The 144,179-nt window shown below is 43.0% G+C and overlaps 4 protein-coding genes and 2 long non-coding RNA genes across 13 annotated transcripts; 2 read left to right on the top strand and 4 right to left on the bottom strand.

Annotated features, from left to right (window-relative positions):
* Nucleotides 1-34,436: 34,436 nt before the first annotated feature.
* Nucleotides 34,437-36,909, bottom strand: LOC112194680. Its single transcript, XM_024334898.1, has 2 exons — nt 35,678-36,909; nt 34,437-35,475 (listed from the first exon to the last, which is right to left on the bottom strand). Exons 1-2 carry the CDS (start codon nt 36,907-36,909, stop codon nt 34,437-34,439), a joined length of 2,271 nt encoding a protein of 756 aa, XP_024190666.1.
* Nucleotides 36,910-52,969: 16,060 nt separating this feature from the next.
* LOC112193044 (5'-adenylylsulfate reductase-like 5) lies at nt 52,970-58,709 on the bottom strand. Its single transcript, XM_024333057.2, has 4 exons — nt 58,322-58,709; nt 54,977-55,158; nt 54,392-54,516; nt 52,970-53,693 (listed from the first exon to the last, which is right to left on the bottom strand). The coding sequence occupies exons 1-4, from the start codon at nt 58,484-58,486 to the stop codon at nt 53,263-53,265; spliced, it is 903 nt and encodes a 300-aa protein (XP_024188825.1). The 5' UTR covers nt 58,487-58,709; the 3' UTR covers nt 52,970-53,262.
* A 10,607-nt stretch (nt 58,710-69,316) lies between these two features.
* On the bottom strand, nt 69,317-74,956 carry LOC112194679. The gene is made up of 4 exons (XM_040517072.1): nt 74,147-74,956; nt 71,651-73,930; nt 69,859-71,554; nt 69,317-69,693 (listed from the first exon to the last, which is right to left on the bottom strand). The coding sequence occupies exons 1-4, from the start codon at nt 74,954-74,956 to the stop codon at nt 69,317-69,319; spliced, it is 5,163 nt and encodes a 1,720-aa protein (XP_040373006.1).
* Nucleotides 74,957-85,599: 10,643 nt separating this feature from the next.
* LOC112191420 lies at nt 85,600-89,282 on the top strand. Of its 8 annotated transcripts, none has more exons than XR_005808328.1 (3): nt 85,600-86,757; nt 88,240-88,547; nt 88,725-89,282. It is a non-coding gene; the product is annotated as an uncharacterized LOC112191420 (long non-coding RNA). The 8 variants fall into 8 exon arrangements; XR_005808327.1 differs by having other exon boundaries at nt 85,601-85,901; nt 86,205-88,547; XR_005808329.1 differs by having other exon boundaries at nt 85,601-88,337; nt 88,481-88,547; nt 88,934-89,282.
* A 2,335-nt stretch (nt 89,283-91,617) lies between these two features.
* Nucleotides 91,618-92,773, top strand: LOC121052135. Its single transcript, XR_005808161.1, has 3 exons — nt 91,618-91,722; nt 92,202-92,264; nt 92,643-92,773. It is a non-coding gene; the product is annotated as an uncharacterized LOC121052135 (long non-coding RNA).
* Nucleotides 92,774-110,141: 17,368 nt separating this feature from the next.
* Nucleotides 110,142-111,329, bottom strand: LOC112194678. Its single transcript, XM_024334895.1, has 4 exons — nt 111,169-111,329; nt 111,024-111,081; nt 110,798-110,935; nt 110,142-110,540 (listed from the first exon to the last, which is right to left on the bottom strand). Exons 1-4 carry the CDS (start codon nt 111,327-111,329, stop codon nt 110,142-110,144), a joined length of 756 nt encoding a protein of 251 aa, XP_024190663.1.
* Nucleotides 111,330-144,179: the final 32,850 nt, after the last annotated feature.

The following is a 144,179-nucleotide window of genomic DNA, read 5'->3' as shown; positions in this document are numbered from 1 at the left end:
TCAAAATCTGACTCGAATAAAATCAATAATGTTGAGACAGCCAAACTTACCGTAGTTATGAGAGGCTGGGCACAAGAATCATGCACTACAACTGCTTGTGAAATGATTGTTGTGGAACGACCACTATCTAGTCAATAGAAAAAGAAGAACCTAAAAGGATTCGTTTAGTATCCATCGCACGTTTAAAAATCTCATCTAGATGAATAATTGTTAGGAAGTTTTTGGAGATGTATGATGCAAAGAAGGATGATCTCTTAAATAATCATAGAGTCTGATAAAAACCGCCTCAAATTTCACTCTAAACCCTGAAATAACCATACAGGGTCCACTTTAGGAGAAACTTTACCAAAAATTTGATATAATCATTCCTAGTAATGGACTACCCAAATAGGTAGATGGGCTAAACAATATACTCCCATAATAAATCCAAAAAGTAAAAAGTAGGAGTAAAAGTGTAAAATCCATCTGCTACCTAGGCGATAGTTAGGACAAAAGTCAAAATTTAATAATTAGTCGGCTGCATGAAACTAACTTGAGCGGAGGATTGGTTTCACAAAACACCAATAAATAGATGTGAAACCTCGTCCAAACGGTCGATCCTACAAAGCAATAGATGGCAATACACTATGCCAAAAAAGCTATCAAACGACAGAGGAGGTTTGTCGTCTGATCAAAAAAAATTCTGTTGTTTTGTACGGTGCAGTCTCTTGCCAATATCAAAAGACAGATCTCCTCCATCATCTGATTTTTCAGACGACAGAAGGTTTTCAGGTTGTCTGTTATTTGATAAAACTCAGACATCTGTTAGATGAATTCAGACGACAGTTATCTGTTGTTTGTAATGACTTACAATAACAGTTTTCTGTTGTTTGTTTTGTATTCTAATAACAGTTCACTGTTAGTTAAAGTACCATCACAAGACAATTATTTGTTATTGTACATTCATTTAAGATACAATTATATGTCATTGTTTTTGTTTGGAGTCAACGAAAGTTTATATATTTTTGTCTTTGTTTTTATTGTAAGGCCGCAATTTTCTGTTGTTTGAGTGGGAAAATAACTAACAGTTAACTGTTAGTTAAACTACCAACACTAGGCAATTATTTGCTGTTGTACGTTCATTTAAGATACAATTATATGTCGTCGTTTTTGTTTTGAGTCGATGAAATTTTATATATTTTTTTCTCTGTTTTTATTGTAATGCCACAATTTTCTGTTGTTTGAGTGAGAAAATAACAATAGATTTTTCTTGAATTCTGTTATTCTTAAGGAGCTCCAACGACATATATTTTTGGCTTTGATTTAGTGGTTGCATAGTATTTCAGATGTCACATTTGTATTTCTATTAGGATGTAATCTAGAAACTGCACAAATGACAATATTATTGAATCTGTCATTACAGTCAACGAATACATCCATAATTGTTTCATACATAAACCTAATGAGCATCATCTCAATAAACTCATAAAGCAAAAAACTACTATCTAGAGCAACTAAGTTAGCCAATTATGTAACAATTCTGATTCTTCAAGCGGACAATCTTCCAGAGATATCAGCTAACTAAGGCATTAAAGTTTTAAAGAGATGACAGCCATTGTTCCATATAATTCTTGCAATCTGCAGACAACAGAAACACATAAATTTAGCAAAGATGACATATTTCAAGAGTGAAACTTAGTACAAAACCATAGATCACATTGCAGCTACCTCATGCTCAGAACATGGATTGATACTTGTTCATATTATAGCCATAGACATTCAATTTACAAAGCTAACTGTGTGCACAAAAAGTAAAGCTAGAAAATATAATTTGCTAAGGATATCATACTCAAGCAAATAAACAAAAAAATACCACAAAGTGCAAAACCACAACCCAGCTACCAAAAGCAATTCAACAAGCTTGCAAGCTGGAAATAATTTCTAATAGTTGTCTATACAAAAATATTTCACAGCAATTCTCAATTAGACCACTTCTCTACTGGAAATAATATACAATCCTCTCAATAAAAGTGCAAGTGTACTTGAGCAAATTAAAAGATGGAATTGCTATGAACTCCTTAATCTGATACTACATCCCATTTGGAGAAAACTATGCTTTGTAAATCATAGACAGATATAGGAGGTGCCAAATGCAGGTCTAGAGATTAACACAGTACCTTTTCAATTTCTTCAAGGTGACTTCTTTTAATTTCTTCAACACTCCTAGACATCATAAAAAGAATTACAGAAGGATTGTATATACATGTCAAATTGTTACACTTCATCAAAATAAGTCTAACAGGGCACCATTACCTTCTGCGTCATAGAAGCACACATGCTTCACACCAATAGCTTCTACCCATAGAAGAAGCACCATAACTTTAGAGATTTCCTATGCGTCTTCACTTTCTACGACAATTGCCAAAGTAGATATTACAAAAAGATGCAGAATATGCCAGAGTAGCAGAAGCCTAGGATTGCCAGTCTGAATCAACACTAAATTTAGATTTAAGGTAAATAGCATATGAAATGAATGAATATATGTAACGCCCCAAGCTGCACCTCGCCAGCTTAAGCACGTCACAGTGCCGCGAGCCTCTAAAACATAAACCGAATGCTCGATTTACATTCTAGAGAACCGCTAGGCATTTTGTTTGAAAACTTTTTGTAAAAACACTGCGGAAGCTACAAATACTTTTGAGGTGAAAATTCGTTTCATTCGTCTAAAGTTTGGAACTAACACTCACAAGGATGGTATAAACTTCAAGGAACAGAAGTGTACTAGATTTGACACACAGCTGACTAATCACAAGACACAGAATACGAAGTTCGAGGAATAGAATGTAGAACAAAGTCCAAACAATGGTTTACCGGACTTATTCCGCACACCCAGCTCCATCCGCTTTTGTCCCGTCACCAGTGCACAGTACCTGCATCCAAACTGTTGTAGGGGTGAGCTTTCGTCCTCGCTGCTCTGCATGAAACTCTACCACGACTAGGTTTGAAAACCAACTCAACTTTGTAATCATCTGGATTTGGGCCCAGTGTGAAAACAAAGCGAATATATATATAAGAACGACAAACTTAAAAACTCGATGCATGATTAGAAAACTACGTGCGCTTTACCTGATGGCCTGGTTCCATAGAACCAATATCTGACCTTACCAGTCACAGAGCGCCAACTTATCACACTAGCTACACACACGGAACCGAGTCGTCATTGCGACTGCACATCATCCGACCGGTGTAGCTAACCCTCCGGAGGTTTAGGGGTGGCTAATCCCCAAGGAAGTCATCGACCACCTTTCCGCTCTCACCCACCGCCATCAACAATCTTATACGCACGTTAACTTAAAAACATATTAAATTTGAACTAACATCATACTTTCATCATGCATCACGTATATAAACAAATATGGAAAACCACTAGCCAATAGAGAGTCCCGAGTCCCCTACCTGGATTTCGAAGCTTTACCATTTCACGGTGTTCGGAAATCACGAACCTTCCGTTCCTCGGGTAGCTGGAGTCCTAAGTTCCGACATTTCGATAGTTAATAACTTTTGAACAGTTAAACGAAATCTCAACGATTAATATATCGTCCAACCCCAACTTTTCCTGGTTTGACCAGGAGTTGACCAAGGGTTGACCACATTTGACCATTTGACCATGTTTGACCAATCGAGGTAGATTCGATAATTACCTAAATTATCGAACATTCACTTGAAGTTACGTTATCGACCAAACGTATATTGAGTGCACCCGATTTACTAAGGCCACCCAATACATGTATACACATTAATTTCTTTTCTTTACTTGTTATTACTTCAACACTCCACTTTAATTCTATCTCAAATTTGGTTGGATAGCTTCTGATATAATTACTGTGCACACCCAAGCTTCACAACTTGACCACTTTTCGATTATTCCACAACCAATACACAATTTCTTTACAACAGCCACAATTTCAAACATGCAACACAATACCCATTCAACCAAGCAACCACTAATAAGTAAAAATGTATTCCATCTTGCTAACTACAACAACTTAACAAGCTAAACACACAAACCAGACAAACCCGAGCTCCACCACAACTCCACAGTTCCTTTCACACACAAACAATCGATTCCAAAGTTTCAATACCAGCAATAGATTCTGATTTACACAACAAGAACCAAACTTCCACTCAAGAAGTCGAATTATACCTTCAAAAATTGATTGATACTGAGCTCAACACACTGCCGAGAATGGAAAGGGGATGAACCGAGGATTCCTCGTGCTACAGCCTAGATGGCTTCACAATACGTCGTCTAGACTTGCAATCGAACAAGAAACGAAGCCCAGAAGGCCGGAGAAGTCGCCGGCAGCGAGGAACCGCGACGGAGGCAGAAACAACCCAGAAACCAAAATGTCAAAACTCGATCTAATTGGAAAACTAATCATACTGGGGTGTAGAGCATGACGGGGAGGTGAGGTTTCATACCACAGGTGGCCCAACCGGTGGCCGGAATCGCCGAAAATTACAGAACTCGCCGGAGGAAGCTCGGACCTTCTCACCGTCGATTCTTCTACCTCGTCAAGTGCATGGACGATCCAAGGCTACAGGGTTGTAGGCGATGGAGAGACGAAACTATTTCCCATGGTCCGCCGCGGAGAGGCGGCCGGAGGAGCGTTTTCCGTCAGACCCAGTCACGGGTCGCATTCCGGGTCGGAGAACTCTGGTTCTCTCTCTCTCTCTCGATCATTTTGGGTCTTCCAACTGATCAAAGGCCTATATAGATTTCACCATTAATCAATGGATGGCCATGATCAAGCGGTGGTGAAATGGGATGGCTAAGATTGCTCCACTTGTTTCCTATTTCTCTAATTTATTTTCTAAAATCCCATGACTTCGGAAAATCGCTATAAATAGCTCGAGTATCCGAAAAATTCCCCGAAAATCTCTACGAACTCGTCGTGTTGTGTACTTTATCATCCAACTCTTAAATCGAGTATTTCACTTTATGAATATTTCTGAAAATATTCTCGAGCACTCTGACGTTTATCGAGATCGCTAAATAATTTCTCATACGAACTCCACTAAGCTCGATACACTCTTCCGGGGCTCACAATATAAGAGGGTTGTTTAAGAGACTTAAGTACTTACTTGAGCAACAAAAGAGGTTGCCCTATGCATTTCATACCTCAAATCCATCAGCTGAAAGATATTAAGACAAAAGGAAACAATCAATATAAACCCAACAAATTCAACAACCCAAGTTGGTTGAAAAACACTAAACCCAATCAGCAACTAAGAAACAACCTCAAATGGATAGAGAGAATACCAGAAATAAAATTCAGTGAATCAGTGAGGCAAGAGCAGCAAAGCCATTATATAAAAGGCTCAAGTGAAACAGTTTAAGCATGTACGAGAAATAGGCACCAATTTATGGTGGGTGGGCTTGTGATGTAGTTGTGAACTTCTCCTATTAAAATTTTGGCTAACATCTATCTAACTACAAAGTTCATTGGGAACTACTTAATTATATATGTATTTGATAATTGATATGTACACAAACTAGAGAAAGATTTACTTAATTTTATATATATATATATATATGTATTTGATAATTGATATATACACAAACTGGAGAAAGTTGTAAAGTCAAGAAAAATGCATGCATTCTGTTATGTCTGGGGAAGAAGTCAGCCTAAGTTATACTTGAGAAGTGAATGGAGTGGTACACATTTTTTTTTCTGAAACAAGTTAAGGAAAGTTAATATCTAACTCTAAACCTATGCTCACTAGTCCGAGAGAAAAGCTTACACACAAACCTTGTTCTTCTCCCAGCCACAATCAAGAAGCAAGATACCTCCCATTAATTGACTATATCAGCTAGCACCTTTGAATACATAAGAATCATGAGCTTCTGAATTGACAACTTAGATAATACCTCTCTTTAATTAAAGTTCCATATATATCAAACAAGAAAAAACACAACTTTTATTTGATCACAATGAAAATAAGCATACAGATTAATCAAAGATCAGAACTTCCAACTAAGTAGAAAAACAAAAGGCAGTAAAGTAAGTACCAAAGCAAAAATCATCAAAGAAGTCTTATCTTTCTCCAATCTATTAAAACATAATCATAGAAGGTAGAGTACAGAGGAAAAATACACTTCCCAGGTAAGCCACAAAATATGTAAGAACAATATCTATAGCAAAGAAAGCCATTGTCAATATTGTCAACAATTGAAATGCAATTATTATTGTACTCATTATTATCAGAATCATACAAAGTCATGTGCAGGCAAAAATATGAAGAAAAATGATAACTAGCTAGTTGTTAACTAATATGTATGAACAACAAACATTATCAAGCTATTTCACCACAGATTATGATAGTCACGTCAATCTAATCGGTTATATATGATAGTGACCCGCTGAAGCCTTTCCTAGCACCAAGCTTCCATATCAAGGCAAGCAAAACAGAAGTAACATGTTATAAAACAAGTGAGATTTTAGGGAGCACATTAATTAATATATAATCACTGTACCTAAACAAACACCTTGAAAGTGGTGATTTGTTTGTAATTTAAAAATCAATTTAGGTTCAATTCTAGGCCCACATATGTATTGGTATGTAAAATTCAGCATATTAGGTGAATTTAGGTGAAAGCATTCCATAGGTTTTATCTACCTTATAGGCAATTGGTCAACTCAATAATCACTTTAAGAGCTTTCGTTAATTAAATTGTTCATTCTAGTTTCCTAATCTACCAATTCCATGAGTCACAATTACACCAGCTCACTGTTACTATAAAATAAAATTGATGATAGTACAAACCTCATTCAAGGATTCATGCCTATATTACATCTGATGTCATTTGTATTAAATTAATGTAGACGGGTTCCTTCAAACCCCTACCCAAAATGCCCTATCTCCCTCTCACTCTCTTGCACCATATATTTCAGATATGTCGGAATGCAAAACAACTAACACATTAACAGGTGTTGGCATTCTGATAGATATAAGATTTAAAGAAGCAAAAGAAATAAGTCAGTAAACAGGCAAGTTCTCCAAATTGAATGATAATAACAAAGTGACTTGAAGAATATGACAGAATACCAATTCAGTTATTCGAAATAATATTACAAATGAAATCTCCCACATCTTTCACATTGAAATTCCAAATGAGAAAACATAAACCAGTCAAAGATAATACCAGAATGCAAATTTCATTAGTAAATGATGCCTTTTTCCTTTTGCGGTAATATAGGATATAAAAATATATAAAGCCCTACTAACCTTCTCAGAAACCCGGTTACTGCTCCCGTTCAACAATTCTGGTGTTATCCATGGAAGCTTTCCACACACACCACCAGATACAAAACGATTATGTTTGATTTTGATAATCCAAAATCTCCAACCTAAACAATAAATAACCAATTACCAGTATTAAAGAAAACCCTCGCAACAATATTACCAAATCAGATTGAAACTAGATAACTTTTTTTATCAGATTGAAACCAAATCAAACATGACTAGTTGTTTATAACTTCAAAATTTATACATACATATATACATATATCCTCCAAACCCAAATCGAAGAAAGACCTAACAACTAAATCGAATTTACAATGAAAATTTTAGGAAAACCCAAATAAATTTTCAAAAAAACCCTAAAATGGAAGATTGAACCCAATCGAAACCGTAAACTAAATGAAGCAAAATCGAAACCCAATCAAAGAAAGACCTAACAACTAAATCAAATGTACAATGAAAAACCCCAAACCAATTTCTAGAAAAAACGCTAAAATGGAAGATTGAACCCAATCGAAACCCTTCAACTAAATGAAGCAAAATGCTTACCAATAACCCAATCAAAAATAGAATAGTCAAGCTTCCTCTAATCTCTTGAGTCGCTGGTGGAAAACTTCATTAAGCCGGACGCGAATGTAAACAGCAAGGATGTCGGTTGAAGGAGAGATTAGTTTTGGGTAAGGATTCTCATATTTGAGAGATGGTAGAGTTTTGAGAGATAATGATGGCTGAGTTTTCTTTGAGACACTATAAGGTTTCAATTTTTGGTCACTGAGAGAGTTTTAGACAGAGTTAATGTTTGTGGGAATGAAAACACGAAGGTTTTGTGTTATGCCAAAAGAGACTTAAAATAAAAAAAATAAGGTGAGTTTGAATTCAGACAACAGAATTTCTTAGCTTTGTTGTCTGAATATTACCCCCTTGACTAGTCAGCTATAAGGTTTGGACAATTGAGAGGGAAAAGACTTAAACTTGTTGGAGGGAAATCTAAAATTTCTACTAGGGTTCAGTACAGAAAACTTCCATCTTTTCAGACAACATTTGAGTGTTGTCTGAATCTGACCATATCTTCAAAATGAAACAAGTATAGTTTCTTATTGTATTCAGACAACACATTTTAATTTATGTGTCGTATGAAAAACTCAGACGACAGAAAATGACCATTTTGTCGTCTGATAGCTTTTATGGCATAGTGATAATAATAATCATAGGTGACCTCGTTACAACATTTCTTGGATAAAAGCACCAATGTTGGGGCAATCAAACCTACCGTAGTTATGAGAGGATGGACACAAGAAGCATGCACTACGACTGCTTGTGAAATGCACTACTACAAGTCAAAAGGATTTGTTGGTATCTATCGCACGTTATCTCATCTAGACGAGTAATTGTTAGGAAGTTTATGGAGATGTATGATACAAAGAAGAAGGAACCAATGTTATTTTTGAGCAAGCATAGAGTATGTCTTACTACTAATACTTAGACATCGGTATAAAATGTGAATGATATGGTGTTGACAGCCCTTTTCATCAATGGTGGGTAAAATCTGCACAAAAGAATATTGAACTTTTGTGTGATTCCTAATCATCATTGGGAAATTTCTGAAAATTTGTTTGCTTCAGTGGAAGATAGATACGGGTTTAAGATTCTCTGTAGAAAATGCTGTAGCAAGTAAGGGTGCAGTGGATTATCGGAGGACGAAAATGATTAGTTGGAGAATCCCCCTATTTTGAAGGAAGGTATTTGCATGTTCGATGGTTAGCAAACAGTATATACTTTATTGTGAAATGAGGTTTTAATATTTTGGCCGAATCAGTTGCAAGCATTAGAAATGCAACTAAATATGTTAGGTGTCTCCATCAAAATTAGATGAATTCAAGCTATATATGTGTTGAAAAAGAGATGTTGGACTGCAAGAAGTTTTGTGTGATTGATGTTCTTACAAGGTGGAACTCTACTTTTCTAATGTTAGAGACTACTATTGAGTTTAGGAAAGATTTTGAAGGAATGGCAGAAGAGGTAGAGAAAAACTACGTACTATAGCTACTTCAATGAGAATGAGGAAACAAAGTCTACACAACTCTAAGGAAGATGATAGGATCACCCAATGAAACTGACTGAAAAAGAGTACGAGCTTTTGGCGGGAAACTTTTGGGGGTATTCTACAACGTGGCATTAGGGTTCAGTGCATCAATAAAGCTTACTAGACAAACTTTTATGACATTGTAGAAATAGTGCAGAGATCAATGCCCTATTTATAAGGCTAGAGATGGTTGACGGAAGTGAAATAAAGAAGATCATGGTGCAGATGATAGTGAAAATGAAACACCACTATATGCATCATTAGAAGGTGCTTCAACCACTAAAAAAAAATGAAAATAGTATAAGTAGTAACATCACTACTTCTGCTTCTAAAATTGTAAGTGGAAATGATTGAGATTGAGATGCTTAATGATTAGGAAAGAGAGCTTGAAAACTCCTGTGAAATAGTGGTGGAGAGTGAAGTTAACAAATATTTGGTAGATCCCATATTGAAGCCTCCAAGAGGAACTACAGTCGACATTCTAATATGGTGGAAGTTTAATGGAGTGAAGTGCCCTAACTTAGCAGTTGTTGCAAAAGATGTTCTTGCAATACAAGTGTCAACGGTTGCCTATGAGTCATGTTTAGCACTAGGAAGTGTGTAATTGATCCACACAAGAGTTCCTTGACTCCTAAATCTGTTGAAGCAGTTATTTGCTTACAAAACTTGACTAGATTGTTAAGATTTTGCTATGATGTAGAAAGATTTAGATGTAAATGCTAATTTTTTTTATCAAATAAATAGCAACTAGTCTATTGTGAGTTGAACTCACGACCTCCCACTTATAAAGGGGAGACCTATGCCACTATATCAAATGGTACTGGGCTATATTTTTCTTTTTCTAGATTGTCAACTGCTGCAATTTAATAATTAATATTATACTGCTTAGGATCTATATTATTCGAATTCCATACCATAGAGGATAGACTAAATTTCTATATATTTTTGTAACATTCTCAGTTGTAATAATCAATCGATATAACAATTGTCATTTGAGATGGTATCCGAGCAAAATGCTATTGGACTTAAGTTATCAAAATATTTGGAAGTACTATTGGTATTTCGTTGAGAAGCTTCTAACTTCTACTTTTACTTTTCATGGTTGCCGCTCATGCCTCCATCCATAAACCTCAAGCAATTGTTCTCAATCATATCGTTGAACAATGTATAAAAATTATGGCTGGTAAAGAGTAAGAGTGCTTTTTCATCTCAAGAAAATGGTACCAATTTACCACATTTCTTAATTGTCGGATCATAAACAGCAAGGCAACGAGCCATATTACATCCATTCCTTATTCTTTTTCAAATTTTATTAATACCTTTGTTTTCCTTTGTGAAATTACCTTACAGTGAATATGCTCTCAATCATTCAGTTGGGAATTTTTCTTTCACTTCTAATATCCTAAATGATGTGCTTTGTGCTCCAAGTTTTTATGTTAATCTTATTTCAGTAAGCAAGCTTACTAATATCTCATATATATGTTTCATCACTTTTTTTCCTAACATGTGTCTTTCACAAGATTTGGTTAAGAAGAAGATAATTGGCTTGGGTAGGGAGCATAATAGTTTCTATTACCTCACTTCAAATTTAGCCACTAAACCTTCACATATTCATTATGTCATTTCTTCTACTTTGTGGCATCGATTTCCTAACAATCTTGCTCCAAGCCGTCTGCAATTGTTAGCCAAAACAATGCTTGTACTTTTTTAGCCTAGATAAAATGTTATGTCTCGTACACAAGTTTATCAGTTTACTAGTCATCTGGACAGTAAATGACAACGGTCTTAACTTTTTACCTTTGTATCGAACATTTAGTAAACCCAAAAGTTGATTTTTTTATTCTGTATAATTCTTTAGAAAACTTCAGTCACCAAAGTTGTAGAGCACGTTAAACCGAGTTCGTAGACACATGGCACGCTCAAGTTGGAGCTGGTACAAAGAAGTTATGGTCTAAAAACCGAACTTACTATTTTTGAGCCTTAGTATAAATATGAAGACTTTCTATTTAGGGTAAGTTCAAATTCATATTTCACCAAAACCCTAATTTCACTATTTCTCAAGTTTGACCTGCAGCACAACCTGACCAGAAAGCTCGACCCGGCAATTACTCTGCTGTCTGGCCACCAATAGGCATGCAACCGGTCTCGTTAGAACCGCGCCATCTTCCCTTCGAGGTATGTGGTGTTGGTTCGAGACGATTCACCTAAAGGAAAGAGAAACAAAGTGCAACCGCTCTCGGTCAGCCGTGCCACACGTTTCCTGTAACGTCCCGTACCTCAATTTACTAGTTCACTAGTCATTTGGACGGTAAACGACAACTATTTTCACTTGTTAGTATGTTTCGATACTTTTAGTGGCCCTAAATTGTTGACTTTTTGTTCGGTTCAAAATTTGAGAAAATTTCCTTCATGAAAGTTGTAGGAGACGTTAAACCGAGTGTGTGCATATGTGGTACGTAAAAATCGGAGTTCGTATGCCAAAGTTACGAGTATTTTGTGTGAGGGGTATTTTTGGTCATTTCATCACACCTTAATTATAAGGGGCTGATCAGCCCCATTTCCAGCCATCCCCATCCTTTACGACAGAAACCAGAAAGAAAGAGAGAGAGAGAGAGAGAGAGAGAGAGAGAGAGAGAGAGAGAGAGAGAGAGATCTTCCGGCGCCGATTATGGCAATTTCCAGCAGCAAAAATGGTATCAATCTCTTCCTTACCTCATGGGTTTTCTTTTAAGTATAATATTGCATAGATTTATTGGAGGATTTTTGAGATTGAAATCGGGCACTATTCGTAAATTGGGGTTTACTGTTTTCTTAATTGTTGAGGTAGTTCTAGTTGTTTTCTGAACTTGGTGTAGTTGAGAAAAATGCTAGGGGGGTTGAGATGAAGCTGCTGTCAAAATTTGGTGACCATCGGAGAAGTTGACCGCTGAGTGAACAGTGCCGCGCATTTACTAAAACCGTGATCTCATTATTGCCTATTCTAGCAAAACCACCCATCAGAGCCATCGTTAACCATTGGTCGTTAAGGCGTATTCTCAAAATATCGATATCTACAGCTGTGGCAATAGGCGCATGATTTGGTAATACGCCAATTTGTCCACTATTAGTAGATAAAATAATTTCTTTCACTTCTGAATCCCAAACAATGCGATTCGGGGTCAGTACACAAAGATTTAAGGTCATTTCTTCAATTTGCTCTCCATTTCTAAGTTCCTAAGGTCGTAGCTTTCGCAGTAGCTTCATCGATGTTACTGGAAGCTGTTCTAACAAATGGAGTTGGCTGCATTGTGTTCGTAAAGGAATCCTTCCATCGAAACTTCCGAAAGGATGAAAGATAAACCTATATACATATGTATACTTACTGAAATACACCGGATAACGCTTGCATCCTCTGTATTACCGCGGCTGCTGGTACAGAGTTAGCCGATGCTTATTCCCCAGATACCGTCATTGCTTCTTCTGCTTATGCAGCTTTCTTGATTGCCTCTACATCGGGCAAGTTTGGTTAATTCTTTATTTTAGGTAACAAGAACACAGAATCACGCTCTGTAGATTTGAACCTACGACATCGGGTTTTGGAGACCCACGATCTACTGACCTGAACTAAGAGCGCTTTATTATCACAATGAATAGTTTGTGACCCCAATACGTCTTGCATATATACTATCATAAAATTAAAGATTTTTTATGTATATCCAATTTTCTTTTAATCGATCTCAATTGATCCCCCGTTACTGTTCAGAAGATAAGTAATAGGTAGGCATGACAGGATTCGAACCCTTGACATTGAAATAATACCAGGAGCAGGAGACTCAATTAACCAAGATTCAGAGGCTGAAATTTCACCCCGGCCATCAATAGGTTTAGCCAGTGCATTTACAACACGACCTAAAAACGCCTCACTTACTGGCTGATCATCCTCTCGGACCAGCTACTGATCATCGCCTTGGTAAGCTATTGCCTCACCAACTAGCTAATCAGACGCGAGCCCCTCCTCGGGCGGATTCCTCCTTTTGCTCCTCAGCCTACGGATCAAACTGACTGCAATCTTTTTCTGTCCGTGAGGATCCCACCGGAGCGCCTTCTACTTCTACTTCTCATTCAATCCTCAAAAAAGAGGATTTAATTGAGTACCGAGGAGTCAAAGAATTTAAGCCAAAATACCAAACGAAAGTAGATCGATTTTTTTTCATTCCTGTGTATTTGGAAGCCCTCGTCCAAACGAGTATTTTACAGAAAGCCGACAGGGAATTCCCTTAATAATTGGCCGTTTTGATTCTTTGGAACAACTCGATGAATTTAGTAGATCTTTTTAGGAGGCGTGAACAGTGGTGACGTTTAAACAGAATTTAAATTCTATTTTTAGCTAGTTAAATCATATAATTTTGTAGAGGTTGAATATGTGAATTTGGTTGGAATTGGAGAAGTTTTTAATCGATTATGAATTTCTGGAATTTAGAATTCCATTATCGATTTACGAGAATCCGACTGTCGGATATCTCTTGGTTCTGCCTTGGAACCTTTAAAATAACAAATTGGTATTAGAGGTAAAAGTTGGGATGAATCCGAGAAGAAGTGGAGAGAGGATTTATGAGGATTTAATTTTGGGAATCGTATTTAATTGTTGAATAGTTATTCACGAAAAATAATTGTGTACAGGGCGACATACCGAACTCTTGCTCGATGAAGGAACTCGTATGCGTGATCACCTGAATAGTACTGTGAGTGGACCTTTGCTTTTAAATAAGGATGCATGCAATTGTTTTTCCCGTATTAATTATTTAGTTATTTAATTCCATGTGATTATATTTTTTTTGTTTTCAAAAAATTATTATTAATTTGCCTTGTTTTGATTTGGGAACTGAAGTAGTGACTTAAATTATTGTTTTAATTTATCGAGCATATTAAACGGATTTAAATATTTTATTACTATGTCAATGGGATTTTTGAATCAAAGTTTATTATGCTCGATTTGGAGAATATGATTATTATATGGTTTCCAGCGATTCGTTTTCCGAGGAATTTTCAGGATTAAATATATCTTTTTATCGCCGACTTTGGATTTCTGGAAGATTTTCGAGATGAGTTTTCGATGGAGTTGGATTTCTCATTTATTTATTGACTTTCGGTTTTGGCATTGGGAATGCCTAATTAATGATTTTTGGATTTGGTTTGTTTCTTGGAGTTTTTGAGAGATTTTTTGGAATTGGGATTTGCTTATACTAATTTCCAGTTTTGGTTACGGATTTGAGAATATTTTGGCGTGCGGGGTCACGTCATTGGAATATATATATATATATATTTTCTCATGAGAGATTGGGGAAGCCTTTCAGATTTTATGGATTTTGAATGTTTTCCTTCACCATACCGGGGTCCAATTACTAGGTCTCCTCCTCACTTACTTGTGTTTGTGAGTGGCAGTTGAGGTAGCTTATTCTCCTCCTCACTTACTTTGTGTTTGTGAGTGCCAGTCAAGGTTTCTCCTCCTCACGTGAGTGGTAGTCGAGGTTATTAGTCTCCTCCTCACACAAACTATGTGTGGGTGGCAGTCGAGGTTAGGGGTTCCTTTACCCGTATGGTGACATCCCTTCCCCATATCCTTTTATTTGTTACTTGACTAGCGGGGCTAGTACGATTCTTTTAGCCAGCGGGGACTGGTATGTTTTCACGAGACTCCGAGTTTTAAAGACATACGTTTTATAAATGTTGCATGCATCGAAGTTTTACGAATTTAAATTCGTGGGGAAGTAGTACAATTCCTTTTCTTTTAATTTTTTTTTATTTAGTCGTTTATTTTGTCCACTCACTCTAACATGTTTTTCAATTACTTTCCCCTGGGCCCTTCGGTTTCAAATACCCAGTTTGCAGGCGAAATTAGTTGAGGTCGGGCGTACATTGGAGTTGAGGCATAGTCAACAACATGGCTTCCGCATTTTTATTTGATTTAGGTTTTCCTTGATTACCCTTGCTGTTAGAATTGCTCTGATTACCTGAGGAAATTAATGTTATTTAAGTTGTGATTTGTGTTATGTGATTTTTGGTTGATGTTGTAATTTGGGGAGCAGGGTGGCTCCAGGAGAATAAGGATGGATGATTTAGAAGTGTAAATGTTTTCCTACAGGTTTTGGGTAGCCTACTTTTAGGGGAAGTTCCGCCAAATTTTTGGTAGAATTTCTTCTAAGGTGGGCCCCACAGGGCCACTTCAGATTTCGAGGTGAAATCCGGGGCGGGTCCTGTCATTTCCAGTCGAAATTCTATTTTCTAACCATCATTTGCATTGATACAAGTTGGGTTTTGGAGCTCTCCCAACGTACTTTATACCCTCCAAATGACATAGCTCGAATCGATCAGAGGTAGACGAATCAAGTATTTAAAGTTTTCGGAACTTGAAGCTTTGAGGTAAAATTCTGACTTATCCACTTGTTTTCGATTGATTTTGTAGTTAGGAAAATGGAATGGGGATGTTGAGAAGAAGAGATTGGCATAGACCTTGCGACCCAAATGGGTGGTCAGAGTGGGCGTCACATAGGGCCCATGCCCAGCCACTTGTGGAGGCACGTGGGGAGCGTGTGTAGCCACTTCCGACCTTCTGCTTTGGCTTGTTAGCTAGGGCTTCATGTCTTGAAGGTGTTGGTGAAATTTGATAAATTGTAGTGAACATTTGATATTGATCGGAGATTTCTGGAGTTTAAAGTTTTGGGTACTGATTTATGGAAATACGACCATTGGATTTCCTTCATTTCCATTCTATAATGCTAGAATCAATGAAACGATGATGTAAGTGAAGCTTGAGTTGATTCCAAAAAGAATTATAACATTCAAGTTTCAAGGGTTCAAGATTTTGAGTTTTTTGTTTATTCAACGTAAAGTTAATTTGGATCTTCCATTTGGTTATTTACGATGTACTACTAGATTCAGGATGACATACTGAGCCACTGCTAGATGGGGAAATCTTTATGCATGACCGCCTAAGTTGTACTGTGAGGGGACTATTGCTTTAAATATTATGCATAGAATTAATTTTCTAAATGAATGATTTTATTTATCATTTGAGCATTTTAGTTATGATTTTCAGAAAAAGAAATTACCTTGGTGTATTACTCATGCTCGGGTTTGTTATTGTGATTTTGGTCATGACTTATAGTTTTACACTTATACTTGGGATTTGTTGTCAGCCATGATTTGCATTTTTTTATTAATCATTTTTCCAAGGAGCTAGCATTCTGAAATAAAGTACAATTTACGATTTATGGTGACGACTCGGAGACTGGACCACCACAGCGCCGCCTCCCCAAGGAACCCTACACCCGTGACACTTAGGGGGTTAAGTGCTTTGGGCCTAGAATTCCTCAAAAAGACAAGGCCTTTAGATTGAAAAACAAGAAATCTATAAGCCCACAATTCTTAGGCTTGCATAGTGGGCATGGCTCATAACCACAAGGTTACGAACTAGGCAAGGAAGAGAAAAAGAAGGTGGTGCTGTGTTGAATTAAGAACCTACGTCATTTTTAGTTCTTAGCCCAAGTTTACATTAGGTTCATTGAATAGAATTTAATGTGAGTCTTCTAAGTCTAGCCCACTATGACCTAAATTCAAGTGGAGGTTCTAACCCTAAGGTTCCACTTTGGTGGTAAGCAATCACACGCATCATCAACCATACATATCTTTACAAAAATTTGATGGGATCAAACATGTCAAATAAAGAGAAAAATGTACTTTAGATAAAACAATTCATGGCCTCCAAGGATAATCCTCCATACTCAAGCTTCGATAGCAGCAGCCTGCAAAACAAATTAAAGTAAGGGTTAGGCTCCTACATCCAGTCATTGCCCATGCCTGCCCCCATATCTAAGTTTGAAAACATAAGTTATATTTTTGATAAAAAGGTAGTAGATAGTACCAGTTTGCATTCCCACGCGATCGTCACCACGTAAATATAAATCCACGACAATTGATCTCCTTCCACAACTTCCATCATAACTGTCAATCTAGCCAATCACTTTCCGGAATTCAATCATTATCACAAGGCTAGAGACAAAGAGGAAAATCAATAACAAGGGGTGTGCACATTGCCCACCACCGGTGGTTCGGGATTCTCAATCCACAAGGAGGGTCAAAACCATCTCCTTACATCCCCATTAATTACCAACACATCATTTCAACCACGCAAACCATTTCAAGTGTAAAAACAGATAATTTCCAAAACATGCAAGAGGCCTCATATAAAACGTAGTATATGCAAGAAAATCATAGATAGAGTTAAAGGCATCCCCTACCTGGATTCCGAGCTTTCTCTTGAAGTACTTGGCCTCAATGCAACCTTGTAGCAACCACCAACTTCACAAGACCCTACCAAGATGCTGAGCCTAGATAAAATAAGCGACATAAACAACGATAAACAAGGCTAGCAATTCATTCTCAATGCTCTCCGAAGAAATCCCCTCATCTAATCTAATTTACTAGCTAATAACTAGACCATTTGTGTTCCAAGCAAGAGCTTGTTGTTGGGAAAAAGTGGTAAGAATACTTTTAAAAGACAAGTTGTTAACAGCTGGAAACAGAACTTAAAAGGAGTTGTCAAAAGTCAAGGAAAATTGTCCAAAATACTAAGAGTAAATTTTAAAAGAAGGATAGTTTAACAACCAACTCAGTAAGATTGAAATGGTCATTGAATTTCAAGTTAAGTCATTCAAAGAGTAAAGGAAAACAATGTGCAAATCTTTTCCAGAAATATAAGTTTCTGTACACATATTTCAAAATTCCATAACTTATTCTAGAAAAATGCTTTTGGAGTGATTCAAATTCTGAAACGTTCATTTTTGTGTCTACTATCTTCCCCTAGAAGAAAATGATCCCAAATTCCCAGTGGTTGAGCACCAATTTTGAAATAAATACAGCTGGGTCAGAATGTACTGAAACTGAAAAACTGCATTAAGTTGTTCTTTTGTTCAAAGTTCTTTTGGTACCCAATATGGCCAGTCAAAGAGAACCCAACACACTTAAGGGACATGTCTAATGCTTCTAAAGACATAAACCTCGAGTTACTTTCTGATACTATATGGGTAGTGGTTGTAGCTCAATGATATGATGTATTATAACATGATATTTGGACAGCTATAAATAACAAATAAACCTTTGAACCATATACGATTTTAAAACTCATGGTATAGCTATGACCTAGCAGAATTTCCTAGACATTAGAATGAATGAGAAATCAAGGTTAAAGTAGCAAGATACCAACAACAGTAGTGATAAGTTCCTAATCTTCAAGAATTCGTAACAACAACCAAATTAAACACAGTGTTAAGGAAAGCATGGTACTCACCAAAGACCAACCAAAAAGATGAGTTTTCTTGAGGGCTTCAATTGAAAGAGAGCTGAGGGAGTTTGATTAATCAAGCCTAGTTGCATGCCAAGAAGTTTACTTGATTTCGGACATGCAGTGTGAAACAAAAATTTCTCAATATGTAGGAAAGTTGTTTAATTATATTGAGTCTAAAAATTGAGGAAAGAGATAGGAACTTGATGGTACACTGATCTTACCAATTATTAGGATCAATCTCAAACAAGATTTGGGGAATTCGGGTAGAGCAAGAGGAGAAATTCAAGCAGAAATTCGGAGCAGATTCGCTTCCGAATAGCTCCCACTTTGATTGGTGTACAGGTCTCAAAACAACTCCAATAGGGCTGAAATTTGGAGGTCAAATAAAAGAGATAGAGGCGAACAACTTTGATGAAGAAGGCATTTTGATCAAAGGCCTCAAACTGCATTCTGGGACATGTAAGAAGACTGATACACACAGGAACGAGAGGAAAGGTAGATGGAGAAGGATGAATGACAACCTCTGGCTTGAATACTTCCTTTTGAAGGCCTGGGATGATTTTCTAGGAGAGGTTGCCCTATGCATGGTGGCAACGTGGGATGGAGGAGCTGAACGAGGTTCTCCTTGCTCTTTGCCCAATTTTGAAAAGAACAAGAAAAGAAGAAGACTTGGGCTTTGCATGTGGAGTAGAAGGCTCAACTTGTGGGCAGAAAAAGGGTTTGAATCAGCTAAGTCATGTGATAGAAAAAATAGATTTTAAACTTAAAATATAGGGAGATAAAAGAAGAATTTATAAATACAAGAAAAACTCAAAATTAAAATGTAGACTAAATAAGAATTTGGCGTTACCAAACTTATATTTAAACAGAGAAATGGTGAATTAAGTTTCATTGAAAATTTGCTACAGTTAGAAAATTATATTGAGTAAATAAATAGTATTTTTGAAAGACGGAGGGATGGTTGATGAGTAAGCGTCGGGTAACGAATAGAAATTCCACCAATTGTTAAGAAATAAAATAAAATAAGAAGATCATAAATGCACGCACAAGTAGATTTCAAAATTATGCCAGGATGCTATCATGAATTTCAAGAACCTTATTGGGTCAAGAGAGATGTTCGGGTCAAATGTCAACTAATTTACTGGGCTAGGTTCACTAACATACTCGTTTGTTAGGTGTCCAAAGTAGATTGTGGACTCTAACCTTAAGCTATTGTTGGGCCTAAGGCCCAAGCCCAAACAACTTTCCAAAGTTTTTAGCCAATCAGAGGTCGCGAAAAATTGTCCAGTCCAAAAGTGACGTTCGGAATTTCACGGGGCGTATTTATACTGGTTTTCGACAAATTATTTTCCAAGGTGATTTCTGGAATTGAATATATTTTTGTTCGTCAATTTTGAACTTTCCGAAAAAATTTTGAAAATGTGATTTTCGATGGAATTTATAATTTTCTTTTATAGCTCGCAAGTTGAATATGATTCTCTTTATGAATTATTAAATCACATTGGTTGATTGTGAATATTAATTATGACATCTTTCGGCAATTTTCCGAGTACAGTTGGGAATCATACTCGTGCTCATCCTTCATTTATGATTTTGTATTCATTTGAGATTTCCGGGGACAGTTTATTACTGTTTTCAAATTGTTTTTCTTCACAATACTTGGGTTGTATTTTTACTTCTAGCTAACTCATTGCTCATTCTCACAATACCTTGTGGGTAGTAGTTAAGCCTATAGCCTGGGAGGCTCCGACCTGAGCTTGGGAGGCTCTCTTTATTGTACGGTGACCTCTCCTTCCCCATGTTTTATCTTCCTACTTAACTAGCGGGGCTAGACTGATTTTTACGAGATTTTGAGTTTAAAAAAAAAACTGTTTTATAAATTGTTACATGATTTGGTTTTGAAGAAAGATCTAAATGGGAAAGTACTAAGTTCTTATTAGTTTCAATTAATGCGAATATTTATTGTTGTCCATTTACGCTAACGTGTTTTTGGAATACTTTTTCCTGAGCCTTTCGGTTTCAAATGCCCAATTTGCATACTATATTAGTTGAGGTCGGGCGTAATTAGAGTCGAGGCATAGTCATCATCACAACTTTCTCGTACTGGCTCTACTTTTATATTTTTGTGTACCTTACGAATTAGATTCCTCTGATAGCCAATCTCTTGTGTAAATTGTGTGTTTGAGATGATTCATATTTTTATTGTTTTATATCTGGATATGGAGTTGGTTGTAAACTGTGGGGAGCATGTAGGCTCCAGGCGTTGAGGTTGTATTGTGTATAGAAGTCACTAGGCCAAAAAAGCTAACAGACAACAGACCAAATTGGTTGTGTGATTTGAACGATCTCCGTTGTGTATCGGAGCGTTGTGTGATGAAAAATGGCACAACGGTGGAAACCCGTTGTGTGAAACACAAACAATCAACACTTATTTGGTTAAAACTGTTGTGCCTTCTCTAGGCAGATGGCAGCCACAGTTGCTGCACATGTCATTGGCATCATTCACACAACGAAAGTTGTTTCCGAGGAGTTCTATGAAAGGCGAATCAGACAACAGCATTTTATTTTGTCTGTTGTATGAGTTATCCTCACACTTCACTTTTGGAAATTTTATTGTTGTGTGTTAGTTTTAGATAACGTATTCTAGTTATTACAGTTGTGTGATTGTAAATAAGACAACGTATGTTTGTTAGAACCGTTGCATGGTTATATAAAGATTCATTGTGTGAACATCCAAATTGTTACTTCAGACAACATTATTAACATTAGAAATTCTTTTGTGTGATAATCGTCTTTTCTGGATTTTGAGCATTGATAATAATGCTCCATTTTACCTAATGAACACTAATTGTAAAGAAAAGACACTGGAATGAGTGGAATCTATGAAATGAGTAATCCAACTCATACTATTTGAAGAAAAGCATTCAAACTTTAAAAGGGAGGATTTCCCAATCATCCAAGCCAACATTGAAAAAAGAAAAGCATTCAAATCGATGGCCATCTACTTGGGACAATAAAAGCTGATACAAATACATACTGTTCTAAAACAGGCCTCTTATAAAATCTACATTGATGGTTGGACAATTTCTTGAACAAATTCTTTAGCATCTTAGCTTTCTTGCATTTTTGACTACCAAAAGTGACAACCTTTAACTCATTGCAACTTGAAGTTCTGCCCTCCAATGCTATCTGCAAAATATATAAGAAGAGTACTCTTAGTGAGCTAACTCAAACATTAGCATCTGAGCTTCATCTAATATTACTAAATCAGAAAGACATGTCATCTAATATTACCAAATCTGAAAGCACATGTTCTAATACAGAGCATAATGATCAAGCCTATAGCAGCAATACTCAAAAAGAGAAGCAGAGCTATAACAAAGACAAACTTATATTGGGGCACATGGGGCTCTCCTCCTATATAATCCAAGTCATGTCCAGTCCATTGACAAGGATTGCTCATCATCTCTGCTTTGAAAAATAGTTGAGAATTAAGAAACAAATTCATTTGGGAAAATCTTTAAGGAATTCTGCACAAAGCTTTAAGGATTGCCGCAAAGACAAGTTCTCTTTGAATTTCAAGCTATAGTTGCTGAGCATTTGTATGGCACCTCAAAACGGTTTGAGAGTCCATATAGCAGTATTTATCATTATAACTTCGACTTACTTGATTAGTAGGAACTAATACATCATCAAAATTTTGAAAGAAATGGCTTATTGTCAAGGATTAAGTCACAATGACTTACAATAACAAACAGCACCGCAACAAACATACATTTTCTTATAATATCAATGTAATGGGTCATGTTACATAGGTAACCAAAATAGAAGACACTGATGTTGTACCTCTTTAACAAGTGCAAGCAGGCAAAGATCATCGAACTTGTCAAACTTCAAGTAGTTGGAGCCAAAGTATACGTAGCTAGCATTCTTTAAGTAACTGCAGGAGCTGCTTGCTCATGAAGCATCAAGACTGCAAATTAGGGTACCAAAAATGGAGAAAATGGGAGTAAACTATCCCTTATTCATATATTTTTGTACACAATTAATATCTTTTGGGGGATGGTGTAAATCAGTCACTGACTATTTCTACATTTTACATCTCTTTCATTATGTCCTGTAGCATCAGACTATCTAAAACCTTGTTACTTACATTCTCAAGACATTCTCATCTCATCTCATTCTAGACTTTATTACTCAAACACAAGACACAAGAAAACACAATTCTACTACTACCAAAAGTGCTCAAAATATTATGCTTACTTGTAAGTGAACACATGATACCAATTTCAAGGTGTGGCATTCAAACACAAACAATCAAAAACTTTGAAACCCATATCAAAACCACACTCTCAACGCATCCACTTATGGGCTATATATGTTTAGCCACCTGTTGCTAAATTCCAATGTCAAAAAAATTTCTAGCAAATTCCCAGAAATAAAAACAAAGAACCTAGCAAAGCAAACATGAAAAATGACCTTTACCTAATGTAGAAGGAGAAGGAGGAAGAGGATGCCTAAGTTGGGTTGTTGATGGAAATGCTGAAGATGGAGAAAGAAAATGTCTTACCAAGAAATTTCTCCTTACCAAGATCTGCTGAAGATGGAGAAACAAAGTGCATGCCTTACCAAGAAATTTCTCCTTACCAAGATCTGCTGAAGATGGAGAAAGAAAATGCCTTACCAAGATCTACTGAAGATGGACAAAGAAAATGCCTTACCAAGAAAATGCCTGAGTTGAGTTGGGTTGAAGATGGCAGATTATTAAAGACATTTCTCCTTACCAAGATCTACTTCCAGTGGTTTTGAATTTGGCTATTAGGCTAACAGCAACCTCCCAATTTCAGTAAAACAAAAACCAAAAACAAAATCATTTTGATGCCACCACCAATAGGAAATCCCATTGAAAACAAAAGCATCCATCTTTGACAAAAGCACACGCAAAAATCAAAGCCCAACACAATTATGAATACTCTACTTCATATCATATGAATAATCCTAGAAAATTAAAGAACATATTAAGAGGGTTAAAGGCTTTATCTTTATTAAGAAATTTAATGAAAATAAAGACATTCCATTAATTGCTGCGCTATGACAGTTGCAAGATACATTGGATAAAACAACAAAATGGAGCTTAGATGGTGAGGTTTGCATTGCCATAGGGTTCAGCGATAACGGGGTGACACGCATGGGGCCTGGGTGCCTTTGCCCTTACTTGGGGTAGTATCGGAGCTGTTGGGTGTTCCACAGGTGTGGGAGGATTATACCATCTGTTCCTCTCAGGTAGAAGGTAGCGGGTCCAACGGCCTCAATGATCTCGTATGGCCCTTCCCACGTGGCCTTTAGCCCAGTTGGAGTTGGCATCTTCTCCTTCATTACCAGTCTCCGACAGAAAGTAGGTGAGGCATTACCCTTGCGTTGTAGTATCGGGAGATACGTTGTTTGTTGTTGATGTTGCGAAGGTGTGCTCACTCTGGGCGCTCTTCCAAGAGGTCAGAGTTGAGGCTCAGTCCTTCCGAGTTGGTGAGTGCATCAAAACATGCCAGCCTATCGCTTTGGACTTTCTGTTCAACAGGGATCACTGCCTCAGTGCCGAACGACATGCAGAAGGGGGACTCACCATTGGCCTCCATTGGAGTTGTTCTGATCGTCTAGAGGACCTCGGGTAGTTTTTCTGCCCACAGGCCCTTGGCGTCCTCCAGCCCCTTCTTCAAGTTTTGCTTGATGATCTTGTTCACTACCTCTACCTTGCTATTTGTATGTGGGTGGGCAGGTGAAGCGTGTTCGATCTTTGTTTTGTACCGGCCCACAAATTCCCTCAGCGTATTGTTATCGAACTATGCTCCATTATCGGTGATGATCGTTTTAGGGATTCCAAAATGATAGTAGATGTTTTTCCATAGAAAGTTGATGACCTTGGCGACAGTGATGGTGGCCAGAGCCTCGGCTTCTACCCATTTTGTGTTGTAATCTACAGCAACGATAGCGAACTTTAGCTATCCTGGCGCTGTGGGAAATTTACTGATGAAATCGAGTCCCCACTAACAGTACGCCCAAGGAGCGATGATGATGGAGAGTGGCACCGATGGTGCGAGAGGGGAGTTGGCGAATTGGTGGCACTTGAGGCAAGCGTCGGCGATACGTTTTGCATCTTCTTCAATAGTGAGCTAGTAATACCTTGTACAGAGTGCCTTGAATGCTAAGTTTCTGGTCCCTGCATGGTTGCCACAGACTCCACTATGTAATGACAGTAGAACTCACTGTCCTTCCTCGAGGGAGATGCATTTCAATAGGAGGAATGACCTTCCTTTTCTGTATAACTTTCCCTCTCGGACTATGTACAGTGTCGCCCTTCTACGGTGTCTAGTGGCGATAGCCTTGTCTATTGGCTCGATACCCTTTGAGAGGTAATCAATGAATGGATCCATCCATAAGGGTAGCCGTTGGCTCTCTGTGGCGAATATCTCTGATAATGGTCTATCGATACTTGGCTTTTCCAGGACTTCCATTTTGAGGTTTCCGATATTGGTGTCAGGTGGCGATGTTGCTAGCCTGGCGATAGCGTCTACTTTAGTGTTCTGTGCCCGTGGGATCAGGGCAATGGTATGGCAGGGAAGGCATTGCTGGAGTAGAGCTTCTATGAGGGACTGATAGTGGGATAAGTGTGGTTCTTTGGCTTGGAATTCACCATCGACCTGGTTTACGACAAGTTGTGAGTCGCTGAAGATGTTCATGCTTTTCACTCCCAGCTCCTTTGCCAATTAGACGCCGGCTATCAGTGCTTCGTACTCGGCTATGTTGTTCGAGGCTTTGAACTTGAACTGTAGTGCATACTCTTATGTGTGCCCCTCTGGATCAGTCAAAACCATTCCAGCCCCACTGAGTTTGCTATTGGAGGACCCGTCGACGTGAAATGTCCATGCTGGGGTGGTTCTAGGTTCCGATGCTGTCTCGTTTGGGGGCTCGCTGTTCTCCAAAGGTATGAATTCTGCAATGAAGTCAGCGGCAACCTATCCTTTGATAGTTGTGTGTGGCATGTAGTGGATGTCAAACTCGCCTAGCTCAATGAACCATTTTACTAACCGTCCCGAGGATTCTGGTTTCTAGAGGACCTGCTTCAAAGGTTGGTTGGTCAGGACATGAATGGTGTGTACCTGGAAGTATTGTCGTAGCCGTCGAGCAAGGGTGAGGAGTGCGAGGGCAAACTTTTCGTTATCGGAGTATCTAGACTCGGCATCTTTGAACCCTTTATCAGTATAATATACTGGCAACTCGTCACTGTTCTCGCGTTTGACAAGGGCAGCGCTAACCGCTGTGAATGAGACTACGAGGTAGATGTATAGGGTTTCCTCGAGGATGGGTTTGGAATGAGTAAGTACCAACGCCAGGCAGTCTAGGGTTCCCTTAAAAGCCTTGTCGTGCTCGGGTCCCCAGTTGATTTTCTCGGTGTGGTGAGTTTTAAGCAGCTTGAAAAAGGGAGCGCATTTATCGGTTAAGGAGGATATGAACCGGGCAAGAGCTACGACCTTACCCGTGAGGGACTCATTTCTCGTCTTTGGCGGTGCCATATCAAGGATGGCTTGAACCGTCTCCAGATTTACCTCAATGCCTCTCTCTCTAACCATAAAGCCCAGGAATTTTCTTCCAAGGACGCTGAACACGCATTTGTCTAGGTTGAGTCACATACTGTATTAGAGTAAGATGTCAAAGATGATGCCAATGTTTTTGATGTGATCTTTGATGGTGATGCTCTTGACGAGCATATCGTCGACATATACTTCCATTATCTTCCCGATGTGATCTGCAAATATGGCGTTGACTAGTCTCTGGTATGTTGCCCCTGCGTTTTTAAGACCAAATGGCATTACCTTGTAGCAATATAGGCCTTTTTCAGTGATGAAGGATGTGTGTTCTTGATCGGAAGGTTCCATGGCGATCTGGTTGTACCCTGAGAAGGCGTCCATGAAACTGAGGAGCTTATGGCCTGAGGTGGAATCGACAAGTTGGTCAATCCTTGGCAGGGGAAAACTGTCCTTTGGGCAGGCCTTGTCTAGGTTGGTGTAATCGACACACATACACCAACACACATTCTCCACTTGCCATTGGGCTCCTTTACCATAACGACATTTGATAGCCATGTCGGGTAGGATACTTCTTTGACGAACCCGATATCTTGGAGCTTCTTGACTTCTGCCTGGATGGCCTTGTATTTCTCTTCTGTGAAGGCCCTTCTTTTTTGTCTGATAGGGGGGACGTCTGGTGAGATGGTGAGTTTGTGGGTCAACAATTCTGGTGAGATCCCTGGCATGTCAGCGTATGACCATGCAAACACCTCTTGTCTGGACTTCAAGAAAGCGATAAATTCTGTTTGAAAATGTGGGTCTGTCTTGGAGCCAATCTTGACCTTTCTTTCCAGTTTCGTATCGGATATGGAGACCAATATCAAGTCTTCCAAGGCATCTGGCCTCAGATGTTTGAGCTTTCGTTTATCCTCCTTCTTTTTACTGCGTGTATTGCAATCGTCCTGGGTCTCAGGGTCTTCTCTTAAGTCGTCATGCTTGTCGGGTGGGGAGGGCAGGTCCGTGGTGAGGAGTACTTCTCATCTGCCATGCCCTCTTACGACAGTCAGGGAATTACACTGTCTCGCTAACTCTTGATAGCCTCTAATGGTGAGGGTGCCCCCCGGGGTGGGTATCTTCATCATTAACATGTGTCCTGCAACGAAACACTGAAGTCCCCAGATGGCGTCTTGCCCTAGGATGATGTTGTAGGATGAGGGGCAGTCGATGACGATAAAGTGCGTTGTCATTGTGTCATTGTGTGATTTCTCCTGCAAAACTGATCAGAGGCTCGTGACCCTGGGTGAGTTTCTTCTTGTCTCTGTTCAAACCTGCTTATACCACATACCGCCAAGCATAAGCAATAACCTCGTAGGTGATCCCGGTGACATGGCTAGCCCCACCTATAGCATGTATTTGGAAGAGCAACACCTGAGCTACCTCGCCATAGTGGAGGTCGGACTATATCCTGCCTGGAGGCCACCCTCCCATGCTCTCCAGAGGGCTTCAAGAGAAGCAATATGTGCATTGTGTCCTACATCGGAAATATAGAATGGAGTGGGACTTCCTTTAGCTATAAAAGGGAGTCCACTCCTTCTTAGAATAGCATGGGATCCATGATCCCCACACTTGTATACTACAAAGGCTACTTGGCCTCACTCATAGTGAAACTCCTAAGTGGATGTAGCCTTGCCTCAAGAGCAAGGTGAACCACTATACATGTAGACATGCTTGTGTCATTTCTCTCTCCCTCTCTACCTTGCCGCATACTTAGTTCCCGTACCGTATTCATAGCAACTGCCGAACATAATGCTAACCGCCGCGCCACTAACGACCAGGACCCTATGGCATCGATAATGGTCGATGACCATAGTGATCAAGAAAGGGTCGTTATGGTGTTTCCTTATCGTGTTCTCCTGGCGGTTAAAAGCAATCAAGTCCCACTCCACCTGTGGGGTGTGGCATCCATGATTGAGTCCCAATATTTCTTGTCCCTGAGGGCATTGCCGTTTTGGCAGGTGAAGGGTCTCATATCCTCTTGGGACTCATCCTTGTATGGTTAGTATCTACCCGTAGACCTCGATGGCATTGGCTCCAGTTACAGGAGTACGATACTGAGAGAGCTTGCCGTTTTGGATGAGATGTTCGATGGCATTTTTCAGTGCCCAACATATGTTGGTGGGGTGGGTGGCTTCTTCATGGTATGTGCAGTATTTGCCATTGTCTCGTGGCTTTTCCTGACCAGGTTGACGCTTCGGCTGGCGTGTGATGATGTCTTTGTGGTTGTTCCAAATGTCCTCATATGAGGCGGTGAGTGTGGTGTAGATCTTGTACCTGGGTGCATCGTATTTTGGGGTTTCCCTGTATCGGCACCACCATATGATGCATCGCGATACTGGCTGCTCGATGAGTTGTACTTTGGCTTTTCGGGGCTTTTACTGTACTGCTTGTCCCGTTTATCGTTGTAACCAAGCCACTCCCTTGGAGTTCTGTCATTGTGTTAGGGAGGCTTGTCTCTATTGCTATCTAGGTTCCTTGTCGGTGGTCCCGATGGGGTTGTTGAGCTGGGGTACGTTGACTGGGTTGGCATTAGTACTAGTATCGCAACCAAAGGTGTCATACTCGGCTTGAGCAAAAGCCGTGGCGACGTCAAGTATGTCATCATATGTCGCGGGGGGTTGGTGTTGATTTGTAGCAAGAAGTATCTTGGCTGGAGGACTTGCTTGAATGCTAATGCCCTAAGGCTGGGTCGAGAGAGCGGCACTATGTAGCTTGCTTTTGCCATCTTCGGACGAAGTCCCTCAGGCGCTCATTTGGCCTATGCTTGAGCCTAAATAGGTCAGGCGTTGTGCGATAACCTCTGCCGCACAGGATGAACAGTATGAGGAATTTGTCTCCGAGTTCCTGGAAGCTGTCAATGGAATTGACGGGGAGGTTAAGGAACCAACGTAAGGCCTCTTCTGTCAGGGTTTCTTCAAATGCATGGCAGGCCATTGCGTTAGTGTACATTGTCTCGTGCAAGAGGAACTGGAAGACCTCTAGGTGGTGGTATGGGTTTTGGGTGCCATTATATTTTTTGATCTTGAAAGACTTTGCTTCCTGTGGACTCTTCTCGGCTTGTATCCGGGGTGTGAATGGTCCCATCTACCCTTGAAATCCCGCTGTTATCGGTTGCCAACTAGATCTGCTCTCTACATTCTCGATTCGTGCTTATAGGGCGGCGATAGTCTTGCTCATTTGGATTAGCAGGCACGTGTTGGGATTGGGTGAGGGTACGGTTGCGTTGGTGGTCGCAGCTGCATTGGTGCCTAACGTTCCCGCCATGTCGAGTACAGGTTGGGGTGGTGGCGATGTACCGAGTTGGTTCGAGAAGAGGGGTGAGTTCAAGTAAATCACTTGTGGTCCTGTGCTTATGTTTCTTGGTGTATGGCTGGCGAGATTTCCAGAAGTTTCTGCTGTGGGCGGGACGAATGTGCCAGCTAGGCCGGTACCCGGGTCTGTGGTTAGGACGGCCCCAGGTGTCGGGACACCACCGATGGTTGGTAACAGGGTCTCTTGCTGGCGGTCTTTGCCTAGTGCTTCGTTATTCGCTACTCTCTGCTGGAGTGCCTCGCGGAGAATGTGGTTCTGGTTTGCCATATTTTCAACCTCTCGACGGGCTGCTGTGGCCTCCTTACGCTCGGCCTCGGCTTGTGCACACGTCTCCATGAGGTCGTCCATCGTGATCTCGAGTGCGGTGGTGGCATAGGTCGTCATGACCGAGGGCTCTTCAGTATCTAGGTTGAGAAACTCGAGCGGGCGTCTGACCTCGCTGGTTGTCCCTTCGTGGGGCTGATCGTCGTCGTGTGTATCGGGGGTGCTGGTAGCCATTGGTAGAGTGTGTCGTTCTTCCATCAAGGAGCGAGGGGACACCTTCTAGCGCCAAATGTTTTAGCTGTCTCGAAGGGGTTCGGTCCAGCTAAATCACGGGGTGTCTTGATCTTCCACTATCGATATCAGTCTCGCTTATCTGTAAAACAAACAAAGGTCAGAGGGAAGACTGGGTGTGCCGGCCTTCAACGCTCTGATGCCTAAGTCAGTATCGTTACAAGATAATGATAATGGAAAACAATAGTAAACAGTTACCTCTTTTGGTCGTTGGAGATGACCTTCATGTAGTGGGTTCGTAGGAGCTTGGTTTCATTTCCTTCGGTGTGGGACATTTGGGTTCCCGATACCAGCCCAAGGGGTATCGGGATCCCTGGCTGGGAGCTCTTTCCTTACTTTGTGATGGCTAGACGAGCCTTGTGCTTCCGGTACTTGTGCCTGGGAGGTATATGTATACTAACATTATCAACCATCTACCTACCACTTTTGTCGGGTAAATCTTCATTTGAAAAAATATATCAATGTGTTTCCCAATATTATCATATTCGTGAATTTGGTTATCTTGTGATGACGTGCAATCTTATGCACGTTATTGCTGCTTAAACAAAGTTTGATGCACGTAATTGCTACTTAAACAATGAAATTAAGTTAATTTCTAAGATAATTATTATGTATTTAATCCATATATTTTTACTTAAATTGTAGAAAATAATTGAATTGATGGAAATCAAAAGAAAACATGCGAAAAAGATCCAAATTGGAACTTCCGGTAAATAGACGGGGTCATTATATTGGAGTCCAAAACTGTATTTTCAATTATTTTAGACATGTCATTATTTTTCAAAATTGTGGAGGAGCGAAAACTCGAAAAACTGATCCAGATAATCTCGATTATGGTACAATCTGGTCCCAACAACCTGATAAACACTATTTGGGTCCAAACCTGAAATATTCGCACTCAATCCGGTTTTTCAAAATGACAATCGGGCCTTTACCTACGCCCAGCCCCTAGTTTGAGTAATGCTAGGCTTCGTTGGTACTCTTAGGTGGCAGATCATGTAGCAGCATAGCTACATCATTTAATGAAATTTTCTAATTAGTTCGGTTTTTTACTATGAGTTTTTCTATTGGCACATCCAGATTTTCTCCTTGACCTCACTTCTTTTGAATTATCAGATTACATATTTATCATAATATAAATTTACTCTTATGGACAGGAAATCATTAGAATTTTTTTTTTCTCTGCACCTTCTAATTTATAAATGGTATAAACCCTATTTTCATATCTTCATCTAACTAATGCGACGACAGTTTTCGAATTCAAGATGTTATATGATGGACATATGTACTTGAAAGTTTATTAAAAATATAATAAAACTAATAAATGGAGTTGCGATGCGTAAATTCACCTCAAGTTTCTATATATTACAAATATACAAAATATATGAATAAGGTTATGTTAGTTATTTAAGGGAGGTCTCATGAGCAAACTTGTTTAAAAAAAAAAATTTAAAAAAAGAGGTCTAAAGAGCATGGGAGGTCTTGAGAGAAGATTTAGAGGTCCAACTAGAAACTCTCTTGTACTATATCAGCTACAACATAAAAAACGATTCATCTTGCATTATTCAAAATGTTTTGTGCAAAATATTAAATCGATGAACTCGTTCAAGCTAAAGCCATGAGGCTTGTTCATTGGTGTAAAGCTTGCTGATGAACGCCACATTAGAAAACTTGAAATAGAAAATGAATGCTATCATGTAGGGCTGGGCATGGACCAGGCCCGTATGTCGATTTGCTGAGCCCGGGACCAAACATGAACTTTTCGGGCTGGGCCCAAAATGTGATATCCATAAGTTGGGACGAAGTAAACCCGGATTGAAACTTTTCAGGTCGGGTTTCCAGACTTTCGGGACAAAACACGCCTTGGAATAAAAAAAAATAAAAATAAAAAAACTGCGCATTACTCTCACTTGCAAGGAGAAGGTCCTGTTGCAAATCCTAAATCAGAGCCAGCAACACAGTCCACCACCGTCGAAACTCCAAACCCCGATTGACATCAACACTCCTCCATCGCTACTCTCGTCGTGCTCCGCCGACTCGTTAGCCACCAAACCCTTCTTGAACAGAGGGTCTCCTTCTTCCTCACTCACTATAGTCACTTTTGTCACTACTGCCGGAGTGACAAGTGGCTCATCTCACTCTTCTCAACCCATCGTTGACCTCTCTTTTCTTGTATTAAGTTTTAATTCTTGATCTAGGTTTGAAGAAAGATGCTTTGATTTTGATGTGGCTGATTGGAAATTGATGGGAACCTAGCTAACGATGGGTTCATTGGGAAGTTGGGTTCCACTTAACAGAGACCCTCTTCTTCGTTCTTCTTCTAATGGTGGTAGAAAATGTAATAGTGAATCAAGTACATGCACTCATGTTTACAATGAACTAGAAAGCTCCTGAAGACACCTAATAAAAAGAAGAAGCCCTTAATATATATATATATATAGAGGCCCGATTAGGAGCGGACGTCTGTACTTTCGCTAAAGTGTGGACGTCGATGAAGCAGGTGGCTTCCAGGCTGCGGCGGCGGTGCGGGGCTAGCCTGAGGAAGGCCGGAGGCGTCCCAGACCTCTTCTGGGCGGCGTTCGAGGTCGGATGAGGTCGGGCTTGCCGGTTTCTGGGCAGCCACCTCACCTGCAGTTACAGGTTCTGTGCATCACCTCAGAACCGTCGCCGGAGAATCCACCGGACCACAGACCCCTCCGCACGACCCCTAGCGTCCCTCCCGCAAGTCTCGCCACGCCGTCGCCACTAAATCGAGGCCAGAGGAGCGACGTCTGCATTTTTTCTGGGTTGCGGACGTCTGCTCTCGAACGGCTCCATATATATATATATATATATATCACTTCCACAAAGAGATTATTTTTTTGTCATTTTAAAAGATTTATTGTGGGACCCACTTTTAAATCACATTTTGGCATTTCGACTGTTTAGTTTTTAGGTCCTAATATATAGATTAGTTTTGTAAATTTTCAGCCAAATTGATGACCGTTAAGGCATCCAAAAGTGTGATTTACAATTATATACATGAACAGTTCAAGTTAGACAGATTTGGTTCGTCCATTGATTTAGTCTAATTTGATACCTTAACGGTCATCAATTTGGCTGAAAATATACATAAGTGCAATATTATGGAGTTTTAAGAATTGAACGGTTGAGATGCTGATATTTGATTAAAAAATGAGTTCCACAAAGGATCCCTTAGTGGAAGGGCCCTCTATATATACAGGGCTCTTCTAGTGAGGGATCCATTTTTTGATCTTTTCTAGGAATAGGGAATTTGACCAACTTTTCAATCATATTTTCGCATCTCAACCGTTAATTTTTTAGGTCCTAATGTGTAGATCATTTTTACAAATTTTCAGCCAAATTGATTATAAGTATGAAATGTTCAAGTTTGACAGATTTGGTTCAAGTTTGAAAGGCATTCAAAATGGCGATTTAAGATTATAAGTATGAAAAGTTCAAGTTTGACAGATTTGGTTCTTCCATTGATTTAATTTAGTTTGATACTTTAACGATCACCGACTTGGCTGAAAATTTGCAGAAATTATCTACACATTATGACCTAAAAACTGAACGGTTAAGATGACGAAATGTGATCGAAGAGTTGGTCTAATGTCCTATCCCTAGAGAAGACAAAAAAAAGGGATCCTTTAGTGGAAGGATCCTATATAAATATATATATATATATATATATAAAAGGGGCCCATCGATTTTTTTTTTTAAATTCAAAACTGGTACCGAACCTAGTCTGACTCGGTTCGAACCTAACTTGGACCAATTTCTCATTTTTCAAGAAAATCCAAACCAAACCGACCAATCCAGTTCAGTTTTTCAAGTTTACAGGCTTTTACCCACCCTTTTTTTTTTCAATAGTTCATTCATTAACAAAACAGAGTTTCTATTGGGACCTCCAAATCTGCTCACTTGACCCTCACTCTATTATGAATTATTAAATAACATATATAACCTACTATAAAATGACTATTAGGGACAATAATTATACCAAAAAAAAGGTTATATTTATTTTCTCTAGACTTTCCAATTCAATAATATTAGATTACATTCTTTATTATTTTCCCTATCTATTTTCATTTTCCAATTTCACTACATACTCATTAAAGCATATATATGGCGTAGCCAGAAATCTTAGTTAGGAGGGTCAGAATTTACATAATAATATTAAACAAACATAAACTTCATCAAATAATATAAAATTATAAATCATTATAATACTTAAAATTATTAAGTCTCTCTAAAACAATTACAATTGTCCACGACGATTGCTCATAATTTGAAATCTTTTCATGATGGTTTCATTATCAATATCATCAAATATTTCTTTCTCGATATATGTAATCATGCTGCTATTCATCCACATGTCTCCCATTCGGTTTCGCAAATCACTTTTTATGATCTTCATGGCAGAAAATGCTCTTTCTACAGTGGCAGTTGCAACTGGAAGAATTAGCGTCAATGTTATGAGCAAGTAAACTAATGGATAAACCTTGTCCTTCTGTGTCTCAACCATTTTTTCTCCAAGGTCACTAATTCCTTTCAATTGTGTAAACACACTACTGCTTCGCATATCAGATATATAAGTGTCCAATTCATCTTCAAGAGCCAAGAGAGATACTGCAGAAAAATCTTTAGGATAAAACTGAGCAAGCCGAATCAATTTTTCTTTGCTAAAAGCTGAGAATGAATTAGATGGATTAAGACATGCCATATAGAGAAGTAGCTCGGTAGTAGTCTCTGTAAAATGATCATTTAGCTCTTGAAGTTGCATATCTATGACTGCACAAAATAATTCAACTCGATACCTATGCAGATTAGTGACCTTTGGAGCTCTACGCCGTGATTTTCCTGGAATAAAAGGAACATCATCCATGTTAGGAACATCAATCTCCTGTTTTTCACAAAATGAAACAACTTGACTAAGAAGAGAACCCCATCCATTGTCTCTCATATTTTGCAATTGCTCCTTACACACTTTAACTAAGTTCATTGCATTCACAATATCTTGGTCTCTTCTTTGCAATGCTTGTGATAATTGATTTGTAGTCCCCAACAAAACCTTCATCAAATGCAGACTAAATACAAAGTCGAATGATTCCAATGAGTCTAATAATCTGCTTGCATCTTGTTTCTGATCTGTAGATGATCCATCCTCTTTTATTTCTTCAAGCAATTCAACTAAAGATGGAAATAAGTTGATGATACTAATCAAAGTACCATAATGTGAGCTCCATCTTGTATCACCAGCTCGCTTTAGGGTGGTTTCCTGATTCAAGCCCCTCCCACTTAAAATATATAGAACCAATATTAAGTTCTTCAATAATCTTGGCGACTTGTTTCTCTCGAAGAGAATCACGACGTTTACATGAGCTTCCAGCAACATTCACCAGATTACCAACAAACATGAAGAGATTAGAGATTAAGATATGATTTTTTGCTACAGCCAGCTGAAGCTAGTGAGCAAAGCAATGAACATAAAAAGCTGACCCATTCTCCTTTAAAATAAGTGCTTTTAGACCATTGAATTCTCCTCTCATATTACTAGCTCCATCATAACCTTGACCACGGAGGCTAGATATGCTTAATCCATTCTCTGAAAAGAATTGATCAATGGCTGCCTTCAGTGATGCAGAAGTAGTATCAGTGACATGCTTAACACCGACAAAACGCTCAATTACTTGTCCTTTGCTCACATATCGCAATACAATTGCCATTTGCTCTTTTCCTGATACATCACGAGACTCGTCAACAAGAATAGAGAATAATGCATCACCAATGTCACTAATGATGACATTGAGAGTTTCAGTTGCAGCAGCCTTGACAATATCATGTTGAATATCAGGTGATGTTAATTGATGATTTCTTGGAGCATTTTTCAAGACAACCTTTTTTATATCATCAACTTTATCAGAATGCCACTTCAAAAGCTCTCTAAAATTTCCTTGGTTATTTGAATAATCAGATTCATCATGACCACGAAATGGCAATCCTTGTCGTAGTAGAAAACGAGCACAATCAACTGATGCATTCAAACGAGTGTGATAGTTAATCCGATCTTGTTGTGTTTGGTTCACCAAAACTGTATCAACATGCTGCCTTTGATTTAATAAAACTTCACACATTCTTCTAGCATTGTTGTGAGCGCTATTGATCCCTCCAACATGATCTTTAAGCTTGTCTTTTTTCTTCCAATTATTAAACCCCGTACCAACAAATACATCACCACCTGCTTGGTCTCCAATATTTGGTTTAAAAAGATAACAATGCAAACAATATGCAGCATCCTTTTCTATACTATACTCCAACCAACTAGGATGATCCTTAAACCAATTGACGTTAAACCTTCGCTTAACACCACTAAATTCTGTTTGAGGAAAATTATAGTTTTTTGGTTGACAAGGACCTTGCAGTAAATAATGTCTTCGCACTCGATCTCGAACATTAGGATGGTACTCTAAAATCGGAGTTCGAAGTCCAGGATCTCCAGGAAGATCTTCTACATTAATTTCATTGACAGAATATTTTGACGTACCAATATCTTCAGATGCATTATTTGTCCGATGGGATTGAGGGGGTGCCAACTGATTTGTCAAGTTCAATTCTTCGGAATGATGTTCTGAAGTACCATCATTGGATGTATTTCTTATTTGAGGAGCTTCAGGTGGTGTCAACTGTTCTGTTGCTTTTCTCTTATGATACCTCTCTAAAAAGGCTTTCATATTCCAAATTTTCAATTATGGAGACTTCGCTTGCCGTTCGTAGGGAGAAAATTGAGAGAGACAAAAGACGAGATTATGAGAGGAAACAACTTGAGAGGATGACCACGAGACAAAAAAGAAACTATACAAGGCCAAATATATATAGACATACGTTGGAGAAAACAATAATTGAATAGGAAAATATATTAAAATATATGTAGAACGTGGGAGATAGAACTCTGTCCAAATTGGGACAGTAATGGGAGAAACCAATCAAGAAGGGATTAGGAAGATGTATTAAAAAATAGGAGAACGTGGGTGAGTGGGTGACTAGGAGTAGGAGAACTGTGTCCAAGTTTATTTCGGTAAGGAAACTATGTCCAAGTTGATCATGGACAATAATTATCAGAAGGGTGATAATTAAGGAAACTGGGTCCAAGTTTTTTTCCTTGTCAGAAGGGTCAATCATCAGAAGGGTCAATAATTATATGATATATATATATATATATGTATGTATAGGTGATAATGACTGACCAATCATGTCTTAGTTTGGAAAATTGAGAAGGGTCAATTGACCCTTCTCGCCCTACTGTAGCTACGCCCCTGTATATATGTATATATATACAGTCCGCCTACGGTGCGGACGGATTTCTGGTTTTCCCCCACTTTTAGATAACATTTTCACATCTCAACTGTTCAGTTTTTAGGTCCTAATGTATAAATCACCTCTGCAAAATTTCAGCCAATTTGGTGATCGTTAAGGCATCCAAAACTGCAAATTACAACAATGTACACGAACGGCTCCGGTTCGACAGATTCGGTTCACTCGTGTAAATTGCATTTTTGATGCCTTAACGATCACCAAATTGGCTGAAATTTTTTAGAGATGATCTATATATTAGGACCTAAAAACTGAACGGTGAAGATCAAAATATATGATCGAAAAGTGGGTGAAAACAGGAAATACGTACCGAAATTTCTGTACGGACGTCCGCACCTGAGAAAAATCTTATATATATATATATATATATATATTAAGAAATAAAACTATGATTAAGATAAAAATGTATGATATGCATATTGAACGCATATTGGGCAGGGAGAACAAAATAAATTGTATTATGGCCTAAACCTAAATCTATCCGTTATATCTATTTTTTTTGAAAGGATCTATCCATTATATTTGTAAAAAGAAGAAAAAAAAAATAGAGCTAGCAAATAAAAATAAATAAATAAATATTTAAATAATTAATCATGAGGTACAGAAAATAGAGAAACATTAAGAAAAAATTATTAATATTTTTTTTTTTTGAACAGCTAAAAAAGAAAAAGTAAATAAATAAAAAATCACATAATAGTTCATATTATTTTATTTTTATTAATTTTTAAAACTCAATACCTTGTGTTTGATATTTTTTTATTGGATAAGAGATTTGTGTTGTCTGATTAAGGAATGGAGATGTAATTAAGATTTATAGAGTAATTAAATCATTGAAATGACTAAGTTTTTTATTATAAAGATCTTAGTTTGTTTCTAAATTAATTATATGAGTGAGGTTATTTGAGGAACTTTAGTGAGGTTTAATGAGTAAATTTAGTATTTGAAAATTTGATAGGAGGTGTAAAAAGCATAGAGGTCAAGTGAATAAATTTGGAGGTTCTAATAGAAAAACTCTTAACAAAAACATACAGTACTACAAATATAGATGTGCATAAGAAAGCTAGTGTCCTAGGCCCAAAAGCCCAATAGACAAAAGCTTAATTAATCTACATTTGACACAAAATAAAAAACCGAGACCCAAAAGCCCAACTACAACCAAAACAACCCTAGATCTAGAACCACGTAGAGCTACAGAGAGACTAGCCACCATGGCTGCTGTGAAGACCCGAAATTCTCAGTTAAATATTTCATAATTCGATATTTGTTCAATTATATGATATATGAATTGTGGGCATGATTCGTATGTTGTTGTATGAGAAATTTGGTTTCGAATGAGTTTATTTTCGAAACAAATGTTATTTAAGGGGGGTCACTAAAATCGACTTTTTATACGTACTGAATTTGGGAAAACTTCCTTCATGAAAGTTGTAGAGCTCGTCGATACAAGTTCGTGCATATGCGGAACACAAGAATCGGAGTTCGTACGAAGAAGTTATCGCGTTTGGAAAAGTTTCTATTTTGGGTATAAAAGTATAAAACCCTAGCTATTTTTAGAAAGTTGCCAAAAATAGTCAGTTCTCCATTTCTGGAAACCGACCTATTCTCTCTCTCTCCCGAGCCGAAAACAGAGCAAGTTTTCGCCGGCTCCGTTCTCACAACTCCGGCCACCAATCCTTACCAAACTTCTTCCCTTAGCTTCACTTTGACCTTTCCCAGCTGCCAGTGGTAGCCTTGTGCCGCCTCGTGGCCTGTAGCGGCGGAGGGAAGCCAAACCCGATTTGGGTTCATTTTTTAGCCAACGTCGATATCTCGAGTTACCAGCCACCACAACCCGATTTCTTTTACTTCCTGAACTCGACTTAACATCCTGATCGTGCTCCAAGAAGGACCGCCCCTGGAGTGATCGATTTTGCGCTGATCGGAGCTTCGCCGTTTTCTGCAAATTTTCCTGCCAAACCGGACTTTTTGAGGTATTTTCAATCACTTGCGTTCATTTTCTGACTTCGAGCTAGTTATGAAAGTTGCTCAAAATGATTAAACGAAGAGGAAAAGCCCAGCTCCGACACCTTTGGCGGTGGTCGGCGGCGGATCTGTCCCTAACTCCGGCGGCCTTTTCCGGCCACCTCAGGGGATCCCAAGGGCAGTTTCTGCCCATTTTTATGTTCTACGTGTTCATACAATCATTTCGATATATAGCATGTGAATTTTGGATATCGTATGATTTAGTTATGAATTTTACGATTTCGTTCGATTTCTATCGTTCGATTTGTGATCTGTGAAGATTTAGACCGTCCGATAGACTTATAGTTCTGATATAATGATCGTAGGACTGTCCCAAAGACTTTGTGTGGTCACAGGTGAAGATCCGACCGTTGGATCTTCATATAAGTACGTTTTTGAATTGTACGTGAAGTTAATTATCGTATTTGGTTAGGTGATTGACGGTTTGAGTTGGCGGACGATTGTGAACCGTATTTTAAGCTGTTGAGAAGACGCAGCGGGATTGGAGGTGAGTAAATCTCACATGGTTCATTGACGAACCGAATTTCCTTATTGCACAATTAATTGCTATGCATGAAAAATGGTTTTAAGGAATGAGTTTTTAAGTATATAAAAAATGAATTTTTGGTTTTTACTCCGTATGAACTATAGTTGGTATTAGTGGTCATTCCTGAGTGGATGATTACGTATATATATATATATATATATTTACGTGATTATATATGGAATGGTGTGACATTGAGGTGTGTGTGGAATTGTGATAGCTTGTTATGATATGATATTGTTTGTGCAATTGCCATGATTAATTGTGATAATGATGATTGATGAATGTTTGTGATAAGTATGTTGACCTTGTGAGTTGAATAGAAAGTAGAGAATATAGGGTTCCGAGGACCAAATGGTCTAAGGTTCTTCGGTTTAATGATAACCGGAGTGTATGTGTTCTGAGGACAGGGGAAAGGTCCAAAGTTCGACGGTTATTAAGTTAACTTGGGAATATGTTGTTACTTGAACCTAGGCCAAGGTGACAGGTATGACGTAGTTAGAGCTCTAACGTGTTATGGGATGGGACCAAAGTGGTGATATTTGTGGTTAGGAGATTGAGGGAATGTATTCCTTGTTGTTTTCCCGTGAGTTGGCTTGACGTTTTCTTTGTGGATGTTGAGATTGTTGGTTGTTTACTTGAGTTAAAAGAATTGTGATTTATTAAATCAATCGTTCATTTCTTATTTACTCACGAGCTTTGCAAAAAGCTTACCCGGTTTTGTGTTGTTGCAATCCCGGTACACTATTCAAACGGTGTAGCGGATAATCCTGCAGGTCAGGATAATCAGGGTGGAGAACGAGCTGAGTAGGGCAGCGGGGTTGACGTCAGCACTTGGTCTATTTTGGTGTGTTTTATAGACTCTTTTGAGTGTAACTTTTATTTATGGTGGTATTGTAATATTTGACTCGAGAGATAATTTGCTACGAGGTTTGTTTTATGTTTTGTGAGACGTTGGTTAAGAAAAAAATTCAAGATGTTATTTGCATTGGTTATTATTCATGTGTCGGATTTGAATTTGTTATTCAAAATTCGGGGCGTGACAGCTGCTAACCACCAAATTGCATGGAGAATAACAACGACCAAGACTTCACTTTCAGATGCCAGAGGTTTATCCACCATCTTTCTCCATACCCGAACAGCCTGCACAAGAAGGACAAGTGTAACAAAAGACATAAAAAAGGCATTTGTGGTGGTGGAGACCACCGAGCAACACAACGCCACTGGTCCAGCGACATCCACAAACAATGGTGAAGTACCAGTTCGGCAACTATTTCTAGGTGTAGAGTTAGGTGTATAGACCCAGGTAGAGAACGGCTGTGATGGTAGGATTGTGAAAAAAAAAAGAAAAACATGGGATAGAAGATGAAAGGTGAAGTTGTATGAGGATGAGAGAAAAGATAGTAAATCTGGGCATTTGGATAGAAATTGGACTGGAGAAAATAGAACGATAATGAAAGTGAGACATAAAGCCTCATATATGAGACAAAGCTCAGGAAAAACTCCCCACAAAGGACGGAGACTCACCACAGAGGGTGGAGGAGACGCTGTCAACTCTTAAAACTGCATAGAGAGTTTTTTTTTTTTTTTTTTGGATAAAGCGAAGCTTTCATTAAGAAAAGGCAAAAGCCCAAACAAGAGCCAGACAAAAGCCTACAGCCCAACAACATGAAGAAACAGAAAGTCAAATTCTCCTACTCACACCAGACTGATACAACAAAGGAGGGAAATACAAAGCAGCTAGCTAGCAGAAGTTCGTGGATAGGGTAGTCCATCGTTTCGGAGCACAAGAGTCATAGACAGTGGTGGCCTATTAGCCCATCTGATTAGACTCACCACCCAATTTCCAATTGAGGTTGCCGTATGGGCTGCCATGTTCGCTTCACTGGGAACCCATTCCCACGAGATTCGATTGAAGAAGTGCCTCCTCCATGTAATCTCATCAATGATAAAGGTAATTTTCCAGTTTTCATTTGTGGCATTAGATTTCAGGGCTGTTATTACCTCTAACAAGTCAGATTCAACTCGAACCATTCTCAAGTTTTGATCGATAGTCGCTTCAATCCCCAAAAGGATTGCCTTAGCTTCTGCTGCCTCAATCAATCCTTCATAGAAGCGTTGTGCTCCACTCGCTACCTGTGAGCCCCGGAAAAGTTTATCGAGCTTAAATGAAATAGTTCGCTAATTGACTTATCGATTTCGATAAAAGTTAAAGTACTCGAGAATATTTTCAGAAAATTTCGTGAAGTGAAATCTTCAATTTAGAAGTTGGATAATGAAGTACTCGTCACGACGAGTTCGTGGAAATTTTCGGAGAATTCTTCGGTGACCCGAACTTTTTTTTTTTACTATTTTCCGAAGTTGAGGAATTTTAGAAATTAAATTAAGAAATTAGGAAACAGATGGCGCGATCCTAGCCATCCACCGACTCCACCTCTTGATCCTACCCGTCCATCCTTAATAGGGTCAGTCTATTTATCTATGTGTGCTCTGTTGGGAGATCCAAAAGGATCGAGAGAGAGAGGAGAGAATCAAAGTTCTCTCTCTGACCTGAAACGAAACCCAGAAACAGGCAACAGGGTCCGACCGGCGCTACTTCGTTCGGCCACCGATCGACGACGGACGACCACCATCTTCTTCGCCTCTTCGTCGCCTATAGCCTGATGCTCTTGGATCGTCCATGCACCTGACAAGAACGAAGAGCAGACGGTGAAGGTCCAAGCTTTCGCCGGCGATTTCTGCAAGTTTCCGGCCACCATTCAAGGTGCATTCGGTATGGAAATTCATCCCTTCGTCATAATATACACGATTTGATACTTAGTTTTCGGATTGGAGTAAGTTCTGATGAATTGGGTTTCTGGATTCCTCTCGGTTCCGGCTCTGCTCTTCGACGCAGACGACTTCTCTGGCCTCTCTTGGTTCGCTCTTCATTTCATCTCCACCTGTTGATGCTTGTCATTCTAAACTGAAGCTAAATTCCAAGGAACTGCTAGCTGGTGTTGGATTCCCAGTTCGTCATCATCCCTGTTCAATCGAGCTTGCTCGAAGTAGCTTTTGAAGGTATATTTCAACTCTCGAACCAAGTTTTGATCTTGGTATGATACTTGGAGGTTAGATGAACTGAATGGGTCGTTTGGCTGAGATTGTATTACGCTTGTTCTAAGTTTGGTTGCTCAAGGTTGGGTTTGAAAATGAGTGGATAACCTGTTGTTGTGGCCTTGAAATGAATAGTTGGTTGTTTGAATGTGTATAAGCTCGATTGCATGTGCAAAATGGGTTGTGTGTCGATGTGAATGGATTATGACTATCATGTTTGATTGTGGTTGTTGTTATTTAGGTGATAAAAGTTTAGAATTTATGAATTGGTTGTGGAAAAATCAAAAATATGGTGAAGCTATAAAGCTTGGGTGTCCATAGTAAATTCCGTGGAATTACTATGCGGGAAAACGGTTAAGTAAATTCGAGATCTTTGGTTTGCTTCTGTATTTCGTGGTTTGATAATAAGTAAGGAAAGAAATTAATGTTTATACATGTATTGGGTGGCCTTAGTAATCGGGTGCACTCAATATATGTTTGGTCGATAACGTAACTTCAAGTCAATGTTCGATAATTTAGGTAATTATCGAGTCTACCTCGATTGGTCAAACATGGTCAAAGTGGTCAACCCTTGGTCAACTCCTGATCACACCAGGAAAAGTTGGTTTGGACGATATATTAATCGTTGAGATTTCGTTTAACTGTCCAAAAGTTATTAACTATCGAAATGTCGGAATCTAGGACTCCAGTTACCCGAGGAACAGAAGGTTCGCAACTCTCGGAGTACGTGAGAGAAAGCATCGGAATCCAGGTAGGGATTCAGGACTCTCCTCGGTTAGTTGTTTTCTTATATCTTGTGTTAAAATGATGCATGATGGGTGGTACGGTTTGGTTATGTTAAAATGCAATGCATACTAACCAAATTGTGAGAGATGTGATGGCTTGAGAGCGAAAGGGGCACTGACTTCCTTGGGTTCGATCCCCTAAACCTCCGGAGGGTTAGCTATACCGGTCGTCCGAGTATCTGCAATCACGGACTCGGTACGTGTGTGTAGCTAGGTAGTGGACGTTCTCGCTACGCTTACCTGGTGATAAATTAAATTGAGGTAAGGTCGTGTAGTGGGTCTATGGGACCGGCCATCAGGTAACACTTGGATTTGGCGCCGTGTTTATTCAAGCATCATGCATCGGTTTTCACGTTGAAAAACATTAAAGTTTGTCATTCATTTTAAATACTTGGTTTAAGCCTATTTTCATACTGGAGCTCCAAAATTTATTTATTGGTTTCAAGCCTAGTCGAGTTAGAGTTCCTGTTGAGCAGCGAGGACGAAAGCTCACCCCTACAACAGTATGAATGCAGGTACTGTGCACTGGTGACGGGACATTAGCGGACGGAGCTGGGTGTGCATAACAAGTTCAGTAAACCCTTGTCTGGAGTTGTGCTAAATCTTATTTCTCAAACTTCGTGCTTCGGAGCTTGTTGTTATCAAGCCTCGGGTTAAACTCAGTTGGATTCTCTTTCATTGAAATCCGTACCCCGTGTGCGTCTTTATCCAAGTTCTGAACAAACAAAATAGTTGCTAGCAATTCAAGTTTTCACCTCAAAAATAATTGTAGCTTCCGCTGTGTTTTACAAAAAGTTTTTCAAACAAAATGCCTAGCGGTTCTCTAGGACATAAATCGAGCGTTCGGTTTATGTTTTAGAGACTCGCGGCACTGTGACGTGCTTAAGCTGGTGAGGTGCAGCTTGGGGCGTTACACTACCACCGAACCACTATGGTCGCGAATTACGAAGCCTAGACCCTCATTTGAAGAATTGATCCATGATGCATCACAATTGATTATCATTGAATCTAGAGGAGGAGGTTTCCATCTTGTATTGCATTCGTGAATTCAACAACAAGGTTCATTAACCCAACGTCAAGAACTATGGCAGGAGAGGGATACCGATGCTGGTAAACAAACTGACACCTTGCATTCCAGATCACCCAGCACCAGAAGCAGATTAAGGTAAGCACCCATTTTTTCTCATTGGCCTTTGAAAATACCCCAGCAATTCATAATAACCATGTGTCTATATAAGTAATCTTCTGTTTATCAATTTTTAGTCCTAATGGGGATCCAAACCAGATGGAATCTACCCAAGGACATAGTAGAAGGATATGCTCCACAGATTCTTCAAACTCTCCACATATAGAGTAGACATGATTAGTTGTTAGCCTTCTATGAAAAAGATTATGGAAGGTAGGGATAGCATCATTCAAAACCCTCTAAAAGAAAAACTTAACCTTCGGAAGAGTTGGGTGTTTCCAGATTAGATTCCAACATTTTGGGTCCACAACATGGGAAGATCCAATGATAGGACCAGAAGAGCTTAACTCATGTGAATGAATCCAGTGATATCTTGATTTCACAGTATAGCTACCCGATTTATTCCATGGCCAGATAAGACTATTAGGTCCATCCCTTCTGCCAATAGGTATAGCCAATATGTGATTGATAACTCCAGGTTGGAGTAAATGAAGAATCTAATCCAAATCCTAGTTTCTAGTATCCCAATCAATAATTTCACTGACCATACTAGGAGCATTTCTTGGGACTGACCCAATAGTTTGTATCAGCCTATCATTTGGAGAGCGGATCCAGCGATACGACCAAATATTGATAGAAGAGCCATTGATGACTTGCCAGCAAGAACCTTTTAGAAAAGCATCTCTAGCATCGATTAAACTTAACCAACCGCATGATGCCCTGTACCCTTTCTCCGCCTTAGTAAAATCACGATCATGGAAGTACCTTGCCTTCATCACTTTAGCCCATAATGAGTCTGGGCTCTGCATTAGACGCCAACACTGAATAGAAAGTAATGCCAGATTAAAGTGGTGTAGGTCCCTGAACCCGAGACCACCCTCAATCTTAGGCATGCCTAGGTAGTTCTAGTTCTTCCAATGAATCTTGGAACCTGTCCCCGAAGAACCCCACCAAAAATTGCTCAAGGCTAAGTTTATGTCATCGCAAACTCCATTTGGGAATTTAAAACAGGTCATGGGGTACGAACGGACAACCAAAGCCACTGACTTAAGTAGAATTTCTTTTCCAGTGAGAGAAAGGGAGTTATGCTTCCATCCCTCCAATTTCCTAGAAATCCTCTCCTTGATTAAAATAAGGGCTTCTTTTTTAGATCTTCCCCATATAGGTGCCTAGGTTCTCGACAACATCAATCTTTAACAAAGTGCACATTAACCTCTTCATCTGATCCGGAGTGTTCGGAGAGAAAAATATGCTAGATTTCTCATGATTAATTTGCTGCCCTGAAGCTGAGCAATACTCAGCAAATAATAGAGAGAGTTGACTGCAATTCATAAGGGTTGCTTTCAAGAAAAAGAGTGCATCATCGGCAAAGAAAGGTGAGAGAGGGTAGGACAAGACCTGGAAGTTTAATGCCAATAAGACTGCCCTCACTCACTTCTTTAGTCAGCCTAAGTGAGAGTACTTCACTAACAATGAGAAAAAGATAGGGGGATAGAGGGTCCCCTTGCCGCAATCCCCTGCTAAGTAGGAAGACCTTTTCTGGATTCGCATTCAAAACAATAGAGAAGGATACCATTGTTACACATGCCATGATTAGATTGATCCAACTTCGAGAGAAGCCAAACTGGATTAAAGCAGCTTCTGGGGAATCCTATTCGACTCTATATAGGCTTTATTCATATCTAGCTCAAGCCCCAATTCATGATTGCCACCCTCTCTTTTCAACCGCAAATAGTGGTAAGATTCATGAGCCAACATAAGGTTGTCTTGAATAAGTCTCTCCGGAACAAAGGCTTTTTGGTTTGGGGAGATCAGTTGGGTGAGCAGGGGCTTCAAACGATTAGCTAGCAGCTTTGATAAGATTTTGTAGGAATTGTTACACAAGCTAATTGGCCGAAAATGGGTAGTTCTTTCCGGGGTAGGGATCTTTGGGATTAGAACAATATGAGTTTGGTTAGTGCTCTTGAGATTTAGCTGGCCTGCCAAAAAGTCACTAGAGGTACCTGACACCACCTCATTCACGAGTTTCTAATACTTGTGATAAAACAAACCCGAAAATCCATAGGGATCAGGGGACTTCAAAGCTCCCAGTTGAAAAGCTGCTTCTTTCACTTCATCTAGAGAGAAAGGAGTTACAAGACTATTGTTCATGTCACTGGTCACAATGGGGTTAACCCTCGATACACATCCCCCCATTGTCTAGGCCCAGCACTCTTGAAAATCTGCTAAAATTGAGTTTCAAACTCCCTTCAAATATAGGCTTCCCCTACAACCCAAAGACCGGATTCATTCTGGATTTTTAAGATACGATTCCTTTGCATGCAGTGGTGGGTAGAACGATGGAAGAATCTAGAGTTTGAACCACCCGTTTTCAGCCAGTTCACTCAAGAGCGTTGGTGCCAATACTTCTCATCTTTAACCCAAAGAGACCCCAATTTATTTGTTAGGGCCTTTTGCTGTTCTATGCTTGTGAAGGATGATAGATTTTGAAGCTCCTCCAAACAAGCCTTGATTTCATCTTTGTTGCATCTAAGAAACCTGTTCTTACTCCAAACCTTGAGCTTTGACCGGCAGCGGTCAAGATTTGAAGTCCACTGAGGGATATTGGATAAAGATGGAGTCTTGTGCCTGCACTCTTTAATGATTGGATAGGATTCAGCCTCATCAGCCAATGTTGCTTCCAATTTGAAGGAGGATTTAGGTTTTGTTAGAGTAGGGCTGGTGTCTAGATAAATTAGATTGTGATCTGACCCAATCCTAGCAAGGTGGGTTAAAGTAGTATTGGGCTAGCTTAGTAGCCAATTCTCCGAGACCAAACACCTATCAAGCCTTTCTTGTAACACCACTACCTCGTTTTCTTTTCTAGCCCAAGTAAAAGACTGACCTTTAAGACCAATATCTAGTAGCAGATAGGCTGATATGAAATTATTAAGATACTGTCTGCGGTTGGTATTCCATGGACCACCACCTTCCCTCTCAAAATGAAAGGCAACCGTACCTCATTCAAGTCTCTAATCACCAACCAAGGTTTCCCATCAGTCCGACCCTTTCAACACCATGATTCCTAAAACTGAGCCTTATCCACTCCATATGGGGGACCGTACATCCAAGTCACCCTGATAGGGTCATTAGAACCCGGGATAGTAATATTAGTATCAACAAAAAACTTATAAAAGTCTGTAACGTCCACTCTGAAGTTCGACTTCCACCATAAACTTAAGCCACTTGCACTGTATAACCCATACTATAGCCCATCTGTCTTCTTATTTTGTCATCATAGGAACTGCTCTGATGCGTTTCAGAGAGAAACAAAACCAGTAGTGTGGGAGTGGGTGATCTCCCTTAGTATCTGCACTGTCAAGGGCCTCCCCAAGCCTTGATAGTTCCATGCAATGCAATTCATTGAATTCTTGTAGCTGATTTCGGCTAGCCGCCACAGCCTTGGAGGTGGGTTAAATCCTCCATACCATTCGATTCAATAGTAGAGACAGTAGGATCCTCTACACTGCTGCTAGTCAATAAGCTAGCGCTTTTACCACTAAGATCATCATTTTGGGACCCAAGACCACATTCAGAAGCATGAATGTCCCTTTTATCATCACTTCCAACTCCAAATCGACCTTTCCCCCTTCCCCGTCTTCTTCTTCCCCTTCTTCTGCCAGTTCCATTTGAAAGACGGAGCCCCAAACTGTGAGCAATCTTAGTCTTCTTCATAGCACTCTTGGGTATGGTCAGATCCTCATTCTCCTTTTTCTTACTCTTATTCGAGGATGGATCCTGGGGCAAGGCAGTGCTCTGTTTGTTTATTGTGGGCGTAACTATACCACTAGCAGGGTCGAGCTTCATAATCTTGACTGTTGATAGCTGACTCGCCGGTTTGAAAGAGTCAGTGGACAGGGGTATTGGGAAGAATGGGTTAGCATTATAGTACTCTTCTTTTTTCTTAAAGGCCCAGTGTGGAATACATTCCGGGTTAGCCCAAGACCCATGATGAAGTCTGAGCGGCTGAGCCCATCCATGGCCCGTGTAATACTCCCATTTTTGAACATTACCCCATGTATAGGTTCTGTGTGTGAATACAGGTCTTTGGGGAGGATCTGCAATTAAGGAATTATCATACTTTACCCCCAATTTGATTTAGTATCGGATTTACCTGATGCCTGCAAGCTATGATCATATGTCCTAGCCGGATTCTGGAAACAGTTGCATTGGGGTAATTGCACAAATGTAGCCAGAGGCTTCCTTGTATCAAAATCAATCCTCATCCTCAAGTACCCTCGATTTCCAACAATGAGGGGGTCTTCCGCTTCGACTACTGACCCAAGCAGACCGTCCAATTTCCTCCCATTGTTGATAGTAATCTGGTCCAAAGGAATACCATGAGCCTGGATCCAGTAAGTGGCTCAATAGGGTTCAATGTCATCAATGGACTGATATCTTAGCCAATGCCTAATAGAGAAGCAGTAACCCTTGACTATCCAGGGGCTCTCCTCCAACAACTTACTAGTAAGTTTCTCCAATCCAACGGTTAAGCAGTAGGGGTTGCTCTTAACTCGGATGATTCTAATCTGGCCAAGAGTTTTCCAAAGAGAAAAATTCAGTTACCGTCCCCAAACTATTCTGCCAAGGCCAATTTGATACCCGAACTCTCAAAAATATTAATGTGATACCTAAAGACCTAAATTGGCATTAACGTGATACTTCCGTCCAAAATTTCTGATGGCGCCGTTTGTTTGCTGAAGTGGCAAGCACGTGGGTCCCAAAAAAAGTGAAATTACCCATTTACCCTTTTTTTTTGGAGAAAAATTCAGCTACCGTCCCCAAACTATTCTGCCAAGGCCAATTTGATACCCGAACTCTCAAAAGTATCAATGTGATACCCAAAGACCTAAATTGGCATCAACGTGATACTTCCGTTCAAAATTTCTGACGGCGCCGTTTGTTTGCTGATGTGGCAAGCACGTGGGTCAAAAAAAAAGTGAAATGACCCATTTCCCCAAATCGAGCAATTGACAGTGTGTGGGAGAAGCCAAAGGTACCAAGTACCAGCTGGCAAGTCTTTTTCTTGATCTAATTGTGCTTAATTGCTATCTGGGTTGGTTTTGCTTTTTTGGTTTATGCTGGGTTTGTTTTTAGTTCTTATATACATGAATTCATGTTATATGTTGCTTTGGCCTTATGATTGTGATTTTGATCGGAGTATTTGGTATATGTTGTTACTGACATGACGACGGCAGTAGAGGAGGAGGATGCTGAGGTTGTGGCGGTGGAGGAGGGGGTTTGATGAATGGATGTTCTATTAGCGAATGGGTGATGGTCTCTGCGAAGAAAGAAGATGGTTGGTGGAGCTAAGGTTCACCAAAATTTGGTGTGCAGCGAACCAGTTTTCCAGTTGGTTGCCCCGGAAGAGGAAAGCTGCTGAGCGGAGAAGAAGGAAATCGGTTTTGGCGGAGAAGAAGACATGGGTGTCTCCGGGTGCCCAGAGCAGTTTTCTGGGTGCAGAAAGATTTGATTTTTTTTTTGTTAATCGTGTCACCTAACTTTCGTTTTGGGTCCGTCTGCTGGGAGTTGAATGCGAAGAACATGGATTTGTAGCAGGAATTGGAGAGGATGATGGCAGCGTTGGTGATGGTTTGGGCGGAGGAGAAGGAGATGAGAGAGAGGAGGAGGAGAGAGAAGAAGAAGAAGAGGACTGAGTTTGAAGAAGAAGCAGAAGCCATTTTTCTTTGATTCTTGGGTGGAGGAGAAGGAGCAGAGCTTGCGGTGGTTTGGCTAGAACAAAATCCCAGAAGAAGAAGAAGAAGAAGAAGAAGAAAAATGAAAAGAAAAAAAATCCTCCTATCATTTAATAGGATTGATCTAGGTGCTTTCACTTAAGTTAATTAGTAAAGGAAAGTAAAATATGAGAAATCATTTGCTTCAAATGTTTCACATGATCGACTTCTTTCTCATGACTTAGATGATCAATTATAGGATTTGAATTGAGTTTAATCATATGGAATTGGTTTTGATCTTTGTTTCTTACATTTCATCCTTGTATATATGTTTTTATATTTTCTTTATTTCATTTAATTTTAATTTTCAATTTTATAAATCTTAAAACCCCCTTATTGGTGTTTACTTGTATATATTTATATTCTTTATTTTATTTTTGTAAATAATACTTTTCTTTATTTGTTTACACAATTACAGGTGTACCCTCAATCCTCGGTTAGAACGATCCCTACTTATTCTATACTAACGATAACATTTTACAGGGTTAAATTACGCGCTCATTTTGTGCGTGTCAATTTTTGGCGCCATTGCCAGGGATTGACACTCATTTTGAGCGTGTCAATTTTTGGCGCCGTTGCCGGGGATTGACACTCATTTCGAGCGTGTTAATTTTTGGCGCCGTTGCCGGGGATTGACGCTCATTTTGTGCGTGTCAGCAAACAGACGACGCCGTTAGAGATTTTTGACCGAAGTATCACTTCGATGTCAAAATACGTCTTTAGGTATCACATTGATACTTTTGAGAGTTCGGGTATCAAATTGGCCTTGGCAGCATAGTTTGGGGATGGTAGCTGAAATTTTCTTTTTTAGGAATTAACAAAAAAAGGGTAAAAAGTCGATTTTGCCCTTTTTTTTGGACCCACGTGCTTGCCACGTTAGCAAACAAACGGCGCCGTCAGAAATTTTGGACGTAAGTATCACGTTGATGCCAATTTAGGTCTTTAGGTATCACATTGATACTTTTGAGAGTTCGGGTATCAAATTGGCCTTAGCAGAATAGTTTGGAGACGGTAACTGAATTTTTCTCTTTTCCAAATTCCCATGAGATTAGCCTCAACACCCCCCAAGCCTGGCTCCTCATCAGCTACTAAGATACCCAGTAGATTGATTCCTTCCTCAATATCTAGGAAATCAACACTGGTCTCAAAGGTAATGGACATAGCCTCAATGATACCCTCATCCTCAAAGGGGGTTTCGTCCTGAGGGTGAGAAGAAATGCCATCTGGTTTGTAGTGAGCATAGAAAATAAACTGTAGAGACAGAGCTATTAAAGCCACATAAAGTGGACAGTTCTCAACTCAGATTGAGTAGGTGAGCAATAAATTATAGTAGGATAAAAGAAAACACCTTTCCACACAGTGAAAGCAATCAGTACAGGTAATGGTTATAGTTTTCAGTTGATAGAAGTATCATAACCCAAGGTCAAGAATCATTCTCTTTTGTAGGCTCTTAACTCCGTGTGGAGAAAAGCCAAAGCGCAGAGTTGATAGCTTCCCTTCTTGATGAACAAGAAGGGCTTTGAATCAACCGTTAGCTGCTGAAAACCAGAATGATACTTACCCGTGAGAGGTCTGATTTAATACAGAGCATTAGCTAGTCACCGGAAAACTGGCAGGGAAGGAGAGGTGTTTTTAGAGAGAAGGGAGACACTCTCTCTCTAATGAAGTATAGTTTCTTTGTATCTTCGTTTTTCACTTGGATGTGTTGCATAGTGAGTTTAGGATGAGAGAGGTGTGAGGTTCTGTAATTACTTTTTTTTCCACCCGAGTCGTGGTGAAGCTTGTTATATACTTAAATAGGAGGATAATATTCAGGATTCATGAATATTTTCTTTTGGCAAGTCGTTAGGATTTAAGGATTTTTTCCTTGCTGGTGGATTTAAGGTTAATATTCAGGATTCATGAATATACTTTACGCATGATCATCTCATAGTATAGGTGGTAAAGGCAAAAACTCATGGAAACCTTGCTGGTGGATTTCACATTTCCTTGAGCTAGGATGCCTCACTTCAAGGTTCGAACTAACCCCTTATCTGAGCAACAACAACAACAACAAAAACTCTCCATGTAAACTCGTATGGGAGGGAAGTTGATATTACATTCCGATGGTCACTCATTACAAGTAATTTACAAAAACCATGCTATTCTCAAATTTACATTACTTTGTTTGCTTTCCCAAAAGCCCAACTCAAACAAGGGCAACAGCTTCAACTATCATTACTAGTAAATATGGTGGGCAAGGGAGAGAACTACCTGCCCCAACAGCCTCACATAGAGAAGCTTTTTTCTACCCCTGGATGTCTTGTACAAGATTGTAAGTTCTGCAGTTAAGATGACGATGATCTAGCCGATGAAGATTCACCCAAAGAGACTGAAGTCAGGGAAGAAGCCCAAACCCTGGCATTCTTTGCACCTTCGTGGAAATTCCTGGTCTTGCATAATCTCAGCTTGTTCCAAATCCTCCTAACATCGACCATGTGAAGGATACGCCCCATAATTTGACTCGTCTCCCCAAATATTCCCACGTTGAAATGGGGAACGTATAGAACCCAGAAAGCTTTCAGGTGAGTCAATACCTTGGGCAATATATGTATAAGTGCCCTAAGACAGACAAACAATGTAGCGAAAACTAAATAGGGTTCCCTCCTTGATATCTCTCTTAGTGACAGCAGGTTACTCATTGATTTGATTATGGATTTTTCACCAGATTCACAACCGACGGATTGATCATGATTGTAATACTGAACCGGCTCAAGTCCTGATAGACACAATCAGACAGCAAACAGCATAGATGGTCAAGCCACTAGACCACTGTTCCAATTAGTGCAGAAACAGACGAACAAAAGAACAAAACAAGAGGAACCAATATAGTGCCGGTGACAATTAGTGTCAAGGGGCAGTGACAATTCCACTAGTTAATCCTAACCTGACCATTAAGTTAATCGTGTATCAAATGACTAAATATAATCCGCAGTCAGGTTGTATGTTTGACTCGAGTACAATGTGAACAAAAAGCCTATATGAATTTATTCACAGATTACTCATAAAATAAAAATATACTTGATCCTTATGCTAACCACTCAAATGCTTCGGTTCGGTTGACCCAAGTACATTGTGAGCTAAATGCCTAAATAGTTTTCATTCAAAAATTACTCAAAATAATAAAATTTGACTTGATCCTGATGTGAACAAATCTATGCAATTGACAAAGTTGGCATTTCCTTCATGTACTATTTATTACTGGGATAATCATGTCATACTAGGTGACTCGTGTTTGACATTACCTGATATGTTTATTATGTGTTAGCAGGTCATAGCATATACATTACAATCACATAATTCGACCCAAAACCAGCTAACTGCATACTTGAGACATGTTATCAGTCATGTTAAAGATTGACATCCCCGCAACTGGGAATCACACATCCTTAGTAGTTAAATTTGAAAAAATCTTACCTGTGGTTTTCTGGTAAAATTGGACAAGGGACAGGAGATCTTTTGGACCAAAATATCGGACCCTTGACGTCTGATTGACTATTAAAATAGAAGGGAAGCTAGGGATTCCATATCTTGAGAATACACTGCAATAAAACAAATCAAAGGTAGGTGAGTTCAGGCCAAAGACATGCTGATATTTCTACAACTTCAAAGACGGCAAAATTACAAAATTACAGATATTTCACAACATTCCAATAAATGTGACCCTGGTTCTGTTGGTTGTTCGAGGAAGTGATGCAATAAAATATAGTAATTGTACAAAAAATTGTTTTCCAGGAAATTATTTATCATCAAACACAAAGGCAACAATATTATGCAACATTAACGGTAAAAGATGCAACATTAACGGTAAAAGACCGGCAAAAATCTTTTCCATCCTTTGCTAATCAAACTATGCTATAGTAACATACAAACAGAACAACAATCAAACTCAGCATTTCTTTCACCTACAAAATCTAGCTATACAGGCTTCAGAATCCAAGGCAAAAGAAGGAATTTTACGCAAAGTTAAAAGACAAAGCAGATCAGAAAAAAAGCTCGCACCTTGGGAAGGCTGAAGATTGCTCAACTGCTAAATGCTCCACTTGAGGGAACATGAAGCTAAGCATTTCAAAAATAGGATACAATTTGCGTGAAAATGGGCACCAGGAAGCGTAAAAGAGCACAGAAGTATAACCAGTCTTCCGTGTTGATGCTAACGCTCTGTCAATGAAGTTCCCATCCACCTGAAGATAACAACATTATGTAATGTCATGTTTACAACTTCCACTGGAAAATAAATAAATAAATAAATAAAAAGAGAGAGAGAGAGAGAGAGAGAGAGAGAGAGTAGGTTTTGCAAGTGTTAAATCCTTCAGTTATAACATTAAATTTTTATTTTGAAGCTTATTAAGAAAAAAGGAAAGAAAGAAAAATATATATTGACGATAAAATCATCCAAGTGGTAACTACTTATGGAACAGATAGATTTTAACCATAGACTTAATCACTGTTTTCAAGGACTATGTGAGACTATAACAGCAGGAAATCAACCAGCCATTCAGATTGAAGTTGAAATAGAAATCACTGGGGAAAAGGTTTGCTTCCTCAACTACATTAGATAAAATAATAGAACCAGGGCATCCCAAGGAGCCTTTGTTTCACACAAAATCCTAGAGAGATTGAGATATACAAACCGTGTCATCCAACACTGTCTGTAACGAAATACCTTGAACAGAATTATGCTTAAACTAATCATTTTAATTTATTACATGGATTCCAAAGCTATAACAGAAAAATGGTGAAACATTAATTTAAAAGGCAGTCTAAAGAGAACCTTTTCTCTTGAATAAAAAAAAAAAACGAGCTTATAAATGGGAGCATCCATGGTAGACTCACATGCACAGAGCTGACATCAAACTTCAAACATTCAGCTCAGAAACACAGAATCTGGAGCAGAATGGAAGCTATGGCAAATACACTTAAATTCAGCCACACAAAAATAAATAAATAAAATAAAATAAAATAAAATAAAAGCCATGATATTCAAAGGATCAAACTCCATATGAACACCAGGTCAACAACCACTGATCTGATTCCAACATGATCAGAAAGTTAACATTATTTGTCACAGGCATGTCTTGTGTTTATGACCTAAAAAAAAAGCTAATAATTAATATCTCAAACGACCAAGAGTTGAATTCAAAAACAGTTTAGGTTTAGGTAATGCAGAGAAAGGTGGCAGAATTTTTATGTGCGTGTGTATGTAATTAAGGGTAAAGAAAACTCAAGAGTAATGTTTTCAAAACTGGATTATTATCCTTTTGTATACTTTCTGGAATAAAAACAATTATCAAAGACAAACAATATCCGTGCAACCTACAGTTTCCATTTACCGCCAGAGGGATAGTAGACTTTATACGAGGGTTACACATGGCCACTCCTCAAGAGGGGATAACTTTTGGCATAACCATTTGCTAAATAGCCCTACTCAACAAATCTCACCAGTACAATTAAGAAGGTTATTTTCAGGAAAATAACAGAAGTTTGCAAACAACAAACAAACTTTAAGCTTCAAAATTACTATAAAGAATATGCCACATCAATATCCAATGTCACTATTTTGAAGCTATTTATAATCACAACATATAGCTTCACCAGAAGTTACTGGCCCTAATTCTCTCTCCAATAATCCTAACCTTTTCAGGAATATAAAAAATTGAGTCTCAAGTATATAGACTACAATACTTAACAGACTCATCAAATGGGGGTAAAGACTAAAAGCTGGTTTTACAAATAATAACCCAAAAATCCCCCAAATGCACTCTGTGCCACCAAGCTAATCCCAGGCCAGGGATGGATGTAGATCATGGGTCTGGCCCTTCCTACCAATCCCTCGTTGGTAAAGCTAGTTTTATTTCATGTTGTCTAACCGTAATCGGTGACTTCAGAGAAGAAATACTTTCTAACTGCAGCATAAACTCACTAACATAGAACAGCAAAAGGACAGGGATGATAGAACTACGAAGACAATCCCAAAAATACAAGCATAGTTTGCATTCCATAACAAGTTCAATCACTGAAAAGTCTTCCATCATTTAAGATGATGCTACTCGGTATACTGCATATACGGCTACATATAAACATACAAAATCTTCATCTCACATCTCAATCAAGCTTTGTTCTCCAGTCGGACTCAACAGAGCTTTAAGAGAATAGAAACATCATAGCTATATTATAAAAGGTTGACTACTTAATGAAATCAAGTTTCCCAGTCACAGAAAGATAAAAAATAAAAAATAGATTAATTATAAAGACCATACAAGATCACAGTTACAAAGACCCAAGACAGAAATGGCCACCTGTGACGGGTTCCTTTTTTTTTTTTTTCTTTTTTTTTTTGGGAAATAAATTGCATAGGATTTACAATATATATTACAAAACTGAACTCAAATCCCTAAAGGCCGCCCTGTCATCTTTCTTTGTTCTTACATTTCCTTCTGTCACTCACATGGCTAACCTTGCACATCTCTCGCTCTTTCAAGTCATTCTCAGTTTCTCACTCAAATTCTTATCTCTTGCCTTTACCATTCTCAGTTTGATCAAACCCTCTTCATCTCTTCAGTCTGAAATTTGCTCAACACTTTCAGTTCAATTTCCAGTAGTTCTTCATGAATTTTAGAAGTGTATACTAATCTTCACAAAATTGAATGAATTTTGTACTGTAAACTTGAGAACTTTTTATTTAATTTGAGTTCATAAATTTTGTATGAATAAGATTAAATGAAAACGCTGATAAGATATTTCTTAACGAGAGAGAGAGAGAAAGCATTAGGTATTTCCTAACAAAAGATTTATGAATTTAACCTGAGAGATTCATAAGCCTAGCTCAAACAAAAGCCATTCTTAACATTTGTATTTTCGGTTGTCAGATTTAAATGAAAAAATGTTTTCCACTCCAAGCCGAAGCAGTGTCATATGGCTTGCTCCTAACTCGTTCAACCATCAAACTTGATGGCATCACAGCAAAACTGGGTAAAATTGGGGGTATGGCATAATAAATGCATGTGAACAGTAGGTACATATCATATATTTGTAGGACTACTAACTAATCATTCAAGGAAGCTAAAACCCAGTGTCAACAATGGAAAAAAAAAATAAAAAAATCATTCAAACTCTCCAACCAAATGTTGGCAGAGGGGTTGAGTACCATTGAGATCCAAAAACAGAATAACAATATCTACTGATTACTGAAAGAGAGTCTGTGGCTTAAAGCGAGCATGGAAAGGTAAGATGTGATTGTGATTGACGGCAAATACAGAAACCAGAAATCCCAATTTCCAGAGCAGAGCAAAAGAAAATCCCAAATTGGATTAAGAAATAAAAAAGACATCAAAGAGAGGACCATACCTGGAGGGGTGGGTAGGGGGAGGTTGCGACGGGGCATTGAGATTGAAGAGTGATACGGAACAAATCGGACTGGGGAGGGCAGACAGGCGAAGACGACGATACCAATTGTAGCGTTGTGATTGTGATATATAACAACAACAACAAGGTTGCAGATTTAAAACCCATATATGAAATATCAACAACAACAAAGACAAGAACAAGACCAAGAACAAGAATGAATATACAGCAACAACAAAATGCTATGCTGATTGCTCTGATTGCTGATAGGGTGAGTCCTTGCTTTTGCTTGGGGGCCAAAACACAATTGACTCTTCTCTTCTCCCTCTCTATTTTTTTTATTTTATTTTCTCAATCCCCTCTGCGACCTGCCTCGTGTGCCAATAATTAAATATCGAGAATCTGCACCAATATATATATATATAATATATATATCTCATTACCGCACCCCAGTAATATACATTTTCAACTCTTTTTGTTTTTATTTAGATAAAAGAGATAATATCAACCATTGAGGGCCATAAACGATTCACACCATGTCTCTAGTCCAAGTAAACAAAGACTTGTTATACACCAATCAATAATTCTACTTGGCTTTTTTATTTCAAGACGAGCCTACAAGAAACAGAACAAAACCTAATAAATCCAGACTCCAAAAGAATAGTCACCAAATTAACTAGAGAGAAGAGTTGGAAGCTGCAAAGAAAAATAAAAAATAAACTAAAAATAGAAAATAGATAGACTGAGCCTAACCTTATTTCAGGCCCAACTACTAGAACACCCAAAAGATGGAAAGCCCATTTGAGGACCAGCACCCCACCTTTTGACCACAACCATTATAAAGTCTATGTTTGGTATGGCTGGGATTTTCACAAAAACTAGCTTCTGCTTGTTTATGAGAATAAGTGACTAAAAAGCAAAACAGCTGAGTGTTTGGTAAATTGGCTTTTTATAAGAGCTGTCAGTGGCAAAAGCAATGGCAAAGTGTTTGGTAAACTCAAACTGGCTTGTGTTTTTTGTTTGTGGAATGACCAAATTGGACATGAGAGATTATTTTGCCATGATTATTTGGTAATACAATGTTGTTCAAATGCTCTTGTTATTATTTTTAATCTTTATTATTATGTCCTTATTGTTTAAGGAAAACCAAAATTAGGAGAGAATTGAGTTAGTCTTTCATTGATAATATGGGCCTCTTTAATCGAATCAGAGTTGTACAAGGAAAGATAATCATACAATTAATCGGATATCTATGAATATTTCTGAGAATATCTCTAATTCTAAACTCTATTACAACTATGTCAAGTAACCTAGAGTTTGGGCCAGACACATATTTTGGATTTACTTGAACAATCCCCTTTGTGTTGCCCAAACGTGGTGCTCCTCTCGTTGCCTCATTAAAAACCTTGCCGAGTAATAAAAACCTGGTGGGACAAAACTAACCTCGGCCAAAGGGGAAAACGAGCACAAGACACCCTTCACGTTTCGAGACCATACATGTAGACATCTCCCCCTAATGTCTGCATCTCCCCGTGATGACTACAGTCATGGGAGTTCGGATAACTTCTGCAAATGATGCTACCAACATGTTTCCCGAAAGTGGAATTTAGGCAATGACTTAGTGAGCAAGTCTGTCGCACTGTCCTCAAATTGAACCTAGTTCACTTTAATCTTGAGGAGAGTCTGTTGTTGCTGATTATCCTTGGTGTTGTCGCTTTTGATGTACCCTTGCTTCACTTATTCAAAGCAAACAACATTATCCTAAATGCTCGTAGGCTCATCTGTGGTAGACTTCAAACCACAATTGTTCGAACATGTGTAATTATGGATCCAATCTATAAACATTCACGAACTACTTCGTGAAGAGCAATAATGTTTGCATGGTTTTAAAATATAGTGACTAGGGTTTATTCTATAGACCTCCAAGGTATCACGGTCTTTATCCATGGTAAACACTTAACCAGTTTGGGAATGACCTTTGTGTGGGTTAGACCTGGGCTCGGGTCGGGCCGAGCCCGAAATTTGGTAAAACCGAGACCGAGACCGAGCCCGAAACAATCGGTCCGAGCCGGTTCGGGCTTTTTCTAAAATGGAAACCAACAGAAACCGATCCCAAAAGGCCGGTTCGGGCTTCGGGCTTTTCGGGCCCAATATGCAAAATACACAAAATTTGGTAAGAGGCGAGGTTTGAACCCCCAACCTCTCACACGAAATCCTTGCTCCCAACCACTAGACCACGAGACGCTCTCAATATATTATGTGCAAAACTTATATTTATTTCGTCCTAGGCGGTAGAAGTAAAACAAAATAGAACCTAGAACCCTCTTTTACTTTCTATACTCTCTTTCTTTTCTAGTCGTTTTCTACTTTTCTTCGACACTTCTTCAGTTCTTCTTCTTCTGCAATTCTACTTCATATCTTCTTCTTCTTCTTCTTCTTCTTCTTCTTCTTTTTTCTTCTTTTTTTCCTTCTTTCTTCCTTCCCAATCCCCATTATGCAGTTCTCTATTACCAATTAGTAGGCAATTACCATATATTCATCAAATCAACATCTTGCGTCTGGGGAGCATGAGGTCTATGTTGGATCTGGAATTCCTTCTGCCCAAAAAAATTCTTTCAATTCCCAACTATTGCTTTCTCAGCTTCACTGGTTCCTAAGATAAGAGACTCAAAGCAACTCCTTTCTCTGTGTTCCCATGTCCTATGCTTAAATTTTAATACTTTGTTTCATATAGGTTATGGGTTTCTTCTGAAATTCTGCTTTCCAACAAAAGCCCAAATTTGATTTCTTTGTTTTACATGGTTTATGGGTGTTTAGTTGTTTACTGAAATTCTGCTTTTTCATATGTGGAGACTGGGGACTCCGGTATTGCTTTGGTTGCTTCAGGAGCCACTGGAAATTTGAGTATGGAGGAAGAGGAGGAGCTGGCTTTGGAGGAGCTTCATATGTGGAGACTGGGGACTCCGGTATTGCTTTGGTTGCTTCAGGAGCCACTGCAAATTTGAGTATGGAGGAGGAGGAGAGTTTCGAGAGGTTGAGATGGAGGGGAAAGGTTTAGGAGGAGGAGGAGGAGCTGGCTTGGGAGGAGATGGTTTCGCTGAGATGGAGGAGAAATCGGGTTGGGTCGGGCTTTGCACAGAACCCAGATTTTCGATACTAAAACCGAACCAAATCGGGCTTTTATGCTATGTCCGGGTCTAGTCTTCGGTCTTTCGGGTCCGGACGCCCACCCCTAGTGTGGGTCAGAGAGATACCCAACATCAGCAAAGCCTTCCAAAACGCTTATCGTTTTGGGATGGGGATAGTGGACGCAGGCCAGTGTTGGCGATGTTCCTGGTGTGTGATGGGTCTGAATCCATCATCTCTCTGTAGGGATAAAACAAGCCCATATCAATCATACATTTCAAGTACCGAAAGATATCTTTTACACCAATCTAATGGCGTCGCGTTGGCGCAAAGCTATACCTTAGCTAATAAGTTCACTACAAATGAGATGTCCGGTCTTGTGCATTGAGCTAGCTAAGTACAATAATGCGCATATTGTACTCAAGTAAGGCACTTCTGCCCCTAGCACATCTTCGTCATCATCCTTAAGACGAAGAGGATCCTTTCCAGGATCAAGACTACGGACGATCATGGGGGTGTTTGAAGGTTTGACCTTGTCAAAATGCCTAAGCATCTATCAACATGATGCTCAAGTTCCAAACCGAGACATAATCGTGTTCTCCCAAAATCCTTCATCTCAAACTCAGATTTCAAGTGTTCAGTGGTTTCCCTTAACTCTTTAAGGGCTTCTAATGAAGATCATGTCAAACATGAACTGCGATAGAATCCGAAACTTGTTATGGAAATGCACGGGCATATCTCTTCCCAATCAAGTAGTCACTTTAGTGAGCGTTTCAATCATATTGCAAATGCGCTTCGTGGTCTAGAGCCACTTGACTTGGGTAAATGAAGTTCACTATGAACCTTCATGTATATTCCGTATCAAGATCCCAATAGAGATACGTAGTGACCACATTTGTAAGCTGCATGTTCAGTTATTTGAAAACTACCAAACTGACAGGGTAGTGGAGTGCAATGACATCCATTACGAGAGAATATATCTCATCGTAGTCAATTCCATGACGTTTTGTGAGGAGCCTTGCTCCATAAGGCAAGATTGCCATCTCTTTTTCTCATCACGCTTTCTAACGAAGACCCATTAGTCAATAGGTTTTATGTTAGGAGGTGTTGGCATCACTGGCTCAAAAACCTTCCTCTTCGTTAGAGAATCCAACTTAACCTGGATCGCATTTTTCATTTAGGCCAAATTTCTCTATGTGGATATTCATTCATCAACGGAGCGTGGTCCGATATCATCGGACTCAACAAACTCATGAGCAACGAAATGCGCAACTACATCATCAATTATGATGGAGTTTCTATCTCACGTCTCATGTACACTAGTGTAATTTTCAAAGAGCTCTATGTTCTCAAGAATAGGTTCTGACGTTGAGGCGTCCCCCAACGATAACCATAACCCGGAAGATTCTCGTGAGACGGATTTTGAGTCCTGTTTTGGTACTTTTTGGGTTTTCTGGGTATGGTTGTTCTTGATTGAAAGCTGCCATGGGGTTAGCTTAGATCGTTGTTGAACTAATTGACCTGGGTTTTAGGGTTTGTGATGGCTAGCGTCGTAGAGGTCTCGAGCAGTGAGGATTGCGGGTCTGACGTGTCACTCAGCTTGACGGATAGGATATTTATTGACTCGTTGCGTCCGTCTGCCCATGCAGGAACCTCACTGTCCGATCCACTAGATATTGAGCCGCTACAAACCATACCATGGGAAGTGGCAATGGGTCGTGTTGGGCGCCCCGAGAGTTCTAGGGCAAGGGAGGAGACCGCCACCCCCCATTGTCGTGAGGAGAGGCTAGCCAGTAACAGCGCCGCTAGAGGTTCCGCTAAGGGGGGAGAGGCTGGCGGGGAAGAGATATAGTCAGCTTGGGTTCTACGTGACGGTACCGCAGTTGATGAGGTGAGAGGGCCGATGACTGGGCCGCCGTCAGCCATCTGAAGTGGGTGTTTCGCCTTCCTGGCGTGGGGAAGTTGCGCCCGCCAACTGCTGACGAGAGGGCTTCTATTCTGCCAGCGGGGTACGCTACCGTTCATGAGGCCATCTTCCGCCAAGGTGTCACCTTTCCGCTACTCCCCAACCTCCAGATCCTAGTGTGCGAGTTCGATCTTGCCTTTAGGCAAATTTGCCCTAATATGTGGTGGTTACTAAAGGCGTTGAACTAGCTCTGGCGTCTCTCTGGCTATGAAGGGACAATCGTAGAGGAGGTACTTCACTTCTATAAGCTGGTCTATATGCGGCGCCAAGGATGTAGCGGTCAGGTGAATCTCTCTCCCCGCCAGAGGGCGCCTAAGTTGATATGAAATTTGAAGGATTCCATGTCCCCCTGGTGGGCTACCTTCTGCGTTGAGACTACCGGGTGGGAGTATGACGCGGGAGTAAATGAAGGGACTCCGACGTTTAGGATTAAGTCGGAGTTCCAACCGATCCAAGTTTGTCACCAATCCCCGCTGACCAAACCTGGCGGTTTTGCCTGTGATATGCCTTTGTTGTTGTTGTTGTTGTTTTTTTTTTAATCATTGCTTGTCTGTGTGCAGCGGGCTTGCGTTTTAACTTAACACGCGAGGAACAGTGCCGTGTGGGAAGGATTAAAGGTTGTTGGCAGAACCGCAATCTTCTCGACCTCCGCTTGCTCACTGGTTGGGAGCTATTGGTAGACCTACAATTGATGTGCGCCCTTGGTAAGTAACTCCCGCTGACTTGTGCCTTTGCCCAATTTGTCCCAGGCTGACTGTCGTTGCGCTTGTTTAGATACACCGTCCGGTAACAAAGCAAGCCATGACGCGTTCGACAAGGCCATGGACCGCACAGAAATTCAGAACTTCCTAGAGGGCATGTATGCCGTTGGACTGGCAGCCCAGCAAACTGTTGTCGACCCACAAACTCTGGCGGTGAGTGAGTCAGAGACTCCGGTGGTGAAGCCAATGCCTCATCACTCACATCTCGCTCCCACTGGCCAGACCATGGCGTCGGTCGAGGGTGGCGACTAGCAAGGGGCCACTGGAAGGAGCAAGGCCTCTGCCGCTCCTGTGCAGCCAAAGGAGAGGGCGCCTACCAATCGACGTGGGCCCCAAAAGGAAAGGGTGGTGCCCACGAAAGAACCAGTTTCTATTGCGGGGTTGGAACCACATGCAAAATCGAGGCATGTTGCCGCTGGTGCTACACTGGCGGTTCTTCAAAGGAAGAGGCGGTAGAATGACGTCAATGAGGAAGAAGAGGCCGCTAATGCAGAGACTATCGGGGCCAGCCACCAGAAGAAGGCCAAGCAAGCTTCGCAGCTGGTGATTGTGGCTATGGCTGGTGTTTTTGGTGGCTTTCTCCGGGTACCTCACACAGAATGCTATACCGTCAGAGGGATAAACCGTGCCGGATGGTTTATACCTCTCCGATGTCTGAGTGAGAAACTAATAGATGTAGAGATCAAACTGTGTATATAGGAGTTATTACTCGTGAAAGGTGGTTGTGCTAATGTCTTTATACTCAAGCGTGGGAAGGGAGTCTCCCCTATCCTCGATGTGGGACACAGGTTGTTCTTCTGATGTCATATCAGCTCTCTTGTTGCGTAAATAGATGGGCTGTGCTGGCCTTGCCCCGGGCCCTGGGTGCCCAGGGTGGCATCCCATGTGAGGCCCGCCATGGTGGGTCGTGAACTCGGCCCATGGCGTAGTACCTGCGAGTACCGAGGGGGCTCAGAGGCTAGTGCCAAACCTAGTTGACTCCCCAGTATGTACAAGTCCCCCAAGTTCCCGTTCAAGATGTTTCTTGGGTGGGGACTTTATTTTAGTCTCAAGGTTTGGCACTAGTGTGCCTATAGGTAGTCCCCCAAGTTCCCTCAGAAGAGAAATCTTGAGCAGGCTACGGTGTAGGTAAGCCACCTCGGTGGGACAATGAGGTTGAGTCCCTAGTACTGGATGGGGTCAAGAATTTGAGCCTCCGATACCCAGTGGGGTATAGAGAGAGGGCTTGGTTCCGATACCCGATGGGGTAGAAAATTTTGAGCCTCCGGTACCCAGTGGGGTAGAGAGAGGGCTTGCTTCCGATACCCGATTGGGTAGAAAATTTTGAGCCTCCGGTACCCAGTGGGGTAGAGAGAGGGCTTGGTTCCGATACCCGATGGGGTAGAAAATTTTGAGCCTCCGGTACCCAGTGGGGTAGAGAGAGAGGGCTTGGTTCCGATACCCGATGGGGTAGAAAATTTTGAGCCTCCGGTACCCAGTGGGGTAGAGAGAGGGCTTGGTTCCGATACCCGATGGGGTAGAAAATTTTGAGCCTCCGGTACCCAGTGGGGTAAAGAGAGAGGGCTTGGTTCCGATACCCGATGGGGTAGAAAATTTGAGCCTCCGGTACCCAGTGGGGTAGAGAGAGGGCTTGGTTCTGATACCCGATGGGGTAGAAAATTTTGAGCCTCCGGTACCCAGTGGGGTAAAGAGAGAGGGCTTGGTTCCGATACCCGATGGGGTAGAAAATTTGAGCCTCCGGTACCCAGTGGGGTAGAGAGAGGGCTTGGTTCCGATACTCGATGGGGTAGAAAATTTTGAGCCTCCGGTACCCAGTGGGGTAAAGAGAGAGGGCTTGATTCTGATACCCGATGGGTAGGCGGTGCATGTCGGCCACGTGGGGCAAACTGGGTTGTGCAATAAATGCCCGTCCCTTCGCCTGCAAAGGCCTCGAGAAATGGGGGAATGCGTGGGACACGTGTAGCGATCCTATGGTTGAGGTCTTTTCGGTTTCGACGGCCCTGATGTATTGGAGATTGAATTTAAGAGGGAAACCGACTGTTTTCCGTCACTTTCGTGAAAAAGAAGCTTAGAAGATTCAGCGAAGAGAAAGGGAGAGCCAAAGCGAAGAGAAAGGAAGAGCCAAGGGAGAAGTGTGAGTGCCTGTGGAGTGATAGATCGATCGTCTGCCGAAGAAGAGGTTAGATCTCTCGCCCTGTTTGTACGATTTAATTTATTTATTTGTCAGGTATATTGTTTCTGTTTCTGCCATGGCAGTTTCTGTTTGTGTTTTTGTTCCTCCTGTTTGCATAGACAGAAACGAACAATGCCAGTGTCGTTGTCCTTGTGTTTTAGATTTCCGGGTTTGTTTCACTTTCTGGGTTTTTCATTGAATTTCTGGGTTTTTATGGGTTTTGGCTTGAATTTCTGTGTTTTTATGGGTTTTGGCTTGAATTTCTGGGTTTTGGCTAGGCTAACCCTTGTGCTTCTGGTTCTAGATAGCGAGATTTGAGGTCCCCGGTACCGTAGTTAGGATGGTATCAGAAGCCAGGGGTGGGGATACGGGATCGTCGTACCAGTCCTCTGCCAGGCAAGCTGAAGTGGACATCGACCGGTACCTAGGCCGAGTAGATCAATTAGCAGAGAACATGGGATCCTCGACTGGGATGTTCTCGGAGAGTTGTGAGGAGTCCGACGAGGGTGAGAGCGAGGGTGGATCTGCGGAGGCCTCGGTAGTCACAGTGGCCATTCCGGAGGGCATACCGAAGCCGAGGTATACACTTGCGGATGGGACCGTATGTGACGAGCCCGGGAGAAGTATGACGATGAAGGAGATCATCGACATGCGACTGAAGTGGGGGATACCAAACGCGGTTGAGCTTAGGCCTCTCAGGGATGGAGAGATGGCCGCGAATCCTGCCCCGGGGTGGGTGGCGCTGCACGAGAATCATCTTCACCAAGGGTTATCTCTACCGCTGCCCCGGTGCCTACAGTATCTGCTGCGGATGCTGAACCTGTCACCGGGGCAGCTGACCCCGAATGCCTTTCGCCAAATATATAGTATGATGGCCATGTGGGACTTGTGCCAACAAGGGTGGCCGTCCATAAACAAGTTCCGCGCGGTACATCGGGTACTGTACTCAAGGAAGCAATCGTGTGCGGGTACGGTCACCTTTGCCGCTAGGGATTACGAGCCACTAGTTACCGACATGCCTACCTCGATGAGCAAAAGGTGGAGGAACAAAGTGTTCCTAGCTGGGGGGCGGTGGCAGATTAAAAATAAGAAGTGGCAGCTGACCGGTACCTTCCAAGCTATCGGGGACCAATCCTATACTCTATCCGAAGTAGAAAGGAAGAGGATAGCCCGGGTATATGCCGTTTGGTCAGAGAAAGAGAGGAGTTCTTATAGATTCATCCGGCACTCTATACTTTATAGGCTAGGGCTAGGGTGGCTCCCCGGTAAGGGATTTAAAACCTTACACATATGTATATTATTATTATTTTTTTTTGTGTCACTCGTCCTTTTTACTTTCGACTAACCTTTGAACTGATTGTAGTGAAAGCGCCGAAGAGGAAACCCCGGAAAGGCAAGGAGGAGGACAGAATGGACGATGCCCAATTGATGGAAATGCTGATGGGCCAGGGAGAAGACGCCCTTCACATCGACGTCGACCTAGGGTCGAAAGGTACGAGTCGGTCCATTGAAGAAACCCTGCTGGAGATCACCGATGAGGGATATGGTGAGCCTGACCCCGACGCTCCCGTGACCCACGTCGCGCAGCCCTCCATGGCCGATGTTATCACGATAGATGACACCGGGATGGGAAAAGTACCGGCCCCATTGCCGATTTCCTCTCGCTCCACTGGGAGGGATGAGGCATTACTCCCTGGTGAGAAGAAGAGATCCCACAGGCATCGGCATCGGGCTGATAAGGAGGTGACGTACACTGGCCTGGATGTCCAAGGTACTGGTGCTAAGAGGTAGAAGAAAGATCACCTGGGACCAGAGTCGTCTCTTTCTCTTGGCCTGTTATCTCCCGCCATTCCGGTAATCCCCAAGAAGCCCATCAAGTAGCTGCTGAGTGAGTACGGGGTTGTCGATGAAAAGTTCGTGCGGTCCATGCTTGGGGATCTAAAGGATATTGACCTCGACCGGGTTCAGGCCAAGGATAACACTCCCCAGGAGAATCGCCGTCTTGCCCGGGAATCAATGATGCGGGTAAGTCTTGTATTTTCCCCGGTGTTTTTTTTTGTTATACACACACTAATCGGTGTATCTGCAGGCACTCTTCAATGTGTACGCCATTGACGCCAGCGAGGAAGATACTTATCTGAAGGAGGAGGTTAGCAATCTCTCCGGGCAGGTGAAGTATCTTCATGGCGAGAAGGCCAAGCTGGAGAAGGAGCGGGACTCAATGAGGACTGAGATGGCCGCCGCTAAGCAGCGGATCGCGGAGCTTGAGGGTGAAGTCGCTGAGGCACGGGAATAGGTAAACAAACGCCCGGGACTCAGAGAAAAAGGCTGTAGAGTCTGCCGTCTCATGGAAGGAGAAGGCAGACCACCTGGAGGATCGTCTTCCCGCAGAGAGGCACGAGGCCGTGGAGGAGTACAAGTCCTCGAAAGAGCTCATCTCTATGCTAGCTGCTGCCCAAGATAAGGCTGTCATTATGAAGTTCAAGGAGTGGGTGGCGGCCGGATACTTAGATGAAGCCAAATTCAAGCAGGGTCTCCTGAAGAGGAAGAAGAAAGATCGGGAGGCGGCTGCCAAGTCTGGTGCCGGTAGGTCCCAGAGTACCGGTGGAGATCGGTTGTAAATTTTTTTTATTTTATTTCATTTTGAACAATTATCTTATTGTCTGGTAGTCCAGGCCTTTTGTGAATGGAAACATCCAGACTTTGAATGGGAATTGGAAAGGAATTAAAATTTCTGGGATTTTCGTTACCGTAAGCATTTGTTTGCATCACTTATTACCGGAATAGAGTAACTGACAATAGCTATGTCCGGGAATGTCCGGGGTAGGTAAAAAAATGCCAGAAATGGTCTGAATAATTCATTTTTCCATTCAAATACCACACGGTGGTTAAATACAGAATGAGTACCCGATGGGTAGCTTGCCATAGCTGTATGTTCAAAAAGCAAAAGCTAGGACAAGATGCTCCCGGAGCTACTTATAGTAATACCGTAGGCGCTGGGTATTCCATGGATGCCTGGAAACGACCCCGTTCATGTCCCGGATGAAAAAGGTTGCGGGACCTACCTCTTCAATGATCTCGTAAGGGCCTGTCCAGGATGGATCCAGTCCCCGGGGCTCTGGGTAGACTTGCTTCATGACCCAGTCCCCCAATTTTAATGTCCGGGACTGTACCTTAGCATCGTAGTAACGAGCTATCCTCCGCTTGTTTGCCAAGTTATGCATGTGCGCCACATCTCTTCGTTCCTCGAGTAAATCGGCATCGAGGTGTAGGCCCTGTGAGTTGGTACCCGCATCGAAGTATTCGATCCGGGGACTCTGGATTTGTGTTTCAATAGGGAGTACTGCTTCTGATCCGAAAGCCATGCAGAAAGGGGTCTCCCCGGTAGCCTCCGTTGTCGTGGTCCTGATAGCCCACAACACCTCCGGGAGTTTAGCAGCCCAAAGACCCTTTGCTTCGTCAAGCTTCTTTTTCAGTATTTTCTTGATTATCTTGTTGACAGCTTCGACCTGACCGTTGGTCTGGGGGTGAGCCGAGGAAGCATAGAGGATCCTAGTGCCTAGGTTCTGTGTGTAAGCCCTCAACTCATCATTGTCAAACTGGGTACCATTGTCTGTGACTATGGTATCCGGGACTCCAAACCTGTAGTAAATGTTCTTCCATAGGAAGCTTTTGACCTTTTCCGTGGTGATGGCGACGAGAGGTTCTGCCTCAACCCACTTTGTTTGGTAGTCCACGGCAACAATGGTGTATTTGAACTGTCCTACTGCTGTGGGAAGTTTACCAATCAGGTCCAAACCCCACTGACAGAACGGCCATGGTGCCAGGAGGATGGAAAGGGCGATGGGCGGTGCCCTTGGGATATTTGCATACATTTGGCATTTGTGGCAAGAACTGGATATTGTTTGGGCCAGAGCCGACATGGTTGGCCAGAAATATCCTGCCCTTAGGGTCTTGTGCCCAAGAGATCGGGCTCCGGCATGGTTACCACATACACCAGCGTGAATGTCCTTCATTATTTTGTGACCTTCCTCCGGCGTTACACACTTCAGGTTGGGAAAGCAATGCCCCCTTCTGTACAGTTTTCCATTCATGATCGTGTATCGAGCTGACCTTAGCTGTAGTCTTCTGGCCTCGACCTTATCATCCGGTGCTAGGCCGTCGATCATGTATCTCAAAATTGGGTCCATCCATGAAGCTGTGTGATCCACGGCAAATATTTCTGACACCGTCTTAGAAGTGCTAGGTCCTGCTAGTATTTCGACCTTGGTGGCCCCATAGGTACGGTTTGGAGAAGTTGATGCGAGCTTTGCAAGGGCGTCTGCCTTGTCGTTTTCTGCCCTCGGTATTTGGGTAAAAATGTAGGAGGTAAACCTCTGAACTAATGCCAGGGCCAAGGCCTGGTAGGAGGACATGTGGGGCTCCTTTGCCTCAAAGTTACCGCTGACTTGGTTTACGACTAACTGAGAATCACTGAAGATACTAAGGTGCTGCACCCCTAGTTCTCGGGCGATCTGCAGACCTGCTATAAGTGCCTCGTACTCGGCGGCATTGTTGGATGCTTTGAAGGCAAACTTGAGGGCGTACTCGTAGACTTGCTCGTCCGGGCTAATTAGCAGGATGCCGGCTCCGCTGGTTTTCTTGTTGGATGCTCCATCAACGTATAATCGCCAAGTGCTTGGCGGAGGTGGATCTGCAGCTAGTGGTTCCGATGATTCCCGGTTTGGGTTATGGGAGGGGATTGATTCTGAAATAAAATCTGCCGCTGCCTGGCCTTTGATGGCTGTCCAGGGCTGGTACTTGATATCGAACTCCCCCAATTCGATGGCCCATTTAATTAACCTGCCCGATACTTCTGGTTTCTGTAAAACCTGCCTCAATGGGTGATTAGTGAAAACGGTGATCGAGTGTGCCTGGAAGTAATGTCTCAGCTTTCGGGCTAATACCAGGAGAGCCAGTGCCACTCTTTCAATGTCCGGGTACCTGGATTCTGCCCCGGTGTAACCTTTTCCAGCGTAGTACACTGGGTATTCACAATCGGAGTCCTTCCTAATCAGGACTGAGCTCACAGCCGTTGACGATGCCGCCAGATATACGTAAAGCATCTCTCCGGGAACAGGTTTGTAGAGTAGAGGTACCTCTGACAAGTATGACTTCAAACCAAGGAAAGCAGCCTCGTGCTCCGCTGTCCAGGCTATCATTTCGACGTGCTGGGTTTTTAGCAATTTGAAGAAAGGAGTACACTTGTCCGTCAGCCTGGAGATGAATCTTGACAGGGCGGCCACCTTGCCTACTAGAGATTGGACCTCGTTCCTGTAGGTTGGGGACACCATGTCTAATATAGCCTGCACCTTCTCTGGATTGGCCTCAATTCCCCTGTGGCTAGTGATGTACCCGAGAAACTTTCCTACCTCGACCCCGAAGATGCACTTCTGTGGGTTAAGCCGCATCCCATTGCGCAATATGATGGTGAAGACGATTGACAAGTTGGCTACATGATCCTCTGGAGTTAGACTCTTCACCAGCATGTCGTCCACGTAGACCTCCATGATAGCACCGATAACCTCCGCAAACATGGAGTTGACAAGTCGCTGATAAGTGGCACCTGCATTCTTTAACTCGAAAGGCATGACCTGGTAGCAATAGAGACCTTTGTCTGTGGTAAAGGCAGTGTGCTCCTCGTCTGCCGGGTTCATTCGAATTTGGTTGTACCCACTGAACGCATCCATGAAACTGAGTAACCGGTACCCAGCAGTGGAGTCGATTAATTGATCAATTCGCGGGAGCTGGAAGCTATCCTTAGGGCATGCCTGATTGAGCCTTGTGTAGTCCACACACATGCGCCATGATCCCGGGGATTTCTTTGGTACCATTACCAAGTTGGCTAACCACCGGGGGTATGTTACTTCCCTGATAAAGTTGATGGCGATCAGCTTTTTTACCTCAACCTGGATAGCCTGGTATTTCTCGTGTGTGAAGGCCCTTCGTTTTTGTCTTACCGGTGTTGAGTACGGAACGATACTAAGATTGTGCGTGGCTATCTCTGGCGGTATACCGGGCATGTCCTCATAGGACCAGGCGAATGCAGATGTGTTGGATCGAAGAAACGAGATCAATCCTTCCCTGACAACTGGAGACAACCTTGTACCAATCCTAACAGTCCTGTCCGGGAACTGCTCTGATAGGACCACTTCTTCAATGTCTTCTACGGCACCGGGCCGTTCTTCTTCGGAGTCGGTATCTGCCCTGGGATCCTCGTACCTGTCCAACAGAGGGTTAGTAGCTACGTGCAACATTTCGGACTTTCCCTTACCGCGTGATACAGTTAGAGAATAGCACTTCCTCGCGGCTGCCTGATCACCCCGGATCGTAGCAGTGCCGGCCGGGGTTGGTACTTTCATCATCAACATGTGACCTGCTATAAAGGTTTTCAGACGCCAGAGTGCCGCCCGGCCCAGGATAGCATTGTAGGATGAGACGCAGTCCACGACAATGAACTCTGTTTTGATGGTTGAACAATTCGGGCTTTCGCCTATCGTGATCGATAGGTAATCTGATTCGAGTGGTTGGACGATATCTCCTGAAAAACTAATTAGGGGCTCGTTATCCTGTGACAGCTTGGACCTTCCCCTGTTCAAAGCGTTGTAAGCATCGCGAAATAATACGCTAACTGAGGCCCCGGTGTCCACGAGCACCCGGGACATTATATAATGGTCCATTTGGAGCGTGATTAGGAAGGGATCATCATGGGGCATCCTTAGGTCGGCCTCCTCCTCCTGCAGGAATGTCACCGATGTCCATCCGGTGCCACCGTCTTGCTGCGGAGCCTTGTGGAAGTTGAAAACTTCCGGACGACCGAAACTAGAATTTCGTTTCCTCCTATGGGGGGGCAACTCTTTCGGGCCCCCACCGTGGATCGTGAAGATCTGGCCGTACACGTCTACAGCTCCTATCTCCTTAGCAGGTAGGTATCGTTGAAGCTTGCCCCTTTGGATGAGGGACTCGATTGTATTTTTTAAAGCAACGCAGAGATTGGTATTATGTCCGGCATCTTCATGATAAATGCAGAACCTTCCGGTATCCTGCTGGGTAAGTTTACTCTTCGGGAATTTCCTTGGGGGTGGTCTCGGTATCTCATCCTTGTTTTCGTTCCAAATAGTCTCGTATGAAGCGTTGAGGATTGTGAACACCTTATACCGGGGTGGTGGTAGTGTCCGTGGGGCCTGTTGTGCCCTCGGCTCCCGGTGAGGGTGGGTGGTCCCATAACTGTTTGACCTGGACGAGGACTCTTTGCCTCTTTCGTTCGAGGTATGGGGTGACCTATCATGGCTATAGACCCACTCCCTCTTTCGTGTTTCATCCCTAACAGTCGAGGTCTGTGAGGAGAATCTTAGCTCCGGTCTGGGGTTGTCCCCGTAAGTCTCGAATTCGGCCTGGGCGTGTCTGATGGCAGTGGCCATCAGCTCGTCGTAGCTAGCTGGAGGATTATGGTTGATCCCGTAGAGAAATTCTCCGCGCCTTAAGCCCCTCCTGAAAGCCAGCTCAGCCAGTTCCTTATTAAGGTCCCGGCACTTAGCGGTAGCCGCCTGCCATCGATTTACAAAAGACTTCAAAGTTTCATCTTCCCCCTGCTGGACTTTTAACAGGCCCTTTGGTGTGTGTATCCCATCGGTGCGTAAGATGAATCGAGCGACAAATTTGTCAGCCAGCTCCTTAAAATTCCCTATAGAACCGACCGGCAGTTCGTAGAACCAACTCAAAGCCTCCCCTGACAAGGTCTCCTGGAACATATTACAACACACTTCATCCGTATATCCCTTGGCGCTTGTTTGTGATCGGAAAGCCTGGAGATGCTGATAGGGGTCTCCAACTCCCGTATAGTCAATCTTCAATGGTTTTGATGTATTCGCTCGAATGGCTCCTCTAACCTGTTGGGTGAAAGGCCCCGGGCGGTCCTCGTAACTGTTCATAGCTCTCCAGGTGTCTTTATTTTCTGTGGCCTGTACCCTTGCCTGCAGGGCATGTAAGGAGTTGCTCATTTGTACGAGTAAAGCCGTGTTTGCGTCGGTTACCGGTGGGATATTGTGAACTGGCTGCGGTAACGGTGGTGGTGGTAGATGCCTCAAGCTTTCCGGGAATAAGTCTACCGGTACTTGGATTATCCGATGGCCGCCCTCCGCAGAAGGTGCTGGAGCGGTGCTAGGGCCTCCTGTTGTCGGTGCAGTGTTCATACCTGTTGCTAGCGAGGATGCTCTAGCCAGGGCCTGGGTGAGTGCCTCGTTGTGCTGGTGCCTCCTGTCCAGTGCTCGGGCCAGCGCTGTGTTTTCATCTTCCAAATCCTGCATTCTCTGTTGTGCAAGGCGGTTCGTTTCCCTATCGGTACTCCTTTGTTCCCGATCCATCCGGGATTGTTCCCTGAAGGCTGCGATCTCAGCTCGCATAGAATCCATCTCCGATACCGGAGTCACTTCTTCCGGGACTATGGGGTCCAAGGATCCGAGACCATGCAATTCTCCTGGAACACTGGGCGCTTCTGCTGAAGAAGTTCCCGGTGTGAATATCAGTGCCCGAGCGACACTTCTAACTTCTCCTGCCGCTTCTGGCTCATCCATTCTAAATGATCCACGATCGAGCCCCTATCTGGCGCGCCAATGTTTCTGGTGGCTTTCTCCGGGTACCTCACACAGAATGCTATACCGTCTGGGGCACCGATCAACTCCTGAATCCTGTATCAAGAACACAACGTCAGAGGGATAAACCGTGCCGGACGGTTTATACCTCTCCGATGTCTGAGTGAGAAACTAATAGATGTAGAGATCAAACTGTGTATATAGGAGTTATTACCCGTGAAAGGTGGTTGTGCTAATGTTTTTATACTCAAGCGTGGGAAGGGAGTCTCCCCTATCCTCGATGTGGGACACAGGTTGTTCTTCTGATGTCATATCAACTCTCTTGTTGCGTAAATAGATGGGCTATGCTGGCCTTGCCCCGGGCCCTGGGTGCCCAGGGTGGCATCCCATGTGAGGCCCGCCATGGTGGGTCGTGAAGCCGGTCCATGGCGTAGTACCTGGGAGTACCGAGGGGGCTCAGAGGCTAGTGTCAAACCTAGTTGACTCCCCAGTATGTACAGCTGGGGAGGTGCCGCAGGGCGATCTAGACTCATTCTCTGCCTATGCGGAGTTTCTGACTGATCCTGAGTGGGAATTCCTGTTTCACCTCTGCAAGCGACTAAGGTTTGGGTGATTGGATGGGATCGTCCGCGAGACCGCTGTTCAACAATCGCCGTTCAGCTCGGCATTCGGTCACCTATCCATTGGGCTGCACGAGCTGTTCCTGGCGGCATCGAGCTTGCCTCAGATTGAGCGGCAACTGAGAAAGGAGATCAAGGGTCTCCAGAAAGAGTTGCAGGAGGCACAAGACAAACTGGGGGAGACCAAGCAGCGCCTCACTAAGGCAGAGTGCGACACCTTGGATGCCCGCGGCAAGCTGAGAGTTACCGTTGAGCTGGACCTGGAGCTGAACGACCATGTGTCCCTCCTGGAGCAGGATATAGCTTTGTTGAAGGAGCAAGTAGCGGCCAAAGGTAAGAAGTTTGATATCCTGCAGCGGGAGTCTGCTGCCAAGAATGCGGAGCTGAAGAAGTTGCAGGGCGAGGTTGCCCGGTTGGGAGATGAGAAGGGCCGTGTAGAGGCCGCCGCTGTGGAATCCTTCAAGCAGTCTACGACATACAAGCAAGCCCTAACTGAGGCAGCGAAAGATGGTGCCTCCGCTAACCTGGAGTTTCTGAACAAGAAAGGCGCCATTAACTGGGTCAAAGCGTCTCAGTTTGCCAGTACATCGAGTCAGCCGCCCATGTTGGCGACTGGGCCTGTCGCTGATTGGACTGAGGGTATACGCTCTGGCAGCGACAAGAGTGACCATGGTCCGGCGGATAATGGTCAGCGGACTCCCCTGCCTACCCATTCTGAAGTCTCCTGGGCCAACTTTATGGCTGTGCACACTCGGCCGGATGGCACCATTGTGACGCTGAGTCTTACCGCTCCTGGGTCTGACCAGACGAGCCACATGGGCGCCCAGGAGCCACCGGTGACTAATGAAGAAGTCGTCACCGCTCCCAACAATCCCTGAAGATTACTTGAGCCTTGTGGTCCTGCTCCTGTTGCTTTTTTTTTTTTGTAATGCCGCTGAGGCTTCTTGCTTTTGTAACTTGACAATATTTTTGGGCGGGTAGTCCCGACCCTAGATGTATGAAATGTGGCTATTTGTTTCTGAAAATTTTGCCAAGTGTGAGATTGTGTTGTTTGAATGTTAATATGCTGCTAGAATTTTGACTTGCTTTTGGTAATCAACGAAACATTAAAGGAATTAAAATTGTGCCAAGTGCACGATGTTGCGGACGTCGTCCGCCGAATGTTATTAGCGTTGCCAGTTGAACTTTTTGTGCTCTACTTGGTGAAAATGGTTTGAATAATTCCTCGTTTCATTGATAGTTAATAGGTCAGTGTTTTACAAAAAGGGGGTTGTACCCGTTGGGTACCTTCCCTTAGCTAAATACTGAACAAAAATTTAACTAAGTCAAGATGCTCTTAGGTAGCGGCATGACTATTTATAGTAATACTAGAGTGTTCGGTATTCCAAGGGTGGGCCGTTGTGACGCCGTCCTTGTCCATTAAGTAGAAGGTGCCAGGGCTAACGACTTCCACTATTTTGTATGGTCCTTCCCAAGTTCGGTGGAGTGACGTTGGCGGTGGAATGACTTCCTTCATTACCCAGTCCCCCAGTTGGAGGTTTCGGGCTTTGACTCTGGCATTGTAGAAACGTGATACACGTTACTTGTTTTGTAAGTTGTGCAAATGGGCCTTGTGGCGTTTCTGTGAGCCCCAGAAAAATGTATCGAGCTTAATGGAGATCGTACACGAAATTATTCAACGATCTCGATAAATGTCATGATACTCGAGGAAATTTCCATAAATTTTCGTAAAGTGAAATCCTCAATCTAAGAGTTGGTTAATAAAGTACACGACATGACTAGTTCGTGAAAATTTTCGGGGAATTTTTCGGATACCTGAAGTGCTTGTAATGAATTTCCGAAGTTTGGAAATTATGGAAATTCATTTAAATAAAAAGAAAATTTCCTGCGGTGCAATCCTGGCCATCCATCCACCCACCACTTGATCATGGCCGTTCAATGTTAAATGGACCAACCTATATATCTAGGTGTTGATCAGATCAAGGGTGGAGGAATATCCAGAAAGCGAGAGAGAGAGAGAGAGAGAGAGAGAGAGAGAGAGAGAGAGAGAGAGAGAGAGAGAGAGAGCTCGGTGCTCTCTGACCCGAGATGCAGCGAGACCCGGCAAGTGACTCGACCGGAACTTCCACGTCCTGCCACCCCACGAGGCCACCAATAGCTTCGTCTCGGCGTCGCCTACTTTCCTGCACTCTCAGATCGTCCATGCACCGACGGTGAATGGAGCAGCAACAACGGGAAGCCGTGAGCTTTCTCCAGCCACCTCTGCAACTTCCAGCGACCGACTCAGCTGCTCTTGGTATGGAAACTCACCTCCTCGTCATGCTCAACACCCTAGTATGATTAGTTTTTCGATTTAATCAAGTTTTGACGATTTTGCGTTTCTGGGTAGCCATGGCTCCGCCGTGTTCTTCGACACCGGTGACGTTTCGAGCACTTCTGGGCTTAGTTTCCATCTCGAGTTCACCTGTAGACGAGGAATTAAGAGACTTTCTGGGTTGTTGGCATCAAAATCTTCAACTCACCAACATTCCAGTTCCGGCAAGAGGTTCTGTAAACCCAAGCTTGATCAACGTAGAGTTTCGAAGGTATAATTTCAAACCTTGAATTAAAAGGCTGTTCTTGTGACGAATTCGAACTTGTGGGCTGAAGGGTTCTTGAATTATTTCTGTCTTGGTATTTTGGTTACTGTTGCCGGTTGGTTTTGGTTGAATTGTGTAGTTTTGGTGGTTTGTCAATATGTTTGAACTGGGAGGACAGATTGGATGAGTTGTGGTGTTTTGAATTGAATGAATTGTTGTGCTGTGGTTGAGATTGAGATATCCTGATTATAAGATTGAATGCATAGGCAGAATGGACTTGGATGATTAAGTTTATGCTTTGTTAGCATTGCCATGGCTGTTAGTTGAACGATATTATTGATGCATTTTTATTCAAGACTAGTATTTGGAATTAGTGTTGAAGTGAAATTATATGGTGAAAATGACCTAAAGTAATATATGGCTGTCCTTAGTAATTCCGTCGAATTACTATGCGACACAATCGTTAAGTAAAGAAAATAAATTAATATATATTGGGTGGCCTTAGTAAATCAGATGCACTTAATATATATTTGGTCGATATTGTAAACTTCAAGTGAATGTTTGGTATTTTGGGTTAATTATCGAACTTGTTGCGATTAGTCAAACATGGTCAACTCCTGGTCAAACCAGGAAAGATTGGTTGGACGATTTAGTAATCGTCGATATTTCACCTAATTGTTCAATGAGATATTAACGGTCGGAATGTTGGAATCTAGGATTTCCAGTTACCCAAGGAACGAAAGGTTCGTGAATCTTGAACAATGTAAAAGGTTAAAGCATCAGAATTCAGGTAGGGGACTCGGGACTGATTCGATTAGTTGTTTTCCGTTTTGAATTAAATGTTTATGCATATTTGAGTTGCATGGTTTGGTTATTGATGGCTTGAGAGTGGGTGGAACATAGCGATTCCTCAGGCTTCGATCCCCTAAACCTCCGGAGGGGCCGTATGGACGGAATGGTGTTTGACATCCTCTGAGGTGTGGCACTATTTCTAGGTGATATGGCGTAAGTGGACACTCTCACTACGCTTACCTGGTGATGATTTTATTTGAGGTAAGGCCGTGTAGTTGGTCCATGGGACCGGCCATCAGGTATTATGCATTTCTTTGAGTTTCGTTCATTGGATTTTGAGTCCGAAAGATATGTAAAGCTTGTCGTTCTTTAACTAAATGGTTTAATTTTTTCATACTGGGATCCCAAATTAATATTTCATGTGTCAGTTTTCAAACCTAGTCGGGTGAAGCCCCTATTAAGTAGCGAGGACGAAAGCTCACCCCTACAATAGTGTGGTTGCAGGTACTGTGCACTGGAAACGGGATTGGAGCGGACGGAGCTGGGTGTGCGGATTTCAATAGAAGTCAGGTTCTGGGTTCCAATCTTATTCCTGTTCCTTAAATTTGTATTTTCAGAACTTGTCACAATTTGTTTGTTATATGCTAAGTCCTTTATTCCTCGGATGTTTGCAACGTTAAGTCCTGGACGAACATTTGAATTTAAAGTTTTAGAAGGGTTTTCACCTCAAAAGAATTTAAAAGCTTCCGTTGCGAATTTTTGTCAAAATTTATTTCGAACAAATGCTTAGCGAATTTCTAGAATGTAAATCGAATTTTCAGTTTATGTTTTAGAGACTCGCGGCACTGTGACGTACTCAAGCTGGTGAGGTGCAGTTTGGGGCGTTACAGAAAGTGGTATCAGAGCAATGTTTTCAAAATTTTCGATTTCTGTTGTTTTTAAAAACCTCTGATACCCGAAAAAAAAAAAAAAAAGTTTCGAAAAAGTTTTGGTAAGAAGGGTTGACTTCCCGGTACTATTCAAACGTTTTGGATTTCAGTGTTTACTAGTTACGTGCTTAAACCCGTACCGACTTTGAAATGTGTTTTGTCAGAAATATGCTTTGTGCAGAAAAAGGCAAGTTTTAGTGGAAATCGTTGTTTAACTTCTATGTGGGTTTTTGTGGTCTTTGAATGAAACCTTGCACTGATTTAAACAGTTTTTCGAAGTTCGTCTAGAGTCTTGATTTCTGATTACGTGGGAAATTTTAGGAATTTCTGTTTGGCCCAAAAGTATTTTTGGCAAGGTCCCTTAGGGGATTTAGCACAGCGGGCTGATACCTGCGGCCCAAAAATAAGCCTACTTGGGTTTGGGTTATAGCTTCACCCATTCCGTGATCCATAAGGAAAACGAGCCCTTATTGGAATCAAGTAGTAGAGATTGAATAGGAAACTTCAATCAATAATCCTTCTATGGCAAGGAATAGTCGAAACCCTAGGTATAAATACCAAGTTTCAAGGACAAATTACACACAACTCTCAAATCAACTAATCATATAGATTATCAAAGCCTCTCTGGAGCAAACCTACCTGTAACCTAGTTGCAACCTAGCGAAGCAAGGGTAACGCCCTAGCAACCCAGCGAAGCTAAAGTCACGCTTTAGCAAAACCCGTGCTTTCTCCAAACTTCCCAGTGATTGCACTGCTCAACCTACAAAGTTGAGTATCGATTCGGTGTCGTGAAGAGATCACAACCAAAGCCCTTATCTGTAAGGCAAGAAGTCCTTTTCTGAAAGGCATAGAGAATAACCTGGTGACGAGGTTGGTGCTCTCCTCATCCACGACGTTTGATCAAGAAGTCAGGTCAAGGGATTCTCCGACGACTGCACCCCACGGTGCTGGCACCCCTGGGCACACGCTCAAAAGAGACAGTTGGCACCCATACTGGTTTTGGAGCCAAACATTTTGGCACGCCCAGTGGGACCTTTATCATCTCTTTATGATTGCAACCATTGGGAGATCAAGCACAAACCCTTACCAAAAGATTTACGTTAACTGCCCAAACCACAAGACCTCTAGTTACAGGCCGCACTCTCGTGCTGACTGTCGTGGTCTTTCTGACGAACAAGTAATACAGAAGTTCTTACTCAACCTACCATTACCAGACATATCAACAGAACAGGGTGGAACTCCACAGCCCACTACTGAGGGCGACAAAAATCCTCCTGTCCAGCCTAATAAGGCTGGCGACGCGGCCAACATTGCCCAAGTAGCAGCGAGTGAGGGGATAATTGGATCCTTTGTGCCAATGCGAGCATTGAGGAGCGGCTTGCCATCTTTCAACAAAATAGTGCTACATATAATGAAAGGATGGAAAAAGTCCTTGCGGAAGAACGTCGAAGACTTGATGAAGTTTCGATCTCACAGCGAAATCTTGAAGCGAGTTCCCAACAAACGCAGGGGCAGTGGCAAGATACGTACAAGAGAAGCCAGGAAAACCATAAGGAGCTTGTGGATATGATAACTGGCCAGGCCGCTCAGAGCAAGCGTATCTCTGCTGACATCGCTAACCAAGCCAAGCATACTGCGTTAGAATTGGCAGTGCTTCGCAATGAGGGATCCAATCTTGCAACCCAAGTTGCCATGCTGAGAGCTGAGTTAGATCAGGCTAAAGAAGTTCTGAATAAAGCCTTGGGGGATCCTAACACCATTCTTGGCTCACTTGGGCAACCTTCAGGTACTGGCAAATACATACCTCCTAATGCTCGGGAGAAGACTAGCGGCAATACTGTTACACCAGCGACAGCCGCCTCTGCCTTAGCAAAAAAAAGCAAGGACAAAGCCCTGGTAATTGGTGGTAATAAGGGTACTCCAACTCCTGCGCAAAAGAGTAAGACTCAGAAGACCGGGGAAGGCACTCTTCCTGATCCTGCTATATTTACTCAATACGACAGTGACAGGGGGGGAGAATGTCTATGAAGAACTTCCAGGGAATTATTATGGCATTGACCAAGCTGGCACTCCGGTCAAGATAACGGCCTTGGTAAGGGACGACACAGTAGCCGCTAGCCAGGCTACACCTCTGCAGAATGTGGCGATACCTCCTCCTCTTCCGGGCTATGTGAGACGTGAAGAGGTTGAAGAGATGATCAGGTTGGCCAATCCTAGGGCCCACCTAGATGGGGTTTATGAGAGACCTTTCCCGCCACATATAATGCTCGCGCCTTTTCCCAGAGGCTATAAAAATATCATATTCTCTACTTTTCAGGAGAGGATATCGAGGACGCAGCAACCCATCTGGCCAGGTTTAAGGTGTAGTGCGGCCAATACCAAAATGATGACATCCTCAAGTGCAGGATCTTTGGCACTTCTCTATCTGGCGCGGCTTTTAGATTGTTTTCTAAACTGCGTCCAGGGTCAGTGGTTGATTGGCCAGCAATGGAAAAGCTCTTTCGAGAGACTTTTGGAGCTATTGAGACTGAGGTTGACTTGGCTTCTCTCACCCAAATGGCCCAACAACCTACTGAGTCTGCTGTTGCTTATCTTCAACGCTTTCCAGATCCAGAAGGCTAAATTGAGCATGATATTGCCTGAAAGAGAATTTGTTAAATTGGCAATCAAAGGATTGGAGGCTCCCCAACGAAAGAAACAACATGGCAGCATGATCCAATCAATGGGAGAACTTATCACAGAGGTCAGTAGCTTTGAGCATCTTCTAAGAGAGACGGATGCTAGGAAAAATGCATCCAAAGGGACATACGTGCCAGGAAAATATCGTACAGTGGCTGCGTTGCATTACCAACTGACTTCCTATGATCCTTACTATTATCATTAGGGGAAGAAGTTTATCAGGAAGAAGATGATGAAGAGGAGAATGATGTCTCCACATTCGAACTGACAGGGAGGAAGAGCTCAACCCTTAAACAGTTGAAAATATCTAAGGAACCTGTCAAACTCAAGTCTGTAGCCTTCACCAAACCTGAGTTCGCGACGTATACATATGATGCCAATAAGGCACATGAGATTTTAGATGAGATGATCGCCACGAAGATGGTGAAGACAGACTTCAGACCTTTTCCTCGACTAGATCAGCTGAAAGGGAAGAAGTACTGCAAATTCCATAATCTGTGGAACCATAACACGACCGACTGTGTGAAGCTAAAGGACCAAATTCAGGTATGGCTCAATAATGGTAGTTTGCAGGTGGAAGCTCCAACGACTGCAGTAGCACTAGTAGACCTGAACCCTTTCCCTGATACCGAGATCAATATGGTTGATGTGAACTGGACCAAGAAGAACCAGAGAAAGCCAACCTTGGATCTCACTACAAAGGGGCGAGAGGAGAGGACAGAAGGGGACGAGTCCCCTGCAAAGGAAAGAGCTAAGCCAGTCAGCGAAGCCTCACCAGTGGTCCTTTGCTCGCGATGCAAGGAAGAATGTGGCATCCAAGTGTCACATGAAGAAGTCGAGCAGACATTTCGGTTAGGCTCTTTCCTGCCAATCAAGTGGGCCTCACCGTCGCGAAACTATCAACCGTCAAGCCCAAGAGCAAGAGACAAGATAGAGTCACCGTCATCCCCAAGGGACTCCAACTTGTTCAAGAAACTGAAAGCAGCTGCAGCAGAACAGAAACAAGATGACAGGACTAGGAATGAGCACAAAGATATCTTGACCAAACCGTACATCCCTCCTTCTTGCACGTCTTCCATCAAGGAAAGCAAATGGTACACCAGAGAGAAAGGGAAAGCGGTGGAGATTAGCCCTTCCAAGAAAAGGAAGCTGTAGCGAAGGTTCGGAGAGGCCAAGCGAACACTAGAAGCTCTCGATCAGGGCCTGATTAAACCTTCGCAACTAGTCAAATCACCTGAGCAATATCAGAAGGAGATGGAGGCACTAGCCTCTAAGCCATTGGTCGCTCCCCGCAATTTTCGGAAGCAAGCATGCTCGGAGTCAGGGGCTTCTAACCCTAGTTGTACTTACATAAGCATTCACAAGCATAATTAGCTATAATGAGCCACGCTCATGCTACCAACACAGCCAAACAGGCTATCGTCCGAGCCCCGGCTCGCCTCCAGATCTCTGCTGACGCTCCGCCACGCGCCATGCCAAGTTGGCATTAGTAGCTTCAGAAGCTGGGGACTGAAGCACGTCAGTCCCACATCGAAAACATGGAGAAGATCAGTTCCCTCCTCACCTATAAAAGGTTCTCTCCTCTCTCCTCTCTCCTCATTGATTATGCATTCAATACTTACCTACTGTTACTTTGTCAACATAAATACATTGACTAACTTAGGTATCAGAGAAGAGAAGACCGCCTAGCGCGATCTCCCTTTGACGCCCTCTGTATTTTACTTGACAGGTAGCAGGAACCCTGAGTATCATCGGCAGCGGTCCACTCAATCGGACCAGCGTTAGTATAGGTTTAGTTACCGCTGAACTTTAAACATCAACATTGGCGCCGTCTGTGGGAACCTTTGAACAAAAGGCTATCTCACCACATCCACCATGACTAACGGTAGCGGGGGAAATGCTGAGGAGCAAGAGGATCAACCCACCAATTCCCACCCCACCAACCCCACGATCAACGTTAATCCAGCGGTTAACGTTAACCGTGCACTATTGAACACACCGGTCAACCCCAGTGGGGAACCCCAGGCCAGTTACCAGACCCCGCTAACTCAAACTACGGTGGAGGCTCAACCGAGCTGCAGCCGCCCCCCGGGGCAGGACCTCACCGCTATGTATGAGCTGGCACTAGCGAACCTTCACAAGGAAAATAGAGAGAGCGAGCAGGAGTGCAGAGAAAAGGCCGAGGTCCAAAAGCAAGTAGCCACGCTGATGTCAAAATTTGACGAGCTGAAGAAGGCGCTGGAAGAGAACTCTAACCCAGCGCAAAGCGAGCAGTCGCGGAGCACTAGGCGCAGTCAGCCCATCACCGGCAGATTGATACACGAACCAATCATACAGATGCAAGTACCGTTGAACCCACCAGAGCTACGGGGAATGGAACCACCTCCTGAACCCCGATTAATGTTGGAACAGGAGGCGGAGTCACAGCTGCATACCAGCGGCTCGACAATCAGGGCCAGAACCGAGGGTAATATGTCTGTCCCTAGGCGAGAGCTGGTGTAACGGAGCATCCAGAAGGGACCCGATGGAGACACAACCGCCATAATACTAGAGTGGATGCAACAATTAGAGCAAAGGCTAATCCGGGCCGAGGCAGGGGCCCCAGCGCCAATAACAAACACTACTAGAATTATGCCATCAGACATCACCACTATTAAATCGGTCGAACACTATGCCAAAAAAGCTATTAGACGACACGCATCAGACGACAGAAGGTTAATTTTCTGTCGTTTGATTTTTTCAGACGACAGATAAATTAAATGTGTTGTCTGAATACACAGAGAAACTATACTTTGAATTTTTTGAAAATATGGTCAGATTCAGACAACAGTTATATGTTGTTTTAATAGATGGAGATTTTCTATATTGAACCCTAGCAAAAATTTTAGAATTCCCTCCGAGAAGTTTAAGTTTTTCCCTCTCAAGTGTTTAAACCCTCAGCTAACTAGTCAATGGGGTGATATTCAGACAACACAATTTTGTTGTCTGAATAAGGAGAGTTTGACTTTAATTGTTTCAAGTCTTGCTTTTTGGATATAACACAAAACCCCTCTTCATGCTATTAACTCTGTCTAAAACTCAACCCCTCGAAAAAACTGTCTAGAACTCTATTCACTCTCTCAGCAACCAAAGTCTCAACTGAGATTGCGATCTCAATCTCAGCCATCTCAATCTTTCAAACTTAAAAATACTTACCCAAGCCTAGTCTCTCCTTCAACCCCGAGAATCCTTTCCATTCGCGTCCGGCTTAATAGAGTTTTTCAACAACCACTCAAGAGATTAGAGGAAGCTTGACTATTCTGTTTTCGATCGGGTTAGTGGCCGGCCGGTAAGCATTTTGCTTCATTAGTTTAGGGCTTCAATTGGGTCCAATCTTCGATTTTAGGGTTTCGATTGGATTCAGTCTTCAATTTTAGGGTTTTGATTGGGTTCAATCTTCTATTTGAGGGTTTTTCTGGAACTTGATTTGGGTTTTCCTAAAATTTTCCTTGTAAATTCGTTTTAGTTGTTAGGTCTTTCTTCAATTTGTGTTGGGGATATTGAAATAGATTAAGGTGTTCTGGTTCTGTCTTGTTAGTAAAATTTGTTGTTTTTGAATTTATGGATTTGTTGCCCTGATTTATGAATTTAGGGATTCAGACTTGTGCTGTTGCTTCTTATAGCATTGCTGTTGGAGGTGAGAAAAGCTTGAAGCTTTATTGTGAATTTTGCTGTGTAAGGTTTTAGTTTTCGTAGTATTTTGTACTGATATGTGACATTATAAGAGAGTTTGGGTCTTACTTGTTGCTTTGTTGGTCTCTTAGCTTTGGTTCCTCTCAGAAAGGTACGTTATTAAATTGTTTGTTACTTTATGGCTTAATTGGTGATTGATAAGCTTATTTTTGTGATTCTATAACTATTGGGGCTTAATTGGTTATGGGTGTAATTCTAGGTTATTCAATGGGATTTCTTGTTTGGGCATATTAGCTTTAGATTGGTATATTGACTATATTCTACAAGCTGTTGGTTCAACTGTATATCATTTGCAAACAGATTAATAAAAGAGGCGATACAGTGGATGAGAAGATCAAGAAGCTTGATTTTGAACTTAATAGATACAAAGAGCATATCAAGAAGACAAGGCCTGACGCTGCACATGAAGCTAATAAGGCGAGAGCGATGAGGGTTCTTAAGCAAAAACGAATGTCAGTGCTCCCTCCTGGTTTAATTCATATTCTTTTACATAAACTGATGTCAATTGTGATTTCATCGATGCGACGACAACATGTGGGATAATTTCAAAATCGATAACTGAATTTGGATATTTTGGATAGTCGATTGTGCCTTTTCTCATACATGGGTTGATAATGGCTTGAATCTAGGGTCTGCTGTAACTTGGCCACCATGTTGAAACTATATCTTGCTTTAGTTTTTCCTTCTCCAGTGTGTTATACACATGACAGCCTAGTAGTATTCTGTTCTCTGTTTTTAAAACTTATTTCAACTGCATTGTTATACAAATAAATTTTTCGTAAATCCTCAAAGCCAAACTGTTCCTGCCTAAATGTTACACTTTAATTTGTGTCAAATTTAGTCTTTTTCTGAATTTCTCTTGCTTGAGAACCCCTTAAGTCACACACCCGGGTTTGGGGTGTGACACAGAGTTCGTTTGTCAAGCTGAAATCTTACTGAGTTTCCCTTGATACGATGTTCCTTTGGAATCTTAATTCCTTCTGATGGTAAATATATGAATGCATGTTTAGCAACTTGTTCAAGGCAACAAGTATCCTTGTCTTGGATGTTTTAATCTTGACACAAACCTAGCCTTTGACTATCATTGTTGGAATTCTTTGAAGTGTGTACAGCAAATACGTTTCTTTCCTTTTCAAAATCTCTTCTTATCAGTTTAATTGCAGCAATGAATCTTTAGATTTTGATATATCATCTAAGTGTCCTATTGAATATCTAATCTATTTCTACCTTGTTTCAAAATAGTATGGCTGCACTTGAGTCTATTTCTTATTCCATTCTTGCTGTCCATTCGTATTCATAGCTCATTCATACAAAGTTCTTCATATTAGTGCCTTTATCCATTTGTATTCATACACTTGTGGTCTATGATATTGAAAACAAATAGCTGCTTTTTGTTATGTTTTCTACAAGTGAAAACAAAGCTTCTTAATTGCGAACTTTACCTGATACAATAATTCAATGCTTTGCATATTCTTACTGTTCTGTTTTTCATAAGGGAATGGATATATGACATAACAAGGTTTCTTGCTTTCAAATATTTTACTTATTTGTTTTATTCACGGTGCCAAACTACCCTATTCGAATTAATTTCAAACTAGCCTTCTTTGGTATTTCTTTTTCCTGACTTATTGACCTTCAAATGATTTGAATTTTTGATATGTTTTACTTCTCTTAGTTAATAAACGATCTGGAAATTTTCATTGGATTTCGACATAAAGTGAACGTTATGTGAATTTTTCAAATTTGGTCTGTAATTGAGAAAGTTCCAGAATTTTAAATGTTCCTCTGATTTTCTATTGAGATATGAACTTCTATTTGAATTATTTAACTTCTGGTTTTTCTGTATATTGAACTAGACATCCCAATGTTTGTTTCAAAACTGATTCCTTGTCATTTGGACTTGCAATGAATTTTTGTTGAATTGTTCAAAGCAGACCTACTGGAAGAAGGATCTTTTGATTCCTTAGTTGATGGTAGTGTAGCTGTTTTTCATACAGCATCCCCATTTTATCACAATCCCAGTGATTCACATGTACATCCCCTCTCACTTTAATTGCTTTAAGTTGTTATGCACTACTTAGTGTGTATGTATAACAAAATGCAACTCTTCTGTAAAATTCTTCATAATGCCTATTGTTTGGAGTTGTAAATGAGTTTGGTGTATTCCACTAGCAGCATTGGGACGTCCTCTTCATAATGCTATTGTTTGGATGGTTGGTAGTTGGTACAGCTCTATTTACAGGTATTATTTTTTACTTTCACAATAGAATCTGATTTGGATTTTGATTGTTGTCATGATATACTGGTTTAATGCCTATGGGAAACTTCCTAGCTCCTTGTTGGAAAGAGAAGGCGGTAGAGATTTAACTCATGAACATATGTTTTGTTGGTAATTAATGAATTGCTTGATTCATTTCAGCTTGATAAGAGCAAAAAAAGAAGGAAACTGATATACAAGGAACAATGCAATATCAGCTTGATAAGCATCAGGACACGAGGAGCCATTAGAGCAAAAAAAGAAAACCACCATAATACATTTATATGCTATTAACTTCTGAACAGTCATATGAGTCATACTTACATTTATTATGTTTCATGTCTAACTTTTGAATCATTTACTTTATACAGTGCAAGTGTGTTTGGTATCTCAGCGGAGTCAATGAAGTTGTCTTCTGTTTGATAAGGACCAACTGAAGTTTCAGATGGAGAAGGCCGAGAAGGATAGATGTAAAGTTCGGGCCGAATGGGAAAAGTATGTTTCTCCAGCTTCAAGATAACTAGTGTAGAGATGTGCTTTTGGACATGCATCATCCACAACCCAGATTAGTATTATTGCTCTAGATAATAGGTTTCTGCCTTAGGATTAGTATAGTTATGGATGTATGTACTTTGGCTGCAATGACAGATTGAATATTGGCATTTTTGTGCTTGGATTCCAAATTTGATGAATATATGGTATTTTTTAGTTTTCAGATTACATGTTTGTCACACAACAAGAATACAAATATGTGTCGTCTGAAATACAAGGCAACCACAAAATCAAAGCCAAATATATTGTTGGACCAACTTAACCACCACAGATATCAGGAAAAATATGTTGTTGGGAATCAAATCAGACAACAGAAATCTGTCTTGCAAATATGCTTCACACAACAGAATTTACATAAAACTATGGATGTTTTGATTCTCATACAACACAAAACTGTTGTGTTACCGCTCTTAAAGATACAGATCACATTGGTCCCGAAATGCAAAACTCATCAGACGACACACGACTTTTATTTGTTTCTGTCGTCTGAAAAATCAGACGACAGAAGTGTTCTGTCGTCTGATACCCCCAAGACACGACACCGTACTAGACGACAAAATTCGATTCATTCAGACGACAGAACAGTTCTGTCGTCTGATAGACTTTTTGGCATAGTGGAAATTGCACGCGATGTAAAAAATACATCCTAACATCAGTTTGTGAAAAATCAATTTCTATTGTGATTATAAACATTGGTCGTTAAATTAACTGATGTGTAAAGTCTTGTTCAAAAATTTTGAAAAACCGCGGAGGGACTAACTTAAAACATTTGAGAGGAGGGGGGACCAAATTTTCATTCCCCCAACACTTAGTATTTTCAGACAAAAAACTCTCCAACCCTAGCTAAAGCGACTCCCACTTTGACTTCGCGCAGTTCCTTCACCTTGGCCGACCTCATTCTCCCCGACCTCGTTCTACGACCTGAGCTCGTTCTCCGACCCGACCTCGTCCTTCAACGACCCGAGCCACCTTCAGCTCCTTCACAGACCCAAAACTGCCTCGATCGACCACGACCACGAACTCCTTCAGCGAGCTCCTCCGACCTCGTTCTACGACCTGAGCTCGTTCTCCGACCCGACCTCGTCCTTCAACGATCCGAGCCACCTTCAGCTCCTTCACCGACCCAGAACCGCCTCGATCGACCACGACCACGAACTCCTTCAGCGAGCTCCTTCAATGACCTGACCACGAACTCATTCTCCCACCTAAGCTCGTCATTGTTCGACCTGAGTCGGCTCGAGGTAGTTCTCCAATCGCCACCATCGAGGTCCGTTCTCTCTCTTCTCTTCACCACCAGTGCTGGTTTTCTGGCTGGTTTTGATCTAAAGTTTGGGTCTTTTTTGTTTAATTCTTGTGTATTTCAGTTGGGTTTGTTTTTGAATGGCTTAAAGCTCTAAATGCTTTGAATGTTTTTGTTTTTGATCTTTTGAGCTGTTCATGTCGATTATATTTTATTTTTGAAACTTTTAGTTCTTAGTTTGGTCTCATGAATCTGGGTTTTGCTGTTAAAACTATGGTGCTTAGATTGCTTGGTTTGGTCACATGAATTTGGCTTATCTGTTGAAACTATGGTGCTTAGATTGCTTGGTTTGGTCTCATGAATTTGGGTTTTCTGTTGAAACTATGGTGCTTAGATTCGTTAATTTGGTCTCATGAATTTGGGTTCTGTTGGAACTATGGTGCTTAGATTAATCTCAGTTAATCAGTTTAATAAAGGGCTTTGCTTTTGCCAGATCGACATCATGAAATGTCTTTGATTGTTCAAGTTTTGCGGTTTCTTTGTATTTGTTTCATTATCCAAGCTACTGTCCTTATCTGTGTTATATATTCTGCTAGCTGACTTGAGATGTAAATGGTTTATAAGGTTTGATTAACTTTGTTTTCGTCCTTTGTTTTTGTTGTTAGTGGGGAGTTTGAAGGCTAGGACCTATTAATTTGGAATCAAAAAAGTAAAATCAAAATGTCGTGAAACAGGAACTGTGTTGTTTGGTGGTGTTGCTCCGCGCCATACCGTAATTGTATTCACTCGGTGAGACTACACCTTCTTTGTTGTATAGTATGTTTATTGAGTTGGCCATGCCTTTGTCAATTCAGATTATAAGGTGTAGAAATTGATGTAAATATTGAAACTGGGATACCCATTTAGCTCCTGCATCTCATTTTCCATTTATATGCTCTGTAATATTGTTAACACCACTGTAACTATATTTTTTTTCTTTTGGTGTTTATGAAAAGTTTCTTTTGTTACGAATCAACAAAAACTTCTCTCAAGTGAAATGGTTCCTTTTAAATAAATAACCTGTTAAGTATCTTTTTTCCCCACAGCTTTCTTTGATCACATAGAGCAATGGAATGATGTTTGCTTTGTTTCTTGTTTATCTTTCAATTTCTTACTGATCATTGCTATTTTGTCGGTTTAATTCTGCAGGAGAAATTGTTTGGTTGTTGAAGCAATCTTTTATTTGGTGATTTTATAGTAGGTAGAGTTGTGAGAATGTTTGTTGGGGTAACCTGGCCTTAAAGAGATACAGAGCTGAGCTAAATACTTTGGGAAAGGCAGAACATGCCACTGATCATTGCCTTCTGCTAACTGTACTGAGTTTGCCAGGTACAAACCAATATTTCATTTCCCTTCTGACATGGACATGCTGTTGTTAATCTTACACAAGCTCCATTTGGATTCTTTGACATGTCTATTAGTTTTCAAATGTTCATTAAGAAGGATAGAAAAAGATAACATGATTGCCACATGTTGATGCCCTAAGATAACGTTTTTACATGTTTTTGTGATGATCTTTTCGATTATGAAATGGGAAAAGACCAGTATTCCTATACCTATATTTGCAAGCAAGAGCTGCATATATAGCTATTCTCTTTATGGCTTTATGTTACTAGTTCCGAAACAACATGTTGACAATATTACTATGAATGTCCCGGACTTCTTTCTTTTCTACATCAGCAGCAATTGAGCAATTTGACTTCGATTTGTATACTTGTTTTCCGTAAGGCAGATTAAATTTATATATGTGTGGATTGAGACAATTACTAGTCATTTGGAAATTTATATATGTGTGAACAATTATGCAGGCATATGATAAAAGGGAAAAGTAAAGAAGCTTTCATTGCATAGATATCAAGTACGTCAACAAGGTATACTAAGTAATGTCATACCCTAATATCATCGAACTTCTCTTTTCATAGTTGCAGTCTGAAATACATGTCAGTATGTGGTTTTGCAAGTATATGTGGTTGATTGAGTTATAATATTTGATTTAGAGTGATAAAGTCTTTCGAATTTAACAACGTGAATAAATAGGGCGTACCTAAACAACCGGGTGGAATTGAGTGTGGCTACTATGTTATGCTGTACATGAAGGATATTATTAATGATGACACACTTTCCTTTTCGACCAAGATATACGTATTAGGAATTAACAGAAACTTTGGTTTAAATATTAGCGCATTTCATTATGACTTACATTGATATATGTTTGTTGTGTGTGTGTGTATATATATATATATTTGTAGTGGGCGGTAAAGACTGGAAGGATATACCCAACAACAACTTGACGAGGTGCGCATGGAGGTGGCCGACTACTTGCAGACCTTGTTGTAGATTCTGACTAGGATGGGGATTTTGAGTAAGGCTAGATAGCTTTTGGTTCACTTTGATTACTTACAGACCTTGTTGTAGATTCTGACTAGGATGAGGATTTTGAGTAAGGCTAGATAGCTTTTGGCTCACTTTTTTTGTAGTAGATGAAGTGAATGTTAGGCTATATTGCAATATATAGGCATTGTTAGGCTAGCCTTGTAGTAGGTTAATTGGGATTTTGTTTTGCCTATTTTGTGAATTGTCAATGATGATGATTTTGGACAAAATACCCAAATATATATTGAAATCACTTTGGACAACTGTGGATAGTGCAATATTGTATAGCAGCAGCTACATATTTTATGGACATCAATCCTCTTATTTCAAACTGATGTCTATGTATAAAGTTTAAATCAGTTATAGCTATAAGAACTGATTTCCAGTAAGAGAGATACATCAGTTCCAAAATCAAAATCGATGTCCCATTAACCACAGGAAATCGAATTATTATGTTGGAATCGATGTGCCATAAGCTACTGCACATCGTCTTTTAGACAAAGATTGATGTCCAATATAAGTATTGTCATCGATGAGGACAAGAAAACTGATGTTATGAAAATATATGGACATCGTTTTTTTTAGTGATTCGATATATTACATAGCGCTTAGACATCGTTCTTTTACTGGAATCGATGTAGTATAAGATGATTAACATCGTTTTTTCCCTAGAATCTGATGTTAATGTAAGTAAATCAATCGGTTCATATAATATTGAACTGTGTATATTGAATCAGGAATGGTAGGATATGAGCCAAATTACACGTCTAAATCATGAACAACAAGAAACGTTTATGGTAACTGATGTGTGAAACAATATCAGTCATCGTTTTTAAGTAAATAACGATGTTAAAATGTATAGTTGGGCTGTAGGATCTATATTTCTATAAGCATTAAAGCCAAAAATATGAGGGTTTAACAATATATAAACATACAAATTTGTCAGAATTTAAACGTATTTACATCGATTTATAATGAAGAACCGATGTATATAATTATACCAGACATCGGCTAAAAACCGATGTCTGCATTTTCCGGATCTTTCTCATCACCCACTAAGACATCGGTCGGAATTCTTTTTCTCATCGGTTTTTGGCCGATGTCTGAGGCCATAATAATAGTAGTGAAATCCACTCTTTGCGTCCAGACCAGGACCACTTACCGCCAAGATCTTGCATGCCATCCGCCCGGCACACGCAAAAACACCAAAGATGTCACATTACTGCGGCATGACTGACCCCTTTGTCCATATGGACACCTTCAAAAAAGTCACCAATAACAAGGGCTTCGATGACGCTACCCTCTGCCACTTGTTCAGCGAAAGCTGGATAGTGAGACAATGAGTTGGTTCTTTGAATGTCCGCCAGGGTCCATCGACTCGTTCAATGCACTATCAAATGCCTTCCTCTCTCGGTTTATCCTGTTGGCCGCCGGACACCACAATACATCTCAGCTATTCAACCACAAGCAGGGAGCAGAGGAGACATTGAAGGCGTTTGTCACCAGGTGGCGAGCGGCAACGTCCCAGTGCAGCGATCTTGATAAGACAATGGCGCTGGCAGCTTTCAAGCAGGGACTCCTCAGGGGGCCATTTCTCTATCACCTCAATTGCAACCATCCAAGTGCTGCTTACGACCATGTCATGAGCGGGACTGTCATCTATGCACAGGCAGAATTTATTACATATGGAGAAACCCCACCATCATCGCCAACACCTGTAAAGTCCACCCAACCCTCCTCCAGCCATCAGGAAACCGCTAACAAAACCTCTGCTACTCCGCCAACTGATAAGAAGAGAGAGTGGCAACAGAGCAGCCACCATAGCAAGCGACAGAAGGATCAACATTACACCAAAGGTAACCGCTCATTCCAGGGAGATAACCGTAATAAACCAACGGAGTCATCCCAGCGGTATGCAGTGTTCACTGTCCTCAAGGCCTCATATGAGGAAATATACGATCAGTACAAAGACCAGATTCCGCCATCACCCCCAAGAAAATACCCACGGGTAGGAAAGCCCAGAAATACGGGTAAATGGTGCAAATATCACGAGGACAGCGGCCACAAAACCAACAATTGCAACGCCCTCAAAACAGCCATTGAAACCTTATACCGAGACGGTAAAATGGAGCAATTCAGGGTACACCAACCACCACCTGTGAACGCTAACATTGAGCCCTTGGGCCGCATCAATACCATCGATGGTGGTGCTCCAATCACCAACATGTCTCACAGGGCAAAGAAGCGCTATGCACGTGCCAACCACCCCAAGGAGGTGTGCAATATCAGCTATGAGAAGTCCGCTAAGCTTCCCAAATCTGATTGGGAGCCCATTACCTTCTCAGAGGAGGAGGAGCGCGGAGTAAATCTGCCCCACGACGATCATTCTTGATTGACGCCATACTTGATAAATGGTCAGTGGGAAGGATCCTTATCGACAGCGGGTCCGCTGTAAATGTCATCTTCAACAGGTGCTACGACAAACTCTGGCGGAACAGAAAACTATTGCAGGATCATGAGCCATTGCTTAGCTTCTCCGGTGACGTCACACAGCCATTGGGCTCTGACTATATGCGACTGGTTATCTGCGCCAGTCCACAAACGGCAGAGATCCACACGGAATTCATCATTGTGGACTGTTTTAGCTCATACAATGCCATCATCGGTCGACCGGCACTTAACAAACTCAAGTGCATCATCGCTAGGTACATGCTCCTCATGAAGTTCCTCACTCCCAAAGGAACAGGCTGTGTGAGGGGAAGCCAACAACTGGCATGAGAGTACTATTCCACAACCGTGGCATGATCAGCAGGCCGCCATGAAATCTTAACATTGGGAAATCATGCGGCGGCGCCAGATATGTTCGAAGACCCCAAAGATGACGAGAAGAAGTATGTCAAAAAGGAGCCTGTCAACCCGGAGACATCCTTAAGGGTTATCAGCATCTCTGACGAGCACCCTGAGCGAACAGTCCTCATCGGCGCTCAGCTCGACCCAAAGGTAGCGGCTGAACTCACCCAGTTTCTACGTGACAACGCCGCCGTCTTTGCATGGTCCTAAGTTGACATGCCAGGCATCTCCCCCGAGATCATCACTCACAAATTCAATATCAAACCATCCGCCTACCCTACCAGGCAGCGGCGGAGGGCCTTTGATGAAGAAAGATACCGTGCTATAGGAGAGGAGGTTGCCAAGCTCCAGAGCACTGGATTCATCCGCCAGGTAAATTACCCGCAGTGGATTTCCAACTTGGTCATGGTCAAAAAGCCCATCGGAAAGTGGCGAATGTGTGTCGACTTCAAAGGCCTCAACAAGGCATGCCTCAAGGACAGTTTCCCACTACCCCACATAGATCAATTGGTCGATGCAACCGCTGGCCACGAGCTACTCAACATGATGGATGCCTTCTCCGGCTACAATCATATCAAGATGTACCCTGATGACCAAGAGTGCACCTCCTTCACCACTGACAAAGGCCTATACTGCTACAATGTCATGCCGTTCGGTTTGAAGAATGTCGGGGCAACTTACCAGCGGTTGATGAATGCAATGTTTGCTGAGCCTGGACAAAATCATCGACGTCTACGTGGACGATATGTTGGTAAAAAGCATAAAGGCCAGCGGACACGTCGTAAATCTCAGAATTATATTCGCCATTCTCTTAGCCTACGATATGCGCCTCAACCCAGAAAAATGCTTCTTCGGCATCACCGCCAGCAAATTTCTAGGTTACATAGTCAGTGAGCGGGGCATAGAGGCCAACCCTGACAACATACAATCCATCCTCAACATGAAGGCTCCAGAATGGAAGAAACACGTTCAGAGTCTCTAGGGCAAACTAATCGCTCTCTCTCGGTTTATCTCCAGACTCATTGACAGATGTCTCCCATTTTTCAAAGTCCTGAAGACAACCCACAAGAAGGTCATCGACTAGAACCCGGACTGTGAGGCAGCATTCCAAAGCTTAAAGGAGTACTTGGCGGCAGTACCACTCCTCTCCATTCCTGTACAGGGGGAGATACTATACATATACCTAGCTGTATCACAGACATCGGTAAGCTGCGCCATTATCAGGCGAGAAGGCCAGGATGAGCTCCCCTTATTCTACGCAGATAGAGGCATGAACGGGACCGAAACAAGATATCCACCCCTGGAACAGCTCGCTCTTGCACTCATCGTCGCCGCTAGGCACCTCCTCTAGTACTTTCAGGCCCGCATAATTCATGTCTTAACGAATCAACCGCTGAGGCAGGTATGCAGAACCCTGAACACTCGGGGCGTCTCAGCAAATGGGCCATCGAGCTCAGCGAGTTTGACATCGATTACAAACCAAGAACTGCCATGAAAGGCCAGGCGGTGGTAGACTTCATTGTTGAGCTCACTGAGCGCTAGGATGAACCCAACATAGAGGCAGAGCCCAGCACAGCAATGATTACCGCCGAAGAACCAGCCCCCCAACAATCAGACTGGAACCTACACGTGGATGGCTCCGCTTGCGCCAAGGCCAGATGCGCCGGGGTTATCCTGACAGGACCAGGGGGACTAGACGTCGAATACGCGTTAAAATTCAATTTCAAAGCCTCAAACAACATGGCGGAGTATGAAGCCCTCATTGCTGGCTTACTCCTCGCCATAGACTGAGGAGCTGACAACGTCAATATATTCAGCGACTCTCAGCTTGTCGTTAACCAGGTCAACGACAGTTTTCATGCCAAGGACTAGCAGTTGGCGGCATACTTAGGATACGTCAAGACGCTCCTCAAAAAATTCAAATTTCACACCATCACAGAGAGCCCCAGGGAAAAGAACGCCAAGGCTGATTCACTGGCAAGATTAGCAACCGCTCAGCCACACCAGAGTCCAGCGGACACAAGGGTGGAGACGCTTGACAGACCTAGCATCACAAAAACCCTAGTGGAAATCTTCAACATAAAGGTCAATCCCAGTTGGATGAACGAGATCATCGACTACAAGCGCAACGGAACATTGCCAGAGGACAAGGCCGAAGCACGACAGCTCAAGTGGAGAGCAACCCGCTACAACATCCAAAATGGCAAGCTTTACCGCCAGGGGTTCACCCACCCCAACCTCTGGTGCCTAACCCCAGAAGAGGGAAAGGTCGTGCTGGCAACGATACACAGGGAAAATGTGGCAACCACTCAGGCGCCAGGTCTTTAGCCAATCGCACAATGCGACAAGGCTACTTTTGGCCCACACTCTGTAACGACGCCAGGAGGATATCAAGATCTTGCCACAAATGTCAACAATATGCTGATCTCCCACATACCTTGGCGGAACCACTGTCAATCATCATTGGCCTATGGATTCAGTCAACGTGGGGCCTGGACTTAATGGGAAAATTCAAAACCGCCAAAGGGCAATTCAAGTACATCATTGTCGCCATCGACTACAACAGCAAGTGGATTGAGGCAGAACCACTCACGGCAATAACAACCACCAAGGTAACTCACTTCCCCTGGAAGAACATCTATTGCCGCTTTGGTGTCCCCCACACAATCATCACAGACAATGGCACGCAATTTAATAACAAGGAACTCATTTCTTTCACCGCTAACTTGGGAACCAAGATGAGTTTTGCATCTGTCGCTCAACCCCAAACCAACGGCCAGGTCGAAGCAGCAAACAAGATAATTAAGAAGCTGCTAAAAAAGAAACTCGACGACGCCAAGGGTTTATGGGCGGAGAAGCTTCCGGAGGTTTTGTGGGCCATCAGAACTACCCCAACTTCCACCACTGGTGAAACACCATTCTGCATGATGTTCGGAACTACGGCTGTCCTACCAATCAAGGTAACCCAACCATCGCCAGGGTCGAAGACTACTACCCTAAGAACAACGGAGACGGCGTCAACCTCGACAAGGACCTCTTGGAGGAGAAACGACACAAAGCCCACCTGCACAACTTGCAAAACAAACAGCGGGTATCACGTTTCTATAACGCCAGGGTCAAGGCCCGGAACCTCCAACTGGGGGACTCGGTAATGAAGGAAGTCATTCTACCGCCAACGGCACTCCGTCCAACTGGGGAAGGCCCATACAAAATAGTGGAAATCGCTAGCCCTGGCACATTCTACCTGATGGACAAGGATGGCGTCACAACGACCCACCCTTGGAATACCGAACACCTTCGGTATTACTACAAATAGTCATGCCGCTACCCTAGAGCATCTTGACGTACTTAGCTAAATTTTTGACTCAATATTTAGCTAAGGGAAGCTACCCAACGGGTACAAGCCCGCTTTTTGTAAACGCTGACATATCAGCTATCAATGAAACGAGGAATTATTCAAACCATTGTCGCCAAGTCCAAACACAAGAATCAACTGGCAACGCCAACAATATTCGGCAGACTACGTCCGCTACGTCGTGTACTTGGAACAATTTTAAACCCTTTAATGTTTCAGTGAGTCACAAAACAGCAGTCAAAGCTCTAGCGGTTCGTAAAAATGCAAACATTGCAAACAACAAACACATCCACACTTAGCATAATACCAATTTTGTATTAGGGGTCAGAACTCCCCGCCCAAAAATGTTGTTCAATTACAATAAGCCATAGCGGCATATATAAAAAAAAAAGCAAGACAAAGGCCTCAGCGGCAATACTTCAGGTGGGGAAGTTATCTTCATGCCTGAGGGGCTTCAGCGGCAGTCTCACCCTCCAACGACTCATCTGGTTGGACCCACAGGCGGTAGGACTCGGAGTTATAACGGTACCGTCTTCTCTTGTGTGGGCGGCCAAAAAGCCAGCGAGGGAGACCTCGGACTGAGTAGGAGGAGGGGTCCGCTGAGAATCTTCCGCTGGACGCATACCACTCTCACCGCTACCTAAGCGGGCACCTTCAGCCTTAGCGGGAACCACATCCCTCGCGGGCGGTGCATTCTGACTTGACGGCCCGGCAGGCTAGGAGGCCTTGACCCAATTGATGGCGCACTTTTGATTCAGCAGTTCCACATTGGCCATGGCACCCGCCTTCGCTGCCTCAATCATTGCCTTCTTGTATTCCGTCGACTGCTTGAACTTTTCCACAGAGGCAGACACCGCACGCTTCCTCTCCGCTCCTAGACGGGCAGCCTCATCCTCTAGCCTCTTCACCTCAGCAGACTTAGCGGCAGATTCCCGCTGAAGGATCTCAACTTTCTTTGCCTTTGCCGCCATCTGATCCTTCAGTAGGGCCATGTCTTGCTCTAGCTTGGAGACATGGTCATTCCGCTCCACGTCCCGCGCAACGGCCACAAACAGCTTGCCGCGGGCATCAGCGGCATCACATTCTGCCTTGGTCAAGAGCTGCTCCGCATCCACCAAACTGTCCTTGGTCTCCCCCAGCTCCCTCTGGAGACCCTCAATCTCCTCCCTGAGCTGCCGCTCCACCAAGGGCTGCTTGGAGGCTGCCAAGAACATCTCATGTAGCCCAACGGGCAAGTGCCCGAAGGCTGAGCTATAGGGTGACTGTTCAATGGCAGTTGAGCGCACGATTCCCTCCAGCCTGCCAAAACCCAACCGCTGCCAGAGTTGCCTTCAAAGGGGCCTGCCTTGCCTTCTTTCGCTGGCGGACCCCAATGGTATCCTCATCGGCCGCATCACCCTCGTCGACCGAGTCGTTTTGTAGCCGCTTCCCTTGCGGAACCAACCGTGTCACACCGGCGGCGACAGGGAATGCTCCCATCTGCGGCTCCAGCCCCGCAATAGTCACTGGCTCCTTGGAGGGCGCCACCCTCTCCTTCCTCAACCCACGCCTAATGGCTGGCACCCTCTCCTTCTGCTGCATTAGCGCAGCAGGGACATTGCTTCCACCAACTCCCTCCTGCACCACAGGCGAGCCATCGGGACCGAGGTGTGAGTGGTGCGACATCGGTAACACCACGGGAACCTCAGAGGGGCTCAGCGCTAATGTCTGAGGGTCGACAATGGTCTGTTGGGCCGCCAGCCCTGAGGTATACATGCTCTCTAGGAAATTATTGATTTCGGCAAGGTCCATAGCTTTCTTAAATGCCTCGCGACTAGCTCTGTTACCCGGCGGAGAATCTGTACAAAACCACCGAGTTAGCTTGACAACAACGAACTAAAACACTCATCCGGTGAAGGAACTTACCAAGAGCTCGTGTCAACTGTTGATCAACTAACAGCTCCCACCCAGTAAGTAGGCGGAGATCCAACAAGTTGCGATTCTGCCAACAGCCACGGATTCTTGCCACGCGGCACTCTTCCTCGCGCGTCAGGCTATACCGCAGGCCCGCTACAAAAAAAAAATTGAAACAATCATTACAACAGGGAATTATTGCACAAAAGTAACCAGCGTTAGATATTTGGGCCCGGCGACAACCTCGGATAGGTTGGAATTCAGACTTGATCCTAAACGTCGGTTCCCCCTCATTCGACCCCGCTTGATACTCCCATCCAGCGATGGCAATAGAGAAGGTCCCCCGCCACGGTGACATGGAGTCCTTCAAAGTTCTCGAGTAGCTTGGGCGCCCCCTGGCGGCGACTCAGGTTCACTTACCCGCTACATCCTTGGCGCCACACGTATATTAACTCATAGAAGTGTAGCACCTCCGCCACGGTTGGACCTTCGCGCCGGACAACTGCCACAACGAGTTGAGCGCCATCAGCAACCGCCACATGTTAGGGCAAATTTGCCCAAAAGCGAGGCCAAACTCACAAACCAAAATCTGAAGATTTGGCAGCAGCGGGAATGTCACTCCTTGGCGGTAGATTGCCTTATGCAAGGCGGCTTGCCCCGCTGGCAGGAACGACGCTCTCTCACCCTGCAGCGGCGGTCACAACTTCGCTACACCCGACAGGCGAAACACCCGCTTCATACGGTCAACGACAGCCACCGTTATCGATCCTCCCGCCTTGTCAACAGCTGTGCCGTCACCGAGAACCTAGGCCGACTCGATCTCGTCCCCGCCCGCCTCTCCAACCCCATCAGTAGAGCCGCTAGTGGCACTATTACTCAATAACCTCTCCCGCCTTTCGCTAGTAGCGGCATCCTCTCCTGCCCTAGAACTCTCTGGACGACCAGCACGACCCATGCCAACTTCCCGGGGTATGGTCTGTAGCGACAGGATGTCTAGCGGGGGTAGACGGACGCAACGAGTCAATAAACACCCTATCCGCCACGTTGAGCGACACGTCAGACCCGGAATCCTCACTGCTCAAAATCTCTACGACGCTAGCCATCCCAAACCCTAAACCCCAAAGCCAGTCAGTGCATACAAGATCTAGGCTATCCCTATGTCAGTTGTACCTAACAACATCAAGAACAATTTCCCAGAAACTAACAAAACGAGAACACAACACATTCGGACAGTCAGCATAGATTCGACCATCGAGGAAATCCCTAAAACCCCATCTCGCTATCAAACACCAAAAATCATCCCCACAACCCACTTCACACCCTCATACCATGTCAAAAAGAACAAAGCACCCCAAATCGAAAACCCAAAAAATCGACGAAACCAAACACAAATTCAATGGAACAGGGGTGAGATTCGGGGTACCGATTTTAAAATGAAGGCTGTGGCGAAATCAAAGGTGTGTCTCTGCTTCAGATAACTTTCGTGCTTCAACGATCGACAACTTCACTAAATACCGGCAGTCTGCTTCTCAGAACACAGGGCCAAGCTTGAAGATGAAGACAACAAGCCAAAGTTACAAAGTGTCAAACCTACAGATTTCCCCCCATTTTATGTCCACATCAAGTTAATCTCGGTCGTCCGCTGAAAAAACGACATCGCACCACAACAGTACACGTGCCTCACTAGCGCGCTTACTCTCCGGATTAACCACAAAATCAATAATTACTCGCATTAATGACGAGGTGACGGGCGTGCTGAAGAGATGTTATCACACACACTAATCTAATACATGTACACCATGTGTCAGGCACCATCACACAAAGCGTCTGTCCAAGATAACTATCCAAAAAAAGAAAATCAATCATCGGAACACTTGGCGAGATAGTCTCCACTAGGCGCAACTCCGCCAGCAGAACTTCTCCCTTTCTAACTTGCAAGCGAGATAGTCTCCGCTAGGCGCAACTCCTCCAACGGAACCTCACCCTCTCCATCTACCAAGCGAGATAGTCTCCGCTAAGCGCAACTCCGCTAGCGGAACTTCTCCCTTTCTATCTTGCAAGCGAGATGGTCTCTGCTATGCACAACTCCGCTAGCAAAACTTCTCCCTATACCTCGCAAAGGAGGCCAACACCACTAACCATTACTCCACGCACTAGTCAAACTAACAGGCTTGCTCCAGCGACAATATCGATCACTGGATATCAGCGGAGGGACATCTGCCAATGGCAATCCCCAAGGCAACGCCTCACTTTGACAACTACCGCCATGCGGCGTTACAGTCAAAACATGATCCTCCGGGACAAGTAGAGGGACATGTCAACAGTCTTAGACGGCCCTGATCAGGCATGTTGACCCCCGCCAATTGGGTATCAAAGATTGGGTTCGCTACTCAACACCCTCTGCTCAACGCAGCTCCCCTCAACAAACAAATACGCTGGCCAAATGGAGGTCTATCTTAGCTGGGGAGTGGGGGACTCCCTAGGGGGCCTAGCAGGGGCCCACCCGGAAGGGTATAAAGCGTTTACTTAATAAGTCCATGGTTGACAACGCACTGATGCTGATTATGCTTTGCAAGACCGGCGGAAGCAACCCTTCGAACAGCTAGGCAACTCCCCAACCAAGATTACCCTCCTTGACTGGGGACTTGGGGGACTTGTACTTACATAGGCATTCACAAGCATAATTAGCTATAATGAGCCACGCTCATGCTACCACTAGCGGTACCAACTCCCGCCAAAGGAGTAACCTACAGAAACACAGCCAAACAAGCTATAGCCCGAGCCCCGACTAGCCTCTAGATCGTTGTTGACACGCCGCCACGCGCCATGCCAAGTTGGCATCAGTAGCTTCAGAAGCTGGGGACTAAATCACGTCAATCCCACATCGAAAACATGGAGAATATCAGTTCCCTCCTCTCCTAAAAGGTTCTCTCATCTCTCCTCATTGATTACGCATTCAATACTTACCTATTGTTACTTTGTCAACATAAATACATTGACTAACTTAGGCATCGGAGAAGAGAAGACCGCCCAGCGCGGTCTCCCTTTGACGCCCTTTGTATTTTACTTGACAGGTAGCAGGAACCCTGAGTATCATCCGCAGCGGTCCGCTCAATCGGACTAGCGTTAGTAGAGGTTTAGCTACTGCTGAATTTTAAACATCAACACTAGTGTTTTCTGCAGGATCACAAAAGAAAGGACACCTCCACCTGCCAGTAAGGAAAGCTCGCCCATTAGGCGCCCCCATATCAGGAGCAGGTTGTTTCGCGAAGAGTCAGAGACCACATCCTCAGTTTTTGGCAGACTAGGATGCAAGGGCAACACTGTTGATGCTTTACAGTGGAGACCCAAAAAGGTTCAAAGTTTGGTAGTCACGCCCCAAAAGAAGAACGCAACGGAGGAACACAGGTCGGACTCACCAAAGCAGATTGTTGCGGCTCAGGCGCACAAACAGTGCCAAGTAAAAGGCCTCATAGAGGAGTCGCTAGTAGCTTCGTTGGCTAAACAATTCAACACTAACATACTAGTTGACGAGCCCAAGCTCAACCTAGACGAGGAGATGGACGAGACAGAAGTGTTAGACACCTCCTGCAACATAGTTTATGTCCTTCCCGCGAGGTATGCACTACCGGTCGCCGCACAGGAGTGTGTGGAAGCTGAAGGAGGCAGCGAACAGCCTATACAGATTACTTCAGCAGCCGCGACACCTATGGAAGAGAATATGTTCTTGGAAACAGAGGATGCCAATACCAGAGAATCCTTCATGAGCTTTACAAAGCCGACACCTGCTATGGTCCAACACATGAGACCTCTATATATCACAACAGAATTTGGCGGTACCAAAGTCAGCAAGATCATGGTCGACACTAGTGCGGCAGTTAATGTCATTACTACAAGGACTATGCACTTGCTTGGAATTAAGAAAGAGAGGATTTAGTCTACATCCCTCACGCTTAAGAACTTCGCGGGGACTGTAACGAAGACATTGGGCCTAATATTCCTGCGTATCAAGGTTGGCCCTGCAGAGGGGGTATATGCTTTCTTTGTGATAGACTGCTACGCGACATATAGTGCCATTCTAGGCAGAGACTGGATCCACCAGAGTTATTGTGTTCCGTAAACTTTTCATCAGGAATTGATTATGTGGAACAGGGCTACGAGCAGGGCTGAAGTGATTAAGGCTAATCCTCGCCCGTTCTCCGTTTCTGCGAATTACGCAGATGCCAAGTACTACTTGGAGCCAATCACTCCATTACAGGTCAGTGGCATCGATGACAAAGGCCGCCCCATAGGGGTGACGGCCTCTGAATTGGCATAGTGGGGGCTCACGCTCGCGAAGGAAGGCCTGGAAAGGCCTGGCCACGCTGTGCCCAAACCTTTAAATAATTAATGGATTACAGCCTTCCAGAGGAAGGAATAGAGGCCTTCCACTCTTTGTACGAGAGATTATCCTCGTATCTGGTGGAAAAAGAGGCCTATGATCGAGTCACGACCTTGAAAATAGTTAATGAGGAACTCTCTGACCATGAAGAGGAAGAGGAAGACATTCAGCTCGCCCCAGCGGCACTGGACGACACATCTCCTAAGGTCAGGGACCTTACTGACAAGGTCAATCTTAGAACAAATGACGAGCCTATGGAAGTGGCTATCAGTGTGTACTTAGAGCCTAGCGAGAAGGAGAGGCTCATCGAATTATTGCTGGAATTCAAAGACTGCTTCGCGGAAAAATACGAAGAAATGCCAGGCCTATCACCAGACTTGGTATGCCATCAGCTGCCAACACTCCTTGACAAGAGGCCTATGAAGCAAGAACCGCGAAGAATGAATTCGGAGACTCAGGTTCTAGTTAAAGAAGAAGTCGAGAAAATGCATAAATCAGGCATCATTAGGGTGGCCAAATACAATCAGTGGCTATCTAACATAGTGCCTATTCGCAAGAAGAACGACAAGATGCGAGTCTGTGTGGATTACATAGACCTTAATATGGCTACACCTAAAGATGTTTATCCCATGCCGGTCGCGGATATGTTGGTAGACGCAGTAGCGGGACATGAGTTGCTATCCTTCATGGTTGGAACTGCAAGATACCACCAGATTCTGATCGCGGAAGAAGATAGACATAAGATCGTGTTTCGCTGTCCAGGCTTCGCGGGAGTTTTTAAGTATGTGGTCATGCCTTTTGGTCTGAAGAATGCCGGGGCCACGTATCAGCGAGACATGAACCTGATATTCCATGACATACTTGGGAAGATCTTAGAGGTTTACATTAATGACGTGGTCGTGAAGTCTAAGAAGAGAGGGGACCATATCGTAGATCTCCGAAAGGTTTTCGAGCAGATGCGGCTACACAACCTCAAGATGAATCCTGCCAAATGCGTTTTCGGAGTTCAGGAAGGTGACTTTCTAGGGTTTATAGTCCATCAGAGAGGAATCGAGGTTCTAGAAGATAAGGCAAATGCGGTCATCAACGCATCTCCCCCGCGAACTAAGAAGGAGCTACAGCGACTATTGGGTCCGTTACAGGCCCTTAAGGCCAATCGGTGAAGGGTCATCCACTGTTGGCGAAAAAGCACCCCCTTCTCAAGCCCAAGCGCGGCCTGATTCAACCAATCCTCCACCTCTTGTCAACACCGCGAATGATTCTCAACTGCCTCAAGTACAGGTGCAGATTTTGGATGACAGCTCTCCTGATGCTAAAGAAAGAGTGCCACCAACAGAAACCTCTCGTGAGTAGCCCACGGCAACTGCCAAGACCAACAACCAAGCAGAATATGAGGCCCTTATTATTGGCCTAGAGGTGTTACTCGAACTGGGAGTTAGAGACATCCAGGTATGCGGTGATTCTTTACTCGTGATAAATCAGCTTCGCGCGAAGTACAGATGCTCCAGCTACTTGCTTGCACCATATTTAGATCGCGCTCTGGAACTTCTGGCCTAATTTGAAGACGTGGGCTTGGAGCATATGCCTCGCGAGCGCAACTTTGTGGCTAATGAACTCGCTCAGTTGGCTACAGGCGTTACCTTGAAATATGGAGTTCGCGAGCGAATTCTCAAGGTTGAGCGACGCATGCTACCTTCTTGGCTTGCACGCCCTGACCCACTAGACGAGTCCACAGTGGCGGCTCTTGATCCTATTGATGTGGATTGGTATATCCCGTTAATCGCTTACCTCACGCAGCCAGATCCCACTGCAGACAGGAAAATCCGTTTTCTAGCTTTAAATTACTTCCTCAGGGGCGACGAGCTACGTCGATGCGGCGAAGACGGCATCAATTTCAGGTGTGTCTATGGCCGCGAAGCAAAAAGATTAATGCGAGAAGTGCATGAAGGCGTGTGTGGAGCCCATCAAGCGGGTCTGAAAATGCGTTGGCTTATCAGGAGACATGGGTACTATTGGCCCAGCATCTTAAAGGATTGTATCCCATTAGCGAAAGGATGCCAAGATTGCTAGGCTCATGGACCAGTCCAGCACATTCCTAATATTCCCATGCAACCCATCATTAAACCCTAGCCTGCACGAGGCTGGGCTTTGGACTTGATCGGCATGATTCACCCATATTCTTTACTCCAGCACAAGTTCATCATCGTCGCTACTGATTTCTTCACTAAGTGGGTGGAAGCTGAGCCTTTGAAGGAGGCCTCCGGTGCCACCATTCGTCGTTTCATTTTCCGTAATATTATTTGCAGGTTTGGCATCCCAGAGGTTTTGGTATCTGACAGGGGGCACCGTTCATGGGCAGTGATGTAGAGAAGCTCATCAATGATTATGGAATCCAGTTTATCCATAGCACGCCTTATTATGCTCAATCCAATGGTTAAGCGGAAGCCAGCAACAAGATCATCATTACTCTATTGAAAAAGTTGCTTGTGGAGAACCCTCGTCAGTGGCACGAAACATTGTACTAGACATTATGGGCTTATCGTACTTCTAAGCGGAACCCTACTACCACCACCCCTTACGCGTTAATGTTTGGCCATGATGCGGTTCTCCCTTTGGAAGTGAATGTTCAGTCCCTACGCGTTGAAGACCAGAATCACTTGATCGGTGAAGATTATGTCTAGGCTATATGGCAAGAGCATGAAGACCTTAGCACTAAGCGCTTGGAGGCTTTGGATAGCTTAGTGATGGAAAAGCAATGCATCGTTCGTGCCTACGATAAGTGGACGCGCGGCCGCGGTTACAAAGAAGGTGAACTGGTTTGGAAAGCGATTTTGCCATTGGGCGAGAAGTTGACTGGCTGCGGCAAGTGGACTCCGCGTTGGGAAGGACCCTCTATTGTTCACAGAATTTTGGAGCGCGGGGCGTTTCACCTAAAAGATTTGGACGACTCCCTCCACCGCAACTGCATCAATGGCAGGTTCTTGAAGAAGTATTACCCCAGTGTTTGGGAATTCGAAGATCCACCAGCGCCTCCTATTTCTGGGGGCCAGGAGGGGCAACCATAGTCTTCCTTGGTTTGCGTCCTCCCTTCCTTTTCGGCCTTTTCAGTGGCCTCATTCTCCTGTCTTCGCTTCACCTACTAAGACTAGGGGGCAACACTCTACACATTAAGAGCTTGCTGTAGCGGCCTTATGTATCCCTTTCTTCGTTGTAATTTTTTACAAGGATTGATTTTTTTTTTTTTACATTTTTCTTTTGACAATAAGTGTTACAAGTATGTAACAAAGCCTATACCAGAGGCCATATTATGTAGAAGGATATTGAAATAAAGGAAGAAATATGCTTGAATTCATAAACTGGCTTTGCGGCCAAAAGCAGTACAAACATATATGCAAATTACAAAGCGAACAGTGGCTGAAAATCGTAAGGGTCTCAGATCTTTTGAAAATTTCTGGATTTCTGATTCTTTGTCTCTGGAGGGGTTAGTGAAATGATCGCTCTTCCTATTTCTCTCTTCACCCTCCTCTGATCTGAGTCGCCGCTGCTACCATTGGTACTGGAAGAGGAGGGAAGGAAATAATCCATCGCAACCCTTCCAGTGAGTTATCCTCCAAGATGGATATGGTCATCAGAGCAAAGCGCGGCCCAGCTGCCTCAACTCCCTCAAGGGGAAAAAGAGAAGCATGTCCTTCAAACCCTTGAGGTAGGGTGCCGAAGAAAAGCGTAGGGCCTCAAGTGGCCTTCCACCCTTCTTCGTTTTGCTCCACGCGAGGGAACCTGAAGGGAGAAACTCTCTAGAATGTGGCACCCCGCGTTAGGAGCGCCGCGTGTTCTTCAACCTATCTGGAACCGGTGAATCCCTCCCAGACTTTCTGGGATCAAAGACATAAGGCCTAGGATATAGAGGCTAAAAGCAAGAAGAGGAGATGATTTCAAGAATAGGTCATAAGGCCTACGTCGGGTTTCTGAGATTAGGTCATAAGGCCTACCCAGGGAATGAGATTAAGCCATAAAGCCTAGGATATAAAGGCTAAAAGCAAGAAGAGGAGATGATTTCAAGAATAGGAGGAAGAGAAGTAGGGTTTGCAAGACAATTTCTGGAGGAATCATGATTGCGTGTATTTGCACTCTTACGAATACAGGTATTTATAGGAGCCAACTTTAGTGGCCTCAGCCCTTTGGTCTTGGCAGTTGAAGTAGATTCAACGCCATCAATGGAGTCATCAAGGGAATTCAATGCTATGATCTCGGAAATGAACAAAGTTGAATACGCGTGGACGACAGAGCAGTTTCCAAGGAGGTAACTGACTCATTCCGAGTTTATCCCTTTGAAAACTGCTTTAAACAGTTAAGGCGGAATGGTTATCACTTTGCTATCTATGAAGATAAAACAGAAATTTGGGCCAGCAAAGTGGGCTAAATAGATAATTGTAAATTATATTAATATTGTTCATACAAAATAATGGGCCTAATATTAGAGGCCTAAAGTTTCAGGCCTGCATAAGTTAGGCGGAAAAAGTGTTCGTCCAGGCGAAAGCTCGCGTCAGCAGCAGCTTGGGCGGCCTGCTGGGCTGCCACACGGGCTTGGGCTACTTCTTGTGCAAGTGCCTTGAAAGCGGCTGGGGGTTGTTCCAGTTGAGGCTCCTCAAGGGCAAGCCTGGCCATCACAGTGGTCAATTGGGCCTGAAGATCCTAAATTTGGGACTGGAGATGGTTTCTCGTGAGCGTCAGCTCCCTGACCAGATTGGCCCGATCACCTAAAGAGTCAAGGGAGTTATCCATCTGATGAGTAAGAGCCTGATAGTGTGCCTGGGTCTGCCTAGCCTGCGCGGTCGCGGCCACCTTCTCATTAAGCCATTGGGGAAGATCTTGCAGCAACTAGTCGATATCAATGAACTAAGCCTCAGTGATGGCTCCCTCGCTGAGAAGTACCCTCAGGTACTCCAAGACTCTCATGGGCGCGCCGGGTGTCAGGATGTCAGGACCCAAGAGGTGGCGGAGGCCTTCTCTAGCATCATCAACCACTCCAGGTGGGACCACTTCAAGCACGGGAGCCAACCTTTCTAGTCTCGAATGAGGCATAGGTGGTAGGTTGGGATCCACAGCAATAGGAGCCTCAAGAGGCTCCGCGACAGGAACTGCCTCCGGCACAGGTTCATGAAGTATCTCTGCCTCCTCTTCAGGCACTTGGGGGGCAGGTTCCTTGTCAGCTAGGTTTCCACCATCCGGTTCAGCAAGGTTCTCGATAGCAATTTCCTCGGCAGCTACTGCCACTTTATCATTAGGAGCGACATACTGGGCTTGACAAGAGTTGTTAGAATGTAAGAAGGATAAGGCGGGAACCAGAGCGGAAATATTTATAAACATACCTCTTCAATAGGTGACTCGTGAGAAGCATCGATTGCCATTTGTTCTTGGGCAACCTTAAGAGGATTGGCCGAGTCAGGCGTGATTTGCTCCAGGATGGGGTTTGCAGTGGGCTGCTCGCGAGAGGTTTCTGTTGGTGGCACTCTTTCTTCAGCATCAGGAGAGCTGTCATCCAAAATCTATACCTGAACTTGAGGGAGCTGCGAATCATTCGCGGTGTTGACAAGAGGTGGAGGATTGGTTAAATCAGGCAGCGCTTGGGCTCGAGAAGGGGATGCTTCGTCGCCAGCAGTGGACGACCCTTCACTGATTGGCCTTAAGGACTGTGACGAACCTGCAAGTAAGGAGAGTTATAGGCTCAGACATAACGATAAAATGAAAATTTTAGTGCTGTGATTTAGTATGAAGTACCAGTCGAAATGCGAGTGGTTCATCTTCTTCCCACGGGTCGGTCCGGGGATCAGTGTGACTGCATTTTCGGGCCAAAGCAGCAGCAAGTTGTCAGGATCAGAAGAGAGTTAGGCTAGATTGTGGAGAAAATGTCGCAATCTCATACTCTGGGAGGAAAGTCCTTACAGTTTGTGGGTCGTCATCATCGGAAGAAGAGTCTTCAACTTCAGGCTCTGTGGCTACAGCTTTCTGTTTGGCAGCCTGACTGGTGGCTGGAGGAACATCCACTGCACAATGGCCGGAAGTTGGAACGCGTCCCTGCTGCATTAAAATTTGAATCAGGGAAGGGAGTGGAGGTAAAAGCGAAAGAAGGAAATGAAAAATTCTGAGGGTAAGTTATCTCTTGTGAGGGCTCGCGGATAACAATGCCAGCTTAAGCAGGACGCGGAGCTGGTTTTGGTGGTGGAGATCGTGCCTCGTCTTCAGGGAAGCGAGCAAGCAATTTGGTGTCAGCATCATAGGGGTACCGTAAATCTTGGAAGATGGTCGCGAAGAGTTCATCATCCCGTTGTCTCCAATAGTTGACAGAGACTTCTTTCCACCATTGATTGTAATCTTCGGCGGTCTCATCGACGGGAGCAAATCTGTTGGCCCATTGAGGAAGATCGACCAATACGAGCATGCTTTGGGCTGGCAGAGGCCCAGTTAGGAGACCAATTCTGCACCAGGAGGTGTTATAGTTCCAGGCGTCAAAGAGAGGGAATGTCACTAACTAAATCAGCCCAAGTTGGCGAGCAAAGTGGTTGGGCACGTAGAGCTCAAGCCTAATGTTTGTGCAGGAGATCGTGCAGCGAAAAGCCAGGCACGCGCGATCACTATAGTTAACATCCCTAGGAAGGAACCCATGTTCTAGTAGAGGCGGAAATCTCCTATTGATCACCAAGTCGAGATAGGGCATCTCGTGCAGAAGGTACAGATATGTAAAACACTCGAAATAGGGTGGGGATGTGTATCTTGCCTCGCGGCAGAACCATCGGCCAAGGAGAGTGTCAGTTGGTGGTAGCGGCGGAAGAATGGAAAGTAAATTTGAATCCAGATATCAAGAATCCAGAAGGAGCCTGAGATGTTAGTTTCGAAAGGATGCATGGTGGCCTGGTATAGAGTTCGGTAAAGGGTGCCCAGAACCGGTTGTCCGAGCCCTACACAGTGGCCATTGTAGAGGGCCGTCGCGAGAGAAGTCCAAGGACTAGTGGGTTTGTTGGTGGAGATGCAGAAGATGAACTTGCACAACCAGTACTCCATAAAGGAAATTCCTCCGGTCGCGTTGTGTTCCCTGTGGTAATGGGTTAGCTACCGCATGTAGGAACTGCTATGAGAGCTGCGGCCAGTTTGAGCCATTGTCGAGGTAAAGGTGACAGAGTCAAATTGGCCATGCACATAGGGCTCGCCGTCAATGGGTAACCCAGTAATCGTGAGCATGTCTAGCAGAGTGATGCTCATTTGGCCGAATCGAAAGTCAAAAGTGTTGGTGGGGGTGTTCCAGAAACAAAGAAAGGCAGCCAGCGGTAAACGATTGCCACCGCGCAGAAGGCAAAAACAGAGATCAATAGTCTGAGTAATACTTGTCGCGTCCCAGCGAGCCAGATCTCGCGCTCGCACTTCACGATACCATAAGAGCTCCGCTGTGTTGATGGTGGCGGGCCAATGCCCTATTTTGGCTCTGTGTTGATGCGCACCCCAGCTAGTGAAATCTCCAGGTGTTCTTCTGAGGACCGGAATGGGTGGTCTGATGGGCAGGCCGTAGAGGGCGAGCGCGTCGTCCGGGATGGAATCTCGCGGCGAAGGACCCAATCCTGCATTTTGGTTTGGGAGTCTGAGAAGCAGAGGTCTTTGGACGATGGTGTGAATGAAACAGCAGGCACCTACGCTTGTTCCCCAAGTGTGGGCGGCTTTCTCGTTAAGGTCCTCTTCCTGATCGATGATCATCTTCTTTGGAGGAGCCATTTCTGGGTTTCTGTAAGAAGGTGTATGGAACGAGGAGATTTCTGGGTTTAGAAGACTGGAAGGGTTTCTGATGTGACGGGTCTAAAGTGGCTGCGGGATTTAAATACGAGATTTTGTGAGGGAAACGATACGACGAAAAGACGTTTTGCAAAGCTAATGGACTCGACCCTCCTTAATGGGCTCGTTTCGGTCATCAGGGGTGTCGTTTAAGTCCCCTTCAATCAGTTACTTCTCGCAGGCCTGATTTCGGGGCCTGGGGGGCAATGTTTGAGCCCAAAAGTATTTTTGGCAAGGTCCCTTAGGGGATTTAGCACAGTGGGCCGATACCTGCGGCCCAAAAATAAGCCTACTTGGGTTTGGGTTATAGCTTCACCCATTCCGTGATCCATAAGGAAAACGAGCCCTTATTGGAATCAAGTAGCGAAGATTGAATAGTAAACTTCAATCAATAATCCTTCTATGGCAAGGAACAGTCGAAACCCTAGGTATAAATACCAAGTTTCAAGGACGAATTACACACAACTCTCAAATCAACTAATCATATAGATTATCAAAGCCTCTCCAGAGCAAACCTACCTGCAACCCAGCGAAGCAAGGGTAACGCCCTCGCTACCCAGTGAAGCTAAAGTCACGCTTTAGCAAAACCCGTGCTTTCTCCAAACTTCCCAGTGATTGCTCTGCTCAACCTACAACGTTGAGTATCAATTCGGTGTCGCGAAGAGATCACAACCAAAGCCCTTATCCGTAAGGCAAGAAGTCCTTTTCCGAAAGGCATAGAGAAGAACCTGGTGACGAGGTTGGTGCTCTCCTTGTCCACGACATTTGATCAAGAAGTCAGGTCAAGGGATTCTCCGACGATTTCACCCCACGGTGCTGGCACGCCTGCGCACATTCTCAAAAGAGACAGTTTGCACCCATACTGGTTTTGGAGCCAAACAATTTCTTTACCATGAAATTCCGGTTCACTCCTTGGTTGTGAGAGGGTAAAAAGAGAGTTTACCTGAAAGGATTGTTGCTATTGTGTGTTCAAATAATTACAACTCTTCATTCGGTTTAGGGCCCGACTGGCCACCAGATCTCCCTAATCTTTACCGAGGTTGAAAGTTGCTAATTACTGAATACAACTTGCGACAAATCAATGACTCCAGAGTTATTCTCCGAAGCTTCGACTTGTTGGTAGTCGGAACTATTGTTTGTTTTCCCCTTTGGGTCCCTTAATCCGACAATCGTTATCCCTTCTTCGAAAGGTTGACTTATGTTCCAACTTGTCTTTGTAATTGAACTTGTGTTTGCCATTGCTTTGTTCAATGAGTCCGGTTTGTTCAAATTGTGCTTGTTGTTTATCGTTGTTGGACTCGATTCTTGAGCTTTACCTTATAATTCTGTTGAGTCACATTGGTCTGATTGCTCTTGTGGACTCAATTGTTGCGATTTGTTCTATAATCTTTTGAGTCCAACTATTAAATGCTCGTGTAATAATTAATTGAACCTAAGCAAGTGATGCCACCCAAAGCTCCTCCACAGTGCACAGACCGTGGCAAAGTTGTGGGCCCAGTATGAGGTAAAGGCAAAAATTAAAGAAAAGGTACGAACGACAAACTTTGAGTCCCCACAAGTATAGTTGATGCCTTGTGAAATGTTTAAAGTTGTGTTGTGGATTTCTTTGTTGTTTGAGCAATGGTTATTGGTTCTTTTGTGGTGATGTTGATTTCGGAAAATGAAATCATTTGATTGTGGGACCATTTGAAAGGTCTGGTTGTCGTAGCGATTAATGCGTGATGTTGAGCGTAACACATTGATGTCTCTTGTGTCTTGAAATGCGTGTTGTGGAAAAGTGGAACTTTAGCTTCACGATTATAAATTTCTAGGTTTGACCTAGGTCATCTTGTGATAGACTTGGAAGCATATGGATTTCTTCATTGTGCCAACCCGGAGACCGGATCACCACAGCGCTGCCTCCGCAAGAACCCTACACCCGCAACACTTGGAGTAAGTGTTTTGGGCCTAGAATTCCTCAAAGAGACAAGGCCTTTAGATTGGAAAACAAGATATCTATAAACCCGAAATTCTTTGGCTCGCATAGTGGGCTTGGCTCGTAACCACAAGATTACAAACTAGGCGAGGAAGAGGAAAGGAAGGTGGTGTTGTGTTGAGTTTTAGAACCTATGTCAATTTTTAGTTCTTAGCCCAAGTTTGCATTAAGTTTATTGAATGGTAAGTTACGTGAGTCTTCTAGGTCTAGCCCACTAGGACCTCAACTCAAATGGAGGTTCTAACCCTAGGGTTCCACTTTGGTGGTAAGCAATCACACGCATCATCAACCATACATAACGTTACAAAAATTTTACAAGATCGAACAAGCCAAATAAAAACAAACTTTAAACAAAACACATTTTGGCCTCCAAGGATTATCCTCCGTACCCAAGCTTCGACAACAACAGCCTGCAAAACAAACTAAAGTAGGGGTTAGGCTCCTACATCCAGTCATTGCCCATGCCCGCCCCCATATCAAAGTTTAAAAATATGATTTATCGTTTTGAGAAAAAGTAATAGATAAAAACCGGTTTGCGATTCCACGTGATCGTCACCACGTAATTACAATCCCACAGCAATTAATCATCTTTCACACTTCCATCACAACCGTCCATCTAGCCAATCACTTTCTGGAATTCAATAATCACAAGGCTAGAGACAAAGGGGGATATTCAATAATCAAGGGCATGGTGCACACTGCCCACCACCAGTGGATCAAGGAGGAACAGACCTCTCCTTACATCCCCATCAATTGCCAACTCACCAATCCAATCCACGCAAACCATTTCAAGTTGTTAAAAAAACAGATAATTTCCAAAACATGCAAGAGGCCTCATATAAAACATAGTATATGCAAGAAAAGCATAGATAGAGTTAAAGGCATCCCCTACCTGGAACTCGATCTTTCTCTTGCAGCACTTGGCCTCAATGAAACCTTTTAGCAACCACCAACTTCACAAGATTCCACCACAGTATCGAGCCTAGATCAATAAGCGACGTTAATAACGATAAACTAGGCTAGCTATTCACTCTCAATACTCTCCGAAGAAAACATTTCCCTTAACCTAATTACTAACTAATAACCAGACCATTTGGGTTCCAATAAGGAGTTGTTGTTAGGAAGAGGGGGTAAGAACACTTTTTAAAAGACAAGTTGCTGAAAACTGAAAATAGAGTTTTAAAGGAGTTGTCAAGGGTCACGGAATTGTTCAAAATACTTGAGGTAAATTCTTGAGGAATTTTGAAAGAAGGATGGCTTGACAACCAACTCAATACGATTGAAATGGTTATTGAATTTCAAGTGAAACCAAACAAAGAGTAAAGGTTTTAAAGGCTAAAGTAAAACAATGTGCAAATTCTTTCCAGAAATACCAGCTTCTGTACACATTTTTCAAAAATTCATAACTAATTCTAGAATTATTATTTTGAGGAGATTCAAAATCCAGAATGTTCATCTATGTGTCTACTATATTTCTCTAGAAGAAACGGATCCCAAATTATGAGCGGTTTAGCATCAGATTTGGAATAAATGCAACTGGGTCAGAATGTACCGAAAAGTGAAAAACTGCAGAAAGTTGCTCTTTTGCTCAAAGTTCTTTTGGTACCCAATATGGCCAGTTGAAGCTAGCCCAACACACTTAAGAGGCATTTCTAATGCTCCTAATGATCTATAGCTCAGGTTACTTTCTAATACTATATGGGCAGGTGCTGTAGCTCGATGACATAATGCATTGAAGCATGATATTTGGACAGCTACAAACAACAAATAACCTTTGAACCAAATACGATTCTAATACTCAAGGTGTAGCCATGACCTAGCAGAATCCCTAGACATTAGAATGGATGAGAAATCAAAATGAAGGCAGCAAGATACCAACAACAGCAATGACAAGTTCATAATCTTCAAGGATTCGTAATAACAACCAAAAATATATAGAGTTTTATGGAAAAGATGATACTCACCAAAGACTAATCAAAAAGGTGAGTTTCTCTTGAGGATTTCAACAAGAAAGAGAGCTGAGGGAGCTGATTGGATCGAGCCCAGTTGCAGGTCAAGAAATTCGCTCAATCTCGAACATGCAGAGTGCAACAGAAACTTCTCAATATGTGGAATAGTTGTTTTGAACGTATTGAGCCTAAAAATTGAAGAAAGAAACGGGAACTTGATGGTTCCAGAATCTTACCAAGTGTTTGTATCAGTCTCAAGTAAGATGTGAGGGATTTGGGTAGAGCAAGAGAGGAAATTCAAGCAGAAATCCGGAATAGGCTCGCTTCCGAACAGCTTCTGCTTCGAGGGGCATATAGGTCTCAAATCGACTCCGATGGAGCTGAAATTTGGAGGTTAGATAGAGGAGACATAGACTAACAACTTTTTTGAAGAAAGGTTTTTGATCCGAGGTCCCTAACTAGGATTTTCGAGGCATGAAAACACACTGATGTGCCCAGCAAAGAGAGAAAGGGCGAGAAGAGGAGGGTGGACGACAGTCTCTGGTTTGGGACTATCCCTTTTGAATATCTGGAGTGATGTTCTTGGAGGAGTTGCCATATGCATGGTGATAACATGGAAGGGAAGAGCTTAACGACGTTACTTTTCTCTCTGCCCAACTCTGACGTGAACAAGGAAAGAAGGAAAGACTTGGGCTTTGTATAGGTAGAAGCAAGCTCAATGTGTGGGCAAAAAATGTAGAATATGTGGACTTAACATTTTCTAAATCACGTTGAGATCAAACCAATTGATTTAATCCTATGTAAATAACAAGTACATGATTATAACTCTAATTCTGGTTATCTACTTGGATGTATATCTCCTAGTAGAAGTAGGGAACTCATTAGCTAATTAACCTGATTAGCATTAAGTGTTGTGATAAAATTAAGCCTCTCTAAGTGATAGACATTCAGTCGACATTAGACTCCTTCTGGGATGAGTCTAACTCGTGGTTTTGCTGTATTCACCACCAGTTTTTGCTTATCGTTCAGCCCCATTCTGAAGCTTTTTGGTGTTGACATACAGAAGACTTCTTGCTCTAGTTCTGCTGCTATTCATCCTCATTCCAGTTGCTCAAGATGTCTAACCTTGGTCAAGTTGTTTCTGCAGGGATCCAAAGTGCCATTGATCCAGGTGGAGTCCTAGTTTAACTATGAAAGCTATTCTGCAGATTATGTAGATATTGTGTAGCTGGTTTTAATTGTTCTTGATATGTTGTTGTATGATATGATCTTGTGGTTGATGTGTTCTTTTATTGCATCATGTAGTTTAACAAATGGTATCAGAGCTTAGGAATTTCATAAAACACATATCATGCGTTTTGTTTTGTTTTAGAAAACCATACTGTAAAAACTATTTTCTGAAAAGTAAAATATATTTTCTATTTAGACTAAAGTAGGCCTTAATTGTTTTTAACCCGTTTTTAGTACTAATCCAATTCATTAAATAGGCCCAAACCCGAGTCCAGAATTTATATATTATTTAAAGAATATTACCGTTAGAACATAACGGTCACTTGTGCTTTAGGGATTGGATTGAGTCAGGGCTTACTGAGATAAACTCTCAGTTATGGGGATTCAAGACCTCTCTTTAGAATTGATTGGATCATGTGGAAGGGTTGAAATTTGCTGCTTGTTTTCTTTTGCTTCCGCTATAAAATAATTGTTGCAGCGCTGTAGCAGAGGCCTAGGTATGTTCATTGGGATTCCCAGAACTTGTATTTAAATTTTTGCATATGGAAAGGGTTGTCATATGGATTACTGTTTAGCATATGGAAAGGGTTGTCATAATCACATTTGAAATGCTTGATCATGCATATTGAAGGAATTCTGCATATATGGTTGAATGCCTTACTGTGATCGTGTGATGTAAAGTGTGAAATTGAGAATTATATGATTACTGTGATAGTATGATGTGATGATTTTGATTGAGTATTGTTTGTTTTAAGTATGCTATGGTTTTTAGTTAACAATTAGAAATATGTCTCCCAACATAAAATCTGCAGTATTGTTATTTTCATAGCATAAATTAATAAGTTCATACAGATACTGAGCATGTGGTTATTAATTCTAGTTTTGGTATTCTTGAAAGACTGTATTGGTCATTTTGCACAAAGCAAGTTTTCACTATCACTCTTCAAGGATTTTGAGTTTTAACAAAACTGGAACTTGTGTTTCTGCATTTAAAATTGTACCTATATTTTGTCTTCCAAAAAGTAGTTCACTGTATAATTTTGAATACAAAATAGTATTATATGTAAATACAATCATCTATTGAGATACCCTGAAGCTTTTCTTGTCCAAAGATATAGACTGATTCATGGAATGACAGATTTTTGTTAAATGCAGTATGATAATTAAGAACTTTAGAATGTTGAGTTTTATGCCACAAAGGTGTTACTTAATGTTATTTCAGCTATGGGGTTTTATGGAAAAGAAATCATGTATCTGCATAAATTTAAAGCTCATGACCGCTTTTGAATTTTATGTCTTTTGCTTTATTTTGTTCATGTTATTCAAATACATGATTTTGTTTTTAAAATCTGACACACAGATAAAAGTTTTACTGCAGAAATCTTATTTTCTTTATTTTTCTGTGTTTTAGGTCTAAATGTGGTAACTATAGGCCAAATTCAGTTGCTTAATGGATGGAATTATAAGAAGTGGAGAAACCAAGTTGAATTTTATCTGTCTATGCATCAAAATATGGATCTTTGCTTGATTGAGGAACAGCCATTAGAGCTAGACACTGAGAGCACAGAAGAAGATAGGAAATATTATAAAGAGTGGTATAGCTGCAACAGGAAAGCTAAAAATGTGATAAGAATCTCCATGTCTGACATTGTTAGGGGTTCATTCATTGAGCCAGAGCTTGCCATGGATTTCCTAGAAGCCATAGGAGATAAGTATTAGGAGAGTGACAAAGCTGAGGCTGCTAGGCTATCCAAAAGATTTAATGAGCTGGAGTTTTCAGGAAAAGGAAGTGTAAGGGAGCACATTATGGAACTGATCGACCTCAACTCGAGGTTGAGGGATTTAGACATGGGAGTTAAAGACTCTCAGGTTGTGCATGTGGCACTTCAGTCATTGCCTAACACCTACAGTAACCTGAGAACCTCATACCATGCCCAAGAGTCTAACTGGGACCTGAACAAGTTAATTTCTATATGTGTAGTAGAGGAAGAGAGGATCAAAAAAGAAGGCAGACCAGCTACTGTAGTAAACCTAGTTGAGAAGCCTAAATGGAAGAAAAAGAACTAACTTAAGGCCAAGAAGACTACCACCACTAAAGTACCTGGCAAACCTGCAGAACATAAAGCTGAGAAACCTTTTAAGTTTAAGTGCTATTTTTGCAAGAAAATAGGACACATGAAGAGAGATTGCAGTGGTTTCAAGGCTTGATGATAAAGAGGGGTGAGTCTTTTCCAAATTCTGTCTTTTCTCTAGAAGTTAATTTTGTTAATGTAGCATCTCACTCTTACTGGTTAGACTCAGGCTCACCTATACACATTACAAATTCCTTGCAGGGTTTAACAAACAGGAGGACACCAAAGAATAGTGAGGTTCAAGTCTGTGTGGGGAATGGTTCGAGAGTAGCAGTTAAGGCCATTGGGACCCTGAAGATTGATTTAGGCTTAGGAAATTTTATTTTTCTAGATAGTGTTTATTACATTCCTTCTTCGAAAAGGAATTTGATTTCAGTAGGTCTTTTAGTTAAGATTGGTTGCAAACTCATTATTGATTTCAGTGGAATAAAGTTATTTCAGGGTTCAAATTATCTTGGCTGTGGTGTGTTTATGTATAATTATTTGAAATTAAATTGTTCTGTTGCTCAACAGGAGATTATGTTGATTGAAAATAATCAAAACACTATAAAGAATAACACTGTCACATGTACAAAGAGAACATTGTTCAATAATAAGTCTACAAATATATGGCATAGAAGATTAGGCCATATATCCAAAGAAAGACTGAAAACACTCGAGAGAAATAAAATTTTACCTGCATTGAATTATACAGATTTGAATGACTGCATTGAGGGTTTTAAAAGGAAATTGACAAACTTCAGAAAGAAAAAGGCCTTAAGAAGTCAAAACCTATTAGAACTAATACATACAGATATATGTGGTCCATTTAAACACAAAACTATCTGTGGAAATTTTTACTTCATCACATTTATAGACGATTTTTCTAGGTACTGTTATATCTATTTACTGTCAGAAAAATTACAAGCTCTAGATGCATTCAAAATTTATAAAACTGAAGGTGAATTGCAGCTAGAAAAGAAAATTAAGTTAGTGAGATATGATAGGGGAGGAGAGTTCTATGGTAAACACACTGAAGCAAGCCAGCAAAAGGGTCCTTTTGCACTTTATTTAAAGGAAAATGGCATTAAGGCTCAGTACACAACTCCCTACAATCCTACCCAAAATGGAGTAGCAGAAAGGAAAAATAGGACTTTGTTAAACATGGTGAGAAGTATGATGTGCACTACAGGTCTACCTATATTTTTATGGGGTGAAGCTCTTAAGACTGCAAATTATATTTGCAATAGATCACCTAGTAAATCAGTAGACACTACTACAAAAAGGTCATCAGACGACGGTGATTTTCTGTTGTGTGATGACCAAACTAACCGTGGTCTAAACGAGTGTTGTGTGATTGAAAAATCAGATAACGGTGAAATCACCGTTGTGTGACAATACGTTGCTCAACAGAATATCTGTTTCCGTTGTGTGAATTCTGCACAAGCATGTGCCTGGCATGGCATGGGTGGGGATGTGTCGGTACATTCAGACAATAGAAGAAAGAATTCACTGTTGTGTGAGATTCATAACACACAACAGATATAACTCATTCTTTGTTGTCTGAGATTCATAACACACAACAGATATTACTCATTATTTGTTGTCTGAGATATATAACACACAACAGATATTACTCATTCTTTGTTGTCTGAGATTAATAACACACAACTGAAGTGAAATTATATCCCTTGTCTGTTGATTACTCAGACAACGGAGATGATTTCATTTCTGTTGTGCGTTATGAATCTCACACAACAGAACTTTGTTTTCTTTTGTTGTTGGTTGTTAGTTCACACAACTACTCTATTTGGTTTCTGTTGTGTGTTATGAATCTCACACAACAGAACTTTGTTTATTTTTTTGTTGGTTGTTAGTTCACACAACTACTCTATTTGATTAGCTGTGGTGTGAATATTGTAATCAAATTGGGTAACAAACCAGTGACTGTTGTAGGAAAAGCCTCAATTTTGAACTCGTTTACAGTCAGACAACACATTGATTTGCATTGTGTTGTAAGACTAAATATTGGACAGTAATTACCACATAAAAAGTACTCAAATCCATATCATTCCATTACCATTTTTCAAACATCCATACATTCAAGTGACTAGGTAATGAACCAAACAAGAAAGCATTCCTAGCTAGCTACACATGAATCAAAAGCTGATATAATATCTTTTCGCTTCAACAAAACCTTCTTGTGCTATTTTATCAAGCATCCTGTGCACTATATATACTCTCATTTGCATCACCTCCAAGCTTATTGTGAAGCTTCACGAGTTAACACATATTGCAGCAGAAGAGCATGATACAGTACCAAAGGGGTTGGTTTTCCAGAGGAATGAAGAACAAGAGCATGTAACCCAAGTTCAAGTGCATTTTCCCCACTCACTAGCACCAATGAAGCTACACCATCACTGCTCAAGAGAAAAGCACAACCCATTATGCACTGTTAAAAATGAGAGACCATTATGATTTATGAGAAGTACCTAAACAAAGATGTTTTCATGTTCAACAGCCTAAGCTATTGTTGTTTAACATCCAAGAAAAGAAATAACTCACACCTGGAACACAAATCTTCTGACAGATAAATCACTTGAAATAGGAACAGTAGTAGGAAGCAAAAGCCGCAAGCAAAATCTATCACAACCCAATATGAAAAACAACATAATCAATTTTATATCTGCTATTACTCAAAATCTCACTCTCTATGATCAAGTATTAAATTTTGAAGCATGCAATCCTTGAGTTATCAAATACAGGACCCAGAAACAATTTTAATCAGAAAATTTGAGATTAAAAAACAAAAAAAGAAGACGAAGACGAAAAAATAACAAAGCAGAAGCAGAAATTCCAAAAGTTTGCAAGGAAGTTCAAGCAAAGTTCGAAAAGTACAGAAAATCCATTGTTCTGATACTAAATAAAAGCTGCGTATTCAAAAAGAATTTTACTGTAATTCCTTTATTCAAGTCTATTTCACAACAGTCTGTATGCTATTGTTCTGAGAGAGGGAGATAAGATACTAAATCGTAATGGAGAAAAGCCAGGACAAATTTGTCATAAATGCATTTTCCTGTCTTTAAGTGATTCCATATGAAAGCAAGCTAAGGTCAGACTTAGCAAGTTCAACCTTTTTAAGGAACCTATGGCAGAACCTATGTTCCTTCAAATCTACTACGGGAATTAAAATGAATGAGAAAGCAATCCATAAAGGTATAGGAAAACCATTGAACAACTTTTATTTTATATTTATCATCAAAGTCATGCTCCAAATCACATGCAGGATTCCAAATCACAAAAGAGCATAGGATGTTGACAAATAAAAACTAAACTAATAGAAAACAAGCATAGGGAGACAGATGGTAATATTAAAGCAATATTATTGCAGTGCTATCATTCTTCAGACAGAATTTGATTATGTATTCTCTAGTAGATATAACATGTTTGTGCAATCCAAAATATAATGTATAGATAAAAAGTAGTATATGCACTAGTGCAAATTGAATAACAAAATAATAGCATCACAAAAATGAGACCATTTGTTCTTACTTTCTAGATGGCATAACAGAACAGTCTTGGGTACTAGCCACAAACAATATCATCACAATCCTGATGATGAATGATGTAAGTATCAATTTCACCACTATTTAGTTGCTTTAAATATTTTCCTACCTACAAAAGGAGAAAAAGAGAGTGATATAGCAGTACAAGTATACATGATGAAGGCAAGTTGAACCAGTTTAACTGACAAAAGCACAACCTAGGTACAAATATATAACCAACGAAACAATCTGGTGTCAAACTTCCGCGCGTGACGGCTCATGATCACAAACCCCCATAGCTTCCTGAAATACAAATGATTTAAGTCCAGACACTAGAAGATATGCCTTGTCTGCTTTACTAGGCAACGACCTTAGTACATTCAACGGACCCAGAAGTTAAAAGCAATATATATGGAGCTTTGAACTAACTGCTAATCTTCAAGTTTTACATATGTCAGGAGTTTACCTGTTCAATGTTTACAAGTCATTTAGGGTCATCCCCAGTGTTTCCATGGAATGGAATTCAGGGACACGTCCACTCTTTATTAACTTCTCTTTATACCTCGAAAAGATTAAGTCATTAAGAAAATAATGTATGTGCCAAAGTTATAGTTGCGCAAACTAGCAAGCAAGCGAATAATCAAGCCCCTCCAAAAGATTACAAAGGTCAAATAATGAGAAACTACCTGAGATACGTGAAGCAAAATGCCTTGCTTTAGTAAGAACCTCATCAGTCCATCAATGTGTGCAGAGTTTTCTTGATGGTGCATTCTCATTGTTAGATAAACCTCTGACATATAATGCTGTTTTGCAGATGGTTCAATTTCTCTAGCTGGACTACAGTTGAATGATCTTATGATGACATCCCTTGAAATTGATTGGATTGTAATAGAAAAATGCAAATGACTTCAGTTTGACATGGATAAGAATATACTAATATTTGCAATTGATCAAGCATGTACAGTTGAAATTACCAATGTTTGCAATTGCAAAATCTTAAATGTTTATCTCTAACTATCTGTTTTTTATTTCCTCACTATCTAATAATGCATAGAGTATTCGAAAGTCAACAATCTTAATATAATATAATAAGCGGTTGTTTATATAGAGGAATATGTATGAAGAAATAGACTTGAATACATCTTCAGAAGATAAGTCACTTGCAATTTCAAATTTAACTCGCAAAATGTACTTCCACACCAATTCTTGCCATAATTACTAACCAAAAAACTAAAGTTATGATCTGTGCAGCTTACCAAAGCATATATCCAGTCGTCAGCTTGAAAATCCCAATGCCATTGTAAACGCTTTTAGATTAAATCTAAGCAGTAAAGTACAAGATAGTGTGAAGAATTCCTCTGTAGTTTATAAGCTGTATTAAATGAAGACAGTCAGTTCCAAACTACCCAAAGGTGGACTGGAAATTTTATTCAATATAGCACAAAGAATACTGACGGTTGGGGATCATCTTGTAGTGGACTCTAATCATCAGAACTAAAAAAACCTGACCTCCCTATTCCCTCCACATAAGAGTTTGCTTGCAAGCCTTTCTGCATTTCAATTCATAACCAAATATTATCATTTTCTTGCATTTCACTATCAATCTCATCTCAAGCAATCAACTTAATTTGTTAATAGCTTTAAACAAAAGAGAAACTTAACCACTACATACTTGCATAATTTTACCATTCATAGAACCTCCTTTCTGAATTTCAAGTATTTCAAGTGAATGGATGAACAGGACCTGATGCTTAGATAAACAGGCCCCTTATCACTACTTATACAAAATTACCAGGATGAAAACGTAGGTTAGAAAGATCTTTTGATCACAAATTATCACATTCATTATACAATCAGATTCAGATTCAGATGTTAGATTAAAAGATTTTCACTATTCAGGCCTTCCATTCTCCCAATTATATCACTAAACCAAAACAAGCCCAACGCTAACGGCTGTAAGAGAGAAAAACAGTGTACCATGGTTACGGTAGCGTTGAAGAAAGAAGACTGAGACGATGATCGAAGACTAGGCGAAGCAGAAACGCAGACTCAGGTTTGATATATATATATATATATATATATATAGAGAGAGAGAGAGAGAGAGAGGGAGCTGGTTTTGGGATTATTAGTCGGTTTATTTTGGGGTTAGTTACAAGATGGAATCGAAATCGGAATCGGAATCAACCCAAAACAATACCTGACATGAGAGCTTCCTCGAGAGTCTGAGCCTCGAACTGCTTGGGGAAGACGTACTTGGCCAAATCAAGTAAAACTGCAACAAGAAGAAGAAAACACCAAATGTTAAAACCAAATCGGAACCAATTAAACTTGAAAATCAAGGAAAATTTTAGATTGTGTGAAAGGGATTTGAACATTTATGTTCCTGGGAGACGGAGGAGGCTTGGGTGGCAAGAGTAGCGACGAGGGAGCTTCGGGCTTTGAGAGCAGACATGGTCCTCCTTCACTGCAGTGGAGAAGATACGGCAGCGCGGTTTGGCGGCCGTATCCTTCATCCCTCTCCTTTGTACTCCGTCCCCCCAAATCCACGTGCTTCCGATTCGACAAATCGTCGGAGAAGAACACTCGTGAAATTCGAATCTCCGGACCTAGGTCAACGTCCACGCAACTCATTCCAGGCTTCGGCGAGTACTTGATCGGTCGAACAAAGAAGCTAGACCTAGAATCGGAGAAACTGAAGAGTCTTCTGCATCTCTTCCATTGCAGAAGAGGATTTGGATTTGGAGGCGCGGAGAAGAGAGAAAGTGGATCGAGAGACCGAGAGAGAGGGGTTTCGTGGGGGGGGGGGGGGCTGGAGAGACGGGGGTTTCACGACTGTGAGAGCTCGAGAGAATTTTTTCATTTTTCTTTCGACACGATGTGGCTTGGGCTGGGTGGGAGGCACAATTAAACTTCCAACAAATTCTAAACTTGCTCACACAACAGAAACCTAACAAACTGTTGTAAGAGTATCAAAATGTCAAAACATGGAGGGAAATCTGTCGCATACAGCAATTTGGCTCAAAATATTGCCGCCTATATGTTCCCACTTTCACACAACAGATAAGTATAACTTCTATTGTCTAATTTCTACAGCTTGCACTAGGTTTACCTTGTGGAAGACATTCAATCAAGCTTCCTCAAAATTTGGCATCCAGTTTTCAATCACACAACGGAAATATAAAGCACCGTTGTATCAAGTAGCACAAATTTCAGATTTCAAGAGGCAACCAAGGCTCCAAAGTGGAGGGAAATCTGCCGCGAATTTTTTTAAGACTCAGACGACAGACATTACTTAATTCCGTTGTGCAATGTAGTTCTGATAAAAAAGTTATCACTTTGTTGACATTCACACAATAGAATATAACAAGTACCGTTGTGCAATAAAGCTTACTTAAACACACAACAGATGATTTCTGTTCTGTTGTGTGATTAGTGTTGTGTGATTAACTTTTTGTAGTAGTGACATGACACCATTTGAGTTGTGGTGTGGAAGGCAACCTAGCTTGCATCACTGCCATGTGTGGGGATGCAAGGTTGAGGCAAAGTTACAAATGCACAGACACAGAAGCTTGAATCCAAAATAGTCAGTTGCCAGTTTATTGGCTACTGTGAGAAATCTAAAGGCTATAGGTTCTATGTAGCTCAAAATTTTACCAGAACTTTTGAAACTCATCAAGCAAAATTTTTGGATGAAGGTTACAGTAATACTAATTTTGAAGACTTGTCTTTAGAGTTAGAAGAAATTACTGAAAATAAAATTTACAGAATATCTTGCCTTTAATTCAGTCAAATAATGCAGATAATGCAGACACAGAAACTCAAAGCCAAAATCAAGTTTTAGAAGAACCAGTAGCCTTAGAACCTCATGTAGATGAACCTATGAATGATGTCCATTTAGAGAATAACCCTGCAGAAGAACAAATTCCACCTCAGCCTAGGAGATCTCAAAGAGAGAGAAGACCAGTGTATGGAGAAGATAGTGATTTTGTAGTATACCTGCAAGAAACTGATATCCTAGGTGAAGATAATGATTCTTCAAGCTTCAAGCAAGCTGTTGAGAGCCATGAAGTTGAAGAATGGCAGAAGGCCATGAAGGCTGAGATCGAGTCAATGAAGCAAAATTCAGTATGGGAACTAGTCAAACCAAACACAAATCAAAATCCAATAGGCTGCAAGTGGGTATTTAAGACAAAGAGAGATGCAAATGGCAATATAGAAAGGCATAAAGCCAGGCTAGTAGCTAAGGGTTTCACACAAAAGGAAGGCATAGACTATACAAAAACATTCTCTCCAATTTCAACTAAAGAATCATTTAGAATTATAATGGCTCTAGTAGCTCATTATAACATGAAGCTGCATCAAATGGATGTGAAAACAGCTTTTTTGAATAGAGAATTAGATGAGGTCATATATATGAAACAACTTGAAGGTTTTGTGAAAATAGGAAAAGAAGATCATGTATGCAAATTGAAAAGATCAATTTATGGACTTAAGCAGGTTTCTAGACAATGGTATAAGAAGTTTGATTCAATGATTTCATCTTTTGGCTTTTCAGAAAATATTTTAGATGAATGTGTATATATTAAGACAGTTGGAAATAATTTTATTTTCCTTATACTGTATGTGGATGATATTCTTTTAGCTAGCACTAACATTAAATTGCTTAAAGATACTAAAGCTTTTCTGTCTAAAAATTTTGACATGAAAGATTTGGGTGAGGCATCCTATGTTTTAGGAATTGAGATTAGGAGAGACAGGGCACAAGGCTTATTAGGCTTATCTCAACACAATTACATCACAAAAGTATTAAAGAGATTTGGGATGGAGTCTTGTGCATCAGGTGATGCTCCTATGACCAAAGGTGACAAACTGTCTAAAAACAAAAATTCTAAAAATGGGGGGAAGATGTCTGATATGGAAAGTGTCACGTCCCGTATCTTAAATTACCCGTTTACTAGTCATTTGGACGGTAAACGACAACTATTCTCACTCTTTACTTTGTTTCGATACTTTTAGTGACCCTAAAAGTTGACTCTTTGGTCGGGTCAAAATTTGAGAAAATGTTCTTCATGAAAGTTGTAGAGGACGTTAAACCGAGCGCGTGCATATGTAGTACGTAAAAATTGGAGTTCGTATGTGAAAGTTATGGCCTAAAATGTGAAAGTTACTGTTCATGATAAATTTATATATATATTGGAATTTTACTGTGGTAGGTTTCCAAATCCGGAAACCCACCCTTTCTCTCTCTTTCCCCCGAGCTCTCCCTCTTTCCTTTTCGGCCTCTATCTTCCTCCTTTCGATTCCTCGCCGTCCGGCCACCTGGGGACGAGTCACAGATCATCACCGGCGCGCCTACTCCCCCTCTTCACGCTAGTACCCGTGGGTCACGGCAATTTGGCCGGAGAAGCGAGAATCGACGGCGAGAAGCAAACTGTAGCAGATTGGGGTTTTCCGGCAATTCTTCCGATTCTGGCTGTCTCCGGCCACCAAACCGGCGTCGAAGGTGCTGTTTTTGCCAAGGATCATTTTCCCTCTAGCCTTGAGCCACGATTTGCAGTGCAGAGGGAGAATTGATCAAAACCCGATCCTAGGGTTCTTGAGTTTTTTGGGTTTTTCTTCACCGGCCGGATTCGACTGTTTAAAGGTAAAATTGGGATGTGTTGTAGTTGAGAAAAATGATCAGTGTGTTGAGTAGGTGCTGTTGTCAAAATTTGGTAGACATAGGAGGTGGCGGCCGCCGGCGCGTGGGGCCCACGCGCTGCCACTGTTGGTGGCACGTGGAGCCGTGTAGGGCAGTGTTTTAATTCCAGTTTTTAGCCCATTAAAATATAGAAATGTTGTAGAACTTGTATGTGAAGTTTGGAGAAGCTTGGAATTAACTATGAAGTTTTGAAGTTTAGGGTTTCGATTATCGAATTACGAGAATCCGACCGTCGGATATCTCTCGGTTCTGACTTGGAACCTTTAAGATAATGAATTGGTATTAGAGATAAAATTTGGGTTGAATCCGAGAACAAGTGGAGGGATGATTTGTGAGGATTTGAATATGGGATTCGTATTAAATTGTCGAATTGTCGCTTACAGAATATAATCGTGTACAGGGCGACGTACTGAGCTCTGGCTCGATGAAGGAACTCGTATACGTGATCGTCGGAATAGTACTGTGAGTGGACTTTGTTTTAAATAATGATGCATGCGTTTATTTTCTTGAATTAATGTTTTATTTAAGTATCATATTACTTTTCGAGCATATGAATTGATTTCGGAATTTGATTTCGGTTTATCTCGTGCTTTTGCTTTCAATAATGATTTTCAGATATTAATTATGATTTATCTCGGTATGACTTTCGGAATTGGTTTTGGAATATATGATTATTATTTGGAAATATGATTTACGTGATTTTTCGACGACTTATTTTACCGAGATGATTTTCGGATTACATATTATATTTAGTAGTCAATTTTGAGATATTCTAAAATATTATAGGAAATGAGATTTTTTCCGAAGGAATTTGTGCTCGTACTAATTTCCGGGTTTGGTTCTGAATTTGAGAGTATTTGGCGTGCGGGATCACGTCACTTGAATATACTTATTGTTTTCTCGTGAGATATTGGGGAAGCTTTATGATTGACTGGTTTTCGATTGTTTTTTCCTCACCATACTCGGGTCATTTGATTAGGTCTCCTCCTCACTTACTTTGTGTTTGTGAGTGGCAGTTGAGGTAGCTTATTCTCCTCCTCACGTGGGTGGCAGTCGAGGTTATTAGTTCTCCTCCTCACACAATCTATGTGTGAGTGGCAGTCGAGGGTAGGTAGAGCCTAAGGGGCTCCTTTACCCGTATGGTGACATCCCTTCCCCATATCCTTTTATTTGTTACTTGACTAGTGGGGCTAGTCCGATTCTTTTAGCCAGCGGGGACTGGTATGTTTTCACGAGACTCCGAGTTTTAAAGACATGCGTTTTATAAACGTTGCATGCATCGAAGTTTTACAAATTTAAATTCGTGGGAAAGTAATACAACCTCTTTTCTTTTAAATTATTTATTTAGTCGTTTATTTTGTCCACTCACTCTAACGTGTTTTTCAATTACTTTCCCCTGGGCCCTTCGGTTTCAAATGCCCAGTTTGCAGGCGAAATTAGTTGAGGTCGGGTGTACATGGAGTTGAGGCATAGTCAACAGCATGGCTTCCGCGTTTGCTTTTGAATTAGGTTTTCCTTATTTACCTTTCTGTTGAATTGCTCTGATTACCTGTGGAACTTAATGTTATTTAAGTTGTGATTTTTGGTCGATGTGGATTTGAGGATGTTAATGTTTAAAAGTCTAGCGGTAGCTGGACCTTAGTTAACGCTGATCCGGCGGGCGGATCGATACCTATGTTGTGAGTGGTTCCCGTTACCTGTCAAATAAAATACAATGGGCGTCAGAGGGAGACCGCGCCGGGCGGTCTTCAACTCTCCGATGCCTAAGTTAGTCAATGTATTTATGTTGACAAAGTAACAGTAGGTAAGTATTGAATGCGTAATAAATGAGGAGAGAGGAGAGGACCTTTTATAGGTGAGGAAGAGGATGATCTTCTCCTTGTTTTCGATGTGGGACTGATGTGCTTCAGTTCCCAGTTTCAGTAGCTTCTGATGCTACCTTGACACGGCGCGTGGCGGCGCGTCGGCGGTGCTTTGGGGTTGATCCGGGGCTCAGGCGGTAACCTGGCTAGCTGTCTTTACGCCAGTCACTCATGAGGTGGGCGTTGGTACCCCTGGTGGTACCCTGAGCGTGGCTCATTATAGCTAATTATGCTTGCAAATGCACATGTATGTACAAGTCCCCCAAATCCCCAGTCAAGGAGGGCAATCTTGGTTGGGGAGTTGATCGGCGGTTTGAAGCGTTTCTCCCGCTAGACTTTGCAGAAGCATAATTAGCGTCAGTGCGTTGTCAGCCATGGATTTACTGAGCAAACGCTTTGTGCCCTTTCGGGTGGGCCCCTGCTAGGCCCTCCAGGGAGTCCCCCACTCCCCGGCTAAGATGGACCTCCGGATGGTCGCTGTTATTGTTTGTTGAGGGGAAGCTGCACGGAGCAGCGCTGCACGGAGCAGAGGGTGTTGGGTTGCGAGCCCAATCTTAGCACCCAAGTGACGGGGGTCAACGTACCTGATCAGGGTTGTCGTAGACTGTTGACTAGTCCCCGTGTCCCGTAGGGACATTCTGACCGTAACTCCGCGTGGCGGCGTTGTCAGAGAGGCGTGGCCTCGGGATCCGCCGCTGGCGGAAGTCCCCCCGCTAGATGTAGCAGGAAGCAGCGTCAAGTAGACGTGCTTGGTGGTATTTTATTGAGCGGTGTTGCGCTGAATAAAGTACGCAGCTTGTCAGATGAGAAAGGGGGTCAGCTAGCGGTGCGCTGTGTAGCGGAGGACGCCCCGTTTACCAAATGACGAGAGAAGCTCCGCTGGCGGGGTTTCGCTCAGTGGAGAGTCACCTGGGAGATGACAAGTGAGGATCCGCTGGCGGGGTTTCGCTCAGCGGAGACTCCGTCACTTGGGAGATGCAAGTGAGGATCCGCTGGCGGGGTTTCGCTCAGCGGAGGCTCCGTCACTTGGAGAATGGCAAGTGAAGGTCCGCTGGCGGGGTTTCGCCCAGCGGAGACTCCGTCACTTGGAGGATGGCAAGTGAAGGTCCGCTGGCGGGGTTTCGCGCAGCGGAGACTCCGTCACTTGGAGAATGGCAAGTGAAGGTCCGCTGGCGGGGTTTCGCTCAGCGGAGACTCCGTCACTTGGAGAATGGCAAGTGAAGGTCCGCTGGCGGGGTTTCGCTCAGCGGAGACTCCGTCACTTGGAGAATGGCAAGTGAAGGTCCGCTGGCGGGGTTTCGCTCAGCGGAGACTCCGTCACTTGGAGAATGGCAAGTGAAGGTCCGCTGGCGAGGTTTCGCTCAGCGGAGACTCCGTCACTTGGAGTTTCTTCTCAAGTGGTGACTTCCCTTGGAAGCTGAAGAAGACGACGGTTGACACGTGGCCAACTCCTAGAGGGTTAGCGTGTGGAGGTTTGTCTGCTAAGCCTAGCCATCTTCTCGTCATTAATGTGAGTAATGATGGATTTCGTAACCGAGGCGACGCCTCGGCCAGTCCAGGGAGTTAGTGAAGACGTGGGACACGTGTACGGTTGCTACGTGATGTCGTTTTGTAGCGGACGGCTCAGGATTACTTGGTGTTGACATAAAAAGGGGGGAACTGAGCGAGATTCGACACTTCTGGAAAATCTTCAAATCTGAGTTGCCTCCTTCGAGCCTTGTTCGTCTGCGAATTGCGAAGGAGATCCCCGGGTTTGCGTGAAGTAGTCGGACTGGAGAGGACGAAATCTGTCAGTGAAGACGAGCTGCACTCCAAAGTCTTCGACGTGAGGTTGGTATTTCGGATCCTTTTCCTGTTTCATTGAATCTGCAATGGTGGTTTCTGGGTTTTGGTATCTCTGTTAATGGTATGATATTGCTTCTGTGTTATTCTCGGAGGGTGTAGGGAGAGATTTGAGGGAGGTTATGGTGTTTGACAGAAAGTTGGGGTTTTGGGTTTTGCTAGACGGTCAAATCTGGGTTGAGTGTGCGGTTGTTTTTGTTTTGGTATTTTTGTGGGTAATTGTTCTTGACATCTTTGGCTATATCTGATGTGAGAGTAGGCTAGATCTGTATTTGTGCTAACTGATGTGGGTTTTAGGGTTTGGGATGGCCAACGTCATAGAGATTTCGAGCAGTGAGGATTCCGGGTCTGACGTGTCGTTCAGCGTGGCGGATATGACTTTTATTGACTCGTTGCGTCCGTCTGCCCATGCAGGAACCTCACTGCCAGAACCGCTTGAAGTTGAGCCACTTCAGACCATCCCCTGGGAAGTAGCTATGGGTCGTGGTTCGCGTCCAGAGAGCTCTAAGGCGGGTGAGGTTGCTAGGCGCGACGAGCGCTTGGCGAGCAATAGTGCTGCTAGCGGCTCCGCTGGCGAAGGGGAAGTGCCGGGCCAAAATGTCGAGTCGGCGTGGTACCTCTCAGATGGCACCGCCGTCGACGAGGCAGGTGGGCGGATGGATGCCGCCGCTGTTAACCGGATGAAGCGGGCGTTCCGGTTGCCGGGCTCGGTGAAGCTGCGCCCCCCGACAGCGGATGAGAAGGCCTCGATGCTCCCAGCGGGATGTGCTGCCGTGCACGAGGCCATATTCCGCCAAGGAGTGACATTCCCGCTAGTGCCTAATCTCCAAATTCTTGTGTGCGAGTTTGGCCTTGCCCTTGGGCAGATCTGTCCCAACATGTGGCGGTTGATGTTGGCGATGAACTCCTTGTGGCGCTTGTCGGGGTGCGAGGGGCCTACCATGGCGGAAGTGCTTCATTTCTACGAGCTAGTATATGTGAAGCGCCGAGGTTGCAGAGGGTGTGTGAACCTGAGCCGCCGCCAGGGAGCGCCCAAGTTGATTGAGAATCTAAGGGACTCAATGTCCTACTGGCGGGGGACCTTCTGCGTCGCCACAGATGGCTGGGAGTATCACACCAGGTCGAATGTTGAGGGGCCGACGTTTAAGGCTAAGTCGGAATTCCAGCCCATCCGAGGTTGGCAACTGGTTTCCGCTAAAAATAACTGGCGGGTTCAAACTTTTGCAAACCTGCGGTTTTTGCTAATGATTATTGTGTTTGTGCAGCGGGACTAAGGTACATTTTGACGCGCGAAGAGGAGTGTCGCGTGGCGAGGATCCGTGGCTGCTGGCGGAACCGCAATTTCCATGACTTCCGTCTTCTGACCGGTTGGGAATTGCTGGTCGACCTGGGGCTAACTCGCTCTATTGGTGAGAACATTTCCGCCACACCTCTCTTTTTTTGTAATTGATCCGGACTGACGGGTGTTTGTGTTTTTCTTTTCAGAAACCCCGCCCGGTAACAAATCTAGTCGCGACGCTTTCGAAAAAGCAATGGATCGCGCCGAGATAGAGAATTTTCTTGAGGCTATGTATGCCGAGGGGCTGGCGGCCCAGCAGACGGTGGTGAACCCGGAGACGCTGGTGCTGAGCCAGTCCGAGGTTGCGGTGGAGCTGCCGATGCCGCACCACTCCCATCTGGGTGAGGATGGCCTGCCGGTAGTGCAGGCGGACACCCAAGCAGGCGGCGGGGAGAGGGGGATTGTTGGTACAAGGCCGCGGGAGCGGATACCTACCACCCGGCGTGGTCCTCAAAAGAAGACGGTGCAGCCGACGGAGACTGCCACCGAGTCCCGGGGTGAGCCGCCGGTGCGGGTGACGAGGACCGCTGCTGGGACACAACGGGCGCTGGAGAAAAAACGCCGGCAGCCTGACTCCCCCGTCGAGGAAGAGGAAGAAGAGGTGGTGATCGGAGTCCGCCAACAAAAGAAGGCTCGACAAGCTGCGTCGAAGGTTGCAGTGGCGGAGGGAGAGGCGGCAGCCGTCAGTGATCTGGACTCCTTTGCCGAGTATGCGCCATTCATGACAGAAGGGGAGCGGGCATTCCTTTTCCATCTGTGCGAGCGGCTGGGGTTCGGGGGTCTGGCGGGCATATCGCGCCCAACGGCAATTGACCAATCTCCCTTCAGCTCGGCGTTTGGTCAAATATCTGCGGGGTTACATGATATGTTCGAGGCGGCGTCTAAGCAGCCCCGGATTGAGGAAGAGCTCCGGGGAGAGATCGGAGGTCTCCAGAGGGAGTTGGCGGAGGCCAAGGAGAGACTGGCGGAGGTCGAGCGGGCACTGGTCAAGGCGGAGTGTGACTATGCGGACGCCCGCGGCAAGCTTAATGCGGCCATAAGGCGGGACCTGGAGAGGAATGAATGCGTCTCCCAGTTGGAGCAGGAGATCGCATTGCTGCAGGAGCGGATAGCCGCTAAAGATAAGAAGCTCATTATTGTGCAGCGGGAGTCTGCCGCCAGACTGGATGAGATGCAGCGGCTGGACGGGGAGGTTAACCGCCTGAAAAATGAGCAGAGTTCTTCTGCGGCCGCCGCCGTTGAAGCGTTCAAGCTGTCGGCGGAGTATAAAAAGACATTGACCGAGGCGGCGAAGTCTGGGGCCCTGGCCAATATAGACATGTTGAAGCGGAAGGGCGCCATTGACTTTGCAAAGGCGTCACAGCCCGACGTGCCGGTGGTCGAGAGTGTCCCGCCGGAGACAGAAGTCGTGCCTGCCCCTGCGGCGGGTACTCATTCGGGCAGCGGGGAAAGTGGCTCCCATCCGCCGGAAAGGTCCCAGCAGACTCCCCAGCAGACCCCGTCGGAGGTGTCACGTGCCGGATTTCTGGAGGCACACACCCGGGCGGATGGTACAATGGAGACTCCCAGTCCGACAGCTCGAGGGTCCGATCAGGCGAGCCGATCGGTCGCGCCGCCGCCAGTTGAAGCCGTAGAAGCCGAAGACAACCGCCGAAGCTAGCTGAGACTTCCATAGGGTTTTTTTTTTTTTTTTTTTTTTTTTTTTTTTTGACACTTTGTAATAATGAACTATTTTGGGTGGGGAGTCCCAGCCCTGAAATGAAATTTCAGAGTTTGACGTTTGTCATGATGTGTTTGTACCGCTAGAGTTTTGACGTAGAGATTTTTCTTTTGCCAAGCAATGAAACATTAAAGGAATTAAAATTGGTCCAAGTGCACCACGTAGCGGACGTGGTCCGCTGACGATTCCTGGCGTTGCCAGTTGCCCTCAGTGCTAGACTTGGTAACAATGGTTTGAATAATTCCTCGTTTCATTGATAGCTGACTGATCAGCGTTTACAAAAGAGGGGTAGTACCCGTTGGGTAGCTTCCCTTAGCTAAATATTGAACAAAAATTTAGCTAAGTCAAGATGCTCTTGGGTAGCGGCATGACTATTTGTAATAATGCCGAAGGTGTTCGGTATTCCAAGGGTGGGTCGTTGTGACGCCATCCTTGTCCATTAAGTAGAAGGTGCCTGGGCTAACGACTTCCACAATTTTGTATGGACCTTCCCAAGTTGGGCGAAGCCTTGTTGGCGGTGGAATGACTTCCTTCATTACCCAGTCCCCCAGTTGGAGGTTCCGGGCCTTGACTCTGGCGTTGTAGAAACGCGATACCCGCTGCTTGTTTTGCAGGTTGCATAGGTGGGCCTTGTGTCGCCTTTCCTCCAGGAGGTCCTTGTCCAGGTTGATGCCGTCAGTGTTGGTCTCTGGGCGGTAGCCCTCGACCCTGGCGGTAGGTTGAGAGACCTCAATAGGCAGGACAGCCTCCGTTCCGAACATCATGCAAAACGGAGTTTCACCAGTTGCGGAAGTTGGGGTTGTTCTGATGGCCCATAGAACTTCCGGGAGTTTCTCCGCCCATAGACCCTTTGCTTTGTCGAGTTTTTTCTTCAGCAGCTTTTTGATTATCTTGTTTGCTGCTTCGACCTGACCGTTGGTCTGGGGTGGGCGACAGATGCAAAACTCATCTTAGTACCCAAGTTGGCGGTGAAAGAGATGAGCTCCTTGTTGTTGAATTGTGTGCCATTGTCGGTGATTATCGTGTGTGGGACACCGTAACGGCAGTAGATGTTCTTCCAGAGGAAGTGAATTACCTTGGCGGTAGTTATTGCTGTTAGTGGTTCCGCCTCTATCCACTTGCTGTCGTAGTCGATAGCCACTATGATGTACTTGAACTGGCCCTTGGCGGTTTGAAATTTTCCCATCAGATCCAGACCCCAAGTTGAGTGGATCCATGGGGCGACGATGACCGATAGTGGTTCCGCCGGTGCATGCGGGATGTCAGCAAATTGTTGGCACTTGTGGCATGATCTTGATACCTGGCGGGCATCGTCGCCGAGAGTAGGCCAAAAATAGCCTTGTCGCATTGTGCGATTGGCTAAGGATCTGGCGCCTGAATGGTTTCCGCATTCTCCGCTATGAATTGCTGCCAGAACGACCTTTCCCTCCTCTGGGGTTAGGCAGCGGAGGTTGGGATGGGTGAATCCCTGGCGGTACAGCTTGCCGTTCTGGATGTTGTAGCGGGTTGCCCTCCGCTGGAGTTGTCGCGCCTTAACTTTGTCTTCCGGCAATGTGCCGTTGCGCTTGTACTCAATGACTTCGTCCATCCAGCTGGTATTGACCTCAATGTTGAAGATCTCCGCCAGGGTTTTTGTGATACTTGGCTTGTCAAGACACTCCACTCTTGTGTCCGCTGGACTCTGATGTGGCTGGGCGGTTGCCAGCCTTGCCAGTGAATCAGCCTTGGCGTTCTTTTCCCTGGGGATTTGTGTGATGTTATGAAATTTGAATTTCTTGAGGAGTGTCTTAACGTACCCCAAGTACGCCGCTAACTGTTGGTCCTTGGCCTGGAAGCTGTCATTGACCTGGTTAACGACCAACTGGGAATCACTGAAGATGTTGACGCTGTCAGCCCCTGAATCGATGGCGAGGAGTAGGCCGGCAATGAGTACTTCGTATTCCGCCATATTGTTGGAGGCTTTGAAGTTGAATTTTAGTGCGTATTCCACATTCAGCCCCCCAGGTCCTGTGAGGATGACTCCGGCGCCGCTGGCCTTGGCGCTGGCGGAGCCGTCCACATGCAGGTTCCAATCTGATTGTAGGGGAGCTGGCTCCTTAGCGGTGACCATTTCCGTCCCGGGCTCATTCTCCTTGCTGGGATTGGGCTGACGCTCAGTGAGCTCGGCGATGAAGTCCGCTACCGCCTGGCCCTTCATGGCGGTCCTTGGCTTGTAATCTATGTCAAATTCACTGAGCTCGATGGCCCACTTGCTGAGGCGCCCTGAATGTTCAGGGTTCTGCATCACCTGTCTTAGTGGTTGATTGGTCAGCACGTGGATTGTGTGCGCTTGAAAATACTGGCGGAGGCGTCTGGCGGCAACGATGAGTGCAAGAGCTAGCTGTTCTAAGGGTGGATACCTTGTTTCTGCCCCGTTCATGCCTCTGCCGGCGTAGAAAACTGGGAGCTCGTCCTGTCCCTCCCGCCGGACAATGGCGCAACTCACCGCTGATATCGATACCGCTAGGTATATGAACAGTGTCTCTCCTTGCACAGGGATAGAGAGTAGTGGGACTGCCGCTAGGTAATCCTTCAAGCCCTGAAACGCCGTCTGACAGTCTGGGTTCCAGTTGATAACTTTCTTGTGAGTCGTTTTGAGGAGCTTGAAAAATGGGGCACACCTGTCAGAGAGCCTGGAGATGAATCGAGAGAGGGCGGTTAACTTGCCCTGGAGGCACTGGACGTGTATCTTATACTCAGGGTCCGCCAGGTCGAGTATGGCCTGTACCTTGTCCGGGTTAGCCTCGATTCCTCGTTCACTGACAATATAACCCAGAAATTTGCTGGCGGTGACGCCAAAGAAGCATTTTTCTGGGTTGAGGCGCATGCCATAGGCCAGGAGGATGGTAACTATGATCTTGAGATTTGCCACAAGTCCGCTGGCTTTTATACTTTTGACTAACATGTCGTCCACGTAGACCTCGATTATCTTGCCCAAATGTTCAGCGAACATAGCATTCATCAGCCGCTGATAAGTTGCACCGGCGTTCTTCAGACCGAAAGGCATGACATTGTAGCAGTACAGCCCTTTGTCGATGGTGAAGGTGGTACACTCCTGATCGCTGGGATGCATCTTGATCTGATTGTAGCCGGAGAAGGCGTCCATCATGCTGAGGAGTTCATGCCCGGCGGTCGCGTCGACCAGCTGGTCAATGCGTGGCAGAGGGAAACTGTCCTTTGGGCATGCCTTGTTGAGATTTTTGAAGTCGACACACATCCGCCACTTGCCGCTAGGCTTCCTGACCATGACCAGGTTGGAGATCCATTGGGGATAGATTACCTGGCGGATGAATCCAATGCCCTGGAGTTTGGCGACCTCTTCTCCTATGGCGCGGTATTTCTCCTCGTCGAAGGCCCTTCGCCTCTGCTTGATGGGATGGAAGGATGGCTTAATGGTTAGTTTGTGTGTGATGATTTCGGGAGAGATACCTGGCATGTCCGCATATGACCATGCGAAAACGGCGGCGTTATCCCGCAGGAATTGAGTGAGTTCTGCGGCCACCTCTGGGTCTAGCTGAGCTCCTATGCGGACTGTCCGCTCTGGGTGCTCGTCAGAGATGCTGATGACCTTCAACGATGTTTCCGGATTGACCGGTTCCTTCCTTACATATTTCTCCTCCTCATCCCTAGGATCCTCGAAGATATCTGGTGGCGGTGCCTGATTTCCTACCGTTAGGATTTCGTGGCGGCGGGTTGACCGCGCAATGGTGGTAGAGTAACATTCTCGTGCCAGTTGCTGACTTCCCTGACACAGCCCGTGCCGTTGGGTGTGGGGAACTTCATGAGAAGCATGTATCCGGCGATGATGCATTTGAGCTTGTTGAGTGCCGGCCGTCCTATGATGGCGTTATACGAACTGAAACAGTCCACAATTATAAATTCGGTATGTACCTCCGCCATACATGGACTGGAGCCGATGGTTAATCGCATGTAGTCAGAACCCAGCGGCTGAGTGATATCGCCGGAGAAGCTAAGCAATGGCTCATGGTCTTGTAGTAGTTTCTTGTTCCGCTTAAGGTTGTTGTAACAACCGCTGAATATGACATTGACAGCAGATCCGCTATCCACCAAGATTCTTCCCACTGACCATCTGTCGAGAATGGCATCGATCAGGAATGGGTCGTCATGGGGTAGATGTACTCCGCGCTCCTCCTCCTCTGAGAAGGTGATGGGCTCCCAACCAGACTTTGGGAGTTTGGTGGATCTCTCGTAGCGGATGTTACAGACTTCCTTTGGGTGATTGGCGCGTGTGTAACGCTTTCTTGCCCTGTGAGACATGTTGGTGATTGGAGCCCCGCCGTCGATGGTGTTGATGCGGCCCAGTGGCTCAATGTTGGCAATCACAGGTGGCGGTTGGCGCACCTTGAACTGATCCATCTTGCCGTCACGGTATAGGGTCTCAATGGTTGTTTTGAGAGCGTTGCAACTGTTGGTATTGTGACCGCTGTCCTCGTGATACTTGCACCACATGCCGGTGTTTCTTGGCTTACCCCTTTTGGGGAATTTCGGTGAGGGTGGTGGTGGTATCTGATCCTTACACTGATTGTAAATTTCCTCGTACGAGGCTGTGAGGACGGTGAATACTGCATACCGCTGAGAGGACTCCGTCTGCTTGTTGCGATTGTCCCCATGGGATGGGCGGTTGCCCTTGTAGTGGTTGTCTTTCTGCCTCTTGCTTTGATAACTGCCGTGCTGCCACTCCCTCTTCTTGTCGGCTGGCGGTGCAGTGGGGGCTTTGCTGGCGGTCTCCTGATGGCTGGAGGAGGGTTGAGATGACTTTGTTGGTGCTGCTGGTGGCGGTGGGGTTTCTCCATATGTGATAAACTCTGCCTGGGCATGAATGACCGCCTCACTCATAAGGTGATCGTACGCCGCATTTGGATGATTGTAGTTGAGGTGATAGAGGAATGGTCCCTTGAGGAGTCCCTGCTTGAAAGCCGCCGAAGCCATTGTTTTGTCGAGATCGCGGCACTGAGATGCTGCCGCTCGCCATCTTGTGACGAATGCCTTCAATGATTCGTCCCCTCCCTGCCTGACGCCAAACAACTGGCTGGTGTTGTGATGACCGGCGGACAACAAGATGAATCGAGAGAGGAAGGCATGAGATAATGCGTGGAATGAGTCGATGGACCCTGGCGGACACTCGAAAAACCAACTCATTGCCTCACTATCCAGCGTTTCGCTGAACAAGTGGCACAGGGTGGCGTCATCAAATCCCTTGTTGTTGGTGACCTTCTTGAACGTGTCCATGTGGACGAAGGGGTCAGTCTTACCGCTATAATGTGACATTTTTGGGGTCTTTGCAAACGCTGGCCTGACGGCTTGCAAAATTGTAGCGGTGAATGGGCCTGGCCTGGATGCGAAGAGTGGGTTTGGGGCTGGCGCCGGGGTGCCTGCCTCCGCCAGGATTAGTCTCCGCTCTAACTGCTGCATCCTCTCCAAAATTTGGGTGGTCGCGTCGCCAGCGGGGCCCGCTTGGGCGTTCCGCGGAGCGAACCCTCGCCCGGGAATGGGTAGATTACCCTCAGTCCTTGTTCTTGTCCTCGAGTGGTGAGTGCGCAGCGATGACTCCGCCTCCTGCTCTAGCAGTTGTGGGATAGGGGGTGGTCCCATTCCTGCCAGCTCAGGTGGGTTTAGTGGTACTTGCATTTGGACGATGGGTCCCATACCAGCGGTAGGCCGGCTGTGCCTGGTGCTGTGTGACTGCTCACTTCGTGCGGGGTTGGCGTTTGCGTCCAGTGTTCGCCTTAGCTCGTCGAAACGTGTCATCAGCGTGGCCACTTGGTTTTGGGCCTCCGCCTTCTCCTTGCGTTCCTGCTCGCGCTCTCTGTTTGCTTTGTGGAGGTCCGCCAGCGCCAGCTCATACAAGGCGGTGAGGTCCTGACCTGGGGGACGGCTGCTGCCTGGATTTGTTTCGCCGCCAGGGTTGACCGGGGTGTTGAATAGTGCGCGGTTGATGCTTACCGCTGGGCGGGCGGGTTGGGGAACGGCGGACTGGTCTGCCTGTTCCCCGATATTTCCCCTGCTACCGTTAGTCATGGTAATTGTGATGGGATGACCTTCTGTTCAAGGATTCCCACAGACGGCGCCAATGTTAATGTTTAAAAGTCTAGCGGTAGCTGGACCTTAGTTAACGCTGATCCGGCGGGCGGATCGATACCTATGTTGTGAGTGGTTCCCGTTACCTGTCAAATAAAATACAATGGGCGTCAGAGGGAGACCGCGCCGGGCGGTCTTCAACTCTCCGATGCCTAAGTTAGTCAATGTATTTATGTTGACAAAGTAACAGTAGGTAAGTATTGAATGCGTAATAAATGAGGAGAGAGGAGAGGACCTTTTATAGGTGAGGAAGAGGATGATCTTCTCCTTGTTTTCGATGTGGGACTGATGTGCTTCAGTTCCCAGTTTCAGTAGCTTCTGATGCTACCTTGACACGGCGCGTGGCGGCGCGTCGGCGGTGCTTTGGGGTTGATCCGGGGCTCAGGCGGTAACCTGGCTAGCTGTCTTTACGCCAGTCACTCATGAGGTGGGCGTTGGTACCCCTGGTGGTACCCTGAGTGTGGCTCATTATAGCTAATTATGCTTGCAAATGCACATGTATGTACAGAGGAGCAGGGTGGCTCCAGGAGAATAAGGATGGGTGATCTAGAAGTGTATTTATGCTTTCTACAGGTTTTGGGTTGTCCATTTTTAGGGGGAGTTCTACCAAATTTTTGGTAGAATTTCTTCTAAGGTGGGCCCCGCAGGGCCTCTTCAGATTTCGGGGTGAAATCCGGGGCGGGTCCTGTCTGAAAGCAAGCCTTATGCTTGGTTAATTGGTAGCCTAATGTATGCACAAGTCTGCACTAGACCTGATTTATCATTTGCAGTTGGAATTTTATCTAGGTTTCAGTCTAATCCTAGCCATGAACACTGGGTTGCAGGAAAGAAAGTGCTTAGATATCTGCAGAAAACAAAATCTCACATGTTAGTTTACAGACAAGTTAAGAAGCTTGAACTAGTTGGCTATACAAATTCAGACTTTGCAGGTCATTATCCAGATTCTAAAAAGTCCACATCTGGTTATATCTTCATGCTTGCAGGAGGGGCTGTTGCATGGAAAACCATGAAACAGTCATTGATTTCAACCTCCACCATGCAAGCTGAGTTCATAGCCATTTATGAAGGAGTCTGTGATGGCTGGTGGATCAAAAATTTCTTAATGCATACTAAAGTGTTAAATTCAATTGTTTCAGATGGATTGAAAATATTTTGTGATAATGAGGCTGCAGTATTTTTTGGGAAAAACAGTAAAAGGTCCAACAACTCTAAACACATAGACCTAAAATTCTATAGTGTTAGAGAAAGAGTGAAGCATGGTGAGATAAGTGTTTTGAATATTGACACTGAATCACAACTTGCAGATCCCTTTACTAAAGCATTGTTAATTACAAGTTTTCAGAAGCATACCAAGAACATGAGAATTCTATCTGATTTGGAGGCTTGAGTTCAGTGGGAGCAAATTTTAATTTTTAGAATTTTATTTTATAATAGGATTCTTGGTTCAGTCATTGTCGTTTTTTTTTATATTTTGATTGTAATTTTTGATACTGCAGTTTATGAATAAAATGAGGTATTTCATATATGTGTTCTTTTTGGTTTTAGCATTATTTTAATTTCTGCAGTCTTGCAAATTACAGTTTTTGAACTTTAAAATATCAGTGTGTGTTATCAAGTGAACTTTTCTGCATTGAGGAATTTTGCAGATTCAGTTTCAGTTTTCAATTAAGCAAATACCAGTTCACTAGTGTTTTCAGTTTTTGC

The sequence above is a fragment of the Rosa chinensis genome, chromosome 3, assembly GCF_002994745.2.
Source record: "Rosa chinensis cultivar Old Blush chromosome 3, RchiOBHm-V2, whole genome shotgun sequence".
Classification (NCBI taxonomy): Eukaryota; Viridiplantae; Streptophyta; class Magnoliopsida; order Rosales; family Rosaceae; genus Rosa; species Rosa chinensis.
This window is presented reverse-complemented; position numbering and strand designations above follow the sequence as displayed.

What these genes read in the sequence shown, in the direction of transcription:
- LOC112194680 (XM_024334898.1), bottom strand. Translation starts at nt 36,909, where the DNA reads ATGAAAGCCTTTTTAGAGAGGTATCATAAGAGAAAAGCAACAGAACAG. An exon ending in CTTATTTTAAAGGAGAATGG is followed by an intron (nt 35,476 to 35,677) that starts GTCAGCTTTTTA and finishes ATATATTTTAAG; the next exon opens with TGGGAGGGGCTTGAATCAGG.
- LOC112193044 (XM_024333057.2), bottom strand. Translation starts at nt 58,486, where the DNA reads ATGGGTTTTAAATCTGCAACCTTGTTGTTGTTGTTATATATCACAATC. An exon ending in CCCCCTACCCACCCCTCCAG is followed by an intron (nt 55,159 to 58,321) that starts GTATGGTCCTCT and finishes TGTTATCTTCAG; the next exon opens with GTGGATGGGAACTTCATTGA. An exon ending in ATTTTACCAGAAAACCACAG is followed by an intron (nt 53,694 to 54,391) that starts GTAAGATTTTTT and finishes TGTGTCTATCAG; the next exon opens with GACTTGAGCCGGTTCAGTAT.
- LOC112194679 (XM_040517072.1), bottom strand. Translation starts at nt 74,956, where the DNA reads ATGGATGAGCCAGAAGCGGCAGGAGAAGTTAGAAGTGTCGCTCGGGCA. An exon ending in CCAAGGGATATACGGATGAA is followed by an intron (nt 73,931 to 74,146) that starts GTGTGTTGTAAT and finishes AATCGATGGCAG; the next exon opens with GCGGCTACCGCTAAGTGCCG. An exon ending in CCCCAACCTACAGGAACGAG is followed by an intron (nt 71,555 to 71,650) that starts GTCCAATCTCTA and finishes CTAAAAACCCAG; the next exon opens with CACGTCGAAATGATAGCCTG.
- LOC112194678 (XM_024334895.1), bottom strand. Translation starts at nt 111,329, where the DNA reads ATGCAGCAGGGACGCGTTCCAACTTCCGGCCATTGTGCAGTGGATGTT. An exon ending in GTAAGGACTTTCCTCCCAGA is followed by an intron (nt 111,082 to 111,168) that starts GTATGAGATTGC and finishes CCGAAAATGCAG; the next exon opens with TCACACTGATCCCCGGACCG. An exon ending in AACCACTCGCATTTCGACTG is followed by an intron (nt 110,936 to 111,023) that starts GTACTTCATACT and finishes GGTTCGTCACAG; the next exon opens with TCCTTAAGGCCAATCAGTGA.